Below are 144,179 nucleotides of genomic sequence, written 5' to 3' on the forward strand. Positions count from 1 at the left end.
CCGGTTAGGGTAATGTTAATCTGGGGACCACTGATATAATTATCCTCAATTTCTTCCCCTCAGAAAGAAAAATACCATTTTTATCCTTTCCAACAAGTTTTACTTAGTCTGTTTCATCTACATCTCCATTGTGCCATCATTTCCTATATTCCAGCATCTCCAATCTCTTTATATATGCCTTGACTTTTTTCTTTCTGCCTTCTAGAAGTACAAACCTCCACTTTTTAAAAGCATAAAACAAGTGTCCCGTCTAGCTACCACAATACGACTCTCATGCATTTGCACACAACCAAATTTCTAGGTAAAACACTCTTGAACCAAAACCTCTGTTATCATTTTTTTTCCTCCATCATTCAGCTCAATCAATTGAAGCAGATGCATATGCAAGTAGAGTAAATTTAACAGACTCTAGAATAATGTAGGAAGGACATAAAGAAACAATATAGTAGTAAGCTGGGGTAGAAACAACAGGAGAATCATTGCCATTTCTGAGTCTGAAAGGGTGAGGAGAAGCAATAATTACCAGAACCTGATAAGAGAAAGTATTATGTGAAGAGAGCTGTCTGATAGAAGCTGTGATCTTCCCATGTGTGTGATTCACAGCAACATCGTGGAGGTATGAAGCAGGCAAATACACACACACACACACACACACACACACACACACACACACAGTTTCATTCTTTTAGTCCTGCCAATATGCCAACATTCTGCTATTGCTCAAAAATGACTCAAATAACAAGGAGGGAAATGAAATAGTTGATAAAGATCTAGGGTTTAACTCCACAACAGTATGAAAAAAATGGGAGAACAGATCTGAGGGGCAAATAGGATAATATGCAACAGCTCACGCTTTTGGTTCTTCAACATCTATTCCTATATTTAAGTAACAAATTTATGTCCTCAACACAGGAAACTACGTCCTATAAAGTATTTATGAGAGGTAGATGTCAATATTCTTTTCATGTTTTTCTCATGTACCTATGGAAAATTCTCCAGGACAGATATGCACTGGACTACAAAACACGTCTCAAATTTATTTAAAAGAATTGAAATAATATAAAATATGTTCTCCAAATTTAAGAAAACTGAGTTAGTAATCAAAAACAAAGATATTTGAGGGAAATTCACAAATACTTGGAAATTAAATGTTTTTCAATATTCCATAGTTCAAAGAAGAAGTCAAAATGAAATTAGAAAACCTTTTGAAATGACTGAAAATTAAAACACAATATAAAAATTTATGCAATGCAAGAGAAGCAGTGATTAGAGAGAAAAAAATATGCCTGTATTTGGGAAGAAGACAGACCTCAAATCAGTAATCTAAGTTTAAATATCTAGAAAAAGAACAGCAATTTGAAGAAAGCTAAAACAAACAGGATTAAAAAGCAAACAATAAAGATCAGAGCAAAAAATGAAAGGAAACTCAACAGAGAAAAACCAATGAACCCAAAGTTGTTCTTTCAAAGACCAATATTGATATGATGATGAAAGAAACAGATTGCTAAAATCAAGAATGAAAGTGGCACCATAATCATCAATCTTACAGAAATCTAAAGGAGTGTATAGGAATACTATAAACAGTTTATGCTAACAAACCAAAAATTTATATGAACTGGATAAATTCCTAGAAAGATAAATTACTAAAGATGACTCCAAAAGATATAGAAAATCTGAACATAATATGTAAAGAAGTAGAAACTAAATTAATGATTAAAAAATTTTCCACAAAATTCCATATCCTGATGACTTCACAGGTTAATTCTATAAATATTTAAGTAATAAATAATACGAATAATTAATAAATTCTTCTAGAGGAGTAAATGCTTTCCAATTCATCCCATGAGGCCAGTATTATACGGATACCAATGTCAGAAAAAGATAGCTAAAGAAAAATCACAGATCAAAATCTCTCATGATAATAGATGTAAAACTCCTCAATGAAGTTATTAGAAAATCAACCCAGTATCTCTTCCTGAGATGCTGCTAATGGTCTATTTCTTGACCTACTGGTAAATCACTGAGATAAAATATTTGTCCTTTGCACTTATCTGTGTCATGGTTAAAGATTTTGAAAGATGTAAACATATACACATACAAGAAAGAAAAGAATGCCTATGATCTTAAAGTTAAATAATTTAGTAAAAGGCAAAAGATTAATAGAAAAGCAAAAATAATGGCAGAATGAGACAAGGTATGAAGTGTTACAGGTATAAAGTGTTACGAAGAAATGAGAACATAGTCAATCCACGTATACTATGCTTTTACTTTATTGTGAGGGATTATGTTGAGAGTAGACAAGAAAAACTTTATTAAGGAGATAAAATTTGGATTGTCTTAATCATGGACAGGTAGAATTTCAATAACAAAAGAAAGAAAAGTTTAGAGGTCTGCATGAGCAAAGCTTGAATCATATTTGTGAGAAATATCAGTTCAAGTTTGGCTTCACCATTACATGAATACATGAAAAGAGAAAAATCATGCTGTAAATGTAAAGAGAATAACTTTAGTTTTCAGAGCCATGTAGAGATATGTTTTTGATAGTATGGTTGAGAAGTAGAAAGACTGGACCTAGGAGAGAGATGAAGGAAGGTATAGTAGCTAATGGATTAATACAATGATTCTCAATCACTTTCTCAATCTTTAAGGAGATGGAGGATAAAAACTGATTCGTAATGTTACTTGCCTTTTCAATCTCAATCTCTTAAAATTTCCAGAGGTTACGACATATATTGCAATAGACTGAATATACAAAAGGAAAATGAGAATCCAGAGGTCTTCTTTCAAACCAAACAGTAACAACCTAAATCTGAAAGATATATTTTTACTTGTAAAACAAATCCCCTTCTCCTTACTGATTTTGTTCCATAAAATTATTTGCTACAAATACTATGTTAGCATGTTGATTTATTTTTAAATGAATTAAATTGTAAAAGTCAATTTCAATTATGAATACATTCAACATTAATAGATATAATCTATATAAACAAAAGCTCTTTGGGTTCCTCAATAATTTTTAAGATTGTAAAGGGATCCTAAGCCAAAAACTGAGAATTGCCAAAAAGAAATAAGGACATAAAATACAGTAGTAATACTAAGAAAAAAAATGGAAATAAATTAAAGATATGAAAAAGTCAGAATTAAGAGACTGGATAGCCAATAAAGGCAGGGATAGGTAAAGGAACAGGGAAAAGGGCAAATAAGAAAGAAAATGAAATACCTGTACTTACAGCGGAGATACAGTTTGATAGCTTATATGTATGTACAGGAACAATTAATGTTTTGATATTTCCACATAACTGAAGCATCATCTCAAGCAAAAGATAGGCATTAGCATGAAGATCCTGAATCATTTGTCTCCAATTCCTCAGTTGAAGGTTGTTGTAGTTTTGTTTTTCTGAAAACATCTCTTACACTGCCAAACTTGGAAGTTTCTGGGTTACATTTTTTCTTTAGTGTTGGTTAAATTGCTTTAGACAATTGGCACTTTTAAAGAGGTAGCTGGCAATAGTTGTAGGGGAACCATACTTAAAAAAGAAGACTTCATTCTAAGTAGTCCCTTTCTCTACTTTCTTTATTGGAGGAGTTTACTTTCTTTAATTTATTGAAGTAAGAGAATACGCCTGCAGTTAACCAATAAGCCTTCTTCAGATTTAACATTTTATAAAATAGCTGTCAAACCCTTTACCAGGAAAAAAAAATACATATCACCTCCCCTTTAAAAGAGTTATAACCAATCCACCCATAACCAGTAATACCTTTCTCAATTGACTCTTGCTCCTATATGAAGCAGGATTTTCTTAAAATTTTAAGTCATCTATTTAGAATTTACAGAGCTCCGAATCCCAGAATTTTATCAATTTTTACTTTACCTAACTGGTAGTCTTCTTGATTTTGCAAATTTTAAGCATATTATGTTTCTAATATCCCTTCACCTTGAAATTACACCCCATCATCACCTTTCAGGCTTAAGTTCTATAATCATTTTGGTCCATCTTAAAGACTGCTTCATTCAAATGATCATTTAAATTTGCCATTGCTAGATTTTTTTTTCAATTTTCTTCTTTCTTGAGGTTATGAAATCAAATATGGACAAATTACTGCAAGAAGAATATTACTGTTAGAAAAAAAAATCATCACTTTCCTGGGCTTTATGTGGTAATGTTATAGGCTGTTATCTTCACAGAATCATTTATGAAGACACATCGTTTTAAACTATGCTTGATTTTCACTTTACCAGCAAAAATCTTCTTTTTCCAAATGAAATTTTATATAATGGCTCACTATTTAATCAGACCATAAAGTGCAACTGCTCTGATTAGTTTGTAAAGGACTAAAGCCTCACAGACTTGGTCAGCCTTTGTTCCTCTTTACATCCCATCCAACAAAGACCCTTGAGGGTACTTCCAGGCAGCATAAAATACATCAAGAAAATCATCATCTTATAGCATCTTTAAATATTAAAGATACCAATATGCACAGAATATCAAAACTCCAAATGAAATAAAATCAATTACTTCAGAAGGCTTTTTTACTGCAACATAAATAAAACATTATAAAATTCATTTTTTCTCAAACATAAAACTTTTCAAAGGTTCATATTGGAACTGTCCTTTTTAAAGCAGTCTAAGAATGGATACAACATCAACTTAACATATACTGTACATTAATATAGAATATCAAGAGAATAATTAGTAATTCTTCCCATAACTGATGTTAACATAGTACAAGGTATCAAGCACACATGAGTAGTCAATGAAGAAAGATTTTTTTCTTTTTTTATTGCACATTTGCTTACATGTCTGCTGCTTCCAGGAGAGCTAAACTTGAAATACTGAGTAAGCTTCTGCCATTTTTCCATCAACTGAATTATAGCAGTTAATTGCCTATATGTTCCCCCATGTTTATTTTCCAGAAACAAGAACATGAACCTTCCCAATTTGTTTACATAATGGAACACAGAGTTAACTTTAAGAAAAATTAAACACTCAAAAGCAAATCAGATAGCATACTATAAAGAAAACAATTTTTACATCCATACATATAATCCAGACTCACAGAACTTCTGATTATACAATATCGTAAAAAGTTAACTGTAAACCAACTCTCTTCAATTCTTCTGTGTATGAACAGGGATTTGGTTCAGAAAATTTTAACATTTTGAGAAACTGATGACTTTCAATTAGGCTTCCATAATGTCTTCTCTCTGCACACCCCCAAAACAAACAAAAAACCGCATCTACAAGGATTCCAAATTTTACAAAGAAACTACTATCTTGGACTAAATTGTTCAGAAGAGTTAAGTGTTCTTATTTTCTTTCCACTGCAATCTATCACTTAAAGCAAAAGAAACAATGTACTCTCCAAACAGAAATATGTCATTTAAGCAGGTCATGCTTTAAACACACATAAAACATTGACAGCCTGATGGAAAAGCAACAAGAATAGAGACTTAATTTTTATAGCAAACACAAAATTCTGGCCATTTATGGATCAGAAGTAACAACTGATGCTCCTATTTTAAGCTCATCAATGTCATATTATAAAAGCGAAGTAACAACAGATATGTGGCAAAAAATTATTTATCTCAAATGAAAAATTTATTTTAATGAATCACTCTTAAATTTTACACTTCACTCACAGTTTCATTTATAAGATTATTCAGAAGAAACAATCCTATTTAACCTTTACTTACTAAGTTTTTACTCTGAAATATTCTCACAAGATTTTCTAGGATCAAAATTATGGTGAATTTCTTTTAAATCATACAAACATTATAAACTGTTATCAGTGAAGAAATTAGATCATTGCTTATTCTGTCTAGAATGATCGGCTACCAAATCTTTAAGACCTCTTTTCCACAGCATATCTTTATGTTGTTAATAGCAATCACAATTATGAAAAATGCATCTCAACTCCACAGTGAATTACTATCCATGCTTATTCCACATAGGTACTGCCAGTGGTCCCTGCGGTGTCCTTTCAACAATGACAAACTCATCAGGGTTGCCAAATGCCTCATAGAAAACTAGTAAATCTTGTATTGCACGCTCCTCAATCTGAAAGAAGAGAGAAGGAAAAATGACTTGTTTTACTCTTTTAAGCATAAATTAAGCCGGATACATTAGTTTTCCAATTTCCTTTTAAGGCACTATCATTTTACATAAATGAAATACAGGAGAATTAAATCAGGTATCTTGTTATCACTTTTAAAGTAATCAGATACTCACTCTACTTGAAATTTAACTCTTAAGCAGAAGGAAAAAGAAACTGGAAATAATTGTTGTAATATACTCATTCTGTTTTATCCTGTAAGATACGTTCTGGTATTGTACAAGTCCTTTACATCTTGCTTCTGAGCTCTTCAATGCAAATATGGGTCTTGTCTGTTTCTATATAAATATGGGTCTTGTTTGTTTCTAAGCCTAACTCTCTGGTCATTCAATGAGTCTATAGAATCTTAATATCCCTCAAAATAAATTATTTTCCTTAAGTTAGCCAGAGATGGTATCTGTTATTTACAATCTAAGAACTCTTACTGATACAGAAGCTCTGAGAATATCAATAGATACTGTGAAATTCTCTTATTGGTCACTTTTTTTTTTTTTTTTAGAGAGAGAGAGAATTTTTTAATATTTATTTTTTAGTTTTCGGTGGACACATCATCTTTTTTTAATTTTTTATTTGGTGCTGAGGATCGAACCCAGTGCTGCGCGCATGCCAGGAGAGCATGCTACCGCTTGAGCCACATCCCCAGAGCATTATTGGTCACTTTTAAATCCTCAAACAGTCTCAAACACTACCAAAGCCAAAACTGTATGCTTTATCATAATTTACTGGTTCTAAATTAATTATCCTGAATACCGTCAATTAATATTTAAAATATTAAATGCCTCAGTGTAGTTATACCTGGCATTTACATTTTAATTTATTTTATTTTTTTAAAGAGAGAGAATTTTTAATATTTATTTTTCAGTTTTCGGTGGACACAACATCTTTATTTTATTTTATGTGGTGCTGAGGATTGAACCCAGCGCCCTGCACATGCCAGGTGAGCGCATTACCGCTTGAGCCACATCCCAAGCCCGGCATTTACATTTTATTGGTAGATATATATATCTGTTCAAACAAATATAATTTTCTTTTTTCTTTCTTTCTTTTTTTTTTTTTTTTTTGTGGTGTTGGGGATTGAACCCAGGGCCTTGTGCATGCAAGACAAGCCCTCTACCAACTTATATCCCCAGCCCAAATATAATTTTCTTAAGACACAAGGATAAAATGCAGTGTAGTTCTTCCCAAGTTAAACTCTAATAAGGATGTTATATACCTGAATCAAAGCCAAGGGTTTCTCTCGACTTCTGATAAGAGCTGCTTCCTGTTGTAGCTCTTCTTCTACAATAGATGCAAAAGTGACTGGAGCTACCATGGAAGAAGTAGTCAATGAAGAAGATAGCCAGGGACTGTAAGAACAATAATAATGAATTTCATTCATCTTCCCAAGTTTTGCCCAACAAAATTTCTTCTGAAATACTCTTTAGCAATGCCACTTTTTGTTTTTGTTTTCCAGTGACTACTAGATAAGGGGATCTGGAAGCTTTTGCAGAGATTATAGAATGATGACTATTAAGAAACAGAAAAAAAGATGATTATTATTTTGGATCAGTGTTATGTGAAATTCTGGAAAATTACAGAAAGTGGGGGTGGAGGAGAAACAATATAACTAAAGAAGAAATTGTGAAGCACAGAGTGTTCAAAAAATAATACATCCCATTAACACCATATTATTCCCAATGTCTTAACATTCTCTAAGAAACACTAACATTAACATTCTTTAAGCAGCAGTTCAGCTTTAGAGACCCAAAAGTAATCAATTAACCTTACTTGGGACTGTCTAAAAGTGGTAAATCTGAAATATGGTTGCCTTCTGGTCCTGCAGTACCATGAACAGAGCATCTGCAAAAGAAATGCAAAAACTGGAGACTAAAGCTGCTTATTAACAGACATGAAGAACTATAAGCTCCTAATTTAGGAGAGAAATTAATGTAGGCAAGCAGGCTTACCTTGAAAATTACAAGTACAAAAAATAATTTATAGATATTTTTAAAATGCTGCATATACAGTAACAAAGAAAGACTGCAAAAAATGATCTACTTTTTCTAATAGTCATATAACTATTTATAGTAATCAAACACATTAGGAAGTACAGAGAACTTTGTGAAATGTGTTTCACATTAATAAAATTTTATGAATTAAAATTACAAATTAGTATTAATTTTCAAAATACATGAAACCAAATAATTATCAGTCAAATCTTGTGAATGGCTAGTATACTGTGATAAGCTAGGGATCATATATAGAACAGGAATACAAGACACAAGCTCTAAAAGTTCATAAGCTGGATAAGAAAACCAACATATAAAATGGCATATAAAAGAATGAAAAAGAATTTAAGTAGTATATAACAAATCAAGTTCAACTGACTCCATGGACTAAAAAAACAAATATTTTAGTAACTTGATAGGGCCTCAGGGAGAAGAAAGAATTTGAGAGATTATAATAAAGAGGCATATGATGAGGGGGCAGGAAGCATTCAAGTAAGAAGAAAACACTTTAAAAAGATATTATAGACTGACCAAATTGTGGATTTTAGAGCTAGACAGGTCTCTAGACATTATCTAGATGAATCAAATGCCCTTTCATCAATGAGAAAATTGAGGCCTAGATGAGCAGAGTAAACAAATAAGGACTAAAATATTGACTTTCTGATTCATTTACAAACATTTATTGGGCATGATTTGGGACTGTGGTAGATACTGAGAATCAAGCAGATTAAAACTCAATCTCCTCCCCTCGAAAGATTCTAGTGGGAGATATTTTAAAATGCTGTATTTAAACAATGATAAAACAATGTATGAGAGTAATGTAACTGGTATCTATACTAATATGTACAAAGTGCTGAGGATTCATAGGCAAGATTAACATAATATGGAAGAGGGTATATGCTAATGACTTCATCAAAGAAATGACATTCATGTTGAAAAGAGCTGCTTTGAGATATGACTTTGGTTGCACAAATACACCATTAAAGAACCATTAAAGATTTTCAAAGGCAGGCTACTCTCTTCAATAAACACAAAATGATAGGACTGAAAACAAAAGGAGATTTTAAATGAAAATAAAATTTAAAAAACTGTTAAGACCAGGCACACTGAAAGCTAAAATATTTAGACCTGATATGTGTGCAAACAAATTTATTGAGACCCTAAGTATTTTCATGTGTATTATTTCATGTGTATTATTAAATCACATTTAATCCTTGTGATTCTTTGTGAAGAAAGTGTGTATTATTTACATCAAACAGATTAGGAAACAAAGACTTAAAGAATCTGGTATAAGCTCCCTGATTCAAATTGGATCAGGGAGCAAAGACATATTTCAAACCAAAGTCTTTTTTACTCAGAGTACAGTGAGTTTTCCATTACCACACAGCTGCCTTTATAGTCATGATTCCTCTTAGTCTGGAATGCATTCTACTTCAAATATCTAGAATGCTTCCTTAGTGACTGGCTCAAGATCATCTTCTTTGTCCTGCTATAAAACTCCAATCACTATCATAAAGCTCTACATACTCTCATTACTGCTTACATGTTTGTCCTAACTGCTAGACTGGTCTTTCTGAGCATAGGATTGTTTTGTTGTTCTCTCTACCTCTATGTCTAGCAGAATACCTAGTACACAGCCATTTATGAGAAACGAAGTAGAATGAAACAGCAACTCAGAGTTCTTCCATTTATTTGATATGGGATAAAACAAAAGGAGAATTTTGTTTTGATTTTAAGTTCCTTATTGCTTTGAATTACTCATAACTTTTTCTTCCAGGTATAGGTATAAAATATAAAACAAAGTGAGAATATCTCTAGCTATATGGTTCTTAGTTTTAACCAAGTTCTATGACTAGAAACCTACTAATTTACCTCATACCTAAAAGAAAAATCCCCCAGGACATAATAGAGGACAATTTCAGTCCAGGGAAAAAATGAAGTGAAAAAGATGAATAAGAAAGCTGTTGAGATAAACTTGTTATGCAATAATGAGAACCTGGACAAGAATGTAAAATAAATAGAGAAAAAAATCTATATTCTAAGGGAACTACTTTAGAGACTAAATGTAAATTCCCTTGGTAGGTCTTAAAGTCAATCTAAGAATAGAGAACAAAGGTTTTCTTGGGAATTAAAGAACAAAACAGATAATGACTTATATGCTAAAAAATCATCCCATTGTTCTAGGGACATTTCTGAAGAAAAGCAAAAAATTAAAATATTATGTCACTAGCTAATAAAACTGAATAATAGTACTAAAATTATTTTACACAGATCTTATAAAATCAAAGTGAAACAACCAAAGCTCAAGTACAACTTATTAATGTAATGTTTTATAACTCTGATATACATTATCTGACATAGCCTTAGAGTAAACATGTATGATAGTATTACTATTCTCATAAATGATATATGATGAGGTTCAGAAAGGGTTACAGTGTTAGACTAAATATCAAATCTGTTTCTTAACATTATAATCCCAGAACTCTTTCCACTAATAATTTTTTTTAATGAACAATCTCATTAATTATAAATTTATTCAAAATAACTTAGGGGTCTCAAAATTTCATCTTAAAATTGAAGCAAATTAATTAAATAAAATTGACAGTTTTTAAAAATCAAACAAATACTTAATAGTATTATTAATAAGTTTTTAATAGTAACAACAAACAAACAGACATTCCTATAGACAATCTCTATAATATTTAGCCTTCTGAAAATAAAAAGCAATATAAAAAAGGTTAGCTAAAATCTTTTTTGAAAGATTTTTTGTTCCAACCAGGTGCAATGGCACACTTCTGTAATTCCAACTTCTTATGAGCCTGAGGCAGGAGCTCACAAGTTTTAGGTCAGTTTGAGCAACTTAGTAAGACCTTGTCTAAAAACTAAAATTAAAAATGACTGGGATACAGCTCACTGGTAGAGCACTTGCCTAGCATATGTTAGGCCCCAGATTCAACCCCCAGTACTGCAAAAGAAACAAAAAACAAACAAAAAACCCATCAAATAAATAAAATATTTTTGTTCAAACTGAAGAAAATTAACATTGTCAAATTTAGACCTGATGAGAACAACTACATTACTTTTTGCTCCATTTTTAAAATAAAATTGTATACTAGTTTGATTACAATAGTTTTTATGTAATATTAGAGCTGATATAATTGTACAGTAATTTTGTTTCATAAATAGCTTTTCTTACTAATTAAAAACACAAGCTCACATTTTCTTGCCCAGAACTACATAAGAAGTTATCTTAAGTGAAACAAAAACTAAAAAAAAAACACATAAAATAAAAAATAATAAACACATAGAAACTGTACAAATTCCCCTCTTCTAAATTTTGACATCTCATACAACATTGCCTTTTTTGCCTTAGCCTTGGAAAAAATCACATTTTCTACAATTAAAATAAGAATGAAAAATTTGTAGAATTTCTTTAGATGGGCCTCTCACCCCTACCACCCCAACTCCACAAAGGATCATAAGCATTCCTATCTTCTTACTTTAATTTCCACTATTTCCTATTTATACTGTCCTTTCTTCTCTCTTTTTAAAAATCTCATCCCAAGTTCAAAAGATTGTGACAATAAAAGGGATCAATAATTAAGTGATTTTTTTTCCTCACTGATCTTTTTTTTTTTACTCACATGGTCATAAATATAATTATCACATATTTGGAACAGAATAAAAATATTATAAATATTATATTATAAATTAAATATAATTATATTTATATATTTTATATATGATTATATTATAAATTAAATATAATTAAATATTATAAATATTTTTATTCAGTTCCAAATATGTGATAATTATATTTATGACTACATGAGTTAAAAAAAAAAAAAAACCTTCTTCAATGAAATCATTCCTAACAACTCTAATCCATGGTGGTCACTTTTCCTTCTCTGAACCACTCATTTGGCATTAATCCCATATCATGTGTGACCTCTTTAATATTGCTAAGTTGTATTATAATTTCATTCTTGTCTGTCATTTAACTTTTCTGTGTATATATTTAGATTTATCAACTAGACTTCAAACACATTAAAGGCTGGACCTGTGTTTTATATTTATATGAAGCCAGTAAAACATGTGCTTCTATCAAGTGTTCCATAATTTGGTGATTATATATTTTAATTTATCTATAAGGAAATATAAAACACTGCAAAGAAACAGATTTATTTTGATTATGATTCACAAACCTTCTATAAAGAAATAGAAACTGAAACATAAGCTATGTTTTCTTTTTGAAAATTATTATTCATGATCCCTGTAGCTATTTAAAACATTAACTCTCATACTAAACACATATGGATACGTGACTAAGCCACACACTCCAATTCAAACTTCCAAAGCAATATATCTATAATGGCACATTTTTCACAACTAAGAGTCTTGATGTTATAGCACACTCTAGTGATCAACTATGAAACCACAGATTTTTAATGTTTTGTGAGTCCCATGACAAATATTCATCCAAATAAAAATTTTATATTTCAACGTATATCTTTAACATTTAAAATGTAAAATATTACAAAAACAAACTTAATTTTCATACTTTAAAATTTATACATCTAAAGCAAACACTATAGCTCACTAAATTAGAAACAAATGTTATTTGAAATAGCTAGTTTTTATTTATTCATTCAGTCATTCACCAAATGTTCACTGGGTCCTACATGATAGGAACCATTGTAAGTATTAGTGATACGATGACTAGCAAAGAAAGACATCTTCCTTGCTCTCATGGAACATATAATTAAGTGTACAGACATAAAAATATTTATAGTAAACAAACATTAAAGAATCACACTAATAATAATTGTGGAAGGTACAATGAAGGAATGATACGGAAATATATAACAGGAACTTCAGCCAGTAAATGAAGTCAGACTTCTCTAAAGTAGATGACAGAACAGAGTCTGCATGAAGAGTAAAGAGTCAATTAGTCAAAGGATAAGAAGGAGGAAAAAAAAGAAAGTGTATTTGAGAACAAAGAAAAGGCCAAGAAGGTTAGAATTTAGAGATCTTGTTACAAGAGAAAGCTAAAGAGGTTGGCAGGAGCCAATTATGTAGGTCTTAAAGGCCACAATACAAGTTCTGGCCTTTGTCCTAAAAGCAGGAAGCTCCATATTTTCAAAAGAACACACTAGTTTAATATATTGGAAGAAAGGGAAAAGGACTATGCATGCAAGACCAGTTAGGAAGGCCATTATGGTAGTCCAGGTAAAAAAACATAGTAGTTTGAATAAAAGTGTAATGGTTCTAGATATAAAGTTTAGTCTATAAATATTTCAGAGTGAAACTATCATGTCTTGATAAAAGACTAAATATTGGTGAGGAACACAGAGGTTTTAAAAGATTTCCAAATGTTATTTACTGAGGATTAAAAATCAGGAAGAATAGGTTGTTTTATGTTTTGTCAACATTTTTGATGTTAAGTTTGATTCTGGACATCCAGATAGGATGAAAAGGTCAAGACACTTGGATAACTAAATCTGAAGCTCAGATAGATAGGGGCAGGAGACATAATTATTTTGAATCATTCTTTAGAATATACATGATAAACTGAACACAGGTTCATTAAACAAATAGTGTAGAAAGTACATGATCAATGACCTGTAATTAAACTTCTAGTAAGATGAATCACATAAAAAGTCCATGGTGTTGGCAATATGAAGGTTATTATTGAACTCAGCCTAAACTGCTTTCAGTTTAACAGTGAGGGTAGAAGCCAGAATTAGTTACAAAATGAGTGGGAACGGGCAGTTCTTTTGAGAAATCTGGTGATAAAGGAAGTGTGGAATTGGTACTTAAAGGACAATTATTAGAATTAAATACGGTAACTGAGTGAGGGATTAATTATCCCACCCAGACCACATGGGAGGAACCTGAGCATATTTAAACTCAGATGGGAAGAATCACACTAATAATAATTCAAGAATTACACTAATAAAAAAATGGTGCCAAGCACAGTGGTGCACACCTGTAATCCCAATAGCTCAGGAGGTTGAAACAGTAGGATCCTAAGTTCGAAGCCCTTAGGGAGACCCTGACTATTTCAGATTCTATTTTTTTTAATATTACAATAAAGGTGAAAAATGAGACCCAAGGTCATTACAGAGGATTTGTTGGTATTTACTTTTTCTTAAATACATTTTTTAAACTAATATATTTTTTAGTTGTAAATGGACACAATACCTTTATTTTGTTTATTTGTTTATTTTTATGTGGTGCTGAGGATCAAACTAAGTACCTCACAAGTGTGAGGCAAGAGCTCTATCACTAAGCCACAACCCCAGCCCCAGAAACTAATATTTTTAATACACCAAAGATCATCAGCATGTTCACTCCTATTGCCAAGTTACTTTACTTTAATATAAATTCAGGAATATAGCTTCTTCTACTATCTTTCTCAATGAAGAATGCTCTTAAACTTACCAAGAGCAGATTTAAAACATTTTTTAAACTATTTATTTAAAACCAGATTTCTTAATATTTGATAATTAAAACAAAATGTAGAAACTGAATGATGAGTCTAATACTTCCTCTTCATAATGCTTTATGGAACTATTTATTTGCTTAAGCTTTTATTTTCTTTAGACTGTCAGTTCTATGAGTAGGGGCTATATTGATTTTTTTTTTCACCAATATGTAATTTAAGTAGTTAGCATAATGTCTGATACAAAAACATGGTATAAATTTTTGCCAATTTTAACACTTGTGTATTTTACATAGCACCCAACTTTTATTTATAAGCCTATCATAAAAAATTTTTACCTATAAATTTTTATGTAAAAAAGTTATAAGCTGGGGCAGGGGATGTGGCTCAAGCGGTAGTGCACTCGCCTGGCATGTGTGCGGCCCGGGTTCGATCCTCAGCACCACATACAAAAACAAAGATGTTGTGTCCACCGAAAACTAAAAAATAAATATTAAAAAAATTCTCTCTCTCACTCTCTCTTTTAAAAAAAAAAGGCTATAAGCTGTTTTATATGTATACACTGAATATCAAAAACAGCTAGAGAAAAAAATCTAAAACTATTAAAGGTACAATCAACAGGGGATGAGTAGATTCTGGTATATCCATACAGAAAAATATTATTTAGCAAAGAAAAAAAAGTAATCAACTGCTGGTTAAAACATGGATGAGTCTTGAAATAATCGTGCTGAATAAAATATGACAGATTATAAAAAAAGGTATATACTATATAGTTCCATTGATGAAAAAGTTGAACAAATACAAGCTAGTCTCTACTGAAAAAAGTAAACTGGTAACGGGGGAAGGGAAATAAGAAAAATTCTGAGAATGATTATGTTCATTATCTCAAAAGTGGTGAGGATTTGACAAATATGCACATATATTAAAACCTCAAATTGTATACTTTAAATACATGCAGTTTATTGTAAGGCAAATACCTCAATACTGTTTTACGGGGAAAAAAAAAGATAAGGAGAAAGGGAATAGGAATACTACTTTTAATTTTGAATATAAAAAAACTGCCTCATAAATTTTTTATCATTTCAAACCATATAACAACCATAGAATAGTTTAAGGTAAAAAATATATTGGTTTTGCTTCATTACCTTACAACTTTTGGAGCCTGAGAATTTTCAGTTCCTTTAAAACAAACTTTTTTGACATGATCTCCTGAACTATGACCAGTAACAGATTTTTTTTCTTCTAGTAAGAAATCCCGGAATGACTTGGATGAAGCTGAATGTAGAGAAGATGCCCTGAAAAAGAAAGCAAAGATCATGTTAGAACATCCATTTTGTAAAATGGCATTCGTGGAAATTAAAGGACATACATAGAATATATATATGAAAAATTTAACAATATAGTTTCCAATATAATGGTCAATCCTTGCTATCAAATGTTAACCAATCAAAACTATGAGTAAGAAAAAGAAATCAGTGGACAATACCACTAAGGATAAATCTAGATGTTGAAAATAGCAAGGATACTGAAATAGCTATTGTAACTATGCCTCAGACAACAACAGGAGCAAAGATATACTCAGAAGGAATAAAAACTGGTTGGGCTAGGGATGGGGCTCAAGCGGTAGCCCACTCGCCTGGCATGCATGCAGCCCGGGTTCAATCCTCAGCAGCACATATAAACAAAGATGTTGTGTCCGCTGATAACAAAAAATATTAAAATTCTCTCCCCCCCCTTCTCTCTTTAAAAAAATAAAAATAAAAATAAATTTTAAAAAAACTGGTAAACTCAGTACAGGAACAGAAACAAAATAGAACAAAATGATGTTGAAAAGACAAAATTAGCACTTGGATGAACTTTGGAGACTAAGAAGTCAATAGGCATCATATAAACAATAGAAATCTTGGGCGTGAGAAAAAGTCAGCCTTGAGGAATTACAGGATATGAAAAGTACTGTAAGCAGAAGAGAGAGTGAGATGGCAGACCAAAATATTTAAACAACAGCTGAAAATTTTCCAAGTTTGGTGGAAGAAAAAATTTAAAAATCTAAGTTTTAACAAACATCAAACAAGATAAATGCAAAGATAATCACACTTAGGGACATCATAGGCAAACAACTTAAAACTAAAGATAAAAAAAATTTATTGAAGCAATAATAGAAGTATAACACAATATGAAAATGGCTAGCTTGTTATGGAAACAATGAAGTCCAAAAGACTTCACTGGAAGTGGGAAGACATCTTTAATGTGATGAAAGGAGGAAAAATGTCAATCCAACTTATATCCATGTGAGTAAGCTTGGAAGAGGGCCCTCTGCAAGTCAATCCTTAAAATTATTATAGTTCTGGATGAACCCTAAGGGCAGCATTGGGAAGCTTGAAGAGGAACACAGCTAACATTCTAGACTCACAGGTTTTGTGAGAAATAATTGTTGTTTCTTTTAAGCTGCTTTGTAGGGATAATTTGTTATGCTGATTCCATATTAGAAGTCATTTACCCTACATAAAACCTGAGACAATATAAAGAAATTTTCTTTATAGATTTGCATCAGAAGATGACCTACTAAGCTTTCATGTTAACAATATTCCTTCAAGAGAACTAGTCTTTGGCCTTATCACAAAAATTTTCCCCAAAACATACACATATACAGAACACAAAAGTCAAACACACATACAGTTCAAATTTCCTTTCCAAATCCTTTCTCCCCTCAAAAGTTCACTATGATATAAGTTAACTATGATATAAAATACAGTGTGTATCATTAATTGTTGGGAACACTGTTTGCAAATATTCTTACTAGCAAATTCCCTGTCTCCTGTAAATTATTTTTCTAAATACAGAAACCTGGAACTATCACTATTGAAACGTACAAGTTGTCAAATTCATTCTAGTGGTTAATCTGAATTAATTAATTAAAGCATGATTTGTATCCCACAGGTTATTTTTTAAGAAGTTACTTAGGGTAAAAGCTCTCCAAGAATAAATATAAGTAAGACTGCTTATAAAATGTTTTAACTCACATATTCATTAGTTACACACAGTGATCAATTATAAAATGTGGTATGAAGAATTCTTCAAAGAAATCCCAAGGTTCTTTCCACTGATTATGCCATGATTTGATACAGTGTCTACACAATTTTACTTTCCTCATAGGCTCTGGTTATTTTCCATTTGAGTAGCCACAGAAACTTCATGGAAAAATATTTGTAGACATTTATATCCACATGAAAATTAACAAAAATTGTATTCCTCAGCTAAAGTACCCCTGAAACTTTAATGAATACATTTCTAGCTCAAAAAAGTTGAATAATTGGAAACTACTCTATATATGTTAGCTAGTTCTCGATGGAATTTGGAAAAATTTGCATTCATATATCAAGCCAGGCCATGAAGACTGTGTATTCTTCCACTCAAGATGACTGATGAGAAATGTATTACTTCTCCAAGTAAAACACTTGAAGATGAAAAGTGGCCAAATCTCATATATACTTAATGTTTTCACATTAGATTTAAAATTCAAATGGTTAGAACTCCATTCCTGTGCAAAAAACAATTGTCTTTAATACTTTACTTTGCCACATCTAATTATAGGCAACAAGAATAAAACTATAATTGTGAATTTATATACTAGGTGAAAGAATGTGTAAAAAGGCTAGCAAAAATCCTACCACAACCACAAGCAGATTTAGAGGGCTGATCTGTGATTTGCAAATGATGAACTGTACATTAACTTTAATATTAAGATATAGTATAAAAACATCCTGTAAAGAAATAAATTCTGATTAGATGATACATTAGATGATGATAATGTATATTTGAGAAATATTTAAAATACTATAATCATGAAAAGACTCTGAAACACAATCCACAAATTAGATTAAAATGCTAATTTCAGATCAATTTTTTTATTTTATTAAAGTAGAAAAATGTTTAAATTCTTTCAGTGAGTTTTTAAACCAAGGCGTTTAAGGGATGTTCTCAGGAATTTCTAGCATATATTGCATATGTGCTACTCAGGTACTCTGTGTACCATAGTAAAAATCAAGTGTTATTATTATAAATAATACTGTGGTTGCTTCATAATTTCAAAGATAATTCTATACATAATATAAAATTAAAATAACTTTTAATCATACAAACCAGCACACCACATTGTATCTACTCAATAATCACAGTTCAATTTAGAATTCCTTGCAATTTTATAGAAATCTCAGAAAGAAAATTATGAATTCCCAGCACTACAAAATATAGCATGAAGAAAGAAAATTAACAACCTAATAATTTTATTTCAATTTATACTAAACATGCCTCAAAGTTCCTATATACCAAATATTAAATATTTAATGTGAATGCGTTCTTAAAATTTATAATGTTTTGATTTGTGCCATTAACTTAGAATAAAATTCTCATAATCTAATAAAAAATATATGTATATATTTATTTTAAATATATACTTATATATACATTTCTACATATATACTTTACAAAGTTGCTTCAATTCACTCTTTAATAAGTATAAATAAAAACAATGCATATATTCAAAATAATTTTGCAGAAATCAACTTTAAAAGATCCTTAAGATTTAACAAAAATGTATTATCATTATAAAATGCATAATTATTAATTTTATGACAACTCAAGACACTTCTAACCTTTATAATAATTCAAAATAAAATTGTAATTTGCCACAAAATTCATTACTCATTTATTTGTATTTAAATTTTCCAAGTAGGTTTTCATAAAATAATTTTAAAATAAACATTATTTAGATTTAATAGTTGCCAAATACTTCTCAATGAAAAGTACACTGATTTATGTTTTGGGCCAAATTTCATGGCATTTTCTTCCTATCTTTCTAGACTTCTCCTGAATATTTTCATAATAGACTACTTTTAAAATTTAGAAAGTGCCTTCAAAGTAGGACTCTCTGAGCTCATGTTGCTAATAATTACTGGAGAAACATTTTGCCTAAATTTGTTTTTTTTTTTTTTATTGATTGTTCAAAACATTACAGAGCTCATGATATATCGTCTTTCATACATTAGAACATTAAAGTCTGAAGTGTCAGATAAATAACTACTCTTCCCTTTAATACTTTTTTCCTGAAATTTCACCTAAAGTGAATAGAAAAGCAACCAGAAGAGTGTAAGCCCACCTCACACCAAAAAAAGAATAAGATATTAAGAGATGACAGACTAAAAATAGCAACATGTTTTTGGAGAATGAAGAGGCAGAGTGATAGCTGGTAGAGTGGGAATTAAAAAAAAAAGCCTGTCACCAATTAGGTGGTAGTACTGTGAAAAGATCAAAAGCCTTGGAAAGCTCATATATTGTATCAAATATTGAATTAAGAACATGGCTAAAAATGTGAAAACTGGTTTTTGAAGTTTATTTGTTGGCATAATTGAGAATAGTAAATGTCCTAATTTCATGAGGTCACATGACTGCACCTCCTATACCTTATCAAAAGGAAAATCTGATTCAAAGACACTACTAGTAAAATAGAAAGGCAGAAGCAAACTATTTGCTTCTGTACAAGTTTATACAATAAATGGTAAAGTGAGTGAAAATCTATATTCAATGAGAACTTCAGTCTCTGCCCTAAAGTATTTACCCTGATCAGCTTCCAAAATGCTGGCAACCAAATTTATAGACCTTCACAACAAATAATTAAATCTGTTCTTTAAAAAAATTGACATGCCCCCAAGCATGGTGGCACAGGTCTGTAATCCTAGTGACTTGGGAGTTTGAAGCAGGAGAATTCAAAGTTCAAAAGCCACCCTCAGGGGGCTGGGGATGTGGCTCAAGCGGTAGCGCGCTCGCCTGGCATGCGTGCGGCCCGGGTTGGATCCTCAGCACCACATACCAACAAAGATGTTGTGTCCGCCCAGAACTAAAAAAAAAATAAATATCAAAAAAAAAAATTCTCTCTCTCTCTCCTCTCTCTCTCTTTAAAAAAAAAAAAAAAAAAAAAAAAAAGCCACCCTCAGCAATTTTTCAAGGCCCTTATCAATTTAGCAAGACCCTGTCTCAAAATAAAAAATAAAAAGGGCTAGAATGTGGCTTAATGGTTAAGTGTCCCTTGGGTTCAATCCCCTGTACCAAAAGAGAGGGGGGAAAAAATCATCAACATCCTATGGAGACCAAGGAAAAAAAATACCAAGGAGGTAACCAATATTAGGGTGGTGCTTCCTAAGGATACCCTAAGGATATTGCAAAGCATCCTAAAGTCATACCTATTCCACACAGGCACATGGTGCTTCTAATCAGAACTTAAAACAATAATCTAAAGAATAAAATATTAAAATGAACCAAGAAATATACAGAAAAGAGCGAATAAAACAGGAATATAAGTCAATGGCTATTTTTAACTTTTCATATATGGAACCATATTTCTTTTTTCTGACTGGCTTTTTTTCCACAATATTATATCAGTGAGATTCATCCACATAGTATTTAGTCATAATTCATTTTTTAATCACTGGGTAGTGTTCTATTACTTTAAAAATGCATCCATTTAATGCTGATAGATATTTAGGCTATTTCCAACTTTAGTTATTACAGATAATGTTGTTACAAACATTCTTATATATGTTGCCTTTTTTTGGTGATTAAAGATTTTAATAGTTGAAAATAATCAAGGAAATATTTGAGAATATGAAATGGGAAGACAAATATATGGACAGTAGAAAAATTAATTACAGAAATCCAGGAGGACCAATATCTGATTAGTATAAATTCTAGAGAAAACAAAAGGAAAAGTTATCAAAGGAATAGTTCATACAATTTTTCTAAACCTAAGGGCATGCTGTTCTCAATTAACCCAAATTCTCAAAATAATGTCAAAACAAACCCCATGAAAGTACATAATTTTGAAATTTCTGAACACTAGGAATAAAGAAAAGTATAAATTTCTAGGGGGAAAACAAAGGTGAAAGAAGGATAATGGGGGGTAACATAAAAAGAAATGGAAATCAAATGATATTAGACTTCCCAAAAGCCACAGGAATAACAAAAAGGAATAAATTCTCCAAAGGATCCCAACTTAGAATCTTGTTCCAATCTAACTAGCAATCAATAATAAAAAAGAAAACAACAAAATGTTCATGTATAAAAAACTCCAAAAACGTAAGCAGTTCATATTCTTTGTCAGCAAACTACTGGAGTTGTACTACATCAAAACAGGGAGTAAATCAAAAAACAGACAAACACAAAACGTAGAAAACAAGATTAAATACTGGAGGAAAGCAAGGACATTTCTAAGATGACAATTAAGGAAAATCCAAGATGGCAGATAATCCACAGGCCTAGAAAAGACCCAGTTCAGACCAAAGAAAAACACAAGGTTCTAAGGCAGAAGCCTCTAAGAAAACAAATGTAATTTTTTTTCTTCATTTATTTTTTTGTTTAAATAAGGAAACCAATTGATGGCACATCTAAAACAACATTACTAAGCCAAATGCTTCCAAACATAGTTAGTTAATGCTTTCAAATTACAATAATTTTAGTATCTTAATGATTATTTCAATAATACTTTTTTCCCTCTTGCTATTTTCTACACCAGGGAAAACACAACTCAATGTTGTTAACAGTTACACCATAAAACCTACAAAGGCAATAAGCAAATTGGTCTTGCTTTATTGTCATATCACCAGAAATTAGAAGAATGTCTTGCATGTGGAAGATGTTTAAGAAATACTGAAGAATTCAAAAAATTTCTGCTAAGACCAGTTTCTCAAGTGTCATCCTCAGTTTTCTTCTACTTCAGTATTCCAATTTCTTGTGTTTACTTTCTTTGGTCAGAAACTGTACTTTAGACCTATTAGCAGCTCTGACTAGCATTATGTTAATTCCACTGGCAACACTCAAAACTGAGTGTCATTCCCCCTCAGTAGGAAAAATATTCCCTTTTACAAACAGAATAATTTAGCATTAGAAACACTGAAGGATTTTCCCAAACTAAGGGTGGCTACCAAGATCACCCTCAGTTCCTGTGAAAGAAAGTGGGTTCTACCTCTTCCTGTATGTGCTTCTCTAGAACTGGTTTCCAGATATTCTGATGTGGATAACAAAGAAAAGGGCAGATGGAAGGGTAGCAGAATACAGCTTATTTTACACATCTCAAAATTGTCATCTGACCTCTTCGAAGATTACTCCTATAATTATGCCACTTTGGGTAAATTATAATAGAGAAAACATAAATAATGTAATGTTAACAGCATTGTTTTAAAAAGTGACAACAAGCTTTGTATAACTATGTAAAGACATTTATGATGCATACAAAAGGACAAAGGAATAAGGGTACTAAAAATAAAATTTGCTTTCATGAAAATGTCCTATGGGTGTAATTTATTTATTATAAAATGAAAAAGTAAACTTATTTTAAGTCACTTTAACAAGAGAAGTTTAGCAGAATAACAAGAAGAAATTATATTCACAATGAAAAACATTTGAAAATCATGATATAATGTCAATACATTAAAAATTAAAACAAAACAAAAAAATCCCATTTTTGACTTAAAAGCAAAGGAAGGAATGAAATATTTGCTAATATAGGCAGGGAAAACCCCAGGAGTAAAAGAATCACTTTATAATATAATAAACCGATCTAAGCTAATTTTAATAAAACTGATACATACCATGCATTGACTGGTTTGGGGACTTTGGAAGGAGTGGTTAAAACTGTTTCCATGCTACTCATTCCTGAATTATTTTCTTTGGTAGTCAATGCGATCATTTTTCGTTGCTTCTGAGAAAGTTTAACTCCAGGAGAAACCATTTTGCTGAAGATTAAATTAAATTAAATCAATTAGTTTCACTGCTCCTGAGAAAGTTTAATATCATGAAAAATAATTTTGCTAGAAATTAAACCAATTAGCATGAATTTCTTTAATGAAAGTTAGAGATAAGGATAATATTTCCTATTTATTTGGTGTGACTTTACTATTTGATCAAGATGTTCACAAAGTATCAACAGTGGTGATATCAATTTATACTATCAATCATTAAGTAATAGCTATGATTGATTCCTCCTTCATATACTTTTCAAGGATAATTTACATTACAAAGCTTAAATCTTTGATTTTTCTTCAAGAACAGATCACATGGTTTCTAGCATGTGATACTGTTTTGTATAAAAGCTAGTCTATCAACTTAACTCAATCTTTACACAGATTTAAGAAATATTATAAAGGTTAAATTACCTAGAAAAAGGCTTAAATCTATTAGAGAAATAATAAGGCAGAGAAATAATGGGAACGATCCAACGGATCTTTCCAATTTTTTAGGACAGGAATATAATTTTTTTTTATGATTTTTTTAACCAACCCTAAATTTGACTTAGGTGTAGCTCCACATTTTTGTCTACTTTCTTCTATTTCCATGATGGTTCTGAGATCCACGACAGGAGGGCTGACAGGACTAAAAGAAATTAAAGAATTACTTTACAAAAGCCTTCAATTACCTTTAAAGCCCAACCCCAAACTTCAATGAAACTATAAATTATATGTAGATTAATAATGAAAGTATAATTTAGAATTGTTTTGCTGAAACAAAATTCTTATTAGTATTAACAAAAACAGACATTTTCTAGAAAACCTTAGGATATTCAACAATATTGGAAACCCACCAAAAGTAGCTAGCTATACCATAAAAAAAAAAAATATTCTATGATTGTTACAGTTTCTAACCTAAATGAAATCTATGACACAGCTAAAAATAAAGTCATATTACTATATATTGAAGGATAACCTGTTTTTTCTTTCAAAAAGAAAAATATTTACTATATTTCTGTATTTATTCCCACTAGATGATACTTCAGAATGATGTAGAAATGTTTATGTATCCATTAATATGTAAAATATTGACCAATTTATATACCTAGGCACTATTTTTAAGACATCTTTAGAAAATATTCTAACATCAGTACTCAGAATATGTTTCCAGATGTCCCCAGAAATTGTTATGTTACTTAGAATGCCAAAACATTTCAGACTAATTTCTGAGCTACCATCAGACCATGAAGCAACATAAACTGAAACATCATATACTTTGTTCCAATACATAACAGAGCACATTCCAAAAACATTGCACAAATGGTCAGAGTGATAATATAATCAATAAGTGTTAGCCTATAATCAACCAAAGTAGTTACATAAAAATGAAGCACAAGCTCAATAACCCTACAAAAGAGCAACCTATGCATTCTATTTACAAATATTCCTTCATTTGACTTCTAAATAAAAGAAAAATATGCATAAAATATAAGTAAAAAGACAGTATAACATTCAATAAATATCCTCAGATATACTAACAATGAACAGTAATTTTTATGAGATTTTAAATACCCACTAAGGTGCAAACATTTACCTGTATAATAATATATTTTGTGAGATAATAAGGCACTCTATTATGCATATATGGAACAAAGATTATGATGTTCCAGTTAATACTACTTCATGGCCTAAAGGTAGCTCAGAAAGCATAAAACTTACAAATTAAAAAAAAAAATGGTTTTCCTAAAAGGAAGATGGGGTATTTTTTTAATTCTGTTTTTGTCTTGGTTTTTAAGTTTTTAACTGACACATAAAAAGTATACCTATTTATGGAATACCATGTGATCTTTCAACATACATATATATTATGAAATATTTCAATCAAGGTAAAACTGTCCCCTCAAACATTTATCATGTCTTTATGGTGAAAATATTCAAAATCTTTTCTTTCAGCTTTTTTTTTTAATAAGCAGCATATTATTATCTATAGTTATCCTACTGTGCAACAGAACAGCAGAACTTCTTTCTTCTATGACTTAGTACCTTACATATGCATCAGTCTTTCTCCATCATTACCTTCCCCTTGAGTGGGAGTTTTAATTAATATACATTAACAAAGAAAAATATGCTATAATATACTGACAATAATACAAAGACAACTATATTTTCCCTGGGTGGGGATAAGCCTATTATATTGATTAGCAATTTGTATGCATATAGGTAATTTTATGTATAGTAGAGTATATTAATATTTTTTAAAATTTTTTTATTTGATTAAAATTAATGATATTTCTCAGATACAGAACAAAATGAAAATTCTACCTGAAAGAGCCAGCAACCCAGCTGGAAGAACTTGTTACATCAATTCTGTTACTGGGAATGGGCTGTGGAGTAGATACTTTAAGTATTGATGATTTTTCCCATGGTTTGAAATCTTCCCTAGAAGATGTATTAGTTGTACCATTAACATAAGGTTTAACTTTCACCTAAGGGAAGGGGAAAAAAACATTAAAGTTAATAAGAGCAGATACCTAGCTCAGTAGCTAATATGTAGTTGATTCTTAACAAATATTAGTTACATTATGGAAAATCTTCTGATAATAAACCATCTAACATTTTTAATTCATATTCTTCTACAGGTTAATGCTTTAACCAATTCTCAAACAATCAGATGATTGTGAGCTTGGAGAATAATTTTTAGGGATAATGTTTGCCTATTAAACTTATATTTATACAAAGAGTAAACAAGAATGTTAATATATAGAAGCTATACAGTAAGATATGAAGCAGCAATTTTAAATTAATGTCCACAACTTCAGATATGAAACAAAATGAAAATTTGGTATAAATGTCATAAAAACTCACTCTGAACATAATTAAAGGACTCTGAATAAAATTGAAGTCAAATAATACTGATATTTCAAAAGGGACCTGGAAACTACTGCTATTATAATAGGTCAAGTAAGTTATTAAAATAGTATTTCTATTGCCAGAATGAATTCTTCTATTATTATAAGACATTCACAATATGCCTTCTATATTCCAGACCAATCTTATCTGAATAATAATTGACCCCAAATGTTTACCCTACATTAAAATAAAGAAATCAATCCTTGAGGCCTAGAACAAGACAGGGTAGAAAGCATAAGTTCTATTGTCTTAGGAATTCCTAAAAGTTAGGATTTTTTTTTTTTTTAAAGGCAATACTAGGGATTGAACTCAGGGTCTTGCATGCGCAGGCAAGTGCTCTACCACTGAGCTCCATCCCCAGCCCTAGAATATGCTTTAGGGATGTACAGGAATTAGAGAAAAATAAGTCTATCTCAAATAAAGTAGACAATTCCCTTCCCCATAGATTATAAACTATGGAATAAAATGTCAGGATGTCTAAAAAATGCATTCCTCAGAGATACCCAGACTAGGAATCCTGCAGCTTAATGTCAATTATGCTAGACTAGAAGAACTCAAATCATTCCAGCTTGTTTTGCTCTAGTTAATACTATGAAAGGGACTGGTAGAATCTGAATTTAGACTTATTTTCAAAATTACTTTACCTTTGATAATTTTTATCTTCTGTTAACTGACATTTCACAAAAGACAATTCAGTAATTCATCTACAAATATAGTTTTCACTGTCTACATAGTGTTACTATATTTTACATCATTATATTTTACACATCAACACTCTATTTTACTTGTAGAAAGATTAGACATAACATTCATAAAGGGTTTGAAAGAGCTACTGAATAAAATTAGGAAGGTTATACAAATTTGAGAAACTAACACTACACATATTGTACTAATTTTATCTTATAAACCAGCCAGGACAGTGTTTGAAAGTTTGAGTAAAAATAATGAAAAACTAAAGATAAACTGTATACAGATCTAAAAACTAAAGGTAAGGAAACAGTGCTTTATAAAACTAACCTCAATCTTATCTGAATGAAATCCTGTTGTGAAATCAGGGGACTGTAAATCTCTAGGACTACCCACACCTGCATAGCTTCCTTCAGAGTCTGATGTCAATAGTTCTGGAAGAGATTCCACAGAATTGGTCTTACCAGACTTTAATAATCCTAAAGTAAGAAGTTAAAACAAAACCAAAAAAATTTAAACACATAAAAATTAAACATATATGCAATACAGTCAATGAGCCAAATAGAGAGCTAAAAGCTTCCACTTAACCAGATTTTATAAAATTTAAATTATATTCACCACACCAAAATCTTATCATTCAAGCTAACTGGAGAAAGATATTAGATTAAGTGAAAAAAATAAGATGAAAGAGGTTGTAAAACAATAGTGTTATTCATCATGATTACATGCCAATTATGCAATGAAACTGAGGAAGATAGTTTTTGGGATCTGCTTTGAAGCAATGGTTGAGGACCTTTTATCCACCATAAAAGAAAAAAAAGAAGAAGAAATGAAGGAACTCCAGACTCATCTCCTTTGTCTTTCTCTCCTTGTACAGAAATCTCTACATTCATGCAGAAAAGGACTAATATCATCTGTGTCAGAGGAAGCACATGGCCTTTTTGCCTCTCCTTTATCCAGCAGACTAGCCTAGTAGCAGAGATTCCTAGAGAAGTCGATTATAATCTGTTTGAGAGTTGGTGTTTTTTTTTCCCCCTGTAAAAAATGTCTTCTATTGGGAGTATTTTAAATTAGTTTATCTCCTGTTATGAAATGTATATACCACTTCTTAGATAACTGAGGAAGCCTAAATGCCTGCCTTTGTTTCACACTTGGTATTCTGCATATTATTAACACAATACTCATTGCAAATATAAACAATAAATTAAACTTTTGCTTAATTTCAGGTGACCATTAAAACATTTCAAATTATTTAGAATCTGGATGAAGTATCAAAATAAATTTTAAAATAAAGATTATCTCAGTTGTTAAGCTATACAATTGATTTAAAAATAAGTAAGACATACTATCTCTTACACATTATTGAGTGCTTTCCATTGAAAGTAAATCACTTTGACAAGCTATATGCTTTTTTTTTTTTAAATGTTATCACTGCTAAGATGGTTTGAAAATAGATTCTTTTTCCCCAACTATCATTTGAATATTTTTCGAGATTTCTTATCTAACACAGTACATTCAAGTCAATTAGAAATAAACCTAGACAATCAACTGGATATCTGAAATGGCCAACAATTATTTTTGGTCAAAAACACTTTCACAGAATGTCAATCATATAACTTTAAGCATCAACACATATGATAAACCTTCACACAACAGTCTTCAGTGAAATTTGCCACATACTCTTAATTTATTTCCATAATTAGGTCTTTTGTTTAAATTTAGTCTTCTAACCATTATCAACTTTAGCTACAGAAAGAATGGTACAGCAGGAAAAATATAGTATTGGAATCAAGAAAGTAAATTCTATTTCTTTTTGCTACTACCTCAAATCGCTTAAGTTTTCTGAGGTTTAAAGTAAGGAATATAAATTATTTCATTACTATGGTCTCTTTTGAGTTCTGACATGCTAAGATTTTAACACATGTACTAAAAATAACATAAAAGCAAATCAAATATCTGCCTTTTTTATGTCATTTAGGTGACTAGGATATCACTAAGTTGATGACTGTCTATTTATCCTTCCATCCATCTACCAATGGCTCTTCCTAAGGGCTAGATATAACTCACAACAGAAAATAGAAAACTGCAGTTTTAAGTCTGCAAAGGTCTTCAGACATGTTTTCCATTTACTATGTCTCCTGATTAATATTTTCAGTACTTCATAAACCAATTTAGGCATATTATCTATGCTTTTTATATCTTTTGTTGATCTAAAACTATTACTCTTGATATTATTCCCTGTGAGCTTTATTAACATTTTAAGTACCCCATTTGTAATAGCTAATTAAACAAAAATAAACACCCTCTTTTTGCCCTGCATAACAGCTATCTTTTCCTAAGGGATGTGAAATGATTCTTGTCTTTTACTCTTCAAAGTCACTAATATGGAGTTCACTGATAGAAACTGTACAAGGTATGTCTTAGTGCTATAGACAGACACACCTACCATTTACAAAAGAAGCCATACTATAGTCTCATTATTTTATTGTCATATTTCACATTTTATCTAGAGAAACTGTTAAAAATTTAGATAAATCTAGATCATATAAACCTAGAATGTACAACAGTCAATAATATTACCAGCCTAAAATTCTGGGGGAAAAAATACAAAACAAAAAGATACCGGGGATACTGTTCTAATTAAGACTAAAGAGATATAAATAAGCAAAAGCAGGGTTTAACTTGAGAGAACACTGGATTATTTTAAAGATTAAAACTAAAAAGGCTATAAAACAATTTTGAATAATCAGGGAAATCTGGATATAGAATGTAAAACTAAATAATACTAGTGATAATGTTAATTGTCTTGTTGTGATAATAGTGTTGTGGTTTTATTCTTAGGCGATTCATATTAAAATATTTAAGGAAACATGTCATGTCTAAAACTTATTCCAAGTGGATCAGTACTAAAAAGTATCTATTATTATACACATACGCACAAACTTGAGTATATAGGTGTTAATGGTATTTTTCTTTCATTTTTTCAGTAAGTTAAAAGATTTCCAAAGAAAAAACTGAGAAAAGGAATTTAGAAAAACATTGCCTTTTATTTTCAAATCACATAATTCCTAGATTTAAAATGTTCTACATTTGATTAGATTATAACCTCTTTATGCACATAAATTGCATCTCAGTTGGAGCATTAACATATCTGAATTAAATCAACGTAATAATATAATCTGTCATATGTTGCCCATACTAAACCTCTATGCCACTGGACAGAATAGTCTTTCTAAAAACATAAATTTTATTCAATCATACCCTGTTTTAAAAATTCATCATCCACAGCCATTAAAATAAAACTCCAAATTCCTTAGTTTGGCAAACAATAGCCTCCAAAATCTGACCCTATCCAACGTATCTCCTATCTGCACACACACTACATCACTACATGGCTAAGTCCGCTTGGGAATATATTGTCCCCTTTGCTAAGTATGTCCATCTGCCTCATTTTCTTGGTTAATTTCTCTTCATCTTAAAGCTCCAGCTGGGACATCACTTTCCTCTAACAGGTATTCCTTGATTTCAAACTCATTGGAATGTCTCTTTTGTGCTGCCAGAGCAAACTTCAGAGTAGATACCACAATACAAACTGTAATTTTGTAGCTTCTGAAAGGACTATATTCTATGTGCTCCAGCAGATAGCACGTAGCACATAGAATAAGGTAACAAGACATCAAAGACTAAAATTGGAAATATATGCTAAAACACTTTCACTGACCTGTAGATGGTGGACTCTGAATAATATCTGAGAGGTTATAACCTCCAGAACTATCTGAACGCTTACGTGGCTTCTTTTTAGCTTTTGTTTTTGCCTTTTTAAACATGATTTCCCTAGAAAAAAGCACACACAAAAGTGAAAATGAATTAGAGATGAAACAGTGGAAAAACTATGCATTTTAACCAACAGAATATAGTATATTTTGGTCAAACAGAAACTATGAAAGCACAGGCAAGCTCTAGTTACATTCACCAATGTAGATCTGAGTAAATTACTTAATTTCACTGGGTCTTACTGTGATATTATTATTCCCATCCTGGCATTTCTGTGAAAAATTAAAAACAAGATGGTAAAAAGGAAAATATGTGGAAAAGTAAAACTCTAGTCATAGGCCTCAAAAAGTGCTACAAAGAGACTATGAACAGAAGCAGGACAAGGCACAGCCACTACCATGGTGCCTCACCAAATACACCAAGTTCACATCAGACATGATCCAAGAGGTATATAGCTTTCCTGATTATGAGCAGCGCTCCAAGGTCTCCAAGGACAACAAATCTTCAAGTTCACCAAGAAAACACGTATGTGCCAAGAGGTAGCAAGAAGAGCTGAAAATACCCTACCCACCATGAAGAAAACTGTTGTCAAGGACTAAGACCCTTAAGCATAATAAAACCTTTACAAAGAAAAAAAAGTAAAACACTGTTCACATTTATACATACTGTTTTATTAGCCAAGATCTTAACCTAGAAATATCTGGTGACAATTTGTTAAAAATTTCAGAAAATGCTTATTAATTCCCTAAATTAAGTACTATTAGGGAAATAACTATCCTATTTTAACCAAACAATTATAGATCTCATTATATATTTTATCCGCTTACAAGAGTCAGCAATGAAGTGTTATTTTGTAGAAAATAATGAGTTATTTATATCAATGTTAATAAATTTATTATAACTTTTAATATAATATAATATAATATATCTAAGTCAGATGTCCAACTTATAGTATCCCAAATGCTACCAAACACTAGGAAGACAGAATTTAAGAAATAAGTGAAAAAAATACCTCTGGAACCCAAGAGTAGTTTTTCAGTGAGGTACACAGTGGCTCTATAAATGACCTGAACACCCAAAGATTTCATTTTAACAGGTTATTTTACTAAACAGAATGAGAGTAATTCTGTAACAAGTCGATAAGTTAACCTACAACAGTGATTACAAATTCTATTTAGGGCTGGTAAAGTCAGCTCACTCTAAGGGATTATATAGAATCTGGGATATTTTGTCAGTCACTGTAGGCTTATAATCTATTGAAATAAGTTCCTTAGAGAGGAATCATTTGAAAATAGCACATCATTTCTGGCTGATGCACTCCTCTTTGGAACCTCTTTGGTTCAATCTCTCCAAAGGTAAATCTCTACTCTTCTACCAAGATGGCAGAGAGGCAATCCCTTGGCTGAATGGGGCTTAGGAATGGACCAGGGATCTAATGCTCCTTAAATTCAAGTACTCACCCTAGTCTTCATAAATCTGATACCACTAATTCTTAAGCATTTCCAGAACTGCTTTATTTTTTTTAAGTCATTACTCTTCAGAACTACTTTCCAGATTCCAAAGCTCTTAACATATCCTGAGGACTGTTTGCTCCTTTCTTCTTCTCTCTGCTGTAGTACAATATGACCTTTCAAATTTCTTTACTGTAATCTCAGCACATTGGGAGATAGTTAAGATTACTGTACTTATTTGATCAAATATGTTTAAACTAAAGCCTATATTCCTTTTATACTTATACTTGATACATTTATTAGATTTGCAAGGATTAATTATACATTTATTCTATATTATAACAAGACTAAGAAAGAATATAAATTTTTCAACTTCTTCTTCCAAAATATCAAAATAAAATGTCAAGTATCCAAGACTGGGGGAGAAAAAAGGAAGGAAGGAAGAAAAGGACAGAAAATAAGACAAAAACAGCTTACGAGTAATTTTGTTCCATATTTATTTCTTCATTCAAAAAGATATCTCCATCTTCTATTTCCAAATTGCTAATATCTGGTCCATCTTGATAAGGTGTAATGATTCGTCTATCCATTGCGGGAATCTGTAGAATTAACCATGTTATTTTTAAGTACCAAGTTTTTTTTTTTAATTTAAAAAATATATATACTTATGCTAATATTAACTAGAAAAAGTTCAGAATGCCTACTGACCTCCTAAATTTACAACAAAGAAAAATGTGACTAGCTTCATTAAAAAGTATAATTCACAAAACTGCTATTTCCTGATTTTAGAGGAAAACTCTTAGTTTTTCTCCATTCAGTATACTGTTGGCTTTGGGTTTATCATATATGGCCTTTATAATGTTAAGGTAAGTACCTTCCTCCTATCCCAAGTTTCTCCAGCATTTTTTACATGAATGGTAGCTGTATTTTCTCAAAGGCCTTTCGTGTGTCTATTAAGATGATGGTATGGTTCTTGTCCTCGGAAAAAAAAGCTCTACTTTTATTATTAAATATTCCATTTCTTTTTTTGTGAACATCTTTGTGTGTCTATTGAGTATTTCTTAAAATATAATTTTAATTTTATTAATGCAATATAATTATACATAGTATTTGGATCCCTTTTGACAAAATTATTAACATACAAGGAATTAATCAACATACAAAGAATTAGATTTCAATCCCCATTCTCTCTTCCCACTCCCTTTTCTCCCTCCTCCACTCTACTGACCTTCCTTTCACTCCATTATTTATTTTTAATTAGTTATTTCCCCATATATATGATATTTATTATCATTCTGTTAGATTCATTCCATATTTCTCTTTTCCTTCCTTACTTCCTCCTTCTCATTCTCCATTTCTACTCCACTGATCTTCCTTGCATCTTTATGATATCTGATCTTCCTACTCCACTGCCTTCTTTTCCTCATTTTGCTTTAGCGTCCACGAGAGAAAACATTAAACGCTTGATTTTCTGAGTCTAGCTTATTTCGCTTAGCATGGTTTTCTTCATTTCCATCCACTTACTAGTAAATGCTAGTAATGCTATTTCATTCTTCATTTTGGGTGAATAGAATTCCACTGTGTAAATATGCCATATTTTCTTCAACCATTCATCTATTAACAGGCATCTGGGTTGGTTCCATAAATTGCCTGTTGCTATAAACATTTAGTATCCATATCACCACAGTAGTTGCTTTTTGTGCATTTGGATAAATACTGAGGATTGGGATAGTTGGGTAATATAGTGGTTCCATTCCCAATTTTTTGAGGAATATCCATAATGCTTTCCAAATTATACTAATGTGCAATCTCACCAATAATGTATGAGTGTACCTTTCCCCCCCACAACCTTACCAACATTTATTATCATTCATGTTCTTGATAATTGCCATTCTGCCTACAGTAAGATAAAACCTTAGTGTAGGTTTGATTTGCATCTCCTTGATTGCTAAATAAGAACATTTTTTACATGTATTTGTTGGCCATTTGTGTTTCTTCTTTTGAGAAATTTCTGTTTTGTTTTTTTGATTATTTATTGATTGGGTTATTTGCTTTTATTAGCACTGGGCTGTTTGAGTTCTTTATATATTCTAGATATTAATCCCCTGTCAGAGTTAGTAGCTGGCAAAGATTTTTGCTGCCCAGAAGCTTTTAATTAGATGACATCCCACTTATTAATTCTTGGTTTTATTCATTAAGCTTTAGGGGTCTTGTTGGGGAAATCAGTGCCTGCATCTATATGATGGAATGCTTAGACCCTATGTTTTCTTTCCACAGTTTCTGATCTAATTCCTTAGTCTTGGAAATATTTTGATTTGTGCTGAATGAAAGATAGGGATTTAGTGTCAACATACTTTATATACAAACAGATATATGAAAAATTATGGTATATGTGTGTATTAAGAATCATAAAGCAAAAAAAAGAGATTTAATTTCATTTTTCTACATATAAATATCCAGTTTTCACAGTATCATTTGTCTAAAAGGCTATCTTTTCTCCAACATATGTTTTTCGTCAAATATCAGATGGCTATATGTGGACTTGTTTCTGAGTCTTCTATTCCACTGGACTTCATATCTACCTCAATGGCAATACTATGCCGTTTTTTGCTACTACAGCTCTATAGTATAATTTGAGATGGGGTATTGTGATGCCTCCTGTACCACTTTTCTTATTCACAATTCCTTTGGCTATTCTCAGTCTCTTATTCTTCCAAATAAATTTCAGGATTATTTTTTCTGGTTCTGTGAGGAATGTCACTGGTATTTTGTGGGATTGACATTGAATCTATATATTACTTTTGGAAGTATGACCATCTTGACAATATTAATTCTGCCTATCTGAGAACACCTTCTGAGGTCTTCAATTTCTTTCTTCAGTGTTCTATAGTTTTTATTAATTCCTAGATTTTTGTGTTTGTATTTTTTAGGATAATGTTAAGGGGATAATTTTCCTGATTTCTTTCTCCACTGAGTCACTGCTGGGAGTATAGAAAAGCTACTGATTTCAGTGCTGATCTGGTATCCTGGTACTCTGCTAAATTCATTTATCAGCTCTGGGAGTCTTCTTATGGACTTTTTTGGGTCTTCTATGTATACTATCATGTTATCAGCAAACAGTAACAGTTTGACTTCCTCTTTTCCTATTTTTTTATCTTTAATATCCTTCCCTTGACCAATTGCTCTGGCTAGAGGTTCAAGTATTATATTAAATAGAAATGGTGAGAGTGGACATCTTGGTCTTATTCCTGATTTTAGAGGAAAACCTTTAGTTCTTCTCCATTCAGTATACTGTTGGCTTTGGGTTTATCATATATGGCCTTTATAATGTTAGGTAAGTACCTTCCTTCTATCCCTAGTTTCTCCAGTATTTTTTACATGAATGGTAGCTGTATTTTCTCAAAGACCTTTCCTGTGTCTATTAAGATGATAGTATGGTTCTTGTCCTAAATTCTATTTATGCAGTGAATTATATTTGTTAATTTGCATGTGTTTAAATAAACTTGCAACCTTGGAATGAAGCCCACTTAGTCATGGTATATTATCCTATTAATATGTTTTTGAATGCAGTTTCCTGATATTTAATTAAAGATTTTTGCATTTGTGTTCATCAGGAAGATAGATCTGTGGTTCTTTCCTAAATGTGTCTTTAATTTTAGTATGAGGGTTGTATTACCATCACAGAATGTAATCAGCAATGTTCCTTCTCTTTCAATTTCATGGAACAATTTGAGAAACTCCACTGTTAGCTCCTCTTTAAAGATCTGGTGGAACTCTGCTGAGAATGCAACTGGTCCTGTGCTTTTCTTTTTTGATAGGCTTTTAATTGCAGTTTCAATTTCATTACTTGATTCAATCTGGGTAGGTCATAAGTGCCTAGAAATTTGTCAATGTCTTCTAGATTTTTCAGTTTATTGGAGTATAAATTTTCAAAAGTTTCCAATGACCCTTTGAATTTCAGATGTGCTTGTGGTGATCTTTTTCATCTCTAATTTTGTTTATTTGAGTATTTTCTTTCTTTAGGTTAGTTTGGCTAAGAGTTTATCAATCTTATTTATCTTTTTGAAGAAGCAACTATTTTTTGCATTGATCCTGTGTATTATTCTTTTATGCCTGATTTCATTAATTTCTGCTCTGATTTGTATTGCTTCTTATCTTTTATTGATTTGAGGAGGTTTGTTTTTTTCTTAAGGTAGTACATATGCTTATTATTGGACTCTAATTTTTATGATGTAGGCATTCAATGCAATAAATTTTCCTCTTGGTACCAGTTTCATATTGTCCCAGATATTTCGACATGTTGTATTTTTGTTTTTATTTGTTTCTAAGAATTTCTCCTCTTATTTCTTCTTCTATCCATTCTTCACTTAAATCAGTATTGTTTAATCTCCATGTGTTTATGTGGTTTCTATTATTTTTCTTGCTGTTAATCTCTAGTTTCATTCCATTAGGTTCTGACAGGATGCATAAGATTAAATCAATTTCTTTGTATTTGCTAAGACTTATATTGTAACCTAGAATATGGTCTATTTGGGAAAATATTCCATGAGCTGCTGAGAAGGCAAATTCAGCTGTTTGGGGGCGAAATATTCTGTAGATATCTACTAGGTCCATTTGATTTATAGTAGTACTTAGGTTGGATATATCTTTATTGATTTTATGCTTTGATGACCTGTCTATTGGTAACAGGAGTGTAATGAAACAACCAATATTATTATATTAGGGTCTATCAAGACTATCAAGCATTTTTTAATATAATTGAGTGTACTGACATTTGGCGTACATATACATATTATTGTTATATCTTCTTACTGGCTTATTCCCATTATCAGCCCCTGTGTCTCCTTCGATTAATTTTTGCATCTTTTTAAATAGGAGCCTAGCTACTCTAGCTTGTTTACAAACTCCATTCACATATAATATCTTTTTCATCCTTTTACCTGTAAGTCTGTTGTAGACAGCATATAGTTGACTCTTGCTTTCTGACCCATTCTGCTAACCTATATATTTTAATTGAGGTGTAGAAACCATTTACATTCACTCTTATTATGGATATGTGGTTTACTGTCATTTGACTTCTTCTTATGTTTAATTCTATCTTGATTCTCATTTAGATGACTAGTCTTCTATTGACCATCATCTATTTGGGAGTTTTAGGATTTGTTTTGGCTTTCTCTACGAGCAGTTTACCTTGGAGAATTCTATGTAGTGCTGGCTTGGTTGTCATGAATTCTTTTAGTTTATCCTTGTAATGGAAAATTTTATTTACCCACTGAATATGAAAGGGAATTATTCGGAGTATAGCAACCTCAGTTGATAATTGTTTTTAGAGTTTGGAATATCTCATTCCAAACCCTCCTGGAATGAGATGAGAAGTCAGAAGTGAGCCTTATTAGTTTGCCTCTAAATGTGAACTGATGTTTCTCTCTTGCAGCTTTTAATATTATGGTAGGCATTCTAATTATGATGTATCTTGGAGAACTTCTCATCAGGTCTTTTGGGGGTTCTGTTTGTTTCTTGTATGTGGATGTCTATCTCCTTTTTGATATTGGGAAAGTCTTCTGTGACTACCTCATTAATAATGTTCTTAAGGCCTTTAGCTTGTATCTCCATGTTCTCCATTAACCCAGTGATTCTCAAGTTTGGTCTCTTGATGGTGTCCCAAATCTCCTGTGTGTTCGGATCGTGTTCTATTTTTTTTTCCCCTTTATGATATTCTACTCAAATTCAAGTATCTTTTCTTCAGGCTTGAGGTTCTGTCTTCAAGCGCTGAAGTTCTATTTTCTATGCAATCTAAACTGTTGGTGATGCTTTGAAGAAAATTTTTAATTTGATTGACTACGTCTTTTACTTCCAAAAGTTCTGACTGGTTTCTTTTCAATATTTCTAAAGGATCCTAAAGAGAATTACTTAGAAAATTATTTCATTAAGAAGTGTAACCTAATATACTATTTTAGATGGTAATATTATAGCCACTAAAATCTTCGATGGAAAAACATAAATCTTACCATTTTTCTGTAAAATACAGAAAGATCCTTCAAAACATCATCACTTAAAACATCAAGAGACCTAAAAGATAGGAAGTATAATTCTATCTTAAGACTCAAATGACTTAATACTTATCAAGTACATCTACATATTGCCAAATAAGTAATAAAGTTATTTTTCAAGCTTTATATGTACTAGCCTCTACAGATTCTTTTTGGAAATGGGTGCAGTTATGTATTATATATCTTAAGTAAACAACAAACATATTATACAAATATCAATAAATCTCAAGCAACTGTTATGAATAAATGTACAAAGAATCGTTTCTATCACTACAAAATAGCAAATACTCATTTTATAACCTTCATTTTCCAGAAATTATAATTAACTACAAAAGGAGTGCTATATTGATAGAATAGTGGGTTAAGTATCTAGATTCTATGAAGAATTATCACTTATACCAATTAACTGTATAATCTGAGCAACTCACTTTTGCTTAAGACAAATCTCAAGGACCTCTCAAGTTTCAAACAGGTATTTTAAGATAGCAGTGAAAATTTAAATCAAAGTTTACATTCTAATACAAACACTCTTTTAAAAAATTTTTTTCTACAATCAGAAATAAATAACTTGTATATACCCTATCAGTTGTCAACACTTTGGAGATATATAATGCATTAATCTGTGATGCTAAGTCAATTCTGGGCAGCCCTCAGTTTCCTAAATCTCTTCACATACTATTTATATTTCTAGCAAATACATGTTTGACAAAGAACAGTTAATTTTGCACAAATCTTTGTTTTAATGCAGGGTGTGCATCTCCTCATGTTAAGTTATGTAAGTAGAGATATCACCATAGCAGGTATTGTCCTTAAGTGGCTCAGTTGACACATCTGTCTCAACCTAGTAGCTGAAAGATATTGACACCATTTTCCAATACAATAATTTAGATAGAGTTGATGTATGTTATATATTTTTTTTTGGTTGACAAACAGAATGAGCTTAATTTGGAGATACAGATTAATAAACTGCTATGAAGAGAACTACTAATGTAATGTCAGCAATGGAATTAAATTTAGCTTGAAACTCTAGCTGGGTTCTGACACTCGGATATCAAATGCATTTTAAAATGACATTGTCTAGTATCTCAAAACATTAATGTGCATTCAAAAGAATTTTCCAAAAAATAATAAAAACTGAAATAGCAAAAGAATTTTCTCTAAACTGAACCCTACCTGGCAATTGTTAATAATCTCTTTGTGATTTGCTTCCATAAACCAAAACACTGTATTTCAATCATGTTTTAGAATGTTTCATTAATCATGATTTTGAATTAATTTAAGATCATTCTGACTTTGAAAACTAAGTCATTAAAAAGTTGAAATCATTTATAACAAGTATATACATCTAAATTTTCAATTCTTTCCCAAAAATATTGCCTTTGTTTTCGCTTTTGCAACTTAAGGATATTAACAAAATCTACTTATAAGATTTTTGTAAAAATAAAATGAATTAATCTATGTAATCTATGGAAAACTTCCTAGTACACAGGAGACACTAAGTATTAGTTTTTATTATCAGTACTATTGAAACTAGATGATAAAGCTTTAAACTAAAACTAAAAATATGGCTTCTAATCTTAAGTAACTATGTTCACCAGGAAAAGCTTCATTTTCCCCATTACTGATTTTTATAATAAGAAAAAAAAATATTTTGACCTTATATTTTTTAAAAAATATTAATTTTTTCAATAAAAAATTGCTAAAAAGTTGACAAATTTCCAAATCCCCCTAATTCAAAAATGTTGACTCCTAACTCATTAGCATTTTCAATTTTGTTTACTTCAAATTTCCAAGTAAATATTATTATTATTCACTTTTAAATTACTAACATATCTACTATTATATATAAACACTCATTTTTGCAAAAGTCATAGAATATGTACACAGAACTAACCTTGCTTCTAGTAAAGCTGCCATATTCAGTCCTATGAACTGTAAACAAGACAGTTTCAATTGTTCAGCATTATACAATGTCGCAAATTCCAGAAGCATAGCAGCATTCTTAAGGGTAACTACAAAGAAAGAAAAGATTTACAAAATTACATGAAAGGCATGCTACTACAAACAAATAAATACACTTAAGTTTGTAAGCTTTCAACATTCAAAACAAAGAAAACAATGGTTATTTTGTTTTACCAAAAATACAAAATTTTTTTCTGGGGCAAAATACAGAATTTAACTTCCACCCAAATATGCAAAAGTAATTTCAAAAGATTGGTTATAAGGAAAAACACACACAAATGAAAATTTTAAGCAAAACAAAATCTAAAAGAAACACTGGGTGCCACCTAAAAGCAAATATATAAGAATTGACAATCTTCCACCAAATAATTTTTTATTATTAACTTTCATTAATGAACAACTTTCCTTTTCATTTGCATAGCAGAGTAGTCATTCTGTCTTCTATAAAAGTAAAAATGGTATTAAGACTAAGAGGAACTGACAAAATAATTCTGTAAAATGCACTAAGTTGATTAATCTATCAGAATATATGTATATATTTAGAAAATGCATCTAAATCTTACCTTATTCATGCTAGTGCTGAATCTAATATATTCTGTGAAAGACTCTAGATAGTTATAATACTAGGAACTTGATGTATGAAGAACCCTATTTTGCTAAGATATTCTACCTATGTAGCTTCCTGAACTTCTCTATTCTTTTTCTTAGTTACTCTGATCTGCAGCCAACAGATGAACACAAGTGCTTTCTACACATGGCCTCTTCCATGCTTTTTTAATTCTTTCTCTGTTATACTCTCAAAAATTGAAACGGCAGTCAATAAAGGTCTCTACCTTACCAGACTAACCTTTCAGCTAATGATAAAAACATCTCACATCTCTCATAAATAATAAAATTGGATCATATAAAACTTCTCTAAAATTATTTATTTGGGAACAAAGATTGACCAATAATCAAAGACCAAACTTCTATGGAACACTTCTTTTGCTAGGTTCTAGGAGTATTAAAGAATTAATAAAGGAAACTATGCAGAATAGCCAAGGAAGTTCAGGAAAGTCAACTGAACAAGTGAAAATATCACCTATATGTATATCTTATACCTACTATATGTTGTGTTCTTTATTTTAACATATTTTCTTTTCTTACTATTAAAAAAAGATCAAGGCTATTGTTCTCTTTTTTATAACCAAGGAGAAGATGATCCACGGTGCTCAAGGAAAGTGAGCAAATAAGAACAACAAGGCTAAGAAAACTCCTAGCAAGTACAAAGTAGAAAAATTTAACTACCTCCATACTACTAAAGCATCAATAAAGCAAAACAAATAGAAAATTTTAGAAAGTAATAAAATCTTGCATATCAGGCTAAGAAAATTCAATCTGCATTCTAGAGAAAGCAATTAAAAATATCTAAACAAAGAAAAAACATTGTTACTTTCTATATAAAGATTAAAGAAAGTAGAAGGGAGAGAAGCATTTTAAAGACTACTAGAATACTACACAGAAGGGATGATTAACAGTGACCTCAACTAGCATAGTGACAGTGAGAATCAAAAGGTGAGGGAAATGTAATCAGCTTTGATAGCTAAAGAATCTGGGCATAAGGGACAAATTACAAATAATTTGGAATTTCAAAGTTGGAGTATTCAGGAAAAGTCATGAAATTAACTGAAATAATGGATAGAAAAAAGTTTGAGAGATGAACCAGGTTGAGATACATTAATGGAAGAATCACGTAAAACTTCCACCTTCAGTAGAAAATGAATAGCTAAAAACTATACCCAAGACCAGCAAAGTAGCAAAAAAAAAAAAAAAAAAAAAATTTAGCTTTCAAATTCTTATTCCTGAAATTCCAAAATAAATGACATTATTATTCATGATTTTATGACACTGCAATAAAAATTAACATCATATTTCAATTCAAAGATGCATATTATAACATATTTCTGAGGTAAGAATATACTTATACATATAATAAAGTTTTGACACTTTTCAAGGTACAAAAAAATGATGTATTTTACTGTAAACATAAAGAGTCATAGTTATTCATCAATCTGAAAACATATTAATATTCTAATTTAAAATTACTCACGTTTTTCAGTTAATGCTACTTCACAAATCTCTTTCAATCGAGTTATAAGAAGCTGATCAGCTACCACAAGAACACTACAAATAAAATCCACATTTTGACATTCTAAAAAGAAAAAGAAAACAAGCATTACTCTGTTAAGCTATAACAATTATACCTTCCTAGGGGAAAAAGTGATGTAAATAAGACATTAGGAAAGAGAAACATGATTACTTTCCACACGTTGGAATAAGAATTAAAATAAAAAATAAATAGATTGAAATATTTCAAAGTTTTAGGTTGAAAGCTGAAAAAATACACTAAAATGCCTTGGCTCAATGAGACCATAAAATGTTCAACTACTACTAGAAAGCTACAAAATAGCTGACTTGTTTACAATCTCGTATGTTGTTAGATAAAGTCAAATCTCTGCTCATATTTAAAATAAATTTATCATTTAACAACACTTTAAAAAACACCTGCCAGGTGCAGTGATGCACGCCTATAATACCAGAAACTCAGGAGGCTGAGGCAAGGAAGATTCCAAGTTCAAGGCTAGCCTCAACAACGAATCAAGACCCTCAGCAACTTAGCAAGACCCTGTCTAAATACTACCAATAGTCTATAAAATGCTCCTAGGCGACAGCCAAGTAACAACAGAAACAGGGAGAAAAGGGGAAGGAAGAAAAAGAAAAAAATAATCTCTAACGACATAGGAGGAAAAAAAGGGAAAAAAGGATTAGGAAGGAATAGCAAATGGATTTTAAAAATGGAGGAGGGAAGGTCATTGTGAATGATAATCTAAGAACTTTTAGAAATCCTTTCCTCCATAAAAGCAATGAGAAGACTCCCAATAATTATCTAAATCAACTTTATCTAGAAATCAAAGGCTTGCAGTAATTTGGGGGTATGTTTACTCAAGAAAAGTGACTGAATTTTTTCCAAGAACAGTGACATTTGGGATATTGTAGCTTTTCCTATTCAATTCCTCCTCTCCTTTTCTACATGGTATAACAGGTTAAGCATCCCTATTCAAAATCCAAAATCCAAATCTTTTTGAGTACTTATAAGGGACCAAAAGTTGAAAATTCCACACGTGAGCTCATGAGACAGGTCACAGTCAAAACAGAAACAGACTAAAAACATTGTGTAAAGTTATCTTCAGGCTATCTGTAATAGGTATGTACGAAACATAAGTGAATTTTAGGTTTAGATTTTGGTCCCATCTCAAAAGATAACTCATTACAATACAGAAATATTCCAAAAATTTTGAGACTATAAATAAAGAGCACATACAGTCCCAAACATTTTGGATAAATGATACTCAACCTGGACTAAAAACCAATAGATCCACAATTACAGTGAAAATGAGCAGCCTAGTAGCTGCTGGAGAAAACAAAAGTGGTTATGAAGCAATATTATCAAAGAACTATCAATATTTTGACCTGTCAGCTCTTCCCTTGAAATTCAACTAGAATAACTTGTCTTTATTTGACCTAACTCAAAGCTTCCCTAATGAGACCAACATCTGCCTTTATTGAAAATAATTAGCAGTGGGGCTGGGGATGTGGCTCAAGTGGTAGCGCGCTCGCCTGGCTTGCGTGCGGCCCAGGTCCAATCCTCAGCACCACATACAAAAACAAAGATGTTGTGTCCGCCGAAAACTAAAAAATAAATACTAAAAATTCTGTCTCTTTCTCTCTCTCCTTCTCTCTCTCTTTAAAAAAATACAAAAAGAAAATAATTAGCAGTAATCATTTTAACACTGAGTCTGCCCGAGATGACAGTTGGAGCAAACAAGCAGCAGATAGAAAAAACCTTAAAAAGAAATACTAGAGAATAGAATGTTGTTAGACAAAATGCTTATAATGCCCCTCAAAATTCATATGTTGACGTCCTAATCCCCAGTGTTGTATTTGAAAATAGGGATTCTATGGAAGTAATTAAGATTAAATGAAACTATAAGGTTGGAGCCCTAACTCAACAGGATTAGTATACCTCTGAGAGGAGATCACAGAGACCTTGCTTACTCTCTTTCCACACATATGCATTAAGGAATGGCCTTGTGAAGACATAGCAAGAGGCAATATGTGCAAATCTAGAAAGGAGCTCTTACCAGAAACCAATGTTGCCAGAACATGCTCTAGAGAATATCTAGCTTCCAAAACCATGAGAAAATTACTATATGTAACTTAGGTCACTCAGTTTGTTTGGTTTGGTTTGGCAGCCCAAGCAAACCAAATCAGATGTCTATAGGAGGTTTTGAAAGCTTCCAAAATATTCCTGTGAATCTAGCTATACACAAGTAGAGGGCTAAAAACATACCCAGCAAAGACTTTTTAAGGCCCTACCTCTTACCTCTGGCTTACACTGAGACTGTGCACAAAAGGAAATAAATCGAGTTGTAAACTGTCTGCCAGAACAATGAAAACAAGTCCCCAACACACAAAAGCGAGAAGATTTATTATTTCCAGGCATTTACAGAAATGTCTCTCAAATAATTAGCTGATCACTAACCTAACCAAGCAGTCATTTCAGTGTTCACAAAGGATGAATAAAGAAATTACAGAATTAGTTCAGGAAAGTTGTTGGAAAAAAAAAAAAAAAACCTTGTGGATGAGGGAAGAATCTGGATCTCCACAGCTGCTACACTATATTATTTAAAGTCCAATTTTCAACAACAAAACTTTATGAAAAATGAAAAAAATTCAAGTATAACCTATGCACACAAACAAAAAAAAGTAGGCAGAAGAAACTGTTGCTGAGGAAGACTTCAGTTTACTAGATAAGACTTTAAATCACCTATTTTAAATATGTCTGAAGAACTAAAAGAAACCCTGTCTTAAAAAATTAAAGAATGAAGACAATGTCTTATAAAACTAGAATATCATTAAAGAGAAGTTAAAGGTCAGTTGAGATTACCTAATATTAGGAACAACCACTATGCATACCAAGATACAAATGAAAGTCCCAGAAGGAAAAAAATGAGAGAAAGGAAAAAAAGAATATTAAGTAATAATGACCGAAAACTTTTCAATTTTGATTTCTTTAAAAAATATATCTGCATATCCAAAAAGCACACAAACTCCAAGTAAGGTAAATTCAAAGGTATTCACATCTAGATACAATAAACTGTTGCAAACTAAAGAAAATCTTGAGATCAGCAGGAGAGAAACAACTAATCATGTGTAAGGGATCCTCAATGAGATTAAGATCTGATTTTTTCATCAGAAACCATGAAGACATGAGAAAGCAATGGGATGGCATATTAATAATAGTAAAACAAAAAGACCATCACCAAGAATTCTATTATCTAGCAAAACTATCCTTCAAGAATGAAGAAATTGAGATGTTCACAGATTAATAACAAAAAAGGAAAATTTGTCTCTAGTTAATCTGCTCTAACAAGAAATGCTAAAAGTAGAACTTCAAACTGAACTAAAAGGGCACTTCAAAGATAATTCAAATCCATCAAGAACATCCGTAAACCTAATTACACAAATAAATAAAAAATAGTATAAAAATAAAAATGTATTCTTCTTCGTAACCTTTTTTTTTTTTACAACTGCATAAAACAACAACAAATCCATGTTGATGGGCATGTAATATACAAAGGGGTAATATGAATGACAAACAGCACAAAGGGGTAGGAAGGAAAGGGTGCTATAAAGAAACAACATTTTTTAAATGATACTGAAATTAAATTAGCATTAATACGAACAGGATTGTTTTAACTTATGATATTAATTACAGTGCCCAGAGTAACCATTAAAAAATTACTTCTACAAGAGCATTTCAAAAGCAAAGGAGAAAATATCCATTTGATACAAAAGGGGACAGTAATAAAGAAGAAGAAAGATCTCCAACCAATAGTCTGCTTCCATTTTAAGAAACTACAGAAAAGAAGAATAAGCCAACACAGAGCAAGCAGAAAGAAAACAATGATAAAAATTAGGCTGAAATCAACAAAACAAGAACAAAAAAAACAAGGTATACAAACAAAACTCAAAGTTGTTTTATGGAAAAAAAATCATAAAATTGACAAATCTTTAGGAAAATGATCAATAAAAAACTAGAAGACTTTAATTACCAAAATCAAGAAAGAAAAAAGTAACTTGATAACAAGCCAACCAGAAATAAAAAAGGTTAACAGACACTACAAACTATGAACAGATTTGTATGCTAACAAAGCAAAAATCCAGATAAAATGAACAAATCTGTAGAACACACATTACTTAAATTGATTCAATATAAAACTGAGCAGATCTACAATAAATAAAGGGATTAAATTAGTAATTAAAAATCTTTGTACAATGAAAAGTGCAGGATCAGATTGCTTCATTGACAAATTTGGCCAAACGTTTAACACCAATTGTCCCCAAATTCTTCAGAAGTATGTTAGAACAAATTCCATCTCATTCAATGATGCCAACAATGTCCTGATACTAAAGCCAAACAGAAACATCACAGGAAAACTAAGACTAATATCCATTTTATGATTATAGATACAAAAAATACTAAACTGAATCCAGTAACATAAAAAAGAATTACACATGATTAAGTAGAATATTCCCAGAATGAAAGATTCTACATATAAAAATCAACCAATATAATGAACAAAAATGGAACAGAAAAAGTGATTCAATCATCTCAAGAGATACAGAAAAGCATTTAATGAAGACTGATTGCCTTTCATGATAAAAACACTCAAACCAGGAATAGAAAAATCTTCCCCAACTTGATAAACAATTACAAAAAAATAAAAAATCCTATAACTAACTAACTAATAGTGACTCAATTCTTTCCTCCTAAGATTAGGAACAACACAAGGATAGACTCCACACAACACTGTAAAAGAGGTTCTTATAGTCAGAGTCGCTAGGCAGGAAAAAGGCATCCAGATTATAAAGGAAGAAGTAAAATCATCTCTATTTGCAGATAACATGATATTTTATAAAGGAAATCCTAAGAAATCCACTTAAAACATTCAGAACTAGTAAAAGAATCCAACTGCTATCTTAAGCAGTAGCAAAGAACAATCCAAAAATGAAAATTTGAAACCATTTCAATTTAAAAGTAGCAGGAAAAAGAATACTTGGGAATAATTTTAATAAAGGAAAAACAAGGCTTATACATTGAAAGCTATCTTAAAAATCACTGACAAAAATTAAAGACAAAAAATGGAAAGACAACCATGGTTGATGGTAAGAATCTTCAAACTGATTTACACATTCATCACCATCACCATTAAAACCACAGCTACCTCTTTTGCAGAAATTGACAAACTAATCCTAAAATTCATATGAAAATGTCAGGATCCAAAACAATCTTGAAACAGAATAAAGGAGGAGGACTCACATTTCTCACCTTCAAAACTTATTACACAGCAATGGTTATTTAGACAGTGTGGTACTGGACAAAAGACACAAATATATCAATGGAACAGAGCTGAGAAACAAAAAATAAAATCTTACATTTACAATCAACTGATTTTTGAGGAAAGTGCCAAAACAATTTAATGGGGAAATAAAAACCTGTTTAACAGATGATACTACAGCAACTAGATAAACACATGTAAAAGAAGGAAGTTGGACCCTTAACCCACAACACACAAAAAAATAACTAACTCAATTACAAAAGTGGTTACCTAGGGCCAGGGATGGGAGAAATGCAGAACATTGTAAATTATACTACAAACAAGTAAGTTCTAGAGACTTATTGGTCTGCTAGGTGACAAATTTGTTAATAATAACGTGTTGTACACTTGAAATTTGCCAAGAGAGAACTTAAGCATTCTTGCCCCCACCAAAAAAAACAATTAACTATTTAAGGTGATACATATATTAATTAGTTTAATTATGATAATAATTTCACAAGTAATACATATGTCAAAACATTACCTTGTATATCTGAATATACACAATTCATATTTGTGAATTATACCTCAATACAGCTGGGGGAATAATTAAGCAAAATTAATCAAAGACTCTAATGTGAGCGACATGATTTCCTCTTAAGAGGAAAATACAGGAAGTAATTGTCATGACCCCAGCTTTGACAATGGATTCTCAATATGACAACAAAAGCATGAACAGCAAGTAAAAATAGATAATCTGGACTTCAACAAAATTAAAACTTTTTATATTTTAAAAGACTACAAAGAAAATGAAAATATAATCCAGAGAACAAGAAAAATATATACATATGATAATCGACTTGTACCCAGGGTACATAAAGAACTTTTACAACATAATAAAAAACAAGCAAGGCACAGTGGCGCAAGCCTGTAATCCCAGCAATTCGGGAGGCTAAGGCAGTAGGATCACAAGTTCAAAACCAGCCTCAGCAACTTAGTGAGTCCCTAGGCATCTAAGTGAGAGCCTGTCTCCAAATAAAAAGTAAAAAGGGTTGGGATGTGACTCAGTGGTCAAGTGCCCCTAGGTTTAATCCCTGGCACCAAAAAAAAAAAAAAAAAAAAAAAAAAAAACCCAACTAATTGAAATAAAAATGGCCCAAATTTTTAAACATTTTTCAAAAATGATACACATTTGGTCATAAAACACATGAAAAGATGTTCAACGTCACTGGAGAAATGCAAAACCAAATCACAATGTTATACTACTTTACACCCACTAGAAGTTACAAGAAAACAAACATTAAAGAGTATCGGAAGGATGTGGAGAAAATGGAACTTTGATGTGCACTGCCAGTAAGAAAGTTAAAAGAGCCCCTTTTTAAAGTTCAGCAGTTCCTAAAAACTAACTTAAGAGTTACTATATGACCCAGCGCTTCAACTTCTAGGTATATGGCTTAAAAAAACAAAAACACAAGCCCACAAAAATAATTCCTTATAGCTAAAAAATGAAAATATCTCAAATGTCCATCAACTGATGAATGAATAAATAAAATGTGGTATACCTACAAAAAGGATATTATTTGGCAATAGAAAATATGATGTGCTAGTATATGCTATAACATAATAATTGAAAACATTATGCTAAGTAAGAGAAGTTAAACACAAAAGGGCACATAATGTTTCATTTTATTTTTATGCAATGTGCAGAAAAGGCAAAGAGAAAGAAAAAAAGTATATTAGTCATTATCAGGCACCAGGATGTGGATGAGTGGAAAGTATTTGCTTACTTAGTAAAAGGTTTCTTTATTAGAGTAAGGAAAATGCACTAGAATTAGAAAATGCTGAGCTATACCATTTTGAAATATACTAAAAACCATTTAATCATACACTTTAGAAGAATAAACTTTATGGTATATAATAATTTTTTTTTAAAAAATGACAGAAATAGAGGAAAAGTACCAATGTTTCCACTATCCTCTTAAAGTACACAAATCTTTGGAAAATTTGTTCTCAGTTAAATACTACCTCCTTTACAAACACTGTTCAGATTTTCCCACATATAATTTAGATGTTAGTTTCTCAAAAATGTACCCATTTTTTAGAGGGTTACTCTGTTTAGTTATACTTGTTTTCTTATGTAGTTGTTTTTTACATTAGATTGTAGGTTTCTTAAAAATAAAGGCAGGAACTTTAAATTTTTTATCCTTAATATACAGCTAAGGCTAAAAAACAATGGTAAAATAATATCACAGAACACTCAATACCACTCCAACAACTAAAGAAACCTGATGTTGTACAACTAAAATATGGTGTCTTGCCTGACAAAGCATATAAATGTAGTCTCTTCATAAATTTTGGCTCAATTCTTCATCTACTTCTTTCACTTCTGGTGTGTTATTACACGGGGGGAAATAGGCATGAAACAACTTAAGTAAGGAATTTGACAAACTATATTCCCTGTTCTCCATTCATCTCAATTGTAGAGTACCTGAAAATGGAACTGCTAAATATAATAGAAAGCCTAGGTGTTTTCTATTTAAGTCTTGACCTCAATCCATACACCATTCAATATTACATACAAGTTTCAAAGAGTTCAAGGGATATTGAAAACTCTTTCTGTTCTTTCACTGTTAGTAATCATCTTACTGCTTATTTTAAATTAAGCCTCTAATGACAGCTTATTTAAAGTAGTGTCAAAATTAAGTCTCATGTTTATTTTATCATTATTTTATTATATACAATCTAAAATTTTCTAAAAGTACCTTTTATCACCACAGCTTCATCAGTATAGAGGTAGTCCAAAATAATCTTCAGTATGTCAGAATGTATTGGCATTTCCAGAGCTGCACAACTGGAAGCCTAGGTAAATTAAGATAAAATAAAGGAAAACAATTTTAAACATTATTGTAAAGTTTAAAATAAAGTACGACTATATTCTAACTTGAGTTATTTGATATAAAAAACTCTGGATAAGAAATCACATTAAAAGCAAAAAATAAATCTATAAAACACAAAGCTAAAATTACATTCAATATTAAAATAACAAAAAAATGAACAAAGAAAATTTCAGAAAACAAGGAACACACTAGCATTCCTAACACATTTCTAGATAAAAATAAGACTATTTTGATTTCAAAAGCCTTTTATCATCAATTCTAACTTCTAAGTGTAAAGAATTTTAGTTATTTGCCTAGGTGCTTTCTATTTAAGTCTTACCTCAATCCACGAGCTGCTCAGCATACTATGAAAATATTCTGAAAGGGAAAAAGTTTGATGTAATAAGAATAGTGAAACAAGACTAAAACAAATAAATCAGCAGTTAACAAAAATTATACCTACCAAGTCTAGCACAAAGAACACATTTATGACAAGGAAATTCCTTTCCATCCACTGATTTCATGGTCACATCACACAGAAATGAACTGCAAAATAAAAATAAAAATGTTTATTGAAGCTGGGTGTGGCACACACCTATAATCCCAGCAGCTCGGGAGGCGGAGATAGGAGAATTTCGAGTTAAAGCCAGCCTCAGCAAAAAGCAAGGCACAAAACAACTCAGTGAGACTCTGTCTCTAATAAAATACAAAATAGGGCTGGGGATGTGGCTCAGTAGTTGAGGGCCCCAAAGTTCAAACCCTGGTACCAAAAGAAAAAAAAAATGTTTATTGAAGCAAGAGTGATTTCTTTACATTATTAAGCAAATAAAATATATCAAAGGATTTGGCTTAACTTTATATTTTATTTTAGATAAAGGTGGCAGAGAATAAACATCTTGTGGATATACATATAAATAACGTACTTCATCTCCCTCCACCTCAGGGAAAACAATTAAGTCTTAATAAAAAGATAACATTTGAAAAGAAAACTGAGCACAAATAAATATTCAAAAAAGACTTTCTCCTGATTTTACTTTTTTATTTCCACGTAAAGTATTAACAAGAGTTAAAGCAACTCCATGTTTAAAGTTCTTTAATTCAATTACTTGTACCTATTTTGTACCAAGCAGAGTCTGGACACCTACACAGTTTCTTTTTCTCCAAAACTTTTCACCTACAAATACTTAAAATGAAACTTTTGATAATAAATATACTTAGAGTAGCATATTTATTCATGGAAAAAAGTATACTAAAGGAAATAGTCATCATAATGATGGAAATATACAATTTGGTTTTTAGGACTACATCAAATACTACTAACAATAAGATAAAATTCAAGCAAGAAAAAAAATTTAAATTCACATCAGAAAGAGTGAACTCCTTCAATGTCTTATTGAGCAGTTAATGTTTTATCCATTAACTCAATAGCTCTCTAAAATTTCCAAAAATGAAGACTAAAAAAGGTAAGAGGATATCTACCTAAGATCTTTGATTTCTACATTTGTACACCAAAATCCAGACATGAAAGTTTATCTTCATTATCTAACTTACCATTTTTTCTGATTCAGTTTTAGTTTATTACCAGTTTTCTTAGCAATAACATTAATTTTTTCATTTTCAAATCTGACTTCATCTAACCTATCAAGAAAAGAAAAAAATCAACAAGTGGATACACTCTACTACCAAGATTAATACACAAACATACAAAAATCAAACAATTTAGTCCATATCTGAACATAATCATATCATCATTTAGAAAAGTATCTCAACAAACCCCATTATAATATTTAAGAATAATTAATTTTTCTTTTATTTTAATTAGAATTAAAAATATATTAAATATATTTATTGAAAATAGCAAATCAAAGATATAGCACGAAGTCCTTCAACATTGTTAAATAGAAATATTATATACACTCCTCCCCTTCCCTTCTCACAATCCTCAATTAATGTTATTCTTTTGCAAGTAACAAAAAGGTCTTAAAATAGAGAATAACAAAGAATCTGATTTATAATGTGACAGATACTGTTTCAGGCACTTTACATATGCTATACAACAAAACTTTGCCAATAACATGAGGTGAATATTATCCCTACTATATACAATGTACAATATACAATAGTATATACTATATACTATATATAATATACAATATACAATATCCCTACTATATACAATATACTATATACAAGCAAACTATTAAATATGCCCCAGCCAGCAATCCAGTAATAGTAGACTAAGGAGCATAATTTCATGAGTCTTTCTAATTCCCAAGATCTTTCTAGCACACCACATTGCTTGTCACTGTAGATCCCTATTAGAGAGCCGTACCACAATGGGCAGAAATCCTCTAATAGCCTTCCTACCCTTTAATGTCCAAACCAGGGAGTCCCACAGAGATGTCTCTACCAGAAAACAGAACACATCAATGAACCTCTCCCAAAAAAGGAGTGGGAGCAGTGGGGATAAGAAAACAAAAAAGAAAAGGTAAAAATATTTAAACAGGAGAATTCAGATCCAAGACAGATATTAAGGAGTCATACCTACTACTCAGATTACTGAGGCCAAATTTCTTTGCAACATTTTGCAACATTCTTACAGGATCATCTTCCCCAGCACTTTTTCCTTTTTTAGATTTAGGTTTGCTCTTCTGCCTTTCACTAATTCTATGAGCTTGATTACTTCTGTAAACTTCAAATGCTGTCTTCTGATTATCATCTTCATGGCAATTCATTTTATTCATATGAGAATTCAGAGTACCCTGATATTCTTCTGGTTTTCTGTTTAAAGGTATTCTTGGTTTGAAGCCATGAGTTAAAAAGTCACAAGTTTCTGTATATATGAATTGTAAAAGGTACTCAAACAACTCAGGATGAACTTTCTCTATCACAAAGAGAGGGCATCCTGCAGAATCTTCATCTTTCTGGTAAACATCTGAAAATTCTGAAGTGGTACCATCTGAAAGAAACAATTTCTGAAAAAAGTCAGAACGCACTGCCAAAATATATTTATGTGCAGGAAAGATTCTGTTCCCAACTTGAAATGTTACATCATGAATGTTGTCCATTTCATCTGCTTCCCTCAACAGTTTGCCAAATTCTTCAGAAAAGGATGATGAGCACACAGCTGGAATTTCATAAAGGCTAGAAGTAGAACAAAAATAATTTTTACTTTAAAGAAAATTGGGAGAAAAAAGCATCCCTGATTGATTCCTTTGAAAATCAAATGACATGTTATTTATTAAACTTAGAAAATTTTAAATTTGGTAGTCCTCAAATATAAAAATATCACAAAGACTCAGAAATTGTACCAACCTTAATTCTTTCTGTTCCTTTTTCTATTTGTATTTTTCTTTCATACTAAAACAACAAGAATTAAGTTTTCCTTTGAAAGCAATATTCCCTGTTGCTACAATGAAATGCTAAGCAATGTAAATTCAAATGGATGTTTCACATAAAGTTTTTAAATTACTGAACATAACTAAAAACATTCAAAAATGAGTAAAGAGTATTTTCTCAATTTTTCCTCTTTCAAATATCTTATTTTACAAGTGAAGAAACACAAACCAAGGACTGAGTGAACACTTCAAGTCCCAAATCAAAAAATATGTTACACACTCAAGTCAAAATAAATATTAAGATACACAAACAATTACAAATACATCAATGTAATCACACATTCCCAATTTACCCTTTAACTTTCCTGATTTGACTGAAGGGTTTCCCAGGAGATGAGACTTTCACTGCTAAAACTAGGACAGACCTGAGCAAACCAGAATGGATGGTCACCCTACTGCCAAGACTACTTCTTTGTTCAACAACACCCTTGGTTCTTATCTTAACCTATCTGTCTATTAATGTGATGTAGGAAATTTGCAGTGGGATTCTATGCTATTGATGATTCTACTCCACCTCTTCTTTTTGTCAATTCCCATCATATGCAAGGGTCAGAGATTTTCACAAACTGCTAAGAAATATTTATAATACATTTATCAGAATTTGAGAATTCAAGAACACAGCATAAAGTACTAAAAACAAATTATACATGTGCATGTATATATATCTTCAATATTTTCAATAGGCATTAGGTTACAAACTAAAGGGAACACTAATCATTCCTATCTAGTATGAACAAATTCCACCTTTGGATTATCCTGGTAACATGTTTGTCTTAAGGTCTCTACAGGACTTGGCCACAGCATTCAAATGTGTACTAGGAACTACTGAAAACAAAAGAAAACCCAGTCATCATTCCTTCTAAAAATGAAATTTAATAATTACAAGTATACCTTGTTTTAGGATCTGACTGCAGGATTGCAAAGTTGCATCCACTTGGGTCTGTGCTGACACTAACAGCTCTATGAGCAAAAGAAAGTTTCTCAAGTCGAATTCTTTCATACACACTATTTGTATCAGAAGCATAAGACCCATCTGATGAGGGATTATGTAGGTTTGATAAAACGTCTGCCAAAAAAAAAAATAATATGCTACAATTAATCAAAGCTTTACAGGAATTATTAAAATGATTTAGGAGTAAAAGGAATAGAAAAACAATTGGAAAAATATGGAATATCTTTTATATTTATTATTTTGAAGCATTACATACCCTCTTCAACACAACATTTTACATCAAATATTTGTTGTATTACAGAGAATTTTTAGTGATTGAATTCTTAATTGGTCATGATTTCATTTCTTTGAGCAAAAACATATTGTAACCAAAATTCTTTCTAAAAGGCTAATGTAATATTTTAGTTTTTAAAACTCTTCAACCTACATTTAAACTATATAAACTTACTGTCTTCATAATCTGCCTACTTATTCCCTTTCTTTTTTCTTTTTCTTGCATTTATTCAGCAAATACCTAAATGACTATACTGTACTACTGTGATACAATGATCATGTGTTGACCTGTAGGGATACTTTAGTGATCAAGAAAGAAACATCCCTACCCTCAGTAAGTACACAATCTAGAAAGATATTAAACAAGAATGTACCATTACAGGTCAAATCAAAACTATGAAAGCAAATTATATAGTGCTTCCAGAGAGTCATAAAATCTGCATATGAAGAAATGACTCTAGCTAAAATGTGAAGAATTTTTGAAGTACACAAAGAATAAAGAATCTGTATTACTTTACATTCCAAAAAATGAATAAATGATATAGACTGAGTTGTCAGCAATTGATGTACAGAAAAGTAAAAAGATTTCAAAAGCATTTGAGATAGAAGAAACAAAATTCAGTAACTCATTAGATGTGCCAGAGAGAGAATATGGGGTGTTGAAAATAACCATTTATTAAAACTAAAAACCAGACATGGGATCATGAGACCATGAATTCAATTACTAAACATTGCCTAAGACACAATTCTAAGAATTTTCAGTATTTACAAGTGAAACCTGTGTTCTAGTTACTCTCTCAAATTCCCTCTATTTCTATCTTAGGGAAGCTCTACTAGTTTTTCTCAAACACTTGTCCCCCCCCCCCCCAACACCAATTTCTAGGTTCTTAAGAAACTTACGTGCCTATTTATATATAACCATGTATATACAAATTTAGGAGTCCCTGAGAACAGGGATTCATATTTTCACATCATGAAAACTTCTCTGGCCAGGAGCAGTACCACACACCTGTAATCCCAGTTGCTCAGGAGGCTGAAGCCAGGAGCATTGCAAGTTCAAAGTCAGTCTCAGCAACTTAGCGAGGCCCTAAGCAACTTAGTGAGGCCTTGTCTCAAAATGAAATACAAAAAGGGCTGGGGATGTGGCTCAGTGTTTAAGTCCACTGGGTACAATCCCTGATAACAACAACAAAAAAACTTCTCCCTGTCTCTAGCACACAGTAAATATACTTTAAATGTTACCAGATTTGAATAATCTATAAATCAATAAAATACAAAAAATAATAAATTATCCAATATTAAAATGTTTATTACATATATTTTTAGCATTTAATAACTAAATTATTCATTCAACAGATGACTTAATGAGGAACTACAATGTTCCAGGAAATAGGACAAATGCTAAAGGTACAGTGGAATGTGCCCCCTTGTCATCACTGAACTTACAGTCCAATAGGAGACAAGCATTAAGAAACAAATCACAAAGATACTGCATAAATGACTAAAGGTAAAACCTAATAATATTGTTAAGTTAACTGAAAGCGACTTTAATGTGCTGTCCACATATGTGAACTAACCTTTCTTTTCAGAACTCTTTCTTTTTTCTTCAAACCATTTCCCTCTAAATCCTTCCCCATCCTGTGTGACAAACAGAATTTCATTTCTATTTAAAGCAATATCAGAAATGAAGACCTGGCGTGGATAGGCCCATCGACACTGCTTCAGAGAACTATTGACTGATCTCCAGCAAAATACCTAAAATAAAACCAAATCACATCAGAATATAAAGCAACACAGCAGCTGAACAAGTAAAATCTGAAGTCAAGGAACAATATTGTCAAAATAAAAGCTCTAAATAGTATGTTTTAATGCTCATTTTTCTACAGAATAAATACTATAAAAATCAAGCTGATTTGAAAGAACTTTCAGGAAAATACATTAAGCAAACATGAAGCATTAAAAATTACTTCAAAGACACTCCTCTTAATAAGAAATAATTTGGGGCTGAGGATATAGCTCAATTGGTAGAGTACTTGCCTCACATGTACAAGGCTCTGGGTTCAATCCTCAGAACCACCAAAAAAAAAAAAAAAAAAAAGAAAGAATTTTCAGTATTACTTATTGGGGACAAATAGATTTGCTACAATGCTATAGAAAAACAAAGTCTTAAAACCTGAATTTCAGGTTTACTATAGCTATCTATTTGCAAGATTGAAAATCACCCTATGAAAATCCAAAGTAAACTCTCAAAAAAAAAAAAAAAAAAAAAAAAACAAGTACATGTGTGCTTAACTCAGACAAGTAACTTTCAAACACAATCTTGAGAGAGAGAAAAATCATCAAAGAGTTCAATGGTTTCAAATGGTCCTGGCAAAACCCAGTGGTCCTAAGAAGTGGATCTGGGACAATCGCTAAGAGACAGAGAGAATAAGGAAAGGTAGTTTATTAGGTTTCCTAATCCAGCTTTATGCAGGGAAGCAACTCTTGTATCTGTTTCTATACTGGCATTCCATGTATGCTTTCATTTGAAAAATTAAAACTGCTGATTTTTGAAACTAATTCCCTCATCATCAAATTTTAAAAACTAAAGCACAAACAGTAACCACCAAGATCATACATGTTACTCTCATGAAAAATCTATAGAATTATCAATGACAGTAATTTATACCAATAATGAACCAGACGTAGAGATTTATGATTAATTCTTCAATTTCCAAAATGTCTAATTTTACAGCACTTTTAGACAGAAAACATTCCTATTTTTTACTTCATAAGCAAAAAAAGAAAGAAAACTATGAATTTTTTGGCCAAAGTCTATAATTTTTTCAGTGTTACCAATGCATTTCTTTTTAAATGTAATTTTTAATTTAGACACTTCTAAGTTTTATTATAAATTTAAAATATTATATATGGTATACAAATATCAATGCATATTTAAGTATACATTTAAACATACAAATTGAAAATATATTTCAAATTAACCATCTTATTAGATAAATGTACAGCTATATTTGTACAGGGAAGTAAAATTAAAACTAAGGGGTGAGATTCTTTATATATAATGATCTGAAAAATACTAGCTTTTACATACATAATGTGAATAGTTATAATCTATGCATTTATATAATGTGAACATTTGTATAACACTAAATCTGAGGGAAAATTTTCCAATTATGCATCAAATTTGCAATACTGGCTGCTGAGTCTTTACTTTTTAAGAGTAGTTACATGACATCCCTTAGCTATGCAATCCGACACCATTTATCAATACTCAGTGTGCATACCTAATAATTCATCAAAATTCTTTATGTTCATTTTAAGAATAATAAATGGAATTTTAATTTACAGTTTGACACTGCAATACTGTGAACATTAGATTAAATGTTGTCATACTTCCTCTGAAATACTAGCTTATATTAAATAGTATCAGATGTCAAAAATAAGTAAGAAAGTCAACAGAAATCATCACAGAAATGGTAAAACATTCTCACACTGTTAGATCTCCTATGCCTGTCAAATGAGCTTTTACATAAATACACTCACCCTTCCAGCTCCATCCATTGCAAGAATGCAGATTTTTTGACCCCCATTTTCTTTCAAATGTTCAGGATCAACCTTATATTCCATACAACCCCCAGACACAAGAACCTTTTTCAAGTTTAGTTGTCTGGATGGAAAAGAAAAAAATTCTTCAATTAATATATTCTCTAAAATAAACATGATTAACTTTAAAGCTATAACTAATCAGATAATAATAAATAGGCAATTATTATGAAAGATGAAGTAAAATGATCTGGTCTCTGGAATCACCAGTCTCTCCTTTCTTTAAGTTGGTGGTTGACTTTCGTAAGGCAAGTTCTTCCCTCTCAAAGCCTCTACTCACATACACATTCAATACCTAAACCCCACTTGCTAATGCATACATTCATTTAGAGTTTAAGTAAGGCTACAATCTCCTATATGTATAACCATTTGAATAGAAAAATATGTAAAATTCAAAATTAGTGGTTGGGGATATGGTTCAGTGGTACAGTACTTGTCTAGCATGTTCAAGGCTCTAAATTTAATCCCCAGCTCTGCAAAAAACAAAAAAGTTCAAAATGAGACATGATTAATTTTAAATATGGTCAATCTTAAAATAGGAACTCATCACTACTGCTAATTAAAAATTTATACATTTGTCACACACTTCACTATATCTGTATATCTGATGTGCACAGCATCATTGTGAAAACTACCTTCTGCTATCCCAATGACTATTTTCCCTTTCAAATAGTTTACCTGCATTAAAAAAATTATTTTCAAAATTACTATGTCCTAATAATCTACAACAAAGGAACTGTCCTAGTGAAAACCTGGATATATGTATGTAATTTAATGGTACAAGGGCAATTTTATAAATGTTAACTAAAAATACTAACTAATATTACCTCATGGCAGGAATAAAACAACCTAGTCAATTTAAAGAACACATTTGTTCATATTTTCATGTTTCTATTAATGAACTATGACCTACAATTAATGTCAAAAGTAACTTTCTAATTATTATACAGAGAAGATAAATTATGACAAATTGATGCTTGGCATTTTCTGATCATGAGTTAATTTCAAGTATGGTATCTGTTTAAGTTACCACCTCTTTACATGAACAAAGTATATTTTGTTGCATTTAAAGTTAAGTCCCTAATTGCCTTAAAAGTTAAATGGCTGTTCTCTAGAATTCTTGCCCACAACTGCTTCCATTAGTTGAACTATATTTTCCCACGAATCTGTTGCATTTGTGCAAAAAATTAATTCTGTACTTGTATTTATTTCTATAATTGTACAATATAATAAAATATTATCTAAATTAATAAAATATTAGTCTGAAAAATATTTTCCATAAGAGTTGTATACTTTGGAATGACACAATGAATACAAGCAGCAGCACAATGCTATCAAATCAGATATGCATTAATCAACTACAAGAGACTGAAATATGTAAGTACAGGATTCTGCATTTACATAACTTCACAGTTATTTTTAAGCAGTTGCTCCTTCCATCATTCAAAATGAAAAAAAAAAAAATCACAGGTAAAACATTAGGAGTGTGGTTTATAAACTAAAGAAAACTCCAACTGGAAAAAGTATCCTTGCTAAACACATTGTGATTCTCTATTTTAACTTTTTGTTTTTTAACCGACTGCTAGTTTACTGCATGTTACTAAAACATAACAAGTTACAAATACAAATAATAAAATATATATCAATTAGATAAAACACTAAGCATGGATAAAAGATTTATGGTACACATTAATTATTCTTTAAAAATATATAAATTAATAAGATATAAAAGGCTACAGATAAACCAATGATAATAGTAGCACAAGCCAAGATTTATGATTAATCTAGTTCTGTGCACCAGATGCATTAAAAAAGAAAAAAAATTATAAGTCATATTTAAACATGTTAAATATAACTTTAAATATTGTTTTACAACTTACAAAAATATTTTACATATAGTCACTGGATCCTTGTCAAAATACAAAGGATCATCAAAGGCAAAACTTCCTGACTTTCCTCTCAATTTTTCACTTAACATTTACAGAGCACAATATAAAGTGGACATTCCATACTTGCTGGAACAGTTAATATGAAACTTAAAGATATGTTTCTTCTACACATACTTAGATGCCATCTTTTTGCACTGATAGTCTGCAAGTAGGTAAATATCTCCCCTGGTAGTAACACAGACTGTGGCTCCATCACTTGCAGCAACCAAAGACAGAGTGATATCCTTATGATGAAGGGCAGAGACTTGACGAGGAACAGTTACATACTTTTCTCCATTGGGATCTAGTAAACATCCTAAAAAAATTATACAAATAAACAAATCATAAATTATCTGTTTTAAGCCCCCACTGATTTTTTAGTAATTGTCAAGAAATATTTCTTACCCAGTTGTCCACCATTTAGTCCCATGGTATAAACAGCTTCTCTAGTCCACAGCACTGTATGAAATCTGCCTGCTGCTACACCAATGATAGTCCTTCCCTTAAGATATTTTGCCTGCATCTGTTCAAAAAGACAAATGAGACTGCATTTTATATATATCTATGATCTACTACAATTTTTTTCAAAGACCCAGTAGACCAGGGTAGCAAATATACATGGCATACTTGCTGCTATCACCCTCACAAGTGCTAATGGCAATTACTGCTAATAGATCTTAACACTTGTACTGAGACCCAAACCCTTCTCAGAACACAAGATATTCTCATGCAGCACTTTCACTAAGCAGATTTAACACAAAAAATTGACATGGTATAAAAACCAAATCATTAAACTTTTGCCTATTTATTTTTTTCTAATAAGCAATATGCAAATAGGCATTAGCAAAAAGAATGGTACTTTTTAATTTGACATTTACAGAGTCTTTTTCAACAGTGGCACTACTGACGTTTTGGGCCAGATGATTCCTTGTTAAGAGGAATCATCTAGTGTACTATAAGATGGTTAGAAGCATCCCCAGACTCCACTCACTAGTGTGTATAGTTGATGTACATACACTCCTTTTGTTTTTTTGGTGGGGGGACCAGGGATTAAACTCTGGAGCACTCAAGTGGTCAACCAAGCCCTTTTTTTTTTTTTTTTAAGAGACAAGATCTCACTGAGTTGCATAGGACCTTGCTTTTGCTGAGGCTGGCTTTGAACTCTCGATCCTCCTGCCTCAGTCTCCCCAGCTGCTGGGATTACAGGCATGCACCACCACCCAGCCACACTCTTGTTCTAATAACTAAAAGTCTCCAGACACTGCCAAACAGCCTCAGGAATCAAAACTGCTCCCAGTTGAGAATACTCCACATGTGTATCAACTCACAGCTCCAAGTCATATACAATATGAAAAATGGGAGTAAAATTTATTTGCCATTCCTAGAGAAGTCTATGAAATGATTAAATATCCACAGATCCCAGTTAGAGAAAAATTGAAGACTACTCCCAAATATTTTGAAATAGTTCTTATTAATTCACTAGTCATCCAGAATAGGAAGGTGTTGGATTCAAATACTTAATAAAACATGTATGTGTAGTAAGAATTTTAAATCAAGAAAATTGCTGAAGAATTTTAACATTAAAATGCAAAATTGTATGAGCTGAAACACACTTGTTATAGGTGATGATTCTAATATTAATTTAGAGCACTAGTCCCAATTCTATATGCCAGGTTGCTAAAAGTGAGGAAAGGGCATCTTCTGGCAATGGTTGTACAGACAGAATTGGAAAAGTGGAACAAAACATGGTGGGTTATGGACCCACGTTTCATGACATCAACTTACCAGTTGTCACATATGTGATCAGATTTAATATAGCTGGTAAATTAGGTTATTTAATGCCTCACTTGCACAGGCCCAAGTTGTACTGATAAATTTCCTCTTCTTAAAGAAGACCTAAAAATGGTTTGAAGTTTCAAACCTAAAGAATCTAGGGATGAGGGTGTAGCTCACTGGGCAGAGCACATGCCTAATATGTGAGAGGCTAGGTTCAATTCCCAATACTAACACACACAAACAAAAAAAAAAAAAAAAAACAACAAAAACAAACAAACAAACAAAAAAAACTCACAAGGAACAAAAACAAACAAATAAGCCCCAAATCTAGTTCATCCTCTGCTTATGAATACTTAAAGATTGAATCTATAGTTTGGTAGCTAATCTATCAAGTGCTTGATTTCCCTAGTGCTTTCTTTCTTGCTCCAAACAAATGCAGGTTTGCATAATGCTTAATTTCTTTTTGATGGGAGAATATATATATACACACACACATGCACAAACATACACATACCAGCACTACTCAATTTCTCCTTAACAGGATACACATACAACACTGAAGATGAAGTTAAATAAATAAAATTTAAAAAAAAAAAAGTTGCTCTGTCAATACATTACACTTTAATGTCCATGTAGGTTTTGTAGCAAAAAAGCAAATGTCACCTTATTGTTTAAAAAAGAGAAGTTTACCTGTCTGGGTACATTACAACTGGAAGGTGGAGGAACAATTCCTAATTGATGAAAAATATTTAGACCAAATGTATAAACACATCCATCTTCAGTTAATACAACAGTGTGATCATTAGCAGCTGCCACTTGGGAACAATTATGACCACTCAGTCCTTCCACAAGCCTGGGAACCTATAAAATAAATTTTATTATTTAAATCATTTATATGAAAATACAAAAGAATCTGATGATACTTTATCCAAAATGTTATAACTGACATGACTGTATCTAACATAAGTAAACTTTAAGTTTCGGCAACGGGCAGTTTAATTTAAAATTATATGGTCATTGGTTTATGAGCAAAATACATAAGCTGAACAAGAAATTTCAAAAAAATAATTCAATTCAATAAATTATTTCTAAGTTCTTACCAAATACAAAGTACAGATTTGTTTCGTATGAATAAAGGGAAGTAATAAATGAAATTATATAAAGAAAAAAACAAAATAAAAGAATCAATGCTTCCCTTTAGTGAGTAACCAACCATACAGTATCATGCTCCTTCAGAGTTATCTGCACTGGGTTCAAATCTTCTGCCACTCACTAGCTATTTGATCTTACTCAAATTTTTAATCAGTTAGTTCCTAGTATACGATGTTTAACTTAAGTATTTAGATATAAAACAAAAGTATCAAAGGAAATATAGCAAATATTGAATCAGAAGAGTATCCAAATAAGCTTTATGATTATTACCAGGGTTGAACTATGAAGGCAGACTAATGTAAAACACTATCTGGAACAGAACAGGTTTTATTTATTTTATATTTCTAATGAAATACTGACAGTTGAAAAGTTTTCATTTTATAATCACAAAATTTTATTTTTGCTACTGAAACTTGGTGCTAATTGGAAGAAACTTACTACCTATCAAAAAATTAGGTCACTCAGTTATTTTTAGAAATTTTTTTAAGAGGACTATTAGTATATTTATTATCTATCAAAGGATGCTTTAAGAAGGAGAGAAAGATTAATGATAACTTCTGTTTGGGAGGAGATAATTTATTGCTTCTAGTCATTATTATTTTTTCATCCATTAGTATTTCTTTTAAGTTTCACAATAGCTCCATGAATACAGGAATTATTATCTTCATTTTTATGTAAGATGATAATACTGATTTATTTAGAACTTATTATCAATTGGTATATTATTTTCCCAGTGCGGTTGGGGGGGCTGGAAATTGAGTTAACTGAAACTTCCAATCTGTCAAAGTTTTACTGAAGCTACCTGAACTGTGTAATGACATTTCAATTACCAAGCAAGTCTGTTCATCTCCATGGCCTAAACGCCCTCCAGGACCATGACCACAGGTATAAACCTGCCCTTTCTGAGACAGAAACACTGAATGAAATTTACAAAGCACCACCTAAGGAAAAACAAAAGAACATTATTAATCTTCTATGAATAAAATATCCTCTATTTTACAAAACACATAGAATATTGCTATTGTTTAAGCTGGATGATGGATAAGGGGGAGTCATACAATTCCACTTAAAATTTTCTATAATAAATAAAAAATATGCTTTACTTTAAATTATCTAAAAATGATGACACTGAAAAAAGAACAAAGAAGACAATTCAGTTATGCATTATCTACAGAAGAAAAATGTTAACTTTTAAGTCTTTGATTACAAAACATAATGGCTCTTTGTTTTCTAATTTCATGAAATACCAAATAGCAAGAAATGAACAGAGTGCAATACAAAGCATAACGATTAACAAATAATCATATACACTATTAATAAAAGTAGTAGAAATGTCTAAAGAGTATTTTTTAAATAACAATGGGCTAAGTACATCCTTTTCGTATTTCTAATATTATCTAATGTATCTTTAATATTTTGTGACTTAAAATAATTTATATTTACTTTTAAGTTTTTCTCTCTTTCCCACCTTCTTTTTCCTTATCTGCCTGATTCCCAATATCCTTCCTGTTCCTAAAACACACTTACTCATTCACATATTCCAGAAGTCAAGGACACTGAAATGACTGAACTATATATCATCAGAAAGCACTAATAGGAAACCAACAGCAAATGTGTGTATAATTCCATACCTAACTTCCAGGCTATATTTTTCTAATTCTATTTTTATTGTATTCATTCTACCTTAATATGTTATTTTAAATATCTTTTATTATTCATTTTAAAAATATTTGTATTTATACTTCTTCAGATATTAAAAAAATGAGTAAGAAATAAAGAAAGTTCAACATAATTTTCCAGAAAGTCAAAGTCCTTTGGAAAATAAGAAAATTATAAGCTGAACTGTATTTTCATATCCTTAGGCCACTCACAGAGTTATATAAACATAACATGCCTGTCAATTAAAGGTGATATACAGGTTATTATCTCATCTAACTGTACCACAAATATCTTTAAAAAAGAGTCTGAAATACAAACTTGTATTTTTTTTAAAGTTAAAATTTGTAGAGGAAAGATCATTTTGAGTCAAGAAAATAAAATATTTTATTTAAATTTATACTAGAAGGCCATTATACAACTTCTGACTTCTATTAAACCACCATATTTTTAAAGAAAACTACTAAGCATGGCTTTTCACTTTAATTTCTAAAATACAAATATATTATATATACATACATACACATATATATAGTGTGTGTGTGTGTGTGTGTGTGTGTATATATATATATATATATATATATATATATATATATATATATTTATACATATATAGTCCAGAGCTCAAGGCTCTGGATTGCATTAGGGCAGAAACTCCTGCTGTAACTGTAAACTGTAAACTCTATAGTGTTCTACAGAGCCCTAAAGATATAATTCATATAATTTGTCATCCAAATATTTTTAAGAATGAAAGGGAATGATATTAACAAATTACACTAGGAAAAGAATCAAAAACCAAATCTTTCCTAGGCAAATCAGGCAAATAACAGTCATAGCAGTTCGACTAGAGTAGAGGTACAGATATGTAGTCCCAGGGTCTCAGGAGGCTGAGACAGGAGGATCACAAGTTTGAAGCCAGCTGCAAAAACTTAGCAAGCAACTTAGGAAGATCTTGTCTCAAAATAAAAAATAAAATTTAAAAAAGGGCTGGAATATGGCTTAGTGGTAAAGCAACTCTGGGTTCAATCCCTAGTACTAAAAAGAAAATGTAGTTCCTCTCTCTCTCTCTCTCTCTCTCTCTCCCTCTCTCTCTTCACACACACACACACACACACACACACACACACACCACACACACACACACACACAATGTTTTTTAGGGGATGGGGTACTGGGGATTGAACATGGGGTGCTTATCACTGAGCCACATCCCCAGCCCTTTATATTTTTTTTATTTTGAGACAGTGTCACTAAGTTGCTGAGAGCCTCACCAAATTATTGAGGCTAGCCTCAAATTTGTAATCCTTCTGCCTTAACTGGGATTATAGGCCTGTGCCATTGCACCCAGCTCAAAGTAGTTTTAAAAACAGAGTTCAATCTCAAACCATTAATTAAATATTTGTATGAGACATGAACATCAGGTAAAAGTTCCAATGTGTCAGTAACATATTAATAAAAAAACAAGCTCCTAATTTGAGACAAGTCATTTTAAGAATATCAAAATGCATAAAAAACAACTAGAAAGTAGTGGGAATGAGCTAACATGATAGTGTAGGAAAATTAAACAAGGCTGCTGTCATATATAACAAATTAGAATTTAAAAAAAGATTTTAAAAGGCCTTACATTCCAAGCCACAGAGTTTAGATTTTATTCAAAGATGAATTAGCAGATCAAAACATAATTAGCTCTGTTTCTTAAAGATAATTCTTAAAAAGATATTAACAGAAGATGAAAATGAATGAAGTTAAAGAGTCAAGTCGGGACACTGTTGTCACTATCCAAGAATGAGCTTAGAAAAGGCCTGGCAGCTGGGTTCATGTATTTAAAGAATTGGTCCTCAGCTAGGTGCTACTGGAAGGTAGCAGAAACCTTTAACAGCTAGGGCATAGTGGGAGGTTTTAGATCACTGAGGGCATGTCTTCAAAGGGGACTATAGGTCCTCTCTCTAGCTTTCTCTCTTTTCTCTTTGCTTCCCAGCCACTGTGAGGTAAGCTGCTTTCTCCACCACACAGTCCCCACCATGCTATGCTACCTCATCATAGGCCCAAACGCAACAGGGCCAAGTGGCCATGAACTGGAACCTCTACAATTATGAATCAAAATAAATTTTTTCTCTTTTTAAGTTGATCATCTCAAGTAGTTTGTTAAAATAACAAAGCTGACAAAACCAGTGCATAAGACAGAGATGAACTATATAGATATGTTCTGAGATAAAATCTGTAGAATTTAAAAACTGAAATTTACACCATTGAAAATTAGAGGGGCTAGGGTTGTAGTGCAGTGATAGGTAGAGTGCTTGCCTTGCATGAATGAGGCACTGGGTTCAATCCTTAGCATCATATAAAAAAATAAAACAAAGATATTGTGTCCACCTACAGCTAAAAAATAAATATTAAAGCAAATTAAGTAGAGAAAGTTTTAAGAATGACCAAAATAAGATTTCAGACATTAAATTTAAACACCTTAAATTGCTGCCCAAAGTACAATTAAAATGAAGCCCAAGAAAAAGGCTGAGGCTAAAGGTATAAATTATACATACACACACACAAATACATGTACAATGTTATAGAGAAAGAGAGTATGCTAACAGTAGCAGAATCTATGAAAGTAGAATGTATCATCCAGCAGAAGGAAATAAGACCAAAAACAAAACTTTACAATTATATCAACTAAACTTGTACCATTACTCACATAGAAACTTATTTGTTATCAAAAATAACACTAAACATCAACAAAGTCACTTAAAAAGTAACTTGAAAAATTCAAATTTTTGTTAAATGTGAACAAGCACTAGAAAATCAATAGAAGTTCTACTTTCTTAAAATTAAACTCATTAGCAGCTTCTAATTTCTAACACTCCTTGCACAAACATCTCATACTTGGAAATCATTTTTCACAGTTTAAGTAAGATTAATGCTAACAAAATTAAAAACATAATTAGTAAAGTTCCATGGATAGATTTCTTCATTAAATTATTACTATACCTTCAACAAAATCAACAAACCCATAGGCAAACTATTAAATACAAAACAAGTTATTTTTAATCTCCAAAAGTATACAAATTGTATTTCAAAATACCTGCTTGATGTAAATACCACTCCTAGAGAACAGATCCACCAACTCTGGATGATATTTGCTATTCTGGCTTCCATGACCCAGAGTAAAATTTGTATTATCACCCCAAGTGTAGACATCTGTAGGATCTAAAATGAAAATTAGTTTTTATACTTTTTATTTTAAAATACATACTGTACTAATCAATTTATCTAAAACATGAGTTCTGACAAGAATATAACAACCAATATTTTAAAATTATGAATCTTCTAATAATATATTATATAATTCTAGAAAACTGCAGAAATCAAAAAACCCAAATTGCAGTACAAATCTGTCTCAGTATAAGTAATCAAAAGCCTTTTTCTTGTTTTCTTAGCAGCTGAAGTTTAAATGCAAATGAGCAAACCATCACCTTTCATATCTACTTAGTTTCCATGAAAATAACACATTATTTTAAGTGCAAGATGTTATTAATCTTGCATATAAAGGCTCTAAATGAAGCAAATGTGATATTGACATATCTACTGAAACTTTAACTTTGAATAGTTTGCTCTTAATAGGGATAAGATTGCACTTGTGACTAGGGTAAGATCCCAGTGAAGTGGGATAAAGCTTAATAGCTAAGTTTATGACACAAGTTTATGACATAAATCCTCACTTTCATTTTAGAAGCCTGATGAAGTCCCAGAATGGAATTATAACTGTTACCTAAAATGTAGTTTCCAATGAAGAGTGCATCCTTACTTAGCTTAGATGAAAACTACAGAATATACCATTTAAATCTCTTCTCCTTTTTTACTAATTCTTATTTCTAAATCCCACAGAGCATTCATTTTACCTCTCCTCAAGTTGATATTGTTTTCCAGGTGTACATTAATTACTTTATAATAGCTACAATTCTAAATGCCTTAACATTTTAGGTTGCATTTTTATTCTCATAGGCATAAGTATAAATTAAAATTGAAAATTCACAATAAAACAAAGTGTTCTGAAAATAAAACAAAAAATATAATATATAAAATCTAACATATACCTAAGCAATAGTTCTTTGCAGATATCCACACACAATAAATCTTTCCCATTATGATAATAGGAAATTTTCTAAGCTGTACCTTAATGGAATATATTTACATAATTTTCTTACCAGTATTCTTGAATACTACATGAGTTGGTCTATCCTTCATTAGAAGATCCAAAGCTGACAAGCCTTCTTTATCTTGAATATACAGACTAACACCATGCTATAAAAAGAAACAAACACACATTTTATCTGTTTGCTTATAATTTTCTATTCTAAAGAATCAAAAAGATAATCAATCCCATTAATACAATGAAAAAATAAAATTAAACATTTAGTAATAATCTCATATTCATACATATTTCTCACACAGAACTGAGAAAAATCACTAATTTTTCTTCACCAGAAAATGTGAAGAAATAAAATAAGTAACACTTTAATTAAGATGAACCTGATATGACAGTTTTATAAGGTAAATGCTAAAATTTGGATCTGTAATGTTCACTAAAGGCCCAAAGGCATGGTCCTCATCCTGTGGCATTACTGGGAGGTGCTGGATCCTCTAACTGGAGACTGGTGGGAAGCCTTGGGTCATTGGGGGCATGACCTCAAAGGGGATTATAGGATATTGGTTTCTTCCTCTTGTGCTTTCTGATAACTATGAGGTGAGCAGTCTGCTCTATCACATGCTCCCTGCCAATTACACACCGTGCTACCTCAGGATCCACCACATTCTTCCTGCCATTATATATTGTGCTATATCAGTCATGGTATAAAATCTCCAAAAAAGTGAGTCAAACAAACTTTCCTCTTTGTAAATTGAGTTATATCAGATATTTTGTAATTGTAATAGAAAAGACTAACAGTAAGGCAGGTCTGATTGCCTAGATACTCATACAGATACAGTCACGCCCTATTGCTATGACTGTATCTGTATGAGTATACATGTTTACACTAACATGTCAAAGTGTAAAAGAGTCATATTCCATTTCTTTTACAGGTAAGGGCTGCAAAGATTCCAAGGCTGTAGCAGCACAATACTTACCTTTGAATTTAGTGTTTATAATGTGATCATCCATGTCTCATTTCTTTTTGCCTGGAACTCAATTATAACTATTACTGACATAAGAGACTATATCCTTCTATATCCATTTGTACAGTATTTTGTCTCTTAAATTTTTAGAGCATTAATTGCAGTCTTTTGTAAATCACATATAGATTACAAATTTTATATATATTCAAAATGTGTGTATGTTTTCTTAAGGAGAAATAAAGTGATCTATAATTCTTATCTCCACATTTCCAATGTGAAACAGAACACTTTGGGTATCACTTAACAGCACACCCAAGCCCAGTCAGCACCTTTTAAATGGGGTGGGAAACAAGATAGAGAGCAATTAAATTCAGATTATTGTCACTTCATTTCAATGTTTTAAATAGAAAATGTACTCCTTGCCAAGAATAACTTATTTGCTGACAGTTTATAGGATTTTCAACAATATTCAGACTTATCTATTTTACATGGTACATGTCACCACTGCCTGTTTACACAGTTTATCTGGATAGTCATAAGCTAAAATGAACCATGCAGAAGTGACTGTCTAATATCTTAATAAATTTAAAATTGTACATTGCCCACAATTGTTAAAAAAAGATAAGTCCTTGTGAGAAGACTTAAGGTTGACCTTCATAAGGGTAAGAAGGGTAGATTCTGAGGCAAAGTGTTGCAAATTATGACTCTGACAAGTGAGAAGTTAATAACTTAGATCCCTGGAAGGTTTTGTTTTTGTTTTTGTTTTTATTGGCCAGTTTTATAAACTTGTCCTGAATTTTACATATACCAACTGAACCCTATTAAAACTAAAGACAGATGCAACATCCTAAGCAGCCCCAACTGCACAAAGGACTAGAGACTTTTGTTGTTTTTAGCTCCTTAGTGAACGCTGATACTTTCTAAAATGTTTATTTTAAACTCTAAAGGTAGAAGAACCTAGGTGTAGTCTTTTCCACTTAAAAATCAATTTTTTTATATATGCCCAAAATGGTGGCCAATTAATTTACTAAGTAACATCTGAGTCTATAATAGTTATAAGCCTGAGCATTTCATGACAATACTCTACAAGCAGCACATGGACTTTAAACACAACTATTTTACTACAAAACACTGGTAACACTACTATAGGCGATTGTCAGGAAATAACATAAAACTGTTTGTTTCAACTGTATTACCCCAAAGCAGAATATACGATAAAGACTTGCACGACCTGAATGCTGGTAATTTCCTTGAGAAGTTCTAGAAAGCAGTACTGATAAACCAGTGAGAAAAAATCAAGAAAGGAGAAAAGATCAGTACAAGAATGTGTTATCAAGTTGCTACTAAGGAGATTTCTGTCAGGATGTTTGGAAGTCTTAGACAATATGTCAAAATAATCAGTTATCCAATCAAGGGATAAAAGAAGGGAATATTTACCACTGGGCTCCATTGTCCATTACCCAAGAATTGCTCTACAAAAACTTATAACTCTCATACTTTCTGTTAGTCATATACGTGTGCCAAACTCTGGGACATAAAATAAGAGGTATGCAGTAGTATCAGAAACAAGATGAAGATTATACCCACCCAAAGCTGCTAGAAACCTATTCAAAACTGGTCACTAAAGCTGTGGTGGAATTAAAGCCAATAATGACATGAAGTAGTTCCTCAAGAGTATCTAATGCACTGATCTTTTTAACTGATTACAAGCCAAGTTGAATGAGTTTAATATAGCTCTCTGGCTATGCCTGCCCATATACTGCCAAGAAAGTCAAAACTGAAAGAAATATTCTGAGAATATGTAATTTCTATATGGTAAAATGGGGATGTATTCTCCTCTGCTTCTTTCAAAGCTAATCTTCAATACTTTGATAGTACTTTTGGAAAACTGGCTAGATGCCCTCCTACTACAGAAACAGAAAAGTAAGCAGTCTCTGATATTCCAATGACATGGCTTTAATATCACAAACTAGGAACAGGTTCTGCTATTTAATTTATACCTGGAGGTGGAGAGGACAAAATTTCAGATTAATTACTCTAATTAGTTTATAGTTATTCTATTTTAGTTTGAGAAGTCTTGATTTATTTATAATTTAACAGTTAATTGGGTGTTTTGGTTCATGACCTGAACCTCTATTCTGAGAAGTATCCTATGTCCTTCTAGTATCCTTTTAAATCTTTTTGCTTATGTTACCAGAGTTAGCTCCCATTGCATGCAAAAAGAACTCTAATATACCAGCATTTATTATACTTTCTTATTTGTTCATTTAATTGCTTGATTGTGGTCTATTCCTCCTATTACTATGAAAATTCCAAGAAAGGACTCTGGCTTATTTACTGCAATATCCCAAGTGCCTAGATTATTGTCTAGAATGTTATCAGATATTCAAAATAATTTGCTCCATATATTTTCATATTGTAAAGCATTTGTTTCCATAAAACCTTGCAATTCTAATGACTCCGATTTACCAATGGGGGATAAAATCATAGCAAGTTCTTTCAGAATAGTAAGAAAAACACCAAGGCTTGGGGTGGGGGTGGGGGAAAACAATGGTAAATGACAACAGACAACAAATAAAGCAGAACACTGTAAGCATTAAGTCTTTGCCAGCATGCATCTCATAATAGAATGAGGGAGCCAAAGAAAAGCTGCATAAGATATGCTATCCCTACCGTAGTTTTTTATACGCAACAAGTTTCTGATAAGGCTTTGTATCTTTGGCAATCAGGAACTTAACAGTATGGGTCTATATTTATACAATTTATTTTGGCACTTAAAAATTTTGTAGCTATGAAGTTTTATCAAACGCAAATTCACTTGAAATGCCTATGTGTGTATAATTTCTTCCTGCCAATTCACAACAGCTGAAGTGCTATATAGTTGGCATCAGAAGTGGAACAGACATGAAGGACCCTTCGATGAAGCACTATCACTTGCAATTACAGGAGAGTTGCAAGGCCAAAAGAAAGAAAGATGTGCTGAAAAAAAAAAAATGCAGATAGCTTCCAATATGAGAATACTAAATGGCTTAAAGGAGCCTTTGTGAAAATGTTTTATCAGTGGAATTCACCCACAGTTGGATATTTATCACAGCTTGGTAAGGCTTTAATGATAATATAAGAGAGTAAAACTAAGGGCAAGCAGGGAAGGCACAATTTTTTGGCCAGTTCACAACCATTTCAAACTAAAGCTTCAAATCCTGACACATGAATGGCAAACCCTTGGATAATAGAAAAATCCAAGGAAAGCTATCCAATATTCCAGCAAAGAACAGAAAAAAAGTCAAGGTTTTACAGGTAAGAAAAAGAGCAAAGCTGATTGATGCTTTTTAACTCTTACTAACCTAGTTTTCCCTGTAAAAAGAGATTATAATAAGATAATTAAGTCAACAAAGATTTTAGATATAAGAGGAATTTACTATATTATCAATAAACTTAAGAATTAAGTTTTTCTTTACTGATGCTCCATAGGGAAAAAACAAGGAAGGTACTATTACTATTTACTATTACTTATTCTCTTTTTTATAGATAAAACTGAGGTCCAAGGTTCAGGAAATTAGCTAATGAGATTCAGTTAAGTAGTAGGCCTAGCCAATTTAGCTCCAAAGAAGGAATACTTTACTATTAATATATATATTAAAAACATTTTGACCAGAAAATATTACCACATAAAAGCTACCATGTAAATAATTTTTAAAACTCAAAATGAGATGAAGAGACTAAAGCTTCCTAATCTGACTACAAGTTGCTTAAGGACAGGAGCTATTCTTTTCTAGGGTCTGTGAAAACATGACAAAATGTCTACATAAAACAAAATTGTTAAATTTATAATTCATGACTTCTAATTGTGAGTTTTGGTCAGGGAAATAACATTGGGGTGTGCCTCAAAATACTTCATTATTTGGCAATTTACACAACAAACCTAGACTTCATCTACAAAACTGGGAAATTTCATAAAATTAAAATGATTTTAACTATCCATATTTTTTAAGAAATATAAACATTTTATCTCAGTTAAACAAGAAATGAACATATACTCAAAAACACAGTCCCTAAGTGATGTTCACAACCAATGCCCTTAATTACTTAAGAGTAAACCATATTTTTTTAGATACTAGAAGATATCATTAAAAATAATTTACTTGGGATGCCATTGGACTGGGGTAGCTCTAATATAAGTTCCAATGTAAGCAAGTCAAAGTCAATAAAAACAGTAAAATGAAACTAGATACATTACCAATCAGAAACTATCAACTAACTTCTAATCAGAGTCTTTCCATTATGACCAATAAAATGTAGTTTCTCTGTCTTCTGCATTAGCCTATAAAACTCACTGGCAATGCTACTGCATCAGAGCACTCTAGATTTCTCTAGTTCTAAGTGCTGTCTGATTCATGATTCATTTTTTTGCTCAAATAAACACTATTAAATTTGTTTTTTCTATAGTTTTTCTTTTAACAACAAGAGTATTGACTAAATCACAAAGTGGGAGTTACTTCAAAACAATACTTGATATACACAAATTGGCCAATAATTCCTTATATCTCATAAATTTTGATGTTTAAAATTTTATGTAAAATAATCCATAAAATTTTAATATCTGTAAGAAGTATACATTTTTTAAAAAGATATATGGGATTTTAATTTCAGAGAGGAATTGTATCAGAGATAAACAAGTGGTAAAAACAAATGAAAAATATTTCTTAGAAAGTGGGATGTATAAAAAAACATACCTTGACTAATAATGGTTTTAAATAAACAAATGACACTTACCTTCAAGAGAGACCAAACACAATCAATATGTCCATAAAAAATGCTTCTGTGCAATGCTGTCCAGCCAGACTCTTTGTCTTTTACCAGGGGATCCACTCCTTTCTCAATAAGCCAATCTAATACTCCTTTCTTTCCACAGGAAGAAACAAGGTGGAGAGCATTCCTGCCAAAGGCATCTTTGATAGTTGTAGCATTGTAACAATGACTGGAGAGAAAAGCCTTAATCTGCTTTTCACTCCCCTTTGTTACAACAGAAAGGACATCCAAAGCATGCTTCAGAGACTGACATTTTGATGTGCAGTCAGGAATGGGAGAATTCATCCTAATTGTTTTTACACTGCTTACTTGTTCAGAATAGTCACTGAAGACTAATTATTAAAAATGAAAAAGCCAGGACACACACGAAGATGATTTCCAAGAAGAAAGAAAATAAATGACCCCTTTAGGATTATAGTTTAAATCCTCGTGGCAACAGTATAAAACTATATGTATCTTTGTATAATCTTTTTGGCACTTAAATCAGAAAAAGTTATAAATAACTATAAAGTTCATATCAAATACAAGTTCTTCATTAAAAAAAAAATTCCACAGTTTATAAATTATTCCTAGAGTCAAGCACCAAGGGGGAGTGAGGAGGGGAACTCCCCCTCCACACTGTCTGATCCTTTTAAATATCCATAATTGCGAGGGTGACCTATAAGAGAAGGAAAAAGGAAAGGTAAAAATACAAAATCTCTTGGTCATTCTCTTGAAGTACTTTACAACTACCTCCACATTTAAATTCCCTTAATTTGTATTTTTAAAAAAGACTTTTCATATCTGTATACTTACCTCCTTTTTTTCCACTCTCATAGTTAAAGTTAACCTCTATGTCTGTACCTGGAGTTGACCTCGCCTTCAAGAACCTTAATTCTTTCTCTCCAATATTTTTATGTTCTTACAAGTTATGTTCCCCAGAATCTATAAACACATTTAAATCTACCACCTTTATGGTAATCTCCTCCAAAACCTTTACCTCCAAAGCTGCATCATTATCATCATCACCACATCACAACAATAACCAATACTATCAGTTATTCAGTTTTTACCAAGTAGCAGGCATTATGCACACTGATAACATTATTTTCTCTTCCTGAAAAGTCCTACACTACAGAAAATAAATAAGAGTATTAGGACAATGAGATAGCTATCTGGGAAAAAAAATATTTAAGACACTTTTTACCTTATGCCAATATAAATTATAGATGCCATAAAGAGAAAAAAAATGAAATCATAAAAGCACTAGGTGAAAACATGAGACTGTTTTTTTTATAACTACAAAGTACAAAGGCCTAAGTATGATATGAAGTCCAAAGTCATAAAAAAATGAATAAATTCTATAGTTTAAAAACTACATAAAAAAGTTCAAAGAAAAATAGGAGAAAATCCTTAATATACAGTCTTTGGGAGCAGGAAAAAAGAGATATAAGACTACTCAGAGATACACACATGAATTTATATATGTAAAGGGGAAATTTCTGTGCATCAGATACAAATATGAAACATTCCAAATCTATGTTTTCCACTCTCACTTCAAATCACATGAAGAGTCAGAAGTCTGAGATTTAACTAATGTTCTGTTCTTAACTATTCTGATTCCTCATCTGGAAATGAAAGTACTGAACTCTAATTCCAGGTCTTTTTCTATGTTTTTAAACTCAATATAGTCCTTATAAAAATCATCCCCCCCTTAAATGTTGATTGGACCAAAAATGACAAAGAAAAAGGAACCAAAGCCTCAAGTAGTTTAGCATGTTAAAACAGAAAAGAATGACATATGGCAAAAGTCATATGTAGTTAATTTCACTCTTTTGAGGCCCTAAAACCCCACCATCTTTATACTTTCAGTGTACACATAACACCTGAAAGGATATATTGATTGATGAATCCCTCAAACCCCAAAAGAATTAGGATAGAACAGAAGAGAGTTCTCTCATTTGTTACTTTATATACTTTCAACATTTAAAAGGGGAAAAAAGGAATATTAAAATAATCATACCACGCTATCATATCTATATATCCTTATGTAGAGAGAAGTATATAGACAATACTATGAATATAAAAACAAAAATAATCAGAGGTTAGGGTGTCCTAGAGTCTTACATATTTGAATTTAAATATAAGAAAGTGGGCTGTTACTAGTTATGTAACACTAAAAATTACATAATCTCTCCCAATTCTTTATTCTTCATCTGAAAAATAAGTAAACTGCCTATCATAATGCCTGGCACTAAACATGTCTTCAACAAATAGTGACTTTCACTATTATAAATACTTCAGTAACAAAAAGGTAAAAATTCATGTTTGAGTTTCAATATCACTGCTACCTGCAAAATTCCCCAATGAAATCATACTTCATAAAAAGTTACTAATAACCTCCAAATAGCCAAATACTTTTAGATAGTTTCAGTTTTCATCTTATTTGCTTTCTCTGCTTTTAAGTCTTTTTTAAAATTTATTAATTTATTTTTATTAGTTACACATGACAGTACAATGATCTTGACATATCATACATTTGAATCAAATGGGGTATAATTTCTTATTTTTCTGAGTGTACAGGTTGCAGAATCACATTGGTAATTCTCTTCAGGAGTCTAGAAAAGGATCCTAAAAGGGGAGGAAGTGAGCCAAACAAATAAGCATGGAATCTCTCCCACCCACTTCTTCCTAGGATACTGTCCTCTACCCTGACCTTCAAAACCTCAGCTTCTCTCAATGTTTAATCCTTAGTTCTCTTTTTAATTCTACCCAGCATGCTTCTAATCCCTGAATTTCTCCTGCTCACACATTTCTCCAGAATTCCAGGCCCATATTCCTAATACCTGTTGTAAATCTTATCTATGTGTTATAAAAAAAATGCTTTTTGAAGAGTAAGGAAGCAGATAAATACTTATTAAATACCTAATACATGCTAGAAATTATGTATAGAGATGTTGAATAAGTAACCCAAATCATACTATCAATAATTATGGAGTTGGAATTCAATGCATATCTGTTTAATGACAAATCCATGCTATTTCTGTTGCAATCCACTACTTTCTCCAGTGTATCCACAGGTAACATTAGAAATACAAAAATAAACAAGGCATAAATATTTTATATAAAAAAAATGTTTCAGGGATAATATTTAGATGAGTATATAGCTATTTTACTATTGAGTGAACAAAATTCATTATCTATTACACAATTCCTACCATCAATGGGTCATAGTTTGATAGAGGAGAGCCTTTCTATTTAAACAAGTAAAAAACATATATTATAAACCTGTGGTCAAATAAAATAAGTGACATATGAATGAAGAGTGGAGAAAAGGAATACAGGAAAGATTTCCTATAGGTATATAAATAAATCTTAAAAGATGAGTATGTGTTTGCCTGATAAACTTTAGGAGGGATTATTTCTCAAAGCAGAATGGTACACATAAAAGACTAGAATCATCTTAGTCTATTCTAAAAATTCCAAATAATTCAAAAGTCAGAAAAGACTGAGTCCTAATATATACAAGGATGGGTCAGATTTTGAACAGCTTCATGTGTTTTTCCATGGGGATAAAGAAAGCAGGCAATTCAAAGATATAAATAGAATCTTGAGTTGACAAGGTGTGGTGATAACACCCTGGTTTCTGGCTTGGATGATAGGCCAACTAAGAGGAGGAGTTACAGGCAAATATTTTGGAAATCAGAAAAATAAAACAAACCTAAGCAAAGAACAAATAACATTAAAGGTGAAAATTTATTATCACATGATCAAGTGTTGAAGGAAAATTGAGTTAGGAGGCAATTGTTGAACCTTGAATACTGGTCTACCACAAAGGTTTTAGCCAGTTGAAAGTGAGCCCTGAACAATGGCTCACAAAGTTTCTTATCCTTGTTTAACAGCTCAGTTAACTTCCTAAAACATCAGTCAGATCATGCTATTCCCTAACATATCCAAGACCAAAATGAAACAATACTCATATCTCATGTGTTAAAAATAGCCTCAGGACCTCAAGAAATTTCAGTTAGATCTGGGGATCATACAGCATATCAAATTCAGAATACCTAAGCTAGCAACTAGGTTCAACACTAACTAGATAAGAAACCATGGGCACATAACTTAATTTCTTGAAACTTCAGTTCATTTGTAAGGAGAAAACAACTATTTAACTTCTAACTTGGTTTTAAAAATTAAATGTGACAAATCACGCATCTGGTAAGCAAGATGACAAAATGCCGTAACTATATGAAAGTTCTTTTTGATTGGAATGCTTTTCACCCAAATCTTTATAAGGTTAACACTTCCTCATGGCTTACAAACATAATACTTCGAGCTTTCATATGAACACGTTCACAGCTTTATTTATATTAAATGATCCTCATTTCAGCCTCATCATTGCCCCTATAAATATGACTACTTCATTTTACAAGGAGGAAATAAGTAGCCTATCCAAAAATCACACCGAAAGAAAATGAACACTCTACATACTGCCTATTTCACCCTATCAAGCTGCTCTATCAAAATGCAGTGAAAGAGAATTCTTTAATAAAAAGTAGTATAGTGCAGTACGAAAAAACTATCCCAATTTTGGGTTGTATGTATTGGGTTGCTACATGCAAAACCCTGGGCAAGTATGTTAAGCTCCCTAACCCTCAATTTCTTCATTTGTGAAATGATAATAATAAACTGTCTGTTAAGTGTAGAAATTATGTATCAGAGATGTTGAATAAGTAACTAAAATTATACTACCAATAATTAGGGAGTTGGAATTCAAATGCATATCTGTTTAATGACAAATCCATATGTACATAAAGATTTTAAGCTTATCTTAAGGGAAAGGAGGGGAGAAATGCTATACTTATTTCTCACAAAATACATTCAATAAGCAGGCTTACTGGTTTAAAGTGCTCTTTAAAACCAAAATATTCTCCCAATAAATTTGTATACATATAAATAAATGTTATAAGCTGCCGATTACTGACTCATAATCAAAGAATTTAAAACATTTTCTGTTGACCCTAAAATTACCTTTTAAAATACAGACACAATTTAGCAAATTAGTAATTTAGATTTTTAAAATTTTATTTTATTCTACAGTTTTCTCAAATATTCTCTGGATACAAGATCTAGAAACTTCAGTTCAATACTTCATCAGTGCATCATCTAGTTTTGCAATACAGAAATCGCCCAAATATTAGGGGGCAAGCACATCTCTAAATGTGGCAAAGAATTATTCCCCTCTTGGTGATGGCAAATTAGTTTTGTATCATTTATAACAGTTAATCAAGTAAACTGAGTTTCTTTAGTTTAAAGATACATTCACATGTAGAGTGCTGAATTTATAGTCCAGAAACATTTTAAGTTAAAAATGTAGTAAGTGCCTTACACAGAACTTAGCATACTGAAAGTCTCTAATATTTGTCAATTTTTTAATAGAACACAGCCATTTTTCATCTTTTTTTGAACTATATGTTGACTAAAGTTTTTGAATATCTGTTTTGTGATTTTTTTTTTATTTTTAGAAAACATTCTTTCTGTCCTCACCTACCTTACTCCAGATTTTAAAACAAAAATCAAGGAATCCAAAATAGTAAAAAAAGGGAAATGATAAAAAAAAAAAGCCAATGCTTGCACAATATAAGCAGAGAAACACTACCCACTGATAAAAGAAATATCCTTTCATTACTTCTGATGAATTTTCAATTTCAAATGCCCCACTTCGAAGCATACGAAAGAAGGTGCTACTCAACCTCGGCTTCCTGAAAAACATAGCGTCGGGATAACATAACTTAAGTTCTAGAACTATGTTGGAAAACAAGCGACAAGGATGGCCTGTGACGGGCGTTCTCTATTTTGTATCAGAACAACAACGCTTCTAGAACCTGAAAGCTAATAAGAGCACTGTCTTCCGCACTTCTCAAACAAGCCGCTGTTCCTTTTTTAACATAGTTGTCAATTCCCACCTAACTTCACGACCTGCTCTCCGACAGTCCCCAGAGTGGACTCAAACTTTGGAACTCCACGAAGGGGGTAAAGGGGCCAAGGGCGCCACCAGGAATGGTTTCCAATCCCGGGTTTAAAGAGAAGTGACACTGGTAATGCAACAATGTTGGAGGGCGTGTCAGGCAGAAATGCAACGTAGCAAGTGGCCTGAACAGGCCATTCATTAGCTGAGGGGGGCGGTGGAGAGGCGACGGCAGAGGGCCACTGGGTCGGCCCGCGCTAGTTCACAAGAACCTCAGCGGCCTCTGGGGCGCGGAGTCCCCTCCCCGTGGTCGACTCGCGCCACCAGCGTCCGCGGTCACCCGCACCCTCTGAGAGGCGAGAGCTCTCCCACGGCCGGGTGACTGGCGGGACGCCGTCACCTCAGCCCGCTGAACAGCTTCGGGCCGCGCGGAGCCCTCCCTCACCAGTCGCTAGATGAAACTGCGCCGGTGGTCTCCGCGGGGTGGACGCACAGCAACACAGGAACTCATCCTCAGTGAAGGCAGTAGGAGAAACTGAACGGCGCCAGGAGGTGCCGGTCCCCAGACCCCGGTCGGCTCTAGAGGCGGCTGCAGCTACAGCCGCGACTACGGGCACCGGGAGGTGGGCTGGGAGAAAGGGTCGGAGCGGGCGGGACCCGGGAACAAGATGGGTGTTGATTGGTTGGGGCTCATGTATGCCTTACGGCCATTGGCTGGTGCCTGCCCAGAAGGCCTAACGTGGCAGCACCCAACTGTGGCCTTTGCCTGGCATCCCGGAGTTGCTTGACCCTGCCGGCCTTGGGGCTGCGGGCTGGCCGAGAGTGGCGAAAGTCCGGCGGGGTGGATTCTAGGCCAGCAGCGTTGAGGAAGTGTTCCTCTCGAGGTCAGCTGTTGCTCATATAGAAACGTCGCTTTCCCGGCAGCTCAATACGGAAGACAAACCCGGGGTAGCGAAGATACGGGGAGACCTGGCCGCGTGCCTTGGGCATCTGATCGCACGCAAAGTGGAGTTTCCTCGTGTAACATTAGCAGTGTGGGTCACTGGAAAACCAAAGCGTCGTCTCCCGAACACAGCCTAACCACGCTGACCCTCTGGTACACTCGGATTATCCCAGAGTCAGAAGGCGTCACTCCCTTCCTAGATCGCCACTAGCACGACCAGCTGCTGACTTGAGTCATGCCACCCTGTGCCTAACGCCAGGCTTACAGGAAGTTTTTCCCCCATGTAACTCTGAATCTAAGGGCCGTTTTTAAAGTTGCTTAGTGAGAAGTATTAGGAAAGAGCCAATAATCAATATCGAATGGTAAAAATACTTCTGCCTAGTGCCTAATACAGTAGGCACTCAGTAAATATTTGTTCAAGGAGGGGTAGTATGACTCAAAACAAACAATAGAAGTCAGCAGTTAGCTGAACCTCTGCCACGTTGTGTATTGTACAAGCCTCTTAATCTCATCTATTAAACACTGTTGGACTAGATGTCTTCTTACTTCCTACTTTGTAACCTTTGTGGGAGGCCAAGTTACTAGCCCAAACCTACACAAGCTAGTTAGTGAAGAAGGAAGGGAGACTAATTGGGATCCAGCTCTCCTGCTTCTCCCAGTACAAAGTCTGTCGTTTCTTTGCTCCCCTACTTACTACTTTGGCATATAACAAAAACCAATCTGTAATGTAAAAACAGTGATTTTTGAAAGTAAGCTGTATATGCTGACTTCATACTCACGAATAAAGAAGCCAGTAGTGGTGAACAAAGCTAAAGATGTAAATAAAAGCACTGATCTGAGTTCAAAACATTTATCTGTCTCTTATTTGTATCTGAGCAAATTAATTGATTTTTCTGAAATCTCAATTTCCTCATTTGCAGAGTGAGAACATTGATGCATTTTGAGATAGTAAAAATGCAATTATAGAAATATATAGCACTTAGCAGAGTGCCTAGCACACAATAACACTTCCTAAACATTGCTACTTTTATAAATATTTTCTTAGCAGCTTAATGATTCCAAGCATCCTTCACTTAAAAATTGCGAAGTTTCAGACACTTATAAGCACTGAGGATCCAATAATGATCAGATAGACTCAGATAATCCTAAACATAAAAATAAATTGCAACTTTTACAAGTATGCCAAAGACTATACCATGATAGATTTTATCTGACGTTCCAAAGAAATATCACATGAATTAACATCAGAAGAATGATCAGGAGATAACTAGGTAAATGAGGAAATGAACATCTGAGGCCAAGAAATGTGGAATTGCTCCTATTTTCCCTGTAAAATAAGGTGCTTTTCAATACCTTTCAAAGGTATTGTTATTTGCAGTGCAGAGTATTGAAATAATAAGGAAACTACAAATGAAATACAGCTGAATAAAAAAATGTAGTTGTGGTTAGGAGAGAAGAAATAAAAATTGGTCATTTTGGTTTTTTTAAATGTGTTTACACATAAGGGATTGAATGGGTTAAAATATAACCACAACCATGTTTAATTCTGTGTAGTGCAAGAATGGGTAATTTTTAATTTCTGTCATTTTCTGTTTTGTAATTTTCACTGCAATAATTGTTACTTGGGTGATTGAAAAGTCAAAGTTTGGAAAAATAATTGACTAGAATTTATAGATTAGACTTAACAGAAGAAATAAAATTAGAGATGGCTTTGGAAGATTGTGGTGATTGAGAGAAGACAATTATAAGAATAATCTAGGCATTGGGAGTGGAACAGAAAATTAAATCACACAGCATCTGCAATAAACTCCATAGATGCCATATTTTTTCAAACACTACTCTTCATAATCAAAAATGCTACTTCCTCATTATATGATTGGACTGTCTTTCAAGTTGCATGGGTAAGGAATTACACAGCTGCCCCAATAGATAGAAACCCAAACCTGATTAGGTTCTGCAAGAACGGGGTCACCAGTATAACTGACCTCTTAGAAATGCCTGAGAGCTTATTGTTTAATTTCTTCTTCAGATGGTCTTTCACAAGAGAATACTTCTGGCTATAACTTCCTGATGGACATCTTAGCTTTGGCCGTTAGAGAAAGTAGCATTGAGGCATCTGCCTCAAGCACAAAAATTCCAAAGCCTAATGTATTCCTATTGGCTTGGATTAAATGAAGAGTCAAGTATATCATGATTAACAATCTCTGAATTCATATGAATGAAACAGAGTAAGGAGTAATTCCCCCAAAGAAGACAGGGTATGGCACGCAGACAGACAAAGATAGTTTTAACAATAGGCTATTCTATTTTTTTGTTAAACATTTTTTATTCTAATTTGTTATATATGACAGCAGAATGCATTACAATTCACATTACACATATAGAGCACAATTTTTCATACCTCTGGTTGTTCACACAATTTATGTTTTCATACATGTATTTAGGGTAATGATATCCATCTCATTCCACCATCTTTTTTACCCCCATGCCCTCTGCCTTCCCCTTTCACCCCTTTGCCCTATCTAGAGTTCATCTAATCCTCCCTGCTCACCCTCCCAACCCCACTATGAATCAGCCTCCTTATATCAGAGAAAACATTCAGCACTTGGTTTTAGGGAATTGGCTAACTTTACTTAGCATTATATTCTCTAACTCCATCCATTTACCTGCAAATGCCATGATTTTATTCTTTTTTATTGCTGACTAATATTCCACTGTGTATATATACCACATTTTTTTTATCCATTCATCTACTGAAGGACATCTAGATTGGTTCCACAGTTTAGCTATTGTGAATTGTGCTGCTACAGACATTGGTGTGGCTATGTCCCTGTAGTATACTGTTTTTAAGTCCTTTGTGTATAGACCAAGGAGTGGGAAGCTGGGTCAAACGGTCGTTCCATTCCCAACTTTCCAAGGAATCCCCTATACTGTTTTCCATAATGGCTGCACCAATTTGCAGTCCCACCAGCAATGTATGAGTGTGCCTTTTCCCCCATATCTTCACCAACACTTATTGTTGTTTGTCTTCATAATAGCTGTCATTCTGACTGGAAGAGATGAAATCTTAGAGTAGTTTTGATTTGCATTTCTAATTGCTAGAGATGTTGAACATTTTTTATATATTTGTTGATTGATTGTATTTTATCTCAGAGAGGTGTCTGTTCAGTTTCTTGGCCCATTTATTGGTTGGGCTATTTGTGTTTTTTTGTATTTAGCTTTTTGAGTCCTTTATATGCCCTAGAGATTAATGCTCTATCTGATGTGTGAATGGTAAAAAATTGCTCCCAAGATGTAGGCTCTCTATTCACCTCACTGATTGTTTCTTTTTCTGAGAAGTTTTTATGTTTAATTCATCCATTTACTGATTCTTGATTTTAATTCTTGTGTTATAGGCATCTTATTAAGGAAGTAGGGGCCTAATCCAACAGAATGCAGATTTGGGCCTACTTTTTCTTCTAATAGGTGCAGTGTCTCTGGTTTAATTCCTAGGTTCTTGATACATTTTGAGTTGAGTTTTGTGCATGGTGAGAGATAGGAGTTTAATTTCATTTTGTTGCATATGGATTTCCAGTTTTCCCATCACCATTTGTTGAAGAGGCTGTCTTTTCTCTAATGTGTGTTTTTGGAACCTTTGTCTAATATAAGATAACTGTAATTATGTGGGTTAGTTTCTGTGTAATTATATGGGTAAGTTTCTATGTACTCTATTCTTTATTATTGGTCTACCAGTCTATTTTGGTGCCAATGCCATGCTGTTTTTGTTACTATTGCTCTGGAGTATAGTTTAAGATCTGGCATAGTAATGCCACCTGTTTCACTCTTCTTGCTAAGGATTGCTGTAGCTATTCTAGGTCTCTTATTTTTCCAAATGAATTTCATGACTGCTTTTTCTATTTCTATGAGAAATGTCATTGAGATTTTAATTGGAATTGCATTAAATCTGCATAGTGCTTTTGGTAGTATGGTTATTTTGACAATATTAATTCTGCCTATCCAAGAACAAGGGAGATCTTTCCATAAGTGGGGTTCATCCTAGGGATGCAAGTTTAGTTCGACATACAGAAATCAATAAATGTAATTCATCACATCAATAAACTTAAAGATAAGAACTATATGATCATCTCAATAGGTGCAGAAAAAGCATTCAATGAAATAGAGCACCGCTTCATGTTCAAAACACTAGAAAAACTAGGGACAACAGGAACATATCTCAACATTGTAAAAGTTATCTATGCTAAGCCCCAGGCCAATATCATTCTAAATGGAGAAAAATTGAAAGCATTCCCTCTAAAAACTGGAACAAGGCAGGGATGCCCTCTTTCACCACTTCTATTTAACTTAGTTTTTGAAACACTGCCCAGAGCAATTAAAGGAAAGAAATGAAAGGAATATGGATAAGAAAAGAAGAACTCAAATTAGCACTATTTGCCAACAACATGATTCTATACCTAGAAGACCCAAAAAATTCTACCAGAAAACTTCTAGAACTAGAAAATGAATTCATCAAAGTAGCAGGATACAAAATCAACACCCATATATCAAAGGCATTTCTGTATATCAGTGACAAATCATCTGAAAGGGAAATGAGGAAAACTACCCCATTTACAATAGCCCCCAAAAATAAAATAAAATAAAATACTTGAGAATCCACCTAACAAAAGAGGTGAAAGACATCTGCAATGAAAACTACAGAACCCTAAAGAGAGAAATTAAGCAATAGGCTATTTTTGTATTCTTGGAACTGGAGGATATGGTTTCAGCTACATTCTTCCTATATAGTGACTATCCTTCAAATCCTCCCTCCAAAAAGGCCACCTCCTCACAAATCTGTGAGCCTTCTGTAATGGCTTTTCCTAACAACATTCCCTTTACATTATTCTACTTCTATAACTTATGTGCCACACTTTAAAAAAATATATTAGTTTTTTATATGGGTCCAGTAAAAACAAAGACTCTGGAGACAAATTGCCTGATTACAAACTTTTACTCCTATTATAACTCACTCTGGCAAGTTATATAACTACTTTAGGCCTAATGTGCTCAACTCTGAAAGGGGATTAATATTACTTCTTTCATTAAGTTCTTTAAAAGTTTAAATGATAGAATACATGTAAAGCTCTTAACATTTGTTTAACATAACCCAAAATTTTCTGAATGGACCATTTCCAAGTGTTTGAACGGTGTGATGGGGAGACACCAGGGATGACCCACAAGGTGGCAGTGTTTGAATATAATTTTAGAACTGCATGTTCTTAAAAGCATAGTTCACTAAGAAATTTAAGAAATTCAAGGCTAATACTGGAGAAATTCAAGGCAAATTCGGAGCCTGCATGAAACAAGTAAAAGTTTGTGAGAAATCAGTCCTATCAACTAAGTATGTTTCATTCTATTATAATCAAATCACTCTGAATTCCCAAAACTCTCCTCTTTACTGACTGACAATGTGTAGTGTTCTTTTGCCACACCATCTTATGTAGTGTTGCTTGTCTACTCTGTCTACTTAGCTAAGTAATCGAATACAATATAATACCAGTTGGAAGAAAGAGAGAGGAAGGAGGAGGAGGAGAAAAGAGAAGAAAAATGTTCGATATACACTGGAGTCTTCTTCATGGCACAAATCTGTAGAACTGGCAGAAAAGAAATGCTTTAAATAGTTAATCCCATAAATGCATTGGTAAACAAGAAGATAAGGCACTTATCATCCAAAATCTATGAGGAGTCCTTGAAAAATAAGAGGCTAGATATCAAGAAAGGAGTAAAAGCCCCAAACAACAGAAGAAAAGGGTGTTACCAAAAAATAAATAAATAGTAAAGCACAAAGAATCTTTTACATCCAGAGGTAGCAAGAAAGAGTCCAAACTTCAACAAAATTCAGCACTCAATCATCATAAAAACACTAAAGAAACCAGAGATAGAAGGAACTTGCCTCAACACCATAAATTATATATATGACAAGCCCAAAACCATCATCATAGTGAATGATTAAAAAACTGAAAGCATTCCCTTCAAAATCCAGAACAGGTAAAGTAGTTCTACTCTTGTTCTTCTATTTAATATAGTACTAGAAATTCTAGCTAGAGTAATTAGGCAAGAGAAGAAAATGAAAGGAATAAAAATAGAAAAGGAAAAAATTAAAATATCACTTGTTCCCAGATTATATAAACCTTTACTTAAAAGATCCACAAAACTCCACCAGAAGACAGAGCTAATTTAAAAAATCAGCAAAGTAACAAGTTGCAAAACCAACATGTATAAATCAGTAGATTTCCTAAACACCAATAATACATCTGCTGAGAAAGAAATCAGGGGGAAAATCCCATTCATTATAGCCTCAAAAAGTAAAACAAAATACCTGGGGGAAAAAAAATCTCCCCAAAAAGGAAAAAGACTTCTATATTGAAAAGTGTAGAAGACTGAAGAAAGAAATTGAAAAAGTCATTAGAAGATGGAAAAGGCTTTCTATGTTCATGGATAGGAAGATTAATATTAGTAAAAATGGCCATATTACCAAAAGCAATATACAAATTTGATGAAATGTCTGTCAGAATACCAATGATATTCTTCACAGAAATAGAAAATGAGTCCTAAAATTAATTTGGAAGAATAAAGACCCAGAACATTCAAAGCAACTCTAAGCCAAAACAACAATGTTGGAGGCATCACAATACTTGACTTCAAATTATGCTTCAGAGCTATAATTTAAAAAAAAGGTTTTTGGTACTTTACATAAATAAAAACACATAGACCAATAAAACAGAACAGAAGACACTAAGACATACACATACAGATACAGGTGGTCTTAAAAAAAAAAAGACAAAAATTAACAAATGCTGGCAAGGAGTAGAGAAAGTGAACTCTGATATGGAGTGGAATATAAATTTAGTATAACCATTGTGGAAAACAGTGTGGCGGGTCCTCAAAAAAAACCCCACAAATATAACCACTATATAATCCAACCACTCTAATACTGGGTATATACCGAAAGGAAATGAAATCAGTACATATGAAAGAGATACATTAACTTCCATGTTTATTGTAGCACTATTCACAATAGCCAAGATGTGGAATCAAGCAAAGTGCCCATTAATTAAAAAGAAATGTGGTATATATGCACAATGGTATGCTATTCAATCATAAAAAAAGCACCTTGTGGCATCATGGAGAAACTTAAGAACATTATGTAAAATGATATAAAGCAGGCACAGAAAGATAAATACTGCATGTTCTCACTCATATGTGCAAGCTAAAATACTTGATTTCTTGGAAGTTGACATTAGGATATAGGTCTCTAGAGGCTAGGGATGGAAAGCAGGAGGGGAATACAGTGACATTAATAGATACCAAAGTGCAATTAGGAAGAATAAGTTCTGGCGTTCTGTGGAAAAGATTCTCAACACAGAGAAATGGTTAACTGTTTAATGAGACAGAAATACTAATTACCCTGATTTGATTATTATGCATTGTACAAATATATCAAATGATCGAATTATATCCCATAAGTATGTATGATTATTATGTGTCAATTAAATCATTTTAATTTTTAAAATATTGTTAAATGAAAAAGATAAAAGTTCAAAGAGGTTAAATGACTTGGTGAATGACACAGGAACTAGTAAAAAATTCCTCACCTCAATCGGGCAGAGTAGGCCCACTGCCCTCTCTAATACTAACACATTAGCTGAGAGATGAGTGAGCCCTGGGGAACTTCCTCTAATCACCCCACATTAGCTGAATAACAGATTGCCTTCTACTTCTCAAATCCCATTGCACTTGCTATCGTAAAAGTCACTTGGGCTTTTCCTCATATTTTGCCTCGTCTTGTCTTAAAGTGTTTAATAAGCAAATGGGTGAGTGGTGTGCATGTGTGTGTAAGCACATGCTAATTCCCCAATTATGTGGCCTGACTATTATATTATAAACAGGAGTCTAGACTTGTATTCTCACAAAATTTAGCACAGTATTCTGATAAATGTTAATTTTTGTTTGAATCTAATTAAATTAGATGATAACATAGAAAGTACAGACTCTGACCCTACCAAGAAAAGATAGAGGAAAGGAAATTTTTAGAGGAAGTAGGCAAGGTACTTTTTTGCCTATTGAGTCTATCACCATCATTTTGGCCATACATTTTCCAACAATCTTAAAATTCAGCCATCTTGTTGCACATGCCCACTTCAACCATATCTTTGGATCAATCAGAAAGTCAGCCTTCTTCATTTCTTATGTTAGTTAGGTGAGAGAAAGTTACAGACAACAGTGAGAGTATCTTAGACTTGCTCAGATAGTAGAGTAGTCAGACTGAAAAGTCCCAAGGTAAAACAGGATTCAAATAAAGTTTTATCTTGCAGGTCAAATGATGGGAATGAGACCAAGTTACTTTTTGTCTTTTCACTCTGCCTTTTTTTCTCAGGTTTGGTCTCATTCTCAGGACAGGCCCTGATGATCTCAAGATGCCTGTTACCAAGTCCTTCTGCATTCATATCCAGCAGGGAAAAGCAAAAATATGCCCCAGTATTCACAATAAAAGTCTTTTTAGTCTTGTGCCTACTATGAAAAGTCATCCTTCTAGTCAGGGAAATAGAATAAAATAAGCTTAAACTTGTCCATATGTTCCCCATTAGAATAGAAAAATAGAATTAATTTCCCTAGAATCACAAGGATATGCAAATAGAAATTAGCAGTTACTTGAAAGAGGGAAATAGATACCAGAAATAACTAATACATATCCTCTACTTACCTGCATCTTAGCTGATAGGTGTTAATAGAAAAAAATCAAATTGTGAAATTTACCAATCAAAATTCATAATCTCCAATGTCTTCAGAATTACGTTATTTTCCTCCCTCACTTTAAACTCTCTATGCAGTGTTTCCCCCAGTTTATTATCTTGATAAAATATCTCTCTTCATGAAATTGAAAAACAAACAAACCTCACCTAAATCAAAGCCTTTTGACTATAGCTTCATCTTTCTCCCCTCAAGGCCAATCACTTGAAGTCTGCCTACAATGTAAACCACTGGTAATGGGAGTCAGGAACAAGATCACTGGGCAATACCCAAAATATTGACCATCTCCATCCCCAGCTAATATGTGCTGAGGGCCATTACGAAGTAGGAAATTTCCTTGCCAGCGTACCCCATGTTAAATTCGCTGTTGACCTTGCATGTGTGTTTGAGAAAGGTGACCCTGCTCAACGACCAGGGAGGATCCAGGATTAGGGTGTGTCCTGCAGTTTGAGGAAGTATCCCGCTCCTTGGGTTAAGGGCGTTCCAGTTTAAGACCTTGGATTTTAGGGAAGTTCGATGTTGAGGATTATTGCTGCTGGAATTAGGGCGTTCCTGCTGCCTGAGCTCCCTTGGGAAAAAAGCCTCGTGGAGTAGGTGAATTGGGTGGCAGAAGAACTGGGATTGCCCCAGAACGTGTGTGGAGGCCGGTGTGAGTTCGGGAATAAAGAATTGCTGTTTGAATCTACAAAGCTGTGTGGTGGCTCGTGATTCTGTGCCCAGCCAAGACTGCGGCATTTGGTGGCCCGTACGCGGAGCGTCTGAAACTTGGAGGTAAGTGTAATTGCTCGCCCCTGAGAATGGGTGACCATTTCAAAAGGCAATGTGTTCTTGTTTTGATTTATTTCATTTTTGTTTCAAGCTGCCTGTCCCTAGAAATATCTCAGGCAAACTGGGAAAAATGGATGGCTCAAGGTTTGAAGTTTGTCCGCCCTGAGGAAGAGAAATTTGATACAACGATTTTTTATTTAGTTTTTGTTTCATTCAGTTGCGGTTTTGTTTTGTGTTATCTTATTGGGTTGCGTTATCTTTATATAAGATTAGAAATTAGTAAAAAAGAAACTGAAAAGGTGTTAAGTAAATTGTTAGAGATTCAGACCATGGAGAAAGACATTTTAGATCAAGCAAAAGAGAAGGTCTCTCGAGCTAGTCAGACAGAGGAAGAAAATTTAAAGGAAAAGGGGTTATTAGGAAAAAGGCCACAACAAGAGGCTGTTACTAACTCCGTTTTATTACCAGAGGGCGTAATTCAACCAACAGCCCCACCGATGGAAACAGCTGAGTGGCCTTCAAACCCCGTAGTTGATAAGTGGGATGCTGAGACAGGACCTCAAAGATTAGCATGCCCTGTACTTGAACAGGTAGGAGGGCAGCGAATTCACCGTGCTTTAGATTTTAAAACAGTGAAGCAGTTAAAGGAGGCTGTAACAACCTACGGTCCCCAAGCTCCCTTCACGGTAAGCATGGTCAAATCCATTACTAACTTGGACATGACGCCAGCAGATTGGGCTAGCATGTGTAAATCTGTGCTAAATGGAGGACAATATTTGTTATGGAAAGTTGCCAATGAGGAATTTTGCACGGAGACAGCTAGGCGAAATGCAGCAGCCGGTTACCCTCAAAGAAATCTAGATATGCTTTTAGGAAAAGGACCTTATGAGGGTCAACGGCAACAAATTGAATATGATCCTGCTATATATGCACAAATTGCTGCAGACGCAGTTAGGGCATGGAAGACCTTACAAGGACATGGAGATTCACAAGGTCAGCTATCTAAGGTAATACAGAGACCTAATGAACCTTATGCTGACTTTGTAGATAGGCTTATTCAAACAGCCGCCAAAATTTTTGGGGATACAGATCAAGCAATGCCATTAATAAAACAACTTGCTTATGACCAAGCGAATCATTGCTGCAGAGAGGTTATTAGACCATGGAGACATGAAGACTTAAATACATATATTAAACTATGTAGAGATATTAATGAACAAGGGCAAGTCTTGGCAGCTGCAGTACAACAGGCTTTAGATGCCAGGCCAGAAACATGCTATAATTGCGAACAAACAGGACATTTTAAAAGGAGTTGCCCTATAAGAGGAGGTTTTAACAAAACTAGAAATCAAAGGAATAGAATACCGGGTATTTGCCCACGATGCCGTAGAGGGAGACATTGGGCTAATGAATGCCGTTCTCAAACCACCATAGAAGGTACTCCATTATCAAAAAACGGACAAGGATCAGGTATTTACCCACGATATCGTGGAGAAAGGCATCAGGCTTCATTGCCAAAAAACGGAGTGAGGGGCCCAATGCTCCGGGGCCCAAAACCACAAATATACGGGGCAGTGGAGGAACCCAGCAACACCATCAGGGTGGTGCCCAGGACACATTGTCCATTAAATCCCTCATCAGACAAACCCGAGGGAGCGCAGGATTGGACATCTGCGCCTCTGCCAGAGCAGTATTAACTCCAGAGATGGGAGTTCAAATCATTCCTACAGGAGTAAAAGGACCTCTTCCCCAAGGAACAGTAGGCTTATTATTGGGACGTAGTTCATCTACATTAAAAGGACTTATGATAAGTCCTGGGGTAATTGATCCCGATTATGTAGGTGAAATAAAAATTATAGCTAGTTCTCCAGGAGGTATATCAGTAATTTCACCTGGAGATAGAATAGCACAGTTGTTAATAATACCCAGCCTACATAATAAGTTCTCTAGTCATAATGTAGAAAGAGGTTCTAAGGGATTAGGCTCCACAGGTGTAGATTGGGCTATGTTGTCTTTAAATTTAGATTCTCGCCCGATGCTAAAACTAAATATTCAAGGTCACGAGTTTAATGGGCTACTGGACACAGGTGCTGACCTTAGCATCATATCTCGTTGAGAATGGCCAAAACATTGGCCATTACAACAAGCCACTCAAACGCTTCGAGGCCTAGGAGTGGCAACAAATCCCCATAGAAGTGCTATGGTATTAGATTGGAGGGATCCTGAAGGATGTGAAGGAACTATACAGCCCTATGTATTGGATCATCTTCCCGTAAATTTATGGGGACGAGATGTCCTTCTGTATTGGTTTCCCATCCACAAATTCTGTCTTGTCAATAATCATCTTCCTCACTCCAGTTCCATGCACCATTCTTGATGAATTTGCTTGCAATTTCTGAACAATTTCTCTGAAGTCTGGTATGTCCTTTGAACCTCTTCTGATTATGAAAACCTTCATTGAACTTATATATGTTTTTAAAAGACTTAGCTCAAACGTGTTTTCCTCAGAGAAGCCATCATGAAAATTCCAGAGTCACTGATTTGCTTTTCTTTTTTTCATAATATGTATTAACCTGCATTATATTTACTTATATGTTTCCCCTAGGATGTAACAACTTTTTGAGGTCCAGAATATTTTCTTATTCATCCTGCTATCCCCCAGCAGTGGACCTTACCCAAGGTTCTCCTGCAATGTTCAAAAAGGGAGATTGTAGATTGAAGAGTTCTTCTTTGACAATGTCTGGGAATGAAATTAGGGCAGGATGTTGGTGCGCTCAATGACTGAGGACTGCTTTGTGTGTGAGGCCCAGAGATGATAATACTTTGAAATACATATATAGGGCTGGGTTTGTGGCTCAGCGGTAGAGCGCTCGCCTAGCACATTCGAGGCCCTGAGTTCGATCCTCAACACCACATAAAATAAATAAAATGAAATATATGTACATTCTGCCACAGAGATTCATTTCAAAGAATTAGTATACCGAAAATGCCAATTATTATAGCTAGTAAAACAATAAAGGAGATTTTAAAAATGCCAATAGCATGTGCATTAAGAAATACCATAGGTTCTCCATAGGTTTTTGTTTAGGGATGAATATATTAATGTACATGAATAAGAAAAATAAAAACAAAGGAAGAAGAAATTAATGAATATATGAAGGGGGAAAAGCAGCATGAATGCTGTATTTGGAGGTATAAGTCTATCCCCTAACAGGAGGCACCAACAGGAAACTCATGCTTTAACAACTTAAAATTTTGCCCTGATCATATTTTCTGCTCTTTTCCCCTACAGCTGAGGGTACAAGGTACAACCTGAGTTGAGAGAACCAATTAAATATTTTTAAAAAACATGAAAGCAACAGGGATGGGAGGGGGGGTGGACAAAATCAGGCTATTTAGATGTGAAGGGGTGGAGGGCATTTCTATAGGCTTCTCACACCACATGGTCTGTGACATTTGCCTTATCTTTTTTCAAAGCAAGACCTCTTAGTTCTGACTTGAACCTCATATTCAACCATTTAACCTAAGGTCCATTACTTTCAGTTTATTGTTGCTGCAAATTAAAATCCACAGGGAGCAGACATGCACTGTGGTTTTATTTGCCAATGTAAGTACACTGTGACTCACATCCTCCCTTGAGGGGCATCTTAGCTAGGTAAAACTTTTCCAGAACTCAACTTTTCCTGGAATAACTTTGTCATTAAAGACATAGGCATTGAATCAAAAGCTAATTGAATCAAAACTGTGGATAATTTAATCTGAAATTTCAGACCCATTTACTTCATAAATAATTGACACCAACTGTCTTTCATGCAAGGATACCAACTGTTTCTAGGTCCCAATGCAATCATTTCTAATTATGATGGCATTATTTTAAATTTTCTCTATTTATATACCCAATGACATAAAGAAGATGTCAATGTAATACCAACCCATAACTTTTAGCTAATTGCCATGATCTGAACTGCATTTCAAAAAATAAAAGGCATCCTTTTTAAAAAAAACAGTTTTTAAAACTTTTATTACTGCTTTACAATGAATATTTTTCTAGATTTCTATTTCTACTGGAAAAATATCAGAAATAGTCATCTCATAAGAATAACCTTGAGGGACTTCATTCATTTTTATTAACTGTAGACCCAGCACATCCTGAACTCCAAGTGTTCTAGTTCTTCATCCTGTTTAAAAGAAGAAAGGGGAAAAAAGCCTACTTCCTTTTCTACCATTCTTTTGGGATCTATCAAACTGGGAAATTGTTCCATACTAATATTAATGCAGCAAGTGGTTAGTAAGTTACTGAAATACCCTTTCAGAGATAATACTTTAATTCACTAAATTGACTAGCAAATCCAGTGGTGGAAATGTTTTCAGAGACAGTAATTTAAGAGGGATAGATTTGGTTATAGATTGGATCTAACAAAAACATTGCCTAGAGTTCTTTAATTTATATGATTGCCATAGAATAAAATACTATATAAAGATCAGTTCCTCAGATCTTACTTTGTAGGAAACTGTTATCTTACCGGTAAGCAAAACTAATCAGCACTAGCTGAATGGACCCAAGAATTACATAGAATTCAATAAAACATATCTATTGAGTATATTGCATACATAGGCACCCTGATCCCCACTGTAGAGGATCAAAACAATAACCACAACAAAAACAACTTAAAATCTAGTATAGGAAATAAGATAGATTCTTAAGTATTACCAATGATAAAGAGAAATATTATCATAGAAGATTAGACCACGGAATTATGGAACTACATATGAGAGAGAATGCAGTCAGTTGAGGGGATCAGGAAAAACTTCTAAATGAAGTTATTTGTGAGGTAATTGAGGACTGAATAGGATTTTGTGGAGCATTTGAAATCGATCTGTTATTTCCATGATGGTCAACATAGATAAAAATTGTGGAAGACTGGAACGGATCAAAGAAATGACTACATGATTTCAACGAAAAGCTATATGGTTTAGCTGATTCTATTGGGTCACTGGGGCTTTCATTGTTATTGAACTATTAAATTGTCGGTAAGTGATAGCAATTCAGGTAACTCCTGTTCACAGGCACACAGGCATGCAAACTAATTTCGTCACATGGAAGTATGACTGATTTACCTACCTTCATTCATATAACAAGTAAGTTTTGCATTTATTTATAAATTATTTTTTTTGCTGATTAGCTTAGTCTATTTTGTGTTGCTAAAACAGAATACCTGAGACTAGATAATTTATAAGCAATAAAGATGTATTCCTTACAGTTCTGGAGACTGAGAAGTCCAGAATTAAAGCATCTGCTTCTTGCTAAAGGAGCTTTTTGCTATGTCTCCCATGGTGGAAGATGGAAGATTAAGATAATAAAAAAGAAGAAGAGAGAGAGATTTTGAATAATTCTCCGATGAATCAGTTCTAGCATCTTACTACTTCCCTTATTAATTAATTAATGAACTACATAAAATTTTTGGCATATGTCCATGTTCCATTTGGATGAGGGTCATGATTATATCCTATTTAAAATATTATTCTTTAACATAAACGTGTTTATCAACATATAATTCTCAAGTATTTATTAATATATCTTTTCATTTTTCTCTTTCTTTGAGCAATATAATACACCTCAAAGCTGTGTAGAACATATGGGAATTTGAGGGTGGAAATGAAAGGTGAGATTAAGATTCTGTGAGTTCCATAATTGTTCCTCCCTAATATTCAAACCAACAATGATTGCAACTAAAGCTTTGAATATGGAGACTGTTTTTAGTCTTAGGTTTTTAAATGAAAATGAAGTCTTTATTTGAAAAAAAAGTGTATATCATATATATATATATAATAAATATTTCATATTTATCTTTTATATAGTACAAGTATTTAATACTTATAAATATCTTTATATATCAAATATAAAGATAAACATATGTGTGTTTGTGTATATATATATATATATATATATATATATATATATATATATAGAGAGAGAGAGAGAGAGAGAGAGAGAGACCAAAAAATACCAGAAAAAGTCATCTCATATGTGTATATATATATATATATATATATATATATATATATACACATAAACATGTATTTATCTACCTATTCATTTATAATCATCCCATTAGGGAATGAGTCTTTTATATGTCATTTGGAAACTTCTTCTGCATTTCAGAACCTTGAGCATTGATTTTATAGTCTGCAGGAATAGCTCTTGCACCATGGCTTGGCCTCATGTAATCCATCTGTCAGAGCTGATGCTATGCTGTTCTGCCCTTGATACCAGATGAGATTGCAGAATCTTCTGGTCCAGTCTCTACTCAACACTTACATAGATCTTCCTTCAGAAGATTGTCTAGTAGCAGTCATACCCTCCCCACTACTCCCCAGACACTTCAAGTAGACTCCTAGTGCACGACCTGAGTGCCCATGTAGTCAGTGACACTCCAAATTCTCTCCGACTGAGGTCTCTCTTCGAAGAGGCATGATATCCAATCAGGTTCCTCTCTCTTTCTTAATGGAGCTCATAATACCCATGTTTCCTCTTACCCTAAAACACAGGAATCAGTCTGCCCTTTAAAAAAATAGAGAGTTATAATACTTCTACAGACCTGGATTCTGGAACATAAAGATATAAACATGTATTCACGTTTATCCCTATCAATCATGTTCTGTTTAGTATTCAAAGTATAAAAATTCCCATGAGGATAAGGAGGATGGTAATACAAGAAATCATTGGTACTGTGGAGTACCCAGACTTGGTCTCATAAGATGCATGTCCTTTTTCCTCTTAATTGCATCTACAAAGATCCATGAAATGTTAAATAAGAAATCTAGATACTCTTTTGGATGTGACAGACATCCATCTTTTTATTATTTTTAAGTGAGGTGAAGGTACAAAGCCCAATCCCCAATATCTGTACCATTCACTCTGCACACTAGTGCCAAGAGCAGAGGCTACACATTTGTAGACAGATTTCAAGAGGAAGGTCCTCTAAGTTGGGCCACTCTCCTATCTCACCATTGGGTCTCATTATTCTTCTTTAAGACCAACACAAAATTGTGCCTTACAGGTTACTAGAAATTTCAAGAACTAAATAAAACCAGAATAACACAGAGGATAACTCTTTTTTACTACATGCTCCAGAAAATTCTGAGTAAATGCCCACTCAACAAGGAGAAAAAGGGAGAGAACAACATAGATTATGAATTACCTTAATTAAATTTGCATAAATTATTTGATTACATTTTTTTGTTTTTGATTTTTGCCATACTTCTAGTCTAGATATAGTTTATACACCACGACCTTGCATCAGATCATGTTCTGGTTATGTAATTATAAAATAATTAAACTGACTGCATATAATTATATGAAAATTAAATGATTACATTTTAGAAATGGGCTGCTTAATCCTGTTCAGTTTCTAACCCATAATAAACTTGGCACTACTAGAGAAGGTTGGAAGAGAGACATAAAGCGAACATTGCTTGGCTTTCTTCCACAAACATTCCTGCTGTGGAAGATTGGCCCTTTCAAATAACACCAAGTACTGAACTGGTATTTAATTTAAAAATCTTTAATCAACAAGGATCCCAACAACCACTTGAACTTCACTGCATGTCAGTTCTAACTAGCAATTATGAAATCACTGCTAATGCCATCAATAAAATAGGAGTCTTTGAATTGGGAGTCAGGGGAGGGTACTGAAACCAAAGAAATCAAGAGATCACTATCCTGTTTGAAAAGAAAATTCTGAAGTAGTTTAGCTGAAATTAAGATCAGAGGTGTTGAGTCCTTTTTAACCTGAACTGCTTTAGGCAGGAATGCCTCATTTGGTTACTCTAATAATACGGTGAAAGTATATTCTAAAATCCTACATCCTGAAAAATTGCATTCATTTTTAAATCTCAGTGATGAAGAAATTAAGACCAAAGAAGCTCTTTCATATCTGTTAAGGAGCCAAAATCAAATTTATCAGAGGAGAAATCTCTAATTGATGGGTTGTATTGAGAAATTAGGTATTTGACTCTGTGACCCAGCCGATGTATGATATTTCAGCAGACAACATATGAGTTCTGAAAGTTGTTTAATTTTATTCTTTTAAACAAAGCATTTTTGACTTGCCAGCATGTTTTATATTTTGATTTGCTTTTATACCTATCAGTTATTTACAAGATCATGATAGAATGAAAGAATGCACAAGAGGAAAAAAGAAGTCTCTGGAAACTTGAGGCCTGTGAGGCAAACAGGGTAATAATTTACCTCTGTCACCAGCAGGAAGCAGGCCATGATTGACACATGCAAATTTGGTCAGCCTGTCAGTGCCTGTGTAAAAGAGTTCAAGCTAGGAAAGGTGAAAGTGCTTTGGAAACAGAGCAGCTGGTAAGAGAGGGGCAGGATAAAGACCTGTTCCTGAATGTATTTCACAGTTAAAGATTAGCCTTTGAAAGGGCAAGTGGATTTGTGGGAAACACAAATATTTAAGTTAGTAGTTTATGATTTGTCTGTGATTTGTTAACTCTTTATTTCTTTCCATATGTGTAGAGGAAGGGTTGCACTTTGATTTTCAACACTGCTTATAGTGGACCAACTTCTAAGACTCTGGCTATTGTTCTTGTAGATGTAAATCTCCTTAATAAGTATTAACTGAAGACAGCTTTGTTTTTTCACATGCATATTTGTAAAATTAAAGAATGATACATTTAAGAGGGCAGCAGTGTTGTAGTTTAAGAGGTGCAATCATTTTGGGGTTTTCTGGATTGTTAACATTTTCCTAATCTCAGCAAAATCAATGTTTTATTTTAGTGTGACAGACAGGAACAGGGTAGCACAGAAAAGTCCAAAATACAGAGCCTAAGGCGGTAATTCCTATGGATATTGAAGTTTTCATTGATTTTGGCTTTTCGAAAAGCATAATAAACCCTTAAAACACTCAGTAGCTCCAACAGATCCCAGGATTGGATTGTCCCCATAGGAGGAAAAACAAATCTAGAATTAAATCTGAAGATTCCATACCAGACCCTTATGGCAGCCTGTTGGTTTTTGTGCTCTTTTAAGCAATCCCTAAATGACACAGAGTTTTTTAAACCATCTGTCACTAGATGGCACTATATAAACACCTTTATTTTCAGTCCTTTTAGCTTCCCAAGGAGTTGGGAAGGAGGCAAAATATTAGGTAAGGAAAATCCATGTAGTCTTTTTAAAAACTGCAATAGTTTATTAATTTAGCTAAATCTTTAATCATAAACCTGAACTCCTTATAACTGATTTGTCAATACCTTATTCTTTTATCAACAAATGCAGTTCCATTGAAAGGAGAATGACTCAAAAGTAGCTTGGCAAGTTTGTTATCTGCCATATAGGAAATTGAATAATAAGAAGGCAAGAAAATTGATAATATGGTAGAAGTACAGGAAAAAGAAATACATTTACAAGAAAATGTATAATCTTGAATTTTCTTTGGTTTCTATTAAAATTGCCGGAGCCTTGGAAGATTGTCAGTTTAATGTTCTATCAGTAGTAACATAATTTATTCTTTTGTCATGTCATGAGGCTTGGAGATGAAAAGGCCCATGCCAGCAGAAGGCACAAGAAGAGATTATATATGCAAATAACTCTGTAGTTCTCATACCAGGAGAGAGTTCGTCTGGTAATATTTCTTTTAAGTCGCATAGAAATCTTTGGTGAGTCGCCAAAAAGCTAAATTGTCAGGTTAAAAAGAAACAGGGAGAAAGGAAAAGAATATTTGAAAGGAGCATGCAAAGCTATGATGAAAAGTCAGTAGATGATAACTGCAGCATCTGTGATTTTCTTTTTAAGAGCTAAGAATGGAGGGGATGAGGGGGTGGGTAAAGAATGCAAAGCAGTTTGGAGAAGCAAGGTTAAGTGTACTCAAGCCTAAGGAATTGAAGACATCTGGTTATATCCAGACAAAATGTTGCCTGTGTGACTGGTGGCAGAGAGGGTAACCCAGGTCACCTGCCTTCCTGAGGTAGGTCACTGCCTCTTGACTCCCCTTCCCGGGAGCAGTGGGCTATGTTCCACAGAGCTGAGGTGCCATATGCTGCTCCCCCCCCCCCCAGGAAATGAGCAGAGACGAAGGAGAATTTTAAAGACATCAAAGAGCTTGGGCGGACTACCACCACACTCTGTAGCTGGCCGTCCTCCTGGTCTAGTAAGGTCAGGGAGGAATGGAAAAGGGAGGAGGTAGGATACTTAGGTGTGGGGTGGGAGCTGGGGTGAAAGAGGGCTGATTTAAAGGAGCTTTCTTCTTCCAGCACAGTCATTTTGTAAACCTTTTCCCCCTTTCTTTGTATTTTAGCTTACAAACATTGGCTCCTCTCTGAAAAGGTCACCCTGCTATTCAGACAGAATTTGTGACTCTCAGCAGCTGGGAGTACCTTGGAACCAAAGAGAACCTATTAAGAGAGAATTAAAAAAAAAAAAAACAAACTCAAAAAGCTAAGCTGAAAGAAGAAAGAAAGATTAACCTCCAAATTTCTTTTTAATGACAAGAACACACAACATTTCTCTTTTGATTCATAACCTTAATAAATTCTGTTTATCAATTGCAATAATTCCAAGGTATTCTAAAGATAGCTTTATATTAGAAAATGGTTTCAGGTTAGTTTGAATTACTATAGGAAAGCAATGTCTTATTCTACCACTAAAAGTTATAGGAAAATCTCTAGTGGAACAATTCTTTACTCTCAATAACAAAGGAAGAACCTAATAAGGATTGCTGAATTGGGGAGATTAGTGAATTGTGTTTATTCCCACAATAAAATGTTAGGCTACTACTTCAGGAAAGCCTTGGTTCATTTATTTTGACACAAGTATTTGAAATAATTTAGTTTCCTTGGTAAATGGTCTGTAGACTCTTCAAAGCGTTGTTAGCTAAAATATTATTAATGTGAATTCATTCAACACGTCTCATAATTTTGCTGAGAAATGAGACGTGGATGCTGCATTTTATTGGTAGCAAGAGCTGGAGGAAGGGAGCTGAGAGAGAACACGGATAAACAGTGTGACTAAATTTATGAGGGCTCAGAGTGAGAGACTAGGAGGTACTAGCAAGGATCTTGCTATCAATTGTCATTCAGTTTCAGCTTGAAAAAGAAATGGTGAATAGATATGTCAAGGATAGTTATCAAAGTGTCCACTAATACCTTCTTCACACTGTGAACTTAGGTGTAACAAAAATATTGACACATTGACTTTAATTATAAAAAAGAATAGCCACGGTCCAAATAATTCCAAATGAGCACTTTTTTGCAGAATCTCTGCAAACTATCTTGAGAGAGAAAATGTCAACATGGGAAGAGACTAGAATGGGTCACCCTATCCCACAACTTTGCCTGTTCCACCCTATCTGGAGGTACCAGGTGTAGTCTTCGCTCTCTTCTTGCTTTTCCTCCTGAGCACCCTCTCTCCCATCCCTCTGGGATTCTCCTTTGACATTCCAGGAAGCCAACACTGGGCCCTGAAGACAATCCTCCCTGCCAGGCCGACACAATGACATACTCTTCTGAATCCCATTGCCCTTTAACTGAATTGCTTTCAGGTTGTTCTATAACTTATTTCATAATGATTTGTACATATAGCTTTATTCTCTATTGAAATAAAAGTTCTTTGTAGGCAGTGACTTTGTCAGATATATTTACATCACTTAATCTCCAAACAGCTCTAGAAATAATGTTCCACATGAACTGGGGGCATATTGTAAGGGCTTGTCTAATCATTCAGTGTAATCTAGTTCCCACGTGCTAAATCCATTGACTTAACAAATGCTCCCAATGTCTTCATCCATCCAGTATTTCATTAAGTTTATGCTGGACATCAATTCTAACATGATTATACTTTCCACCAGCTAGGCCAGGCTGTATTAGGGGAGCCTGCTATGTCCCATAGCAAGGGTAAACCAATTGTTCCAGTTTGTGCAGAATTGTGCAGATCTTCAGTGCTAAATGGAGATAGCACCAGATAAACTGGGATGGTGGATCACCCTAACTTCTCTCTCAGGTGTCCTGACTGTATTTCTGTTAGAGCTTTCATAAACAGTGTAATCTTTGGGTTTTTTGTTTGTTTGTTTGTTTGTTATCTAATCTAGCTCTAGACTGTGTTGTCTCTCTGTATTCCCCAGCATCTAACACAGCGCCTGGTACTTAAATGGTTCCATATTAATGTTTGCTGAATACATAAACGATGGAGAAAGCCATGCATGAAGAAGTAGGGAATAACAGCAATTTTCCTTCATTTCCGCACAAGGAGAAACTTATCCTTTCTGTGCCTCAATCTTATTATAGAGGGTTTTCATAAAAATAGGGTCATCTGAAGGAACAGGGTTTCAACTGAAGCCCAGAGATTCGTGGAGAACTTTGGTACCCTCTCTATCACCAATCCCCCTTCCGTTTTGAGTCCTGGTTAAAAGAGAGACCAGGGGTTGGGGATAGGCTAGTTTCATTCCTTCTTCCCCAAGAGTTCACCCTCATTCTTTTCAGAGGTGGAGGAAGAGCACCCACACTGTGGGACAGCATAGCCTGCTTTCACTTGAGGTGTCAGTGGCCCTGCCTTTGTATAGCCTCCATGCCCATCAAACGTGCCCTGAATCAAAAATCATAAATAAATACATAAAAAATTGTAATAAAATACACATAGCATCTTAACTATTTTTAAGTATACAGTTCAATGGCAGAATGACAGGCACTTTAACTTGCCAATTAAAATAACTTCTAGGTTAAACAATTGCATTCAGTTAAATATCTTATCAGTTTAAGGGTCCCTATTGGGGATGTTTCTTCCTTCTTTGCTTTTCTACTCAGAGTCTGTAAGGGAAAGTATTCTTGATAATGCAGGGACTTGGCTTTCCTAAATCATTTTCTATTGATCTTTGCCATCTGGTAGATAATCTGAAGTGGTCTCTGGACTGGTGTCCCCTGAAGAGTACTGAAGAGTCCCTTGTGCCTCTCTGGATGCTTCCACCAGCATCCTCCCTCAAAGCTCCACCCCAAAAGTTTGATTATCCAACTTCTATCTTCCTCTGGAAAGAGACTTTTTTTCTTCTTCTTTCTCTTTGCAGAGGACATCCTCTACACTATAGTCTTCTTTCCGATGCTCACACTAAGCACAATGATTCAACATTAATACTGAATGAGTTATCTTTTCCATGTTTTGAAAGAAATTCTGATCTGAGTCTGCCAGGTGTAAACATGATAAAGAGCCTTATAGTAACTTAGAAACAAGAACTACTGAGAACCAGCCAAACATTGTCCTTATTACATGTCCAAATAAAACTAAATTTGAATCTTGAATCAATGACTGCAGGACATCTTTACTAGATCTTATCTAAATGCAATCTTAATAGAAAAAAAGTAGAAATCTAATTGTTTCAGAAAACAAATTGAAAGAAAATAATTCACTTATCTAAATATTTAATGAGCTTCTTTCTATGTACTTGCCCTCCATGTCTCTTACTGACTATATGTCTAAGAATTGGATACAGAAAATAAGGGGAAAACCAGAATTGAGTAATGAGTCAACACACACACACATGCACACACACAAGGTTCTATTCAGAGAAACAATGGAAGCCTATAATTAAGGTTTTGATTCAGTACCATAGATTACCTGTTTATTTCTGTAAGCACAACTTTTGAAAGATAAAAGAAACATCTTGTTAGTCTCTAGAGTAATTCCAAATATTCAATTATATTTAGAGTTTTTCGACTTAAAATTATCCGTGGAAGGTTTTTCTGACAATGAAATCATTGTTCCAAGATTTTAAAATTTATTGGCCCTTATATTTGGAAACTACTTAATGATCTATACTGTATTAAGTGTATTAAGAATGAAAGCTTTCTTGTAGTTAGTATTCACTGTTGACATTTTGTATTTCCTGAGATGAAATAATATGAAATAAAGTTAGCTATCAATTTAATTAAAATTGCAATATGACTGAATTTTTATATCAAGATTAGTTGGATGTTGATAAATCAACCATATCTTTAAATTTTCATTAATATCAAGGCAAGAAAATTTTTCACAAGCAACATTTGTACTTCTGGTTTTCTAGATGTCCTTTATTGTGGAAATAAAGGAGATCCAAACTTGTTGGAAAACATGAATTCCCACAGAAAGAATTAATCTGAAAAGGACTGAAAACAGAAAAACATCACTACCCCAGCAACACCAAACTACATGGGATGGGACAACCTAACTAGCCTTTGCTTAAGTTTGTGTAATTTTTCTGGTTACTTTAATTTATTCTGCTGCTCATATGGTTAATTCACTTATTTTAAAATCTATTTTTTTATTTATTTACTTTATTCTATCTTTATTCAAGTAGCAATATCAGGTAAGAAATTGGACAGAGGAGTCCTTGCCCTGACTTGAGAGAGACATGCATTAATGGGCCTTTACTCTTTGTTGCTTCCCTGGTTTCCTCCCTGCTGTGCATGGGCAGGGCGGCCCCAAAGCCATTCTACTACTTGAATGAGTTCTTCGAACACTGCTAGGAGTAATGGCACATCATGTTACCCAGAGAATTTTTCAAACAAGTACCCGAAACTCATCTAATGTCTGAAGAGGAGCTGAGGAATCTTGGTGTTCAACAGAGTTAGTGTCTAGGCTGGGTTCATTACACAATTCATGAGCCAAAACCTCATATTCTTCTCTTTAGACAACTTCTCTCAAAAGAGCAACAAAAATGAAGTATATCTGGAATCATCCATTAAATCTTTTGCAAATTTAATGTATGTGTGTACATAAGGTAGTATTCAGTGGATACTTAAAAAATATACTAATCATTCATCCAAACACCTGTGTTTAAGCTATATTCTACACAGCAACAGAGCTCAAGTTAAATGCAACTGGGTTATAGTAAGGTGTTTAAGATAAAATTTATTCTAGCCAATTTTTCTTTAATATAAGTGCCTATTTGGCATTACATGTTACATATGTTAACAAAGTTTGTATGCTGCATTAAAGAAAGAGAGAAATGAATGAATGAATGAATGAATGAATAAATAAATAAATAAATAAATAAATAAATAAATTGGGCAAAGAAGTTTTCTCAGAACCAGGGAGGTTTTTTTATGGTAGCTGCCTGACAATTTCAAATAAACCTTTACCTAAGAACTTTACTTTTCTTATACCCATTCACATTCTCCTCCTGACCTCAGTCACCACAGAAAAGGGGGGCAAAGGCATCTTTTTCAAATCTCTTTTAGGCTCATGGATCAATACACACTGAACACCAACTTTGAGAACTACAGAAATCTTTACCTTCTTTTATAACTTTCCAAATATTGATTTTTTTTCTTCATTTCCTATGTTCAGGGAAAGTGTGAGATGAGTAGAAGGCAGCAAATAAGTGGTCTTCTGGTGTTAAGATAAAATGAAAAATAAACTTCCAGTGTTGGAATATGAATAGAAAGCACACAGTATACATGAACAGTATTGACCTAGCGGCTCTGATCTGAAGATCCTTTGGAAACAATAATTGTATTGGATGCCACTGAGTAAAACTGTGAGAGAATATTTTGGCAATGATAACATCTAAAAATTATTGAGTATTTTCTATATATCAGGCACTTTCCAACAAGTTTCATTTAATCTTCACAATCCCATTTTGAGGGTGGTACTATCACTACTCCCATTTTACAAGTAAGAAAATTTAAACACACATCTGTGCTTAATTGCTAAAAATCACACAGCTAGTAAAAGGAAAAGTACTTACACTCCATGAAATAATAATCAGTTCTTTAATCCATATATGTAGGTATAGCATACATATACACCTATGCTTCTATGCACATATATCTGGAAAGATGCCTGTGAATAATAAAACTAAATCTAATCAAGGAAATATTTTGTTAGGAAAATGGACAGAAAGGAGGGAATTTTGCCCTCTATAAATCTCTGAGTGGTTTTTCAGTTAACACAGTGAAGCAAAATGGTATTGTATGCCCAAAAGGAAACACATAAATATTTGGGGATTCAAGGAAGACCACAAAGATCAGAATCTTTGCAGGAGAGCTAAAAATGGAGTTTGCATGTTGGTCAATTTATTTGTGCTTCGTCAATATTCAACTCTGACTGAATTGTTCTATGATCTTTCTTCATTGACATCAGGTTATTATTGGAGATGAAATTGTCCTTTCCATTTGCACATGTCTTAATACAGCTTCCCAAAATGAGACTGTGTGGAAGGGACAAATTGTAAGGGAGCGTTGGAAGAATGAGAAATGTAGTATGGCCATTGGAAGATCCAGTTGGAGTAACAAAGACATTACTCTGCCCAAGATAAGAATAGTATCATAGAGAGAAACAAGATTGTGATCTCCAGTAAAGTGCCTAAGTTCCTTTCCCTTTAGTAACAGCAGAGAGAGTTCTTGTGACTCTCTGGATTCCACAGGTAACTATTTCTCTTGTTCAATAGCTTCTGGGAAGGTGAATAAGTGAATAGATAACAACCAGAGAAATGGAGCAAAGGCTTTTAGAGGTGAGAAAAGATGATTAGGCCAAGAGCAAAGAGAACATTTCTGGTCACTTTCAAGATTCTTATATGTGGGAGAGTTCCAGAAAGTCCTAAAAAATTGAACGTAAAATAATGGCAAACTGAGACCTGCCACAATTCTCAGGAAGACAATGTGTCAGAGACTGTGATTGAAGGAAAGGGCTCTATAGATAGGTTGCCCAGAGATCTCTAGGATCTCTATGGAGAAAAATTCTGCATTTGGTAGATTATGCTATATAGAGTTTTCTGTTAATTAAACTTTTTAATATAATTCTGTGGCATGATTTCTTGTACTGAATTCAAATATTTCATTGTTCTGGGGAAAAGAAAGAACAGGAAGGGAATGAAGACACTGGGTATTATTATACAAAACTAGTTATTCACAAAGAATTTATAAAAGATTGATTACAAGGATGACTAACCCTACAATGTTAGTGATTTTTCCTATTCTTTACTAAATTGTGTTTCTAGCTATAGAATCAATGTGGTATTTTAGCCCAGGTTCTGATAGTCTTAAAACTTCTTGCTAAATGAAGAATAATCATTAGTTTCTTTACTGGTATTTTTAACCTAATAAAAAGTCATATCATTCAATGACTAACAGATATTTTTCCACTAAACACTTTTTTTCTTTTATTCCTTTGAAAGAATAACAGAGTTGTATAACATTACAGATAATAATAAATAATGTACATGCATATATATATGAAGACTACTTTGCAGTTATGAACATGAATTGTTCTCCATAAGGTAACATTGTGTCTGTTGATCAGAGCTGGGAATGATTGCACATAAAAATATTGTTAGAACTTAGATCTTTCAAAAAATATACTATATGGGTGGATAGGGATAATATAGCTCAGTTGTATAGCATTTGCCTAGCATGTGCAAAGGCCTGGATTCAATCCCTAATACTGGGAGTAGGGGAAAACTCCCATGGAACACTGGTGTCCCATAAAGAATTCTTACAGAAAAATACAAGAGAGTAATGTTGTTCCCCAAATATTCATTGTAATATAATTCATGGATGGATATTATTTTCTTGGTTTTAAAGATTTTCCTCATGTATTTTCTCTTAATAATAAAAGAATATTTGAAAACTTTGCATTCATCATCTCATTTAATCTTCACAAGGATCACATTTTTTTAGAGAGAAAAATTCAAATCAGTAATTTCCCCTGGCTCCTCAAATACTAGAAGGAGAGCTTTTAATGTGAATTTTAAACATTTCCTTTCTCTTGAAACTGAGCTGACCTTAGTGATTAACTTGTAACTAATAGAAAAGGTCATACAGTTTCCACCTCACTCTTTTATGATGCCTTTTTAAGTAAAAACCAATGGCTATGTAAGAAATCTCATCATCCTGAGGCCTTTGTGCTACAGAGGCCACATGTAGGAACTCTGGCCAATAGCCCTGCATCAATTGTCAATCATGCAAGTGAACCAATTAAATGTCCAGACAACAGAGCCTTCAGATGCTTACAATCTCATGTGTGACTATAACCACATGAGAGACTTTAAGTGAGTACTATCTCGTTGTTCTATACTTAAGTGTTGGATGCTTCAATACACAGTAATAACAACCAGAGCAGCTAGCAGTAGAACCTGAATCTTTTTAGTCTCTAAAGCTCACCTCAAGTTATACATTTTACTGCTTCCTTACACCTTTTATGCTGTTACTACTTTTCTATACTAAAATCTAGTATGAGGCACAATTAAGTGTACAATTATACAGTTAGCTATATAAGTTTGGTATGTCCATAGTTCTTTGAGTTCTATAAAAATTTGCCTAAATTCTCTTTTATTAACAATCCAGACAATCACTATTTTAAAAATAATAGTCAAGTTCTCATTTACCCAGCCAACATTTATTGAGTACCTACTATATGTTAGGCAGAATAAAAACTCCCAAGAACACAAAAATGACTAAACATAAGCTTAATCACTTTGTTCATGAGGGAGAGATGGAAGAAAATGGGGGAAAATGCACATATAAAAATATATGCGTATATAAACAGATAACAAAGCAAAAAGAGTTCTCTAACAGAAGAAAACACAAAAGAGATGCTGGCTGAACAGAGTTTAAAAGTTTGGTTTCCCAGGTAGATGGAGAGAGGAGAGGACAGAATGGAGAAGGGAAAAGATGCCTTAGTCTAGTTCTTTGTACAAGACCCCTGAGAATGACAATTCAGAAGAAGGAAAGTGGAGAGAAGAATCCAGAGGGTAAAAACTAAGATCATCCCCCCAGTAGGCACCCATATATTAATCTGTCAGGAGACTTGCTAAATTGAAGATTGTCTGTTTTCGGTCTATCAGAGTTTGTCTTCACATAAAGATATTTTCTCTCTTTTTCCCCTATAAGATAATGATGATCATTCTTATTCTTAAAATAATTTTTGTTTTTAGAACCATTAGTGAGATGTCTATATAGATCCATGATTTCCTTGTTTAAAAAATAAAAAAGCTTTAGGGAAGGAAGTTACCATTATTACAATAGTATTGGTTTACAGAACAGGGAAAATATCTCTTTCTTTGTTCAAGTGGCACAGTCTTCTCAAGAGAGCTATTTTTAACATATTGTATTTCTTGCTCAATGAGGTAGCAAGCAACATTTTTTCATATGCTTGTCTCTTGCTCATATGCTTCGTTTGGCCACCCACAATTGGAGACTGCCCTGTTTGTTCATTTGGTTGTGAATTTATTTTCTTTTACTTTTTTTTTTTCTTCACATCTGTTCGGCCTCCTTTGGTTTGGAAATAATTAGAGCTGTCAATCACATGGCCTCATCAGTCCTGCTAGAGGTGAGCCTGTGACTCATGGTAATCCAACAAGAGTATTGTACTTACCCTCAAATGGTATTTGGTCCAAGGATGGGCATGTTATCCAAATGGAGCCAGAGTGTTTTTCAAGGATTGATATGAATGATGGGGAATAAAGGGTTATTTATTCATTGGAGACCCTGAACTACCAGGACTATGTGCTATCAGAAATCATCTTCTCCATCATCAGACAGCCAGCCTACAAAATAAAACAAACATCAAAAGAAAACAGCAGAATTAACAGATGAAGTTAATAGGGAATGAGTCCTGGAATCTTCATTTAAGGGCATTGTTCTATTCTGGAATCCGGCAACCTTTGGACTTTTAAATTAAATAAACCAATAATTTTCCCCCTTTTTTCTCTTTGACTTAAGCTAGTTTGAACTAAGTTTCTGTCACTTCCAACCAAGATTCCTGTTTAATTAGTTCACTCTTGTATTTGAATTAATAATTCTGGAAACATCTTTCATGATTCTTATGATCTAGCATCTTAATACCCTCCTTACAAACCCCTTGACATTCATTCAGCATGTGTGATTGTTAGGAACAAATGCTTTGAAGACAGACAGGATTGGGTTCTAATATTAGCTCTGCCAGTTGCAAGTTGTGTGATTTTTTAACTAACCCATGACTTCTTCATGTTTTCTCTATAAAATGGGGGACATTATAGTATGCATTTTCAAGATTTATTTTGAGGTGATTCATGTAAAGCAATCAGCTCAATACTTAATGAAGCTTAGAGTCTAGTAATTATGGTAGGATAGATAGATATGATAAAAGAAAAATTCTGAGATACTGCTCTGGTTTGGATCTGGTATGTCACCCTAAGGCTCATGAAAGGCTTTGTCTTCAATGTAACAATGTTGAGAGTGAAACTCTTGAGAGTGATTGGATCATGCATACATACATACTTACATATGTATATGTTCATACACACATGGATGAGTAGATACATAGTTAGAAGAGTGGACAGATAGACCTAAAATAAAACATTAAATAAACAATAGTTAGTATTATATTGTTGCTTTTATTATCTAGATTTCATTGTCTGAAGGGTGATTCATCTTTTATTCCCACTTTTTTATTTTCCTGTGCTCAAATTATACCTTCCAATTCTCCTAAGTGTCATGCAGCTACCTATTCCAAAAATTCAAGTCTAACTCAAGAACACAATGTAAGTTCATTTCCATCTTGGTCCATTTCTCTAAATATTTTATTTTCTTCTTTGGGGATACAATTCTACTGCATAAAATATATGAATCTTTTTCATTATAATCAAATGTGGAAGGTCAATAATCCAAAAGAAGTTTACTCATCTTTCAACAAGTATTTAGTAAGTACTTTCTAAGTATCAGAAACTCTGCTAGGCATTGGTGTTTGATATGGTTTGGATATGGGGTATCTCCTCAAAAGCTCATGTGTTAGAAAATGCAGATATGTTCACAGGTAAAATAATTAGATTATGAGAGTTATGACCTCATCAGTGGGTTAATCCTTTGGATGCATTAGGAATTTGAATGGATTACTGGGTGGTAACTGTGCAGATGAGTATGTTTGGAGAAAGTAGGTCACTAGAGGTAAGCACTTGGAGGTTATATTTTATTCTTGGATTCTCTTTTGTCTCCTTTCCCTCCCTTCCCTTTCATCCCCTCTCTTCCTCTCCTCTCCTCTCTTCTCCTCTTTTCTCTCTCGCTCTGTCCCTTCTCTTTGTTACCTGAATGCCATGAGATGAGCAGCTTTCTTCCACCATGCCCTTTCACCATGATGGTCTGCCTCATCGTAAGCCCAGAGTGATTAAACTAATTGATCATGGACTGAAACTCAAACTATGAACCAAAATAAACTTTTCCTACTCTAAAATGTTCTTGTCAGATATTTTGTTCACATCAATGAAAAGCAGTTAACAGTGTGGACAGAACTCCATGCCTTCCTGAAGCTTATATTCTCATGATGTGGATACAGTTTGTTGACAAAGTAAACATAAGTACTATGGTGAAACATTGAGAAAAGGATGTACAGACAGGGAAGGCCTCTGGGAAAAGTTATTTATTGGTTTAGTAAGCGACAGAGAAGAGACATGAAATCTTGTGTTCACCTTTTCCTCTTTACTTCTGGTCTCCTCTTCATTAGGACAATGGTTGACTGGGAGGTTGGGCACGCCAGGAACATCTTACCATGATTGTAGAAAAACCGATCCAAAACCAGAAGCATTGCTGTTGCTCATCCTTTTAGGTTTGCAGTTCCTTCCTAGGTAGTACTGTCCTGTGCCTTGGTGCACCTGCATGTCCATAATTCTTTAAAGATGCTTCTGAGCCAGACCAGCTTCTACACCTGAGCAACTCATTCTTGAAGAGGTGTGGAGATTTAAACTTATCCAAACACTTCAGGCAATTCAATGTCATTCATTTGTCAGTGGTTAAAACACTGAATAGTGAGATCGAGATTTTTTTCCCTTCTATTGCTATATTGTCTGTGTGTTTGTGCTAAAAAGGCAACAATGTCAGAGAAGCTACAGAGACAATGATTATTGGAGTATAATTTAAATCATGGTATAGAGTCATGTTGTAAAGAGTGTTTTCCCCCGAATTCTCACAAAAGATCTAATGTAAATGCTTCAGAATAACAGACAATCCCGAAACAGAATAAATAAAATTTAAGCAAAATCCCAAGTGTGAAAAGAATATATTTTAATTCACCAAAGGGTTTATTCTGCTCTAAAAAAAATATTCAAAAATCCCAAATGGTTATAATTACTCCAGTTTTCTCTCTGCCTCTACAGGAAGGCTGTTTCCTCATTCATAAAACATAACACAACCTGATTGTCTGTTCTGAACATCACAGAAAACAAAAGTTCAAGATTCAATGTATCAGTGGTTGCCACAACTGCAGGGCATTTTTGCGCAAATAGCTCTCATAGCTGGAGTTGATCTTAATCTGCCCACATAAGAAACCCGGTGTAGCAAATGTTAACAAAAGAAAAGCATTTTCCAGGAGTTCGCTGTCCACTCAGATTGGTCCCGTCTCTTTCTGTTTCTTTCTAATCCAACACTAGGATTAGAGGAATTATCTAATTCTAAGGAGGAATTATCACTATTTCAGTATCATCATCTTCTCCCTTCTTCTAAGGCTTATTTTCAGATTTGCAGTGTTTTCGAACTTTAGAGGAAATGGCAATAAACAAGGAACTCAGACATATCTACCCTTTTTTTTAAAAAAAAATGACAAATGGTAATTATGTACATTTGGGGGAGACAATGTGATATTTGGATACATAAATACATTGAGTAATGATTAATTCAGTTTAACATATAACTCACCTCAAATAATTATTTCTTTGTGGTAATAATATTTAAAATTTGTTACTGTGGCTATTGTGAAATACACAATACACATTTATTAACTATGGTCACTCTACTGCGCAATAGAACACCAGAATATTCCCCCAACTGAAATGTGGTATCCTTTGACTAACATCTTCCCTTCCCCTGTCCAACCTTCCCCCCAGCCTCTGGTAAACAGCCTTTAATTTTTTACTACTAGGAGTCCAAATTTTTTGATTCCACATACAAATGAGATCATGCAGTATTCATCTCTCTATGCATGGCTTATTTCATTTGGTGTAATATTCCCTAGGTTCTTCCATGTCGTTGCTTTTGAAGACTGAGTAGAAATCCAGTGTGTTTGTGTGTGTGTGTGTGTGTGTGTGTGTGTGTGTGTGTGAGAGAGAGAGAGAGAATTTTTTTTATCTATTAATCTATTGTTGAACACTTATCTTCCATACCTTGACTATTGTGAGTAATGCTGCAATAAACATGAGAATGCAGATGTGACTTTAACATATTGATTTCAATTCCTTTGAATATGTATCCAGAAGTGGAATTGTTGGATTATATGGTAATTGCATTTTTAGTTTTTTGAGGAACATCCATAATATTTTCCAGAATAACTGTACTAATTTTCAATACCACGAGCATTGTACAAGTGTTCTCTTTTTTTCCATCCTGGCTAACACTCATTTTTTTTTTATAATAGCCAATCAAAAGAATACCTTTTGATATCTGGAATTTCTCTGATGATTAGAGATGTTAAACATTTTTTCATGTATCTGTTGGCCGTTTGCTTGTATTCTTTTGAGAAAAGTCATTGGACATACATATTCTTGAATCCTTCCTCCCGTTCTAAACATTTTGATTTAGTAGTCATGGGAAGAGCCCTAGAATATGCACTATAAATACGCATTCCAGGTGATTCTTTTGTAAGGAAGTGGAGGGCCACAATTTGAAAAGCGGTGTCAGTGGTGACAAAACAATTTCTCAAAAGAAGATTTACATAAAATATTAGATTTCATATAGTCAGTGTTGAATAAAGATTAAGCTAGAGAACTGTAGAAATGTAGCATTTGGAATGTTCAGGCTGGGAAGGAAGATCATTCTTGTTTAATGCCTTCATTTTACAGGTGAGGAAATATATGCTCTGAGAAGTGCCCAAGACTTATATAACAAGTTTTTGGCAGAAAGAGGGATGGAAATAAGGAGGTCTTAACTCCCTGTTCAGCCACTATTGTTTTACATTTTAAAATGAAATGAAATTGAAGGATTAATTAGAAAAGTTCTCATAGATTTTAACCTTTTGTAGATTTCTAGGACTTCTAATTGTCTCTCAAGGTATAGCTGAAGTCTATTGAAACATTTTGGAAGGTGACAAAGGAGTTGATTTTCACAGAAGTAGGAAAATAGCATGAGAAAAACGGACCTGATAGAGGGCAACTTTTTCTCTGCAGAGAGTCTAAACAATGATTTTATGTTTTAAATACCTGTAACTACACCTCTTAGTGTAACCAATGCCAGTTTCCTTTTGACTTTTCTGTGTAAATTCTGTTTCTTTTTCCTGCACAGCAAAGATGAATTATGACTTGTTGATGCATACATGATGAATAAGGTGCATGTATCATGAGTACTAACACCCAGATATAATTTCAAAGAACCCAGTATTAAGTACCTACAATGCCAACATGGAAAAACAATTCTTTGACAAACTCTTCTCTATTTTTTGACAAACTCTTCTGCATTTTTATAGGATAAAAAAAAAGTCTATTTCAAAGTTGTGCTGCTGGCAGTTTTGCAAGAAATTTATAGATTTTAAACATGGCCATTTATTTGCATGTAGAAAAATACAAACAGGAGTGACATATAGAATTATCACACAAATTGTACTGGCCTGATTGCTAAGAATATCAACTATCCCAGATGTTCTCTTTTTTCAAATGGGAACATCAAAAAATAAATTGCACATTTAGAACTTGAAATCTGACATTCTTAAAAAAAGAAAAATGTTTTCACTACTCCCAAAAGAATTGAACATATTAGAGTAGAAAGAGCACTGGAGTTGAAACCAGGTAACAGAAGTGTAAATTAATTAATTGCTTAAGTGTAAATTAGAATTATATCCCAACATACCTGACACATTGTTAAAAGTCTTCTATGACCTGATAATTATAAAATGATTAAATTAATTACATATTATCTGATAATGGTTGTGTTATTTATAGTGAAAATAGTATTAAAACTATTGGGTCACAATATTTACATTTAAATATTACCTTTAAATATTTACTTTTCTGGTGAAAGAGCAACATAGCCTTTGGTAAGCATTACATTTCAGAAAGCATTTCAGTCTTGTTCTTTAGTTTGTGTACCCCAGGGTCTCAAAATTAGCTTGTAGGCACTGACTTGCTCCAACCCCCAAATCTCCATTCTAGGCAGGAATTAAGCCAAGTGTAAGGAGGAGAGAGACATGCTGCAGAGAAGGGGAACATGCCTAGACATAAATGATGATTGTATTCTCCCTGGTAGTTCAATTTCCTGTAAACAAGCCCAAACTTAAGATTGCCTCTAAGAGGACCACCTACTGCAAGTGATTTGCCTGTTTAACTTGTCAAATTTAATTCACTGAATGAGACAAATGAACAGCAGTGGTTTGAGTGCCACTTAGTTATAATCACAGAGTTTGGGGCTGGAAGAGATCCATTTTTAGGAAGTTTCCAATGTGATTCTGTTATCCAACCAGGTTTGGGAGCCAAAGCTATAGATCTTCTAATGCAGTAGTTCTCATTCTCTGTTACACATTAGAATCAAGGGGTATATATTTATTTATTTTTTACATTACTCAGGCTGTAATCCTAGATATTTTATTGAATTGGGCCTCAATTTTTTTTTTTTAATTCTAATGTGCAGCTTCAGAAAAGGACTGAACTTATTTAATTCCTTATTCTGGGAAGATAGGGAGCTTTTCTTGAAAGCAATAAATAATTAAATTTCCATAACCATGTACAAATATGAATGCTCAATTCAACCCAGAAAATCTTTATTGAGCACCTACCTATGGTGCGAATCCCTATTCAAGAGGCCTTATCTACTCAATAGAAAGCATGAAAGCAATTCAAAATTACACAAGGCAGACTAAGGTAAATGTCACAGAGCAGGTAAAGCAAAGCGTTTTGGTATTTCAGAGGTCTGAGAGAGAACTTGAAGACTTGATCAAAAATATGACAGATGATCCCTTATAATCAAAGGATGTTGACTTCTGAAAGCTAGTGAGTTCTGAACCTGTAGAATTGAAGATAGTACCATACGATTTTGCAATTCCAGTTTTGGCTTCAAAACTTACCCTGTGTACCAAAGAATCATAAAGACCACTCATCATGGGCAGTAGAACTTAAAAGTGTCTGGAAAGGAATATTGCAATAAATAATAGTAACTCTTGATTTCTTTTCAATTCAGCATTTAAGATTCACAATTGCACTATTTCTAGTCATGAAAAATTGCTTTAGAATGACTTTTAATGGTAGCTATGGAATATATGGTCTTTCCTAGATATCTTTTCAAATAGTTTTTTTCCCCCTAACTTTCACAATATACTCCCTGTCACTGTTTCTACAGTTTCAGGAATACCTACCTAGGATCTCATGTCTGTTGTCTAAATTATCTCAAAGTCTCCTTTCTGGTTTTCGTTCCTCTAATCTCTTACCTCACTCAGTACAGGCTACATATTTTTGTAAGAGTAGTGATTCTACAACACTACTATAAAATCTTTTAAGTATGAAATAAACTACATGTTGCTATAGTAAATATGACTTTATAGTGTCTATTTATATTTTTTGTTCTTTTCAAAGTTTAATTACTACTTGTTTGTCAAAGTAATACATGTCAATAGTTAAGAATAAAAAACATCCCCAGGCATACAGCTCTCCTCTGCCTCATCCCTCCACATTCCTAATTTCTGCTCCTCCGAAGAAATAACTTTCAACTATTTTAGATGTATCTACTGGTTTTATGTGAAATGATATGCTTACACCACTACTTCTAGATTTCTTAATATAGGACATTGCCTATTGATTTTCTTCTCTAAAGGCTGGAGGTTTAGCTTAATTATATACACCCTGCTCCTTTCTGCATTAACTGTTTTGGGTACTGGTGTATGCCATTGAGCAAGATAATGTTCCCACACTTATAAACTAATATTCTGGTGTGAAAAGGTAAGAAATAAACAAGTAACCAAATAATCGAATGAATGGTTCCAGAAAGTGACCCATAACATGAAAAATTAAAAACTCAAAAAGAAAAATTGGCGAAAGACGGTATCCCCTCCCTCTTTAAAACCAATATGAATGTTTGATGATTGGTACGACTAGAAAATTACTTTATACTGAGGTATACAATGTCCTGTGGCTCTATTTCTCTTATTGTACAACTATTTCTTTTCTCTGAGAATGAAATTGCCTTATTTTCCATGTACTAATTCCTTCCTCAAAATTCCCTCAGAATTTATAAAACTGCTCTCAATATCAGTTAACCCTCTGGTTTTTCTTCCTTCTCCTTCACTTCTTCCTCTCTCAGCATTCCCTTTTGCTCTAGTCAGTTCCTGTGGCTTCCCAGGCCTGCAGCAGACCTTTGTCCAAGGCCCCCTGGAGTCACCTCTGCCTCTCTCTGGAGTGAGTCTCCTTTCCTGGCTATCACATCTTCCTCTTTCTTGATTTCTCAAGAAGTTCTCTAGAAGCTGCTTGAGAAAGGATGCACAGGAAGTCAGTTTTTGCAACCTTGAGTGAGTGAAAATGGATTTTACTCTATTCTCATTCTTGGTGGGTAGGACGAGGTCAGAATTTTAGGTGGGAAATATTTGTGTCCTCAGAATTTTGGAGTCACTGGTCCTTTGCCATCTGGTTGTCAGTATTTCTATTGAGAATCTTGATGCTATTGTTATTCCTAGTCCTTGATATGTGATTTACAGACTTTTGTTGTTGTTATAAACCTTAGGGTTCTAAAATTTCAAAATAATTGAGATTTCATGAGTTGTTATTGCTTTTTGTTTGTTTGTTTGTTTTGTTTTTGTGGAGAGGCAGAAATGTGTGGTAAATAAAAATATAAATTCTATTCACTTCTTTAGCCCATTTATTGATTGGGTTATTTTTTCTTTGCTTTCTTTTTCTGATGTTAAGTTGTTTTTTTTTTTTTAAATATATCCTGGAGATTAGTTCTCTATCTGAAATGCATGTGGTAAAGATTATTTTCTTCCATTCTGTAGGCTGTCTCTTCACATTATTGATTGCTTCTCAGTAAGAGAAGAAGCTTTTTCATTTGAATCCATCCCAATTATTGAGAGAGAAGTACAAATCAAAACTACTCTAATTCATCTCACTCCAGTCAGAATGGCAGTTATCAAGAATACAAGTAACAATAAGTGTTGGCGAGGATGTGGGGGGAAATGTACACATGTATTGCTGGTGGGACTGCAAATTAGTGCGATTACTACAGAGAGCAGTGTGGAGATTCCACAAAAAAACTTGGAATGGAACTACCATTTAACCGAGCTGTTCCACTCCTTGGTTTATACCCAAAGGCTTTAAAAACAGCATACTACAGTGACGCAGCCACATTAATGTTTATAGCAGCTCAATTCACAATAACTAAACTATGGAACCAACCTAGATGCCCTTCAACAGATAAACTGATAAAGAAAATGTGGTACATATACACAATGGAATATTACTCAGTCTTAAAGAAAAATGAAATTATGGCATTTGCAGATAGATGGATAAAGCTGGAGAATATCATGCTAAGAAAAATAAGACTAACCCCCCCCAAAATAAAAGCTAAATGTTTTCTCTAATAAGTAAATTCTGATTCATAATTGGGGGGTGGGAGAATAAAGGAAACTTTGGATTGGGCAGAGGGGAGTGAGTGGGAGATGGGAAGGACAGTGGAATGAAATGGACATTATTACCCTAAATACAGGTATGATTATACTACCGGTGTGACTCTGCACCATGTACAGCCAGAGGAGTGAGAAGTTGCACTTCATTTATGTACAATGAGTCAAAATGCATTCTACTGTCATATATAAATAGTTAAAACAAATTTAAAAAATAAAATAAAAAAGAATAATAAAAAAAGAATACAAATTCTAGAGCCAGACTACTGGGTTCATCAACTTGCTCTGTAACTTCAGTAGGTTACTCAACATCTTTGTGCCTTTGTTGGCTGTAAAACGAGGATAATACTCATATCTACATCATGGGACTTGGGGAACATAGCAGTAAGACTTTTAAAAAATCTAGAATAGTGTCTGATACTTAACATGCTTTCTGTTAATGTCAGTTATGATTATTGTATTAATGCGCTAGGCATTTGTTTCAATTTGAAAGTTCATATTTTTTTCACAGCTGGAAAATCTGCTTGTTCTACTTCTTTAATAATTTCTTCCTTTTTTTCTTTTTAGATTCTTTATTTCTAGAAACTTTATTATTAATTGAATTTCTTCAATGTTATATTCTGTGGGGAAAAATTTGTCTAGTTTATTTTTCCAGATGGTGTTTGATAAATCTTGTTAAATATGTAAATGTGTCCAGAAATAACCCTGTTTGATATACTCAGCTAACTTTCCCAAATCTGACAAATTAAGATATAAGATATTTATAGAAATATTTATAGAACTATGCTCTTTAGACCTCAGGTTTGTAAGAACATGTCAATAAGTAAAACAAAAGAAAAGATCTAAACTCAAGTAAGTTAAATAGGTTTAATTTCTATATATCAAGACTTCTTAGAGCTTTAAATATAACAATATTCATTGTGAATTTTAAGAAGGAAACAATTACTAGTAGTTTCTAAATTAATCTTACTCCCAGTCCTATTTAGACAGCATATTATTAACTCCTTATGAAACAAGTTGCAGCCATGTACAGTGGTACACGCCTTTAATCTCAGTAGCTTGGGAAGCTGAGACAGGAGGATCATGAGTTCAAAGCCAGCCTCAGCAATTTATCGAGGCTCTAAGTAACTTCACAAGACCCTGTCTCAAAATAAAATATAAAAAGGGCTGTGGATGGGGCTCAGTGGTTAAGCAACCCAGGGTTCAATCTCTGATTATACCCCTGCACCAAAAAAAAAAAAAGTAGTAAAATGTAGTTTGAGAATTTTTTTTAAAATCATAGCATGTTTTCTAATTCTGTACCTGTGAAATGTCTAATTTTCATCCTGAGGGTTTATTTATTTCTCCCATTACCAAGTCCATGCTGGGTCCTGATCTCTCATGATTGCTCTCTCAAAACTATTAGAATATCAGATTGACCATTGTGGTTCAGGATCTAAATGATGCAGGGGGAAATAAAAACCTGTGTCAGAGAAATCTCCATGTTCATTATCAGGAAGAAGCTGGAATGAATAAAGGGTAAATAGTGGGATGGTGTGGTATAAGATAGGTCACCCAAATAGTCCTCAGGTGGATATCTATCTCACTTACACCTTAGAATCAGTGTTAATTTTAAGGTAGAGTCAGGTAGAAAAAGAGATGACAACCAAGGTAGTTCTCTTCTCTGCTCTTTAGTGTTTGCAAACTATCTTTGGATGTAATGAAGCTTCAGATCTTGTGGCAAGAACCTCACACTGACAAAACCAGAATCTCCAGGGAAAGGTCCTAGGAATTTTTATTTCGAAAAGATAATTCTTAGGATGGGAAAGTTTAGACAATACTGTGCACTAAGCCACAACTGTGGGGCTTGTTAGCTACTCCTGACCCTGGCTTCCACTTGGCCTTCATATCCATGGTAATCCTGTTGGAGAATCTGAGCTCATTATTGTCACATGTCTCTGCTTAGCTTCAGATTCTGATTGTGTAGTTCCCAAACCCACGCTCATCCTGGTTCTGCTTTTTCTCTCCCAACTTCATATTTTGGACTGGCACCAAACTGAGTGAATTCCTTCTCTGATTAATCTGCCAGAGCAGCTCAAGGAAAAAAAAAAGAAAAAGAAAAGAAAGAAAAAATAGAGATATGAATATTTTCTAATATTTGAGGGAATTGGACGTTAAATAGATTCAAGGTAACTGAAGAAGAATTGTGAAAAGGAATTTTAAAAAATAGTTGATGCAATTTTAAAAGCACACAAAAAAAGCAATAACTGAAAAGCATGATCCTTCTGTGCTGTTACTATCAGCAATGCAGTTTTCTGATGTGGCCACTAGTATTTCATGAATTCTGGAAATAATCTAATGGCTTATAAACATTTGTCTAATATGTGTGTGTATACTTCTCTTACACAATAGTATTATGCTTTCTACTCTGCTCTACATGTTGCTTTCTTTATCTATTTTGGTGATTGCTTTAGGTTGAATTGTGTCCTTCCAAAGATATATTGAAGTCATAACCCCCAGTACTTCAGAAAGTGACCTTATTTGGAAATAAGGAAACTGAAAATATAATTAGTTAAGATGAGGTTTTATTGGAGCAGGATGGGCCCTTAGTCAAATGTGACTTGGAATCCTTAAAAGAAAAGGCACAAAGACATACAGGGAAAATGCATGTGAGGACAGTTAAGAGAGACAGAAAAACTCCAAGTCTTGTTGACAAACCATTGGAAAGTAGAAAGAGAAAAAGAAGGTTTCAAAAGAAGAAGACATTACCTTGATTTTGGCTCTCTAACCTTCAGAACTACAATTATACTACACTTGTTTTGAGCCACACTTTTTGTGGCACTTTGCTTCAGCAGTCTTAAGAAACCAATACAGAGGTTCTTCTCTATCTTTGGAGAGCTGCTTCGCTCTACTGGTCAGTTTCATAGGAATCTATCATATGTCTGGGACATAACTTTTTTTATGGAGTCCCCTATTGATGGACTTTAAATAAACAATTTAACTTTTGCTATTAAAAATGATGCAGCAATGAATTTTCATACGTGTGTCATTTTCATACCTGTGTGGGATTTTCCCCGAGCTAAACACCTAGGAGCAGTCAACAATTAAAATTGAAGTAATATGTTTTGCACATGAACAAATGAAAAATAACGATGACTTGAGTAATTCTATTATGCCGAAGTCCGGCTGCAGCAAAATAACGGGGGGGGGGGGGGGTGATGAGCAACTTGTGTACATTGATACAGCAGGAGTGGGAGCCGTTTATTGTAGGACAGGAGGGGTATATATACATTACACACAGCTTATCTTAATTAACATAAACTAGATACAGCAGTCAACCAATAAGGAATCTCCACACTTAATGGCTCGCTGGCGTTACTTCACAAACCACTCCCTCTGGCAATATGCCAGGCGACATCTTGACTTGTTTACAGACCCTAACACTATTAAAAAACAAGAGGTTTTGTACTGAAGCCAATAATGTTAAGTGGGATGATTTTGTCCTGACTCTCCGACATCCCTCCCTTTAAGTGTTCACCTATACCTGTGCCAAACACTCTTCTCTGGAACTCGGCGGTATCTGAGTTCTTAGTGTTATGATTCTTAGGACCTTGGGGTATTTGCAAGAATCAAATGAAGAAAACATCAGTGAAAGTGATTGTCCTACACAAAGGCAGGGATTTGGTATTGTTTTTTTCTGAAAACAATGTTTGATAACTTTCTTATGTCCCCTATCCACATTCTACACAGACGCGCCGCGCGCGCGCGCGCGCGCGCGCGCGCGCGCGCACACACACACACACACACACACACACACACACTTGCTGCATTGTATATCAAATTCTCCTGTATTTATGTTTTCATATGTTTAGTAGTTTCTTATTATCTCCTCCTTTATATTTGTTCACAATAGTTCATATAATGTCTTTTCTAAAAAATGATACTATCTGACTAATGCATGTTCTGTTCTGTGTTTTTGTGGGCTAAATTTCTCATCAATGAGAATTCTTTATTTCCTAAAGATGGCCTTTACAGAGTACTGTTTCTGTGAACCACTTTCTTTCTCTTTCTTCTCTCCGATAAGAATAACTTTTGGGGAAATATATTTTAACCAACGGATTTGGAAAAATCAGCACAAGACCCCTTTAATTGTCACAGCTAATCCATAATAAGGGATGCACAAAGGAAGGAGGTGATTTCATCTTGTTTTCCTAAGGTCACAAAGACTTTTCTTTCAAGGAAAGGTTTAGGATTGGAACTTTGGTCACATGGTTATTATTCTTAGTATCCTCAGTTTTGTGTCCTGCCAAGAATTGTCAGAGCTAAGAGTAGGCTGTTGTTTATACGATATAATTGGTGAAGTGCTAGGATGAGTTTTAAGTCTTCACACATCTCTCCTAGAGCATTCCAAGGTACTTAAAATTCCTAGCTTTAGAGTCAATGCTTTTGTGAATTCTCTCCCTCAAATGTAAATAGCCTAAAGGAATATCATAATAAACCATTATCAGTCATCAGCAACTCAGTGTGAACGGGTCTATTAGATTCTTTTCCTGCTGACAATATATGGCCAAGAAGAAAGTGGGAATTCAACAGAGAAGCCCAAGTAAGCTCACTGAAGTAAACTGCCTGCTGCCTATGCCCTGAGAAAACAGAGTGCCAGGAGGTACAGTCTCTGCAATTTCTTCCTCTACTCCTGCTTGGACCCCCACCCCTGCCCCACCCCTACCCCCAGCACCTTTGGGGGCAGCAAGCCCTGGGACTGTAAAGATCTAGAGAAACCAGGTAAAAGAACCTTCTTCACTTGCGTGCAAGGTAAACCCCAGGTAAAATCATGAAGAGGCAGCTATAAATTTTTCTAAATGCTCAGTTTGACAAGCATGAGGATGATTTTGGCAAAGGCGCAAAATGGTATCTGGCAGACAAAATAGCTCAACACACTTCTTCAAAGCATAAGGTTGTAATTGGCTGTTTTTTGAACCAGGCTATATAGTGAGATGAAAGTATTCTGGGCTCTCCATTTTCCCATTTCTGTGACCATTGTAGGGTTACTTATCTCCATCCATGTTGGAACAGCCTTTTTGACCTTGCTGAATATTTTATGGTCCAGAAAGTAATTGGTATTCTCCAGTGTATACTACTGTAGCCTGAGATCTACTTGGGACTTAACTGCTCGCTTTTTCACAATCTCTTTCTCTCCCTCTTCCAGGCCTTTCTGATTCTCATGTGATTAGAAAAACTGTTAAATAGAGATGGTATTCTGTCTAGGTAAACCTGCCTAGACTCTTGGCCACATCTCCCAAGAATTCACATGCATCATAGAAGCATTTAAGAACTGTAAATTGAAAGCACCCCACGGAGGAAACTTCCACTTTCCTTGAGAACAGTCAACAAATTGTAGGTGGTTTCATAAATGAGATTCATCCAGAGATGTTTCAATCCAAATATTGCCCTGTTATTGATTTATTTTACTTGTCACATTATCTCTCTGTGATATTTATCCTGTATGTGAAGATTTTCTCTAAATAAAGAGTTTCCATTTCTTGCCACAGCATTGTTTGTATTCAATTACTGGCTCTTTTTCCTAAAAACCTGCTCAAGACTCTCTGCGTCCTACAAACAAGAAATCCCTCCTGCAACACTGTCTCCTACAAAGTGAATGTTTTAGGTCTTTTCTTCCATCCTTAAAGATTTCTTTAGAAGCCTTCATGTCTTAACTTCCATTTTCTCCTCAAACAACTGTAATAATTTCATTATTAATCATAGCAACTAATATTTGTGAAGTGAATAACATGTGCTAGGCCCTGTACACCTTACATGTATTACCACATCTCAATCTTCCAAGAGTCCAATGAGGTAGGTGTCATTAGTAGCCCTTGTTTATACAGACAGCAACACTGATGCTTAGAGAATATCATTTGTTGCTCAGTAAGTCAGACAGAATGGGTGACAAATTAGAAAAAATTTCAGTTCTGTCCTATAGGTGATATTTAAATCTTGCCTATTATTTAAAATGTGTATTACTTCCACCAATTCACCATAAACAATTATTTTTTAATAATCTTGAACAGGAATTGATTTTCAGTCTTTTTTGGAGGGTGCCAGGGATTGAACTCGGGCACTTGATCACTGAGCCACATCTCCAGTCCTATTTTTGTATTTAGAGACAGGATCTCACTGAGTTGCTTAGTGCCTTGCCATTGCTGAGGCTGCCTTTGAATTTGCAGACCTCCTGCCTCAGACTCACAAACAGCTGGGATTGTAGTCATACACCACCATGTCCAGCTGATTTTCAGTCTTTATGTTAATCTCTTAGCATCAGTTGCCACTGTTGGGCCTGTGGGAACTTTTTCCAGCCTTCATTTCCATAGAACTATACTCTTTTCGTGTTTCTACGTTTCTGAATATTCTTTCTGACTTCACAAATTTATTCTCTTAAATTATCTCATAAATGTTGGTGTAAGTTGAATTTTATTCTTTTGAATGTCTTTGATCTCAATGGATCAAATATGAAAAAACTGAGTCAGGGTGTGTCATGAGAGCAGACAGAAGCAGAGAATTTGTGCCAGCAAAAAATGTGCCTTCCAAATCATGGCAAAGTCAATCACATGTCTTACACTCTACAGTAAGATGTAAAGATTTTGAATTGGGTGTCATTTCGCCTGCATTATAACTTGGTTCTACCGTCAATAGAAATGTGATCCTAGAAAAATCAGGTAAGCCATCTGGAGTTCACTTTTTTTATCTGTAAAATTAGAGATTTCAATGTGGTGACTTCTGATAGTTATCTAGTTACAAACCTATTATCCTTCATGCAGCAGTCTTAAAATTTTTAAATCATGGACTCATTAGTAAAGAAATCTTTGTAAGTACCCCCATTTAGTAAAATGCTACATGAACAAGTTTGTGAATTATTCAGAAATGTATAAATTAATAAGTGCATCACTTTGCTAATATATCAAGTATGTTATAAAACACAAAAATTAAGTAATAAAAAGGAAACAAACTATATTTTAATGTCTTATTAGCTGTGATATTATCATATTATCACTAATTAGTTTCTAAAACCACAATATTCAGATAGGATTAGGTTTATCATTTTAATGAACGAAAATGCCTGTTTCAAATAGTTTAACAATTTTGAATTTTTGCCCACTTTTTGTCACATTTGATTAGATTGTCATTATTTATATATTGCCATTTGACTGACACAGAGTTCTTAATTGCATTCAGAGAACTGTTGGCAATGTCATTTTCTGTTTGCTGACTCTTACTATAAGTGTAACCTTCCATACGAGTTTGTTTCCACCAATCTTTTAAAGCATGTGCATATTCTATAAGAATTAGTTTGGCTAACTAGATAGTATAGTACATAAATACACTTACCCTGTGTTACTGAATTTCCTCAATAACAGATCTTTAGCCAAAGACAGAAGGGCAGGTCATTTGCTTGGGAGGTGATCCCAGGAAGCATAAGGGAGGGAATAGGTAAAGGGAGAAAAGATAAAGGATGTTGTGGACCCAATCCCAACAGTGACCCTCTGAGAAGTCCATGTGGAATACCCCTCCTGGACAATGAGGGGCATTTATCCACCAACTTTCATTCCCCATTACTTTATGGTTATCTCTGGTGACTTCCCCTCAGGGTTGCACCTTTTATGACAGACCAAACTTCCTTGGTGATGGAGAATCATGAAGAGAAGAAGAGAGATGCTGGTGCTAGAGGTGAGAAACCCGCAAGCTGCAAACTGTTTATCTTACTTCAGGTAAACTCAGATGGGCCCAGCAGGTAAGGGTGAACTAAACTTGATGATAGGTTATGGTTATGATTAGAGTCAGAATTAGTAACTTTGTCAGGCTGAAGTAAGCAAAGAAAGAAGCACACCAGCTTCAGCCTCTCCCACTCTTTCCTCAGGATATATTGAGTAACATATTTTGGCTATTTATGTATTAAACATTAATAAAGTATCATTTCTTTCAATTTTTAAACAAATTATGTAATTGAAAACTCTAATATTTTATTTCTACACTTTGAGAATAATCTTGTATGTCTTTTGGGAGTCTGCATCTCTGACTTAAGATTAGCTCCCTAAAAAAAAAAAAAAAAAAGATTAGCTCCCTAGAAAAGAGAGCCCAGGGCCTGGTCCCTCAGACTGCTGAGATGTCTGTTCTGACAAAGGCTGCTTCAAACCCACGATATATGCCACGTATACTGGTATCTATCACCACTCCAATGCTAAACTGTGGGTTCTGGGTAGTGCACATGCATGGTCTCCAAAGACATATGTCTGGATACCCTGAAGGGCTCTGGAGATGCTAAAACTTCAAGGAGCCCTCTTAGAGGAAGTGTGTGTGTGTGTGTGTGTGTGTGTGTGTGTGTGTGTGAGAGAGAGAGAGAGAGAGAGAGAGAGAGAGAGAGAGAGAGAGAGAGATTGCAGTGCCAGAGATCACACCCGCAGTTTTGCACATGCCAGGCAAGTTCTCTACCACTGAGCCACACCCCCAGACTGGTCATTTCTTTACACCTACTCTGCTTATGATACCATGAAGCTGAAGTTTAATAATAAGCAGATTGGGGCACAGAAAAAACAGAGTTCTGAGACAGGCTTTTACCACAGTGACAACTATATTGGGATCTAAAAATCCCTCAAAAAACAAAACAATGTACTTCTCTAAAGGTCTTAGGGTTTGTTTTTAAGCAATAAACCATTTGAATTATGAAAGCAAACATTAGAAACAAATTTTTTGGAATGTTTATATCAACAGCAACATATCACTGTTTTCTTGAGCTTAGCAATATTTTCTTAATAAAGATTTTGCCATAAAATGGAACATTTTATGTCATGCATTTTGTTTCTTACCTGAAAAGCAATCTATAATAAGATTACACACATGGAAAAATTTACAACAGAAAGCATAATAGAAAATCAAGCTCAGCAAAGCTCTCAGAAATTATAATAAATCATATTTTAAATGTTCAAATAACTAGATATTATGCACTTTTTACATTAAATACAACCTGTAATCTAATAAACATTTTTTTTCATTCTATTCAAAGCAAAGTTACAATGAACTCCTTAGGATAAAATCAGTTTGTTGCATTGACCTCCCACATCATATATTTAGAACATATATTAGATAACTATTTAAAAATATACTTCAGTAAAAGTCTCCAAATTAGCATTTATAAATTTTTTGTTTGTGTGAGTTTTGACAAGCTTTGTTTTAATTTCAGAACTGCTCCTAACACCAACCTTCTCAAGTACCAACCTAAATTCCATTGCTTCATGTAGTTAGTATCCCCCCCCCCTCGTCTTAAATTGATATTATGAAAACTGTATCCTTTTTGTTTTTACTCTTTTCTTTTCCAGAAAGGTACATTGTAACCTTTAAAACTTCATATTTTCCTAATGCCTCAACATCCTCACTAACGGATTCTGAGCACCTCACCCAGGCAACCAGGTAGGTATACCAGTGTAATAACATGGTCCTTTTCACAAAGGATCTTTCTTACCTCCCCCTGACTATGATCTAGTGACACACAAAGACATCATTGAGATTCCCTCTCATCTTTTCTTGTGCACCCGACCCTGAACCCCAACAAGGCCCATGGATCCTCCCTCTTGATGCTTTCCTTCTGTTTGGTTGACCCTGATTCCTTGGAGCTTCTTTCCCCATGACACCCTTCCCAGTGTGCAGTGACTATCTCTGGAACCCAGCGTATAATACACTCCCTTTCCCTAGACTCTCCTCTTTCTTATGGTCACACCTGACTGAACATCTCATAAAAGAACATAAAACAGAGAAAAGAGAGTAAGAATCTGTTTTCATTAAAATGCTATGATACAATTTCTAAACTTTACTGAAAAGTTCAAAAGTTCTTTAAAAAATCCTATTAGCTAGGTATTTCAAATTTTGTAGATGAGGATCTACAGTGCAGTTGGGCCTTGGGAGAAAAGCCACACTCATATATCACTGATGGGACTGCAAATTGGTGCAACCAATCTGGAAAGTTGTATGGAGATTCCTTAAAAAACTTGGAATGGAACCACCATTTGACCCAGCTATCCCTACTCCTTGGTCTACACCCAAAGGACTTAAAAACAGCATACTACAGTGATGCAGCTACATCAATGTTTATAGCAACTCAAATCACAATAGCCAAACTGTGGAACCAACCTGGTTGTCCTTCAATAGATGAATAGATGAAGAAACTGTGGTATATATACACAGCTGAACACAATGGAATATTACTCAGCAATAAAAGAGAATAAAATCATGGCATTTGCTGGTAAACGGAAGGAGTTGGAGAATATCATGCTAAGTGAAGTAAGCCAATCCCCCCAAAAACCAAAGGCCAAATGTTTTCTCTGATAAGTAGATGCTAATCCATAATGGGGCGGGGTATGGGATGAGTGGAGAAACTTTGGATTGGGCAAAGGGGAGTGAGGGGAGGGGAGGGGGCATGGGGTTAGGAAAGATGGTGGAATGAGACAGACATCATTACCCTGGGTACATGTATGATTGCACGAATGGTGTGACCCTACTTCATGTACAACTAGAGAAGTGAAAAATTTGTGTTCCATTTGTGTACCACGAATCAAAGAGCATTCTGCTGTCATGTTTAACTGATTAGAACAAATAAAAAAAAAGTTTAGGTATTTGGTTATTTAGATATTTCAAGTTGCACTATGACTAAATAAAGTAGATCATTGAAACTTTATAGTTTGTAATTTATCCATCCCTTCCTCTACTCATATTTCCAACCTTCTATCCTTTCTTACATTCATTTGTCCATCCACATAGTCCTTTGATGAGTGCCTTTCCTGGCACTGATAATATAGAAACTAAAGGATTCTAGTCTGATGTAGAAGTCAATCATGTAAGCAAATAATAATCATACGTAAGATGAGTTCAGTAACAAAAGTGCATACCTCATAGCTGACATTGGATAGGACAGAGATGGAGTAGTGCATACTTTCTGAGGTCAAGAGGTTTCAAGAAAAAAGTGATGTTCAGCTGAGTATTAGATATGAGTTTACCAGGTAGGCAAAACAAACACATAAATAAACAACAACAACAGCAAAAACATGGTAGAAGGCCCTCCCTCTGAGCATGGTGTTGAATGTACAGAAAACAGACAGAGACACACAGACAAAGAGGGAGAGGGAGAGAGGGAAGAAGGAAGGAAGAAAAAAGGAAGGAAAGAAAAGATATTTAGGAAACCATAAACTCTTGCTGTCAAAGCATGGAATGCAGGTTTGAGGCAAATGGCATGAAGGGCTATAAATGTTACAGGAGAGATCTGGACCTTACTGAGGAGGTACCAATAGGACTTGTAGGGACAGAGTGAACTACTCAGAATTTTGCCTTTAGAAGGATTTTTTCTAGTAACAGTGTGAAGGATGAATAGCAGAAAGGAGAGACCCAAAGTACTAGATTTTATACATATAGTCCTGCTCTCCATGTGGAATGTCTTCTGCCCTTCCACATCAGCATATATTTATATCAAGTACTTTATCTGTATGATTTAAAGTCTAACAGTCCCAGACTGCAGTTCCAGGACACTCTGAACTATGGCTTATTATTATACATCAAGTTAGCTCTTAAAACTCACTTGTACAGTGGTATTTCTTTTTAATTCAAGTTTTTGTTATTATTTGCTAATTTTAATAGTTTTATTGAGATAATCACACACCATGTAATTAATTAATTTTAATTATGCATGTCAATGATTTTTAGTAGATTCAGAGTTATGGTGAATTGATTATTATCACCATGATCAATTTTAAAATTTTCATCACCTCCAAAAGAAATTCTATCTCTTAATAGACACTCATTTCCCACATCACCAAATTCAGCCCTAGCAACCCCTAATGTACTTTCTGTCTCCACAGAATTGCCTATTATAAATAATTCATATAAGTAGAATCATACAATCTATGGGCTTTTTTGACCAGTTTGTTTCATATAATATGTCTTTAAGTTTCACTTAGGTTATAGCATGACTTAGTGCTTCATTCTGTTTTTATTGCCAAGAAATATGCTTGTGATAGCTTGGATCTAGAATGCCCCCAAAAGCCCATGTGTTAAAGGGTTGGTCCTCTGTGTGGTGCTTTCATGTGGTGGTGGACACTTCAAAAGGTAGGGCCAAGTGGGAGGTCTGCCATTGCACATGTGCTCTTGAAGGAGATATTGGAACCTCCACTCTTCCCCTTCTCTTTTTGTTTCCTTGCAATGTGAGATAAACAGCTTCTGTCCACCATGCACTACCTGCTATGATATGCTGCCTCAGCCTAGGCCCCAAAGTAGTAGAGTCAATAACTGTGGAAAGAAACCTCCCAAACTGTCAGCCAAAATAAACGTTTATCTAAGGTATTTGTTATAAAAGCAGAAAACTAACACAAAACTATTATGTAAATAGACTATATTTATTCATCCACTCTTCACTTGATGGTCATTTGGTTTTTTTTCCACTTTTTGGCCAATGTAAATAATGCTGCTATGAATATTCATTTACAAGTTTTGTGTACATAGTTACTAATTTCATACATAGGAGTGCAATTGCTGAGTACAATGTTAAACTTTATGTTTAACATTTTTGAAGAGCTGTTAGACTGTTTTAATAAGTAGTTGCACCATTTAACATTCCTAACAGCAATACATGAGAATTTCAACTTCTCGCCATTCTCATCAACACTTATTACATGCTTTTTAAAAAATTTATGACAGCTGAATGCATTACAATTCTTATTACACATATAGAGCACAATTTTTCATATCTCTGGTTGTATACACAGTATATTCACACCAATTCATGTCTTCATACCTGTACTTTGGATAATAATGATCTTCACATTCCACCATCATTAATAACCCCATGCCTCCTCCCTTCCCCTCCAGCTCCTCTGCCCTATCTAGAGTTCATCTATTCCTCCCGTAGTCCCCCTCCCTATCCCACTATGAATCAGCCTCCTTATATCAAAGAAAACATTCGGCATTTGGTTTTTTTGGATTGGCTAACTTCACTTAGCATTATCCTCTCTAACTCCATCCATTTACCTGCAAATGCCATGATTTTATTCTCTTTTATTGCTGAGTAATATTCCATTGTGTATATATGCCACTTTTTTTATTCATTCCTCTATTAAAGGGCATCTAGGTTGGTTCTACAGTTTAGCTACTGTGAATTGTGCTGCTATAAACATTGATTTGGCTGTGTCCCTGTAGTATGCTGTTTTTAAGTCTTTGGGTATAGACCGAGGAGAGGGGATAGCTAGGTTAAATGGTGGTTCCATTCCCAATTTTCCAAGAAATCTCCATACTGCTTTCCATATTGGCTGCAACAATTTGCAGTCCCACCAGCAGTATGTGAGTGTACCTTTTCCCCCCACATCCTTGCCAACACTTATTGTTGTCTGTCTTCCTAATAGCTGCCATTCTGACTGGAGTGAGACGAATCTTAGAGTGGTTTTGATTTGCATATCTCTTATTGCTAGTGATGATGAACATTTTTTCATGTATTTGTTGATTGATTTTATATCCTCTTCTGAGTGTTTCTTTGGGTCCTTGGCCCATTTATTGATTGGGTTATTTAACATTTATTATTACAACTCTCTTAAATGAGGTGAAGTGTTATCTCATTGTGGCTTTTGATGTTTACATTTTCATAATAGCTAATGACCTGCACAGAACCCCACAACTGAGGTGACATTAAGTGATGAAAGGCTAAATGTTTTCCCTGCATTCAGGAACAATACAAGGATTTTTTCTAATATTTATTTTCTTTGGTTTATTGGTTATTTATATATCATTTTTTGCAGAAATGTTGGTTTAAATATCCTTTGCCCACTTAAAGTTTTGTTTTATTTGTTTTTTCATCATTGAGTTGTATATTCTAGATATAAATTGCTTATCAAATAATTTTTGGGCCTGGGCTGTAGCTCAGTGGCAGAGCTCTTGCCTTGACATGTGAGTTACTGGGTTTGATCCTCAGCACCACATAAAAGTGAACAAATAAAATAGAGACACACTGTCCATCTACAACTACAATAAAATTTTATATATATATATATATATATATATATATATATATATATATATATATATAATTTTTAAGTATTTTCTCCCATTCAGTGGGTTCTCTTATTTTCCTGATAGTGTCATTTGAAGCTTACAAGTTTTATATTTAATGAAATCCAGTTAATTTTTTTTTTTATTGTTGCTTGTGATTTGAGTGTCATGTTCAAAAAGGTTTGGTCTAATCCAAGGTCAGGAAGATTTAGTACTATGTTTATCTAAGAGTTTTGCATTTTTAGCTCTCACATTTAACTCTGAGATCCATTTGGAATAATTTTTCTTTCTTTCTATCCTTTTTATTTTTATTTTATTTTTTTAGAATACCAAGGATTGAACCCAGGTTGCTCAACCACTGAGGCACATCCTCAGTTCAGTTTTTTTGTTTGTTTGTTTGTTGAGACAGGGTCTCACTTAACTGCTCAGAGTCTTGCTAGGTTAGAACTAAATTTTTTGAATGTGTATATGAAATACCTTTATTATTTTCTTTTTCAAAAAGTGGATATATAGTTGTCCCAGCACAATTCATTGGAAAGACTATTCTTTCCCCCATTGAATGACCTTGGCATCCTTGTCAAAAGCCAACTGAACTCAAAGGTGAGGGTTTATATGTGGAAGCTCAGTTCTATTAAATTGATCTATGCAAAGCAAAAACAAAAACAACAACACAAAGAACAACAGAACCCCACAGCTGAGGTGAAATTAAGTGATGAAAGGCTAAATGGTTTCCCTGCATTCAGGAACAATACAAGGATGTCTGCTCTCATCACCTCTATTCCCTCTATTCAGCATTGTATTGGAGGTTGACCCAAGGCACTTAGGCAAGAAAATGAAAGGCATTCAGATTGGTAAGGAAGAAAGATAACTGTCCATATTTTCTGATAACATGATCTTTTCATATGTACAAAATCCTATGGAATCCACCAAAATAACCTATTGGTGCTAATAAAAGAGTTCAGCAGCAAGATTACATACTTCAAAACGTGATTTTATTTCTATTCATTAGCAATGACCTATCTGAAAAGTGATTGCTGTCTTTCAGCATTAAATATCATCTTAGCTATGTTTTTTTTTTCTGGTTTTGTTTTCTTGTTTTTGTTCTGCTTTGTTTTGTTCTTGGTGCCTTTCATCAGGCTAAAAAATCCCCTTTTATTTTATTTTTAATGGGTAAATGTTTGTTTTTTATCCTGAAAAGATGCTGGAATTTTTTTTAAATGGTCTTTCTGTATCAGTTGAGATGGCCCTATTTTTTTCGATTGATAAGGTTTATTACAATAATTGATTTTCAGAATTTAAATAACTTTGTATTTCTGGATATAAATGCTATGTGGTTGTGATGTATTGTTCTTTTTATATTTTGCTGGATGATTTGCTAGTTAAAACGGATTATTATGTCCATATTAATAAGAAATATAGGTCTGCAGTTTTCTTGTATGTCTGCGGCAGATTTTAGTATCAAGGAGATACTGGCATCATTGAATGGGTTGAAAATGTTCACTTCACTTCTGTTTTTTGGAGAAGTTTTAGAACTGGAATTAATTGTTCTTTAAATGTGGAGTTCCCCAGTGAAATCATCTGAGTTGACTTATTTATAGAAAGTTTTTTTGCTTTTTAAAATATTATTACTAAGTAAGTCCCTTTACTTATTTTAGGTCTACTTAGATTTTCTATTTCTCTTTGAGTCAGTTTCAACACCTTGTGTCTTTCTAGAAATGTGTCCATTTCATTGAATTTATCTAAATTATTGACACATTGATATTCATTGTATTCTCCATTGTTCTTCTTATTTTTGTAAGGTTGGTAGTGTCTCCTTTTTACTTCCTGATTTTAGTGAGTCTTTTTTTTTATTTGAGTCTTTTTATGGTTTAAATTTTTGTCACTTTGTTGATCTTCTTGAATAACCCTTTCCAGTTTTGTTGATTTTTCTCTACTATTTTTCTTGTATCTATTTCATTATTTTTGTTCTAACATTTATTATTTCCTTCCAATACTTACTGTGAGTTTAATCTGCTGTTCTTTTTTCTTTTGTTAGTATCTTACAGAAAATGTTACATTATTGTTTGAGATTTCCTTTTATAAAATTTTTTTTAGTTGTATATGGACTCAATTCCTTTATTTGTTTTTTATGTAATGCTAGGATCAAACCCAGTGTCTCACATTTGCAAGGCAAGTGCTCTACCACTGAACTACAACTCCAGCCCCTGAGATGTTCTTTTTTAAAAATGTAAAATAGATGCACTTACAGCTATAAATTTCCCTGTTTTAGCTGCATTCCATAAACTTATTATGCTGTGTCTTCATTTTCATTTGTTCCTCTCTTCTTTGACTCACTGGTTATTTATAGATTATTTAATTTTCACATCTTTGTGAATGCCCACAGTTTCTTTTTGCTACTAATTTCTAATTCCTATCCATCATGATTGGATAAATATTTTCTACAATTTAAGTTCCTTTAAATTTATCAAGCCTTGTTTTATGAGCTAGAATATGGTCTACCTTGGAAAATGTTCCATGTGCTCAAGTGAATGCATATTCTGCCCTTGTCGGGTGGAATATTCTATAAATGTCTATTAGGTCTAGTTCCTTTATATGGTTGTTCAAGTTTTCTATTTATTTTTTAAACATTATATTTAGATAGTCTATCCTTATTGAAAGGAGAGTACTGAAATCTTCATCTATTATTGTAGAATTATCTAGTTTTCTTTCTAATTGTGTTGGGTTTTCTCACCTATGTTGGGGCTCTGTTGCTAGGTACATATATATTTATGATTGTTATAATAGATTGACCCTTCTATTATTATAAGATGTCCTTGTTATCTCTAGTAACATTTATTTTCATTTTAAAGTCTATTGTGTTTGATTTTATTACAGCCATTTCAGCTTTCTGATGGTTATTTTTTTTTGTATGAGGAGGGAAAGAGACGTATCTTCTCAGCCACACTCATTGACGTGGAGCTCCTCCTTAACCAAGCTTGACTGTAGGGAAATCAATTTGTGGCTCAAATGCCACAGACTCTCACTGTTTTCACAGTTTTAATACAATGTCTTGAGTAAATGTCTCTAAATTTTCTATTCTCTGTTGATACAATTTCAAGAGACTTTAACTGATTTTTACACAGTTTTGTCAGCTCTGCTTGTTTTGCTGTGAGGAGAGGGTTATTGCAGATTAACCCATCCTAGAAGTTCTTTCACTAGTATCTTTTTTTTTTTTTAATATTTATTTTTTAGTTCTCGGTGGACACAACATCTCTGTTGGTATGTGGTGCTGAGGATCGAACCCGGGCCGCACGCACACCAGGCGAGCGCGCTACTGCTTAAGCCACATCCCCAGCCCCTCACTAGTATCTTTTTAAACATTATTTATATGGCTTGTCAGACACACAGACTATGCCTTCCCTGAATTGGATGTAAATTCAACCCTTGGTTAAAGGGGTCCAATTTTGGAGTGGTATTTGTGGAGAATCTTTTTCCTGAGAATCCAATAATAATTAATGATCTCTTTTAATCCTTATTTAAGATAAGGATTTATAAACATAGTTTAACAGTTGTTCACTGTATGTTTTGAATATAGCCCTTGCTATATTCACTATGTCACTGAGTCTTATTTTTAAAAGGACATGTATCTTTCTCTCTTCCTCCTCCTCCCCAATCCCACTCCTTCTCTAACCTCACAGGAAACAGGATTATCTTTCTTCCCCATCCTAGGCAGAGTTATCTGTCCCTGAGCAAACATCCACCACAGGAAGGAAGTAATTCAGACTTTGGGATGGCACCAGAAGATCTCAGAAACCTATCTCCCAAATTAACAAGTGAATTACAATTCCACACAGAACATGTAGAATATGGCCTTTGAATCACCTCTTTAAAAACCCATTGTTCCCCTGGATGGGCAGAATCACAGCCTCTTAGACAAGAATCCCCTGTGCTTCTTCTCTGCTAGCAAAGCAAGAAACTTTCTTTTTCTTTTTTCCTCAAAATCCTATCCTTGTTATTAGATTGATATCAGGGTCCAGGACCGAACTTTCAATAAGAATAGGAGGATTAAATGGAATAAAAGTCATGTGATTCTAACTTCAAAGTCTAAACTATATTCTACTATTCATCAAAGATCAGTTTCTTCCTCCTCTATAACTAGCAAAATCTTAAAGATGATTGAGGAGGAGAATTGATTATGGGGTTAGGGAGTAAAGAATAAAAAACAATTTAAAAAATTGGTCTGAATTTCCTAGTAGCTACCTTGTGACTGGGGGACTGTCTTCTTTAAAAGCTGCTTATAACATGAAGATACAACTACCAGCATTTGACCCATATTTTCATCTTAGCTACATTTCAGGGCTCTTAATGTCTCATATTTACATGAAATAAGCACCCCAACCCATTTACAAAATACTCACAAATCACCTTTCAAATCTGGAATGCTTGTTGTGTAATTAAGTAATTCTTGATAACCCAATTCTTTGCTTCTGTTTTTCTAAAAGTTTTAATTGGCAAAGCATTTCATTAAATGACTTTTCAGCATTTGTTGACATAGTTCTAAGATTTTTCTTCTCTCTTCTGTAAATATTATGAATAATATTAATAAGTTTTTCAATGTTGAATAAAATTTGAATTTCTGAAAACACGCTAATTACCCATGGGATAATCTTCTTTTCATATACTGCTGAGTTTCACTTTCTAGTATTTTTAAATATAAATTTATAAATGTTATTTAGCTATGATTTGGTTCCAACATTGTAAAATTTAGTTGTGAGTGTTGTGCAAAGGAATCAGAATAAAGTACTAATGGTATATAGTGCAAATATGAAACAAGGTTAATTAGGAGGAAAATATCAAGTAGAGAATAAATAGTATGCATGAAATGTTCTGAATTATCATTTTCCCAACAGTTTATGGGAAAAAAAGGCATGCTCTATGGCTACTGTTACTATGAAAAGGTATCTTTTCCCATTATGTTGAACATATTTATAGGGCAGAAGGGCCACTGTGCAACACGGAAGGAAGCTCCTTGATCTGTAAAGCCACCTTGTCAGAAAGTTGGAAATGGACTTTCAGGGCTCATAGGATTCATTATTAATAGAGGAGTTTACCTATTTCATTTAATGCCATACTTGATAGATTTTGTTCTATTTCTGGTTTTTAAAAACACTTTTGGTTTGAGTCTTTGCTTTCACTTTCCTTTTAATTAACAAAATTTACCTTTTGTTATGTAGTGCTACAAAACACATCTAAGCTGATAAGTATAAAAGATGAAATGTTATAATTTTGGAATGAAGTCCTTCCTAAATATGACACAAACCTCAGGAGTCATAAAAGGAAGGGGCAATAAATTCTAGAATATCAAAATTTTAAAAATCCATTGAAAAATTTTCTCAACCCAAATCCAAAAACAAATGAAGAAATATTTGGAAATAATTTAATAAATAAGGTACTAATTTCTCTAATGCATACAAGTCATTTGGGAAAATATATTTTTTAAACCCTACTAGAACAAAATAGGCAAAAGAATAAGAGTAAATGGAATCACAAAAAGAAAATATAAATGAATTTTAAACATAAAAAATTATCATACTAATACAAGAATAATACAATTTAGAGTTATGCAAAGATTATATTTTTCATATGTAAAGTGTCAAGTACATTCAAAAATGATAACATGGTCCAAACATTGCTGGTAGGGATATAACGTGTTATTATCCATCATCTCTGAACAGTGCTTTGGTACCAGCTTTCAAAGTTACAAAAGCCCATACCATTTCACTTAATCAATAATTTCACTTCCAAGATTTTTTTCTATGGATATACTGGCATATACAGAAGATGACAAATGTACTCAATTATTACTTCATTGCTTGGGATAGAAAAAGACCCAAAACACCCTAACAGGGAAACAATAAATTATGGTATATCAATCTGTGGCAGATTGCATCTATAGACCCATTTCTGCAGACTTTCCTTAATATAAGTCTTTTGCCATTGTCACTTTGCTGCACCCACCCACTTTGAGTGGGGTATAATTGCCCTACTCCTTGGTTTTAGCATGTGAGTGGTTCTTGTTTACAGCATATACAGGCGTGGTACAAGCAATATCTTTAAAAGGGCTGAAGTGAATTAGGCTTGATTGCTCTTGTGCTTAAACTGTTGTCATGAGAATAATATGCTTCAGCTATTCCACTGGTCTTGGGAGGAAGCAAGAGTTTATTTAGAGCATAGCTGTCTTCAAGTAAGGTGCTCTAGTCAAACCCAGACTAGAATAGGGCCTCCAATCAATATACAGAAGGATGAGCAAATCCAGAATAGCAGTTTGCTAACCAAAATCAGATCATAATATCCTCAATCAAACCATAGACTCATAAGCCATACTTCCAAATAAATATCAGCTGTTTTAAGCCACTGAGTTTTCAGGTGGTTTGGTGTACAGCAAATAAGTAATACACTATCCAATGGACACTACCCACAAAAGAGGTCTTTATTGTACTAATGAGAAAAAAAATCTCTGAAAGTTACTAAACTGAACAAAATGCTGAGCCATGGGTAGTGTTTGACTATTTTTGAAAATGAATTTGCATAAATGTGCATATTTATGCAAAGATACATACAAAATATCTGATAAAAGCTTGTGGCTGAGGGACAGAAGTGGATATGACTTTTTGCCATATATTCTTCTGTCACTTTTTTTTATTATGAAGAAGCCAAGTCTTTTGCCCTCGTTGGCCTTGAACTCCTGGGCTCAAGCAATACTCTTGCCTTAGACTCCTGAGTACCTGGAACTACCTATAGACACACAATTACACCTGGTTCTCTTTTTGTTGCTTTAAAATTTTAAACTCTTTAAATGTGTCATATCATTTTTTTGGAGTTAAAATTTTTTTAGAACTCAGGCTATGGATAGGGTTCCAAATTTTTCTGGTGTCTGATAGAGTATGGGGAAAAAACATAACCCTCAATAAGTTAGATTCTTAGATTCTTCTTCCTTTACAAGTACCATTCGGATGTTTGTTTTGCTTGTAGAATTTTTACCATAAAATCAGGAGTTTCAGTAGTTTTTGTCTGGTGTAGAACTCTATAATTATTTCTTGATCGCTGGAAAATATAGGTAAAGAACACTTAAAACTCAATTAAAACAGCCCATTTGTTAAAAATGGGCAAATAAATTGATCAGACATTTCATGAAAGAAGATACATGGATGAAAAATAAGCACATTTGAAGGTGCTCAACAACATCAATTAAAAGCAAAATGAGATGTCATTACATACCTTGTAAAATATCTAAAATTTAAAAAATTTAGACCATAACTGCAGAGCTTTGTTGAAGCTGCCTGCCTGAATAAAAGGCACTGTTAGTGGTAATAAAAAATGATACAATCATTTGGAAAACCACGTTAGAAATCAGTTTGTTAATATCTGAACAAGTTAAAAATGAATCTACCAAAAATACCCAACCTTTCTACCTCTTGGCACTTATCCAAGAGAGATGAAAGCATATGTCCATACAAAGACTCAGATGTAAATGTTAATTATAGCCTTTTATGTGATAGCCCCAAACTGGAAAGAGTCCTATGTCCATCAGTTGGTAAAGGATAAATGAAATGTCCCCTATCCATACCATGGAGTACTACACAGCAAAAGCAAATAAAAAGGAATGAATATGTGACACTTGTAGCAGCATGCATGAATCTCAAATTAACTTTACTGAGTGAAAGTTGCCAAGTTAAAAAAAATATACACGATATAAATCCATTTATGTGAAATTCTAAAAAATTCAAATTAATTATAGTAGTAAATCAAATTGATGGTTGTCTGCATATGGGATGGGGAACAAGTGACATATGGTTACATGGATTACAAAAGGGTATGAGGAAACATTTGAGAGTGATGAATATGTTCATTTTTTATTGTTATGATGGTTCCAAGAGTGTTTACTAAGTGGAAAGTTAGCAAACTGTACATTTTAATTATACACAAAAAATTGAAAAAGAAACCAAATGTTAGAATTTGTAAGGTTACTTAATAGGTGCACAGTTATTGTTATGCTTTGAGTATTTCTATACTAAATGTCAAAATATTTTAATTCCATTTAAAAAAAGAAAGCTAAATTTCCATACTTGAATCAATTGATTTAATAAATTGGTGGAAACAGCACACTCCCTGAATATTGGGCCCTTGTCTTTTATTCATCATTGCATTCTCAGTTCTCAGGGGAGCATCTAGAAGCACTCATCATACACTACAAAAACATTTATTTAATAAATGAATAAACTCAGTTTATCAATAGCTAGTTTTTGTTGGTGATAGGGATCCATCCTAGGGTTTCAAGCACACTAGGCAAGTATTTTTCTACCACTGAGTCACATCCCCAGTTATCTTCTCTAGAAAGCTTCCAATTCATCACCATGAAGCTTGGAAATTATGGAACAATTATAGGGTGACTGCTGATGGTATGGAGGATGGTTGTAGACATGACCAGAAAACCTTTAAATGTCTTCAGTATTTTCTGAATCTGTAGGCCTTTTATTTAGACAATTTCTCGATTCTCTCTTATAGCTCTATTAAATTATTTTTTTGTCAATAAACTAGTAGTTTTATTTTATATTTCTTTTTTATTTGTTCTTTTTAGCTGTACATGCCAGTACAGTGTATTTTGACATATTATGTATACAAAGAGTATAATTTATTGTAATTAGGATCCCATTCTTGCAGTTGTACGTGATATGGCGTTTCACTGATTGTGTATTCATACACGAATGTAGGAAACTTATGTCTGATTCATTCAAGCTCTATTAATTATAGGTGAAGCCCTGTCTGATTATTGAACATTGACTGGTCAGTGTTTGTGTTATTCTGGTTCTATATTATTTTGAATATCACCCCTTTCTAATACTATGACATTATTATTTCTTGAGTTAAAGTACCTCCTGATGTCATGTATTCCTTCAGAAGGCCTTTATTCAAGTTTAGCATAGACATTCTTTGACATGTTCTCTAACCCAACTTCATTCTATCATCATTCACACTACACACCATTCAGCCATATAATTTGACACTGGCTTGACTTTCATCTTCCTAGTTAAACTCTTTAACCTTTTTTTTTTCCACTGACAAGATAGTATGAGAAATTTCTATTCCAAAATACATAACATCTTTTGGTATTCTCATCCTCAGCTTTTATAGAGGGGATCTGATAAATATTCAGTTATTGGATTTGAACATTTGAAGCAGTGATACTAGTCATCTATAGGTTGTACTGTAGCTTGCTGTGTAAGACATAAAAATAGATTACTGAAGTTGGAATCACATACCCAAACTGTGGCCTAAGTCTATCTGCTGAATGTCTACCATGGATGCACAACAGATTGTCAATTAGACATTTTTTAAAGGGAATTGCTGGCTTTAGGAGTGGTTCTGTTTGGAAAGCAAAGTAAATGCTACAAAAAAAGAAAGCACATTAATAAACATTTATTGAACTTAAGTAAATTTAATTAAAATTAATTGAATTTGGATGGTAGCTACGGTTGCCACTGCTCCATTTTTTTGGCTGAATTCCAGTTTGGGTTTAGAACCATCTTGGGGAATAACTAAAGAAATGGAAACTCTTTTATGTCATCTTCAAAATTTAATTAATTTACATTAAAATGGATATTAAATAACATTGCTGATTTAAATATTTGCCACAACTTCTTTTTAAAGGACAACAATTTCAATCAAATAAGACAGGTTCTTCTTTAAACAGATAAGTACAGTGTTTTATCCTTTCTCTTGGTATATTTCAACTTCCTCACAATCAAACCTAATTTTTGTTGCAAACCATTAGAATTTCTCTTGTACATCATTTAAAATAAAGAAGTTAACTGTATTACAATTTTTAGAATTATAGATGTCTGTATTCTCACCTCCATAGTAAATAAATCACCAAGATTTGTAGATTCTCTTAAAGATCTATATAGGTTATATTCAAATTTTCTAAAACCAATGTTTCCTTTCAAAACAAATATTTTATAAAGTCCCTTAATTATATAAATGTGACTTCACAATTAATTTTAAATATATAT

The 144,179-nt window shown here is 33.3% G+C and overlaps 1 protein-coding gene across 2 annotated transcripts; it reads right to left on the reverse strand.

Moving 5' to 3' along the window:
* Positions 1 to 2,557: 2,557 nt before the first annotated feature.
* On the reverse strand, positions 2,558 to 82,823 carry IBTK (inhibitor of Bruton tyrosine kinase). 2 transcript variants are annotated; one of them, XM_081294318.1, is made up of 29 exons: positions 81,498 to 82,823; positions 75,073 to 75,766; positions 69,393 to 69,489; positions 68,270 to 68,394; positions 64,365 to 64,475; positions 63,073 to 63,243; positions 61,012 to 61,129; positions 60,742 to 60,922; positions 58,619 to 58,742; positions 56,653 to 56,830; positions 54,742 to 54,916; positions 52,997 to 53,596; positions 52,004 to 52,090; positions 50,916 to 50,998; positions 50,793 to 50,830; positions 50,339 to 50,435; positions 42,245 to 42,346; positions 40,088 to 40,205; positions 38,152 to 38,212; positions 32,621 to 32,742; positions 30,640 to 30,752; positions 27,249 to 27,352; positions 25,644 to 25,807; positions 23,875 to 23,967; positions 23,187 to 23,330; positions 15,693 to 15,842; positions 7,882 to 7,953; positions 7,328 to 7,460; positions 2,558 to 6,059 (listed from the first exon to the last, which is right to left on the reverse strand). In XM_081294318.1, exons 2-29 carry the CDS (start codon positions 75,391 to 75,393, stop codon positions 5,931 to 5,933), a joined length of 4,011 nt encoding a protein of 1,336 aa, XP_081150444.1. In that variant the 5' UTR covers positions 75,394 to 75,766; positions 81,498 to 82,823; the 3' UTR covers positions 2,558 to 5,930. The 2 variants fall into 2 exon arrangements, with proteins under 2 accessions (XP_081150444.1, XP_081150443.1); XM_081294317.1 differs by having other exon boundaries at positions 27,249 to 27,397.
* Positions 82,824 to 144,179: the final 61,356 nt, after the last annotated feature.

Source organism: Spermophilus citellus (genome assembly GCF_964194105.1).
Source record: "Spermophilus citellus genome assembly, chromosome: 5".
In the NCBI taxonomy this organism is placed as follows: Eukaryota; Metazoa; Chordata; class Mammalia; order Rodentia; family Sciuridae; genus Spermophilus; species Spermophilus citellus.

What these genes read in the sequence shown, in the direction of transcription:
- IBTK (XM_081294317.1), bottom strand. Translation starts at nt 75,393, where the DNA reads ATGAATTCTCCCATTCCTGACTGCACATCAAAATGTCAGTCTCTGAAG. An exon ending in GAGATGAACAGACTTGCTTG is followed by an intron (nt 63,244 to 64,364) that starts GTAATTGAAATG and finishes TTTATTTTATAG; the next exon opens with GTTCCCAGGCTTGTGGAAGG. An exon ending in CAGGCTCCAAAAGTTGTAAG is followed by an intron (nt 7,954 to 15,692) that starts GTAATGAAGCAA and finishes TTTCTTTTGCAG; the next exon opens with ATGCTCTGTTCATGGTACTG.